Source organism: Watersipora subatra, chromosome 8 (genome assembly GCF_963576615.1).
Source record: "Watersipora subatra chromosome 8, tzWatSuba1.1, whole genome shotgun sequence".
Taxonomy (NCBI): Eukaryota; Metazoa; Bryozoa; class Gymnolaemata; order Cheilostomatida; family Watersiporidae; genus Watersipora; species Watersipora subatra.
In genome coordinates, this window is record NC_088715.1 from 39700653 (window position 1) to 39840078 (window position 139426).

General features: G+C 38.1%; 3 protein-coding genes across 5 annotated transcripts; all 3 read left to right on the top strand.

Moving 5' to 3' along the window:
- The first annotated feature begins 2269 nt into the window (after positions 1-2269).
- On the top strand, positions 2270-84659 carry LOC137401544 (copper-transporting ATPase 1-like). Of its 3 annotated transcripts, XM_068087959.1 has the most exons (32): positions 2270-2315; positions 3540-3601; positions 5502-5634; positions 7187-7355; positions 9310-9510; positions 11536-11676; positions 18359-18529; positions 19701-19859; positions 21077-21214; positions 22059-22229; positions 22636-22794; positions 22974-23192; positions 23897-24057; positions 36915-37076; positions 37371-37531; positions 39473-39542; positions 41615-41849; positions 44068-44217; positions 48939-49162; positions 52427-52564; positions 52888-53079; positions 53273-53455; positions 58489-58702; positions 59003-59152; positions 60286-60428; positions 62302-62385; positions 64140-64259; positions 66081-66180; positions 74312-74432; positions 74594-74726; positions 75725-75763; positions 84095-84212. In XM_068087959.1, the coding sequence occupies exons 3-31, from the start codon at positions 5527-5529 to the stop codon at positions 75728-75730; spliced, it is 4383 nt and encodes a 1460-aa protein (XP_067944060.1). In that variant the 5' UTR covers positions 2270-2315; positions 3540-3601; positions 5502-5526; the 3' UTR covers positions 75731-75763; positions 84095-84212. The 3 variants fall into 3 exon arrangements, with proteins under 3 accessions (XP_067944060.1, XP_067944058.1, XP_067944059.1); XM_068087957.1 differs by lacking the exon at positions 75725-75763 and having other exon boundaries at positions 84095-84659; XM_068087958.1 differs by lacking the exon at positions 75725-75763 and having other exon boundaries at positions 2298-2315; positions 3547-3601; positions 84095-84659.
- A 15802-nt stretch (positions 84660-100461) lies between these two features.
- Positions 100462-102837, top strand: LOC137402548 (uncharacterized). The gene is made up of 2 exons (XM_068089050.1): positions 100462-101131; positions 101219-102837. The coding sequence occupies exons 1-2, from the start codon at positions 100462-100464 to the stop codon at positions 102835-102837; spliced, it is 2289 nt and encodes a 762-aa protein (XP_067945151.1).
- An 8690-nt stretch (positions 102838-111527) lies between these two features.
- LOC137401420 (uncharacterized) lies at positions 111528-138746 on the top strand. The gene is made up of 8 exons (XM_068087754.1): positions 111528-111791; positions 121208-121419; positions 130749-130936; positions 131166-131315; positions 132394-132598; positions 133226-133401; positions 137322-137456; positions 137660-138746. The coding sequence occupies exons 1-8, from the start codon at positions 111681-111683 to the stop codon at positions 137953-137955; spliced, it is 1473 nt and encodes a 490-aa protein (XP_067943855.1). The 5' UTR covers positions 111528-111680; the 3' UTR covers positions 137956-138746.
- The last annotated feature ends 680 nt before the right edge of the window (positions 138747-139426 follow it).

Consider the following 139426-nt stretch of genomic DNA (forward strand, 5'->3'; position numbering starts at 1 on the left):
CAGATCAAATGCTGCTTTCAAGCAAAATAGATCAAGTGGGCCAAATCATGGATCATACAAAAAATGATATCACCAAGCTTCAAGATAATGGTCGCCAAAACCTAAATAGAATCAATTCATATATTGCTGGACACCATGATATTGCTGGACTATGAAACTATTTTCTTGGTATGTTTGATTGTAATGGGGACATTTAGGCTGGTACCTTAACTGCCTAACAGTTTTCTTTTAAAAATCATTATTCAGTCCATATTTCAGCAACATTTGCATTTTATTTCCAATTGCAACAAAGGATAACTGTTATTATTTCAGAAGGCTGGAACAACAAACCATCAGCAGAGCAGTTCCGGCATATCTTTAGGCGCTTGGTTACAAGATGTGGTGTTACACTAGGAGCTGCTGGTAATGTCAGATCTATGGAGGACACTGCATTGTTACATGCTTCTACTACCTATGTGCCACCGACTGTTGGTGGCGAAGATTATGTTAAAGATGTTATTGACAGGCAAACTATGCTTCCCGAAGAATTGCTAAACATTACATCACATCTTGTTCTTGGTAACATTGCTGTATATTTATCTGGTTGGCTTCTCAGAAAACTGCTTAACAATTTCGTTGTGAGCCATGTAAACTCTCCCTAATTCAGTCTAAGGAAGTTAGCAAATATGATGATATTCATGTTCTGTTAAGAGTTGAGAACAACGGTGGCTTGATTTCTCCTTCTTATGGTGTTGTAACAACTGTTCTTTGCGCCGAAAAGTATCTAAAGACGGCTACATCAGCAAATCATTGTTTGAAATATCCCAAGATTCTGAAGTGTGTAAAAGAAGAGACTGCACACTATGATATATTTGAATTAAAGCAACATTGTACTGACACTTCGGTAGGAATTGATAATCATTTCTCACTACTAGCTTCAGTGGTTGAAACATACTTTGATTTAAGACAGCACCACTTTGCTAACTTAAGAAACCTAGATTTATATAAAGTGAAGTCAATGAACATCAGACATAATGCTACAAAAACATATTAGTTAGAGGACGGTGAACTGTTATGTCGCTGTGACGTAAATTGCCTATATCCGGTTTAAGTTAGTATTTATTTTTAAGATTTTTCATTATATATGCATACAAATTGTACAGTTTGCAGGCATGTAGTAGTTCAATTTATTATATAATTTATATATACTATAATGCTATTAGGCGTTATATTATTATCATCAGAGCATATGGCTCATTAATTTTTCATGCATGAATCATTTATTTTTTGAATCACAAACAAATTTGATGGTCAAGTATAATGTAATTAAGATTTATAGTTTGTTTTATATATGCATACAATTTGTACAGTTTGAAGGCATTTAGTTGTTTAATTTATTATATACTTTTTATACATAATGCTATTAGACATTGTATTAGCATCCGAGCATCTGGCTCATTTTCTATGCATATATCATTTATTTTCTAAATCACAAATAAATTTTGTGGTCAAGCATACTGTAATTAAGATTTATAGTTTGTTTTTGGTCTATTTCAACGAATAACACATATAAATATAACACAAATCAAGATATATCGAGCGTTGGGACCTACTGGCACAATAGCTAAAGCTAATCTAGGCTCGAGGCCAATCCAATCACTTTTCGAACAAAGTAATGTAAGTTGCAAGATTTTAGTCAAATGTATACAACAGTTTTGGCCAGTTTTCTGCTCTTGGTGATGTAAACAACTGTTTGCGATCTTTTATTACTGTAAATAGTCAATAAGTTTTAAAGCTAAAGTTCACTGGGCTGGTAAGGTGAGCAATGCCAATAATACCCTTAAATCCAGTGGAAACATCTGATGATAAGAAATGCAAATTATATAGAGCCCATATAGAGTTGTCTCCCTATTGTTGAAACCATGCCAATAGCCATCTACAACAAAAACTTATAACCTATGAATCTGTAGATCTTTAGCTAGCTTGATTTTGATATATAGGTTGATTAAGATTGGGGATGGATATAAGCATCCACGGCTCATTGAGATTAAACGTTATACAATGTCGCTCAGTTACTATAAATGAAGGCGTAATCATGTAGCCTATTTCAAGATGGCGCTCAAATTAAAACGCTGATAAATGACCTTGCCCATTCAGTCTAAATTCAGTCGGGTTATTAAGTAATGATCGTTTAAAATCGGTAATGCGGAACCTAATAATAGTTGGTTTAGTTTTAGTAGTCGTAAGCGGCCGTTCGGTTCTGGTCGTTGTGATCATTCGCAGGCGTTAGCTCGTTTGGTTACGGGCGTAGTTTCTTCATGCTCGTACATGTATCTGTAAGTAAATTGCTAAAAAAGTAATTATTATATTGTCTTTTTATATATGAGCAGTCTTTATTGTAGTAATCAATAGTCACATTTTACAACATGTTTTCTACAAGGTACCAGTCCAGACCTGCCAACCCAAGAGTGGGGCAATGCGTGAGATTTGGTTTTGAGGCAATTGATGTATCAATGATAGTATATATAAAATTGTGGAAATTGGGGCAAAAATCTCACGCATTTTCATTTGTTCTTTGGGGTGATTGCGTGAGTCTCACGCCCAATGCGTGAGAGTTGGCAGGTATGGGTACCACAGAAATAAGCGTTTGTTTAATCCATATGCTGCTTTTTAGAAGAATTTAAACTAAACACATAACTGTTGTAATTGTAACAATGAGGTGTTAAGACTCTTTAGTCCTCATTTAGCATATGACTTACTGATTTGTCATTTACACAGAATAAGTAGTGGAATCTGCCATCAAAAGTATTACTGACTTACTTTAGTTACTCACCCGAGTAACTTTGACAGAGTTACGAACATACTGTTTGTACTAATGTTGTCTTCGCTAGAAAACCTACGATATTTCTGCTGGTAGAAGCGAAGATTAATAATTCCGACCTTAAACACCTGTTGGTAAAAGTGAAAAGTGGTTAAAATATAGCTTTATTAAAGTGATTATTCGTGAATGTTATTGGTTCTATTCATTAGCTTGCTTAGCTGTTACAAATTACATCAGCTGCAAATGTAACAAAGTTGCCTTTGAGCTGTTTTCCGCTAGCCTAAATTTTTGAGAAGCTTTGTTGGGATTTATATTTATTTGGTCACTATTTGGTGAACAAAGTTACAATGTATATTAGTATATCTTCTCAATAGTGTTACTATTTAGCCATCACTGAGTGGTAAATAGCTTCATGTGCCAATGTTGTATTATTGGAGCAAGGAGTTGCACAAGGAGATCTAGGCATTGAAAGCTAGTTGCCGCAAAAATATATTACGTAGTTCAACATTAAACACATCAAGGCGTCTCTTATCTAAGGTTTAACATAGTTTAAAAATTTAGAATCATCGAAGGTTCAGTATCAGGATTTACTACCATCTAAAGTTTAGACCTTAGTAATAGGATGTCATATAATCTATGTAAGGTTTAGTATCATCTGACATTTGCCTCCATCTGATAGTTCATCTTCCTGCTCACGCAGATACTTTCCAATTTGATATGTAAAATTCTGTTCTCTTAGTTTGTAGGCCAAATATACAGAACATCGTCTTTTCAATAGCCAACCCACTGCTGCTAATCATGGTATGTACATTCGTCTAGTCTCACTGGTTGTATGTATATGTATCATAAAGAAACTGGATAACATTTATCTTTTCAAATTTTAAAATAAATTTTTGAGGAAATGTTAGAATCCAGCTGTTTCACCTTTTGGTTGGTATTGTGCTTTCCTTCAGCTTGGCCATCAGAAAACTAGTGAAATTTTGATACAGCTGCCTATAACAAGTGTTCTCCCCATCTAAACTTTGGAATTAGAGTTCTCCCCTTTGTAACTGCCTTGTAATACTGTTACTAATTACCTACCCATAGTGATGCTATTACTAACTACCCATAGTAATACTGTTACTAACTACCTTCCCTTAGTCATACTGTTACTAGCTACCTACCCATAGTAATACTGTTAACTACCTACCCATAGTAATACTGTTATTCACTACCTACCCGCCCTTTGTAATACTAGTACTATCTAATACTAGTAGCACTATCTCCACATGCACTATAGTATTGTCAAATTATTAACTGAGACCTATAATACTCCTTTGACATTGCTGAGCATTTTCCCAGCAGTCATATGGTTATACGGAAAGCAAGTACAGTCAAACATGGATAACTCGAACTTCACGGGACCGAGCGAAAGTGTTCAAGTTATCAGAGCGTTCAAGTTATCAGAGCACTGTCACAAGTCCATGTATTTATTTATTTATTAGTAGATACATGCACATATACAAACTATAATAGAAATCAAAAACATAAATGGCTTGTGTCAAATTAAATGCTTCTAAGGTAAAGTTTAAAACTTTTTTATCAAAAAGTATAGGAGATTTTTCTATCACTTGAGATTGTTTTGTTGTTTGAGGTGATGTCATTGTCAGGACGTTTTTTAGATTAAAATTGGCAAAACTTGATCGTTGTTGAAATGCTCAGAAGAAAAGACATCTTTTCCTTTTTAGCGTTTTAACTGAGATCAATTTTGCCGATTTTTCTTGAAGTTTATGCGAAGGTCACCTCACTTTTCCATGCTTCCGAAAGGCGATGGCTAACCGGATGTTTGGTAAAAATCAAAATTCACCAAACCTTTAGAAAAGTCGTTGACAAAAGTATTTTGCCGACGGTGGTAATAACGACGCCTATGATTTACGAAAAGTTGAGGTTTACCTCTATGACTTGGAATAAAGTGATTTTCTAAAGCGATAACAACCGTCTCGGTAGCCGTTGGGCAAAAAACTGTTCGAGATAACAGAGTTGAGGTCGAGTTATCTATAGCAATTTATCATTACGTGGGAACGGACAAAAGAAACCGTTCGAGTTAACCATGTGTTCGAGCTATTCGTGGGCGAGTTATCCATGTTTGACTGTATATAGAATGCTTCTTCATACATCATTTCGGCACTTTCCTTTGAGTTAACAATGTGAGAAGTACGATTTGGCTCACTCTTTTTAATGCCCTTTATTTTGCTTTCCAAGAATGACATCGTGACTAGAAAGTCTCAGGTGAGGTGAGAAAAAAAATGCTGAGCGCTTTTGCTTTTCAAATTCCAGGGTTTACTTTTCGACTCACCTCCATTCGCAAGCATGATTGAAAGTGCTGTTTTTGGTCATTGAAAGGGGTCATGGGGGTCATAGAACTAACGAACCTACCTTTAGTATGACAAGAGAAAATATGTTTCTGAATGCTTGATCTTGACAATGGGAGACACTGTCACGCACATGGCTTTGTATTACAGCGCTTCACATCACATAAGGTTGGAGATTTACTAGCTGGTGCCTCTTTTAGCGCTTTACGAAACTTATGCAAAACTAGTTTCATAAGTAAATGTTGAAGGATATGTTTGAACTGTAAAAACTGGAGATGGTGAATATCTTGCCTATCTATTTTATGTCCGTACTTCACAATGTTGTCGCTGAATTATATCCTCACTTTTAGTAGTGTATAAAGCGCTAGTCTTACTATGGATAGAAGAACAGTGTCTATTCATGTTTATGGCATGACATGCCAGTCATGTGTCCAACATATTGAATCAAGTCTTGCTGATTTTCCCGGGCTTCTCTCCATAAAGGTTAGTTGATGCATTCTTGATCAGCTCGAATATGACCTTGAACTCGCAGGCTTCTATGTCTATGAAGTGGTTATGAATATTTGCTTCCATGTCTACGAATATTTGCCACTCACGTTCTATGATGGTTTCTCAAACCTATCCACAACAGACATATGGCCGCCGTCTTTCTCTGCATACGACTCTCCTTTCCGAAAAAAAAATTTGTAAATATTTGTTTCTTCAGTTTTTATGCCATTGGTCAATATATTGCCTTACATCTGATCAGGCCATTATTGGTCTTCATCTGGTAATCACACATCAGGTACCAGAATAAGCCAATCTCAAATGTTTTAACTCCATCGATGGCAACAATCGAGCAAGAGTTTAGTAAAGCCGTGGTCACACGGGCACCGAACCGAACTAAATGACGCAAAACGACGTCGTTTTCAGCTCTAAAAAGTTCGGTTGAGGACATTTCTGACCGAAACGAACTATTTCGGTACTGCTCGAAATTTCGTGCCGAACCCTTGCTCTTATTGGCTGGTTAAAATTCTAGAATTGTAGCGAGCACGCGTCACATTTCTCCTTACGTGCGAGTAAAGTTAAAAAAGAAATGGGACGATACTTTTATTTCGTTAAATAAACAACATGAAGCAATTTACGACAAGGTTCACCCGGACTTGTGATTGGGTTGCATAAATGTAAGATGTTGCACTTAAGTTTTGCATAAATGTAAGGGAATGGTTGTGATTTTCTTTCGTGTGGAATATAAGTAATGTGTCATATTCATCCTGATGAAGTATCGTTGACTGATTTATTTATGTAAAACCACAGTACTATGATAAAGACTGATTTTGTTTGTTATGTACTCAGCATAGAAAAACATTCATATGTTAATAAAAAATATAATTATGTTGATGGGAAGGGTTAGCAAAATATTTGTATCGAGTGATTTATTTTGAGCAGCCGAACGATCTTCTGATAAATCTGCTGTTTAATTATAATTTATAATTGTTCCTCAAAGTTTTTTTTTGTTTACAATAGAAATATTTAACTCAAATACATAACAACTACTAATGAAACTGTGTCCTGTCTCTATACGTATGGTATCTAGGAAGCGAAGTTACTTCGGTAGCCGTGTGACATGTGCCACGAACCGAACCAGCCTCCGAACCGATCCTACGTCGGTTCGGTGCTCGTGTGACCACGCCTTAATAGTACCCATCACTAATCCCATCACTAATCCCATCACTAATCCCATTAATAAAATTCTAATAGGCTGTTCCTGCTATTAAGATCTATAGCTTAATCTCAAGTACATACTGCCAGCTTAATGGACCCGCCTCTTGTTGCCATTGCTACTATTAATAAAGACTCCATCTTGCGTAGCATCACTCAATATATTTGTGACCTATACTGTTATTGGATTATCTGATATGTATACTCTTATAGTTAAAATAATGCGCGTTTCGTATAACTGATTGTACTTTGGCTGTAAAATAATGGCCAGTTTGACAGGCCTCCAGCACACCATATGTTCATAACATGAACCCTCTGGTTTCTCTAAACACAGGTTTCTCTAGAAAAGAGGGAGGCGAAGGTGGAATATCTAGCCTCTGCTACTAACGCTCAACAGATCGCCGACTCCATTAATAGTTTGGGTTTCAAAGCTACATTTTCGGCCAATGAGAACGATGCTTTCAATGCTGAAGAAAGAGAAAATGTGACGATACTGGTAGATGGTGTGTATGTATGCTCTTTAATCTACACCGTATTTGATACTGGTAGATGGTGTGTGTGTATGCTCTTTAATCTACACCGTATTTGATACTGGTAGATGGTGTGTATGTATGCTCTTTAATCTACACCGTATTTGATACTGGTAGATGGTGTGTATGTATGCTCTTTAATCTACACCGTATTTGATACTGGTAGATGGTGTGTATGTATGCTCTTTAATCTACACCGTATTTGATACTGGTAGATGGTGTGTATGTATGCTCTTTAATCTACACCGTATTTGATACTGGTAGATGGTGTGTATGTATGCTCTTTAATCTACACCGTATTTGATACTGGTAGATGGTGTGTATGTATGCTCTTTAATCTACACCGTATTTGATACTGGTAGATGGTGTGTATGTATGCTCTTTAATCTACACCGTATTTGATACTGGTAGATGGTGTGTATGTATGCTCTTTAATCTACACCGTATTTGGCTGTAGGGTTTAATTTCTTAAACTTATTGCAGGCTACCACATGGTTCAATACATCATTCAGCGCGTACTGAGCTTTGTTTTAGCCTTGGCACCCAGTTTTAAAGGCTTACTAATGAGTATATTTTTGTTCCTATTCTCATTCACATGAAACTCGAGCTTAGTAAACATTGTCAGGGTAATCATGATGAATAATTTAAATAATTAACTCTGTGCTCTGTATGAACTCTCAGGTGACTAACTTTTCACCGCTAAAGTTCATCAAGTCTGTTACCATATTTCATTTGTTATAATATCTACTCATGGAACTTTAGTGAATCTATATATATTAATTGAAGTGTTTGTATTTTTGTAGTTTCCAGTGAATAGCGATTGGTTAAAATGTGTTAGCTGCGAAGAACTATTGGTTAATAACATATTGGTTCGGTGTCGTCATCGGCATTGCATTGGTTTGACATGTCGGAGTTCTATTACCACTTTTTGTAAGGCAAAAATTATTTCCTTTTTGAAAATTTATTTATTTCAACTGTTCATGTGAAAAACCTCGCTTTTCACATGAACAGTTGGATGTTGGGTAATCTCGAGTAGGCAGTAAAAATGGCATATATACATTCTCTCTCTCCGCTCAGTCAGACAAAGAACATCGTTTCCTCTCATGCCTTTCAGTGATGTATTTAATTCCGATATCTCATCGTTACGCTTGTACTAATTACTTTGTACATTGTATTCAAATCTTTCATGGATAGCTTCTTCCGCAACCTTCTTCCGCAAATCTTCTGTAACCTTTTTCATACACACACTTCTAAGCACTCATTGTTATTACAAATTCATCATATTCAGGATTTTTCTCTCGTTTTCTCAGTTTGTATTAATTGTAGCCACTCATCAATCTCACATCAATCACTAGTTTAGACTAGATTAAGTTATTCAATTCATTGAGCAAAGAAACTTAGCCACTGGCTACTACGTTACCTGACATTGTTTATAAGCTATTTTAAATTTTGAGCGAATTTGTAACATAACAAGTAAAAAATATTTTTCAGCAGTCTGATTTAGCTATGCCTTGTGCTTTCAAATATTTGAATTATGCGTTGGCCAGATACAGAAAAAATAAACAAACACCTTCATTTGAAAGTTAGAATGGTAGATGTTGTAGATGTTGACTAAAAATGCATTTTCTGTTCAAAAGCGTTTTTATTACCTCTGCAACTTTCAGCATAATTATATCCTATTTGATCATACAGTTTTTATAGCGCATTCACTTTTCCTTATGAATGACTCGTGTATGACTACTGTACCAACTATATATGAATTTTGTGCAACTGACAACTAGGTGCCTGTATGACTCATGCTGAATGCTTATGATTTATTCATTATGTTCAATTAGATTAATTGGAGTTTTAGTAGTATTTATGTAATTGTGCAGAACAATTAATTGTCATTGCGTTTTCAAAATCGTTTGTTTTGTACTGATTGAAGGCATGAAAGGCGAGTCTTGCGTGGCCAAGATAGAAGACTCCATCAAATCTAAGACAGGAGTCTGCTCCGTTAAAGTCTCATTGACTTATAAAAAAGTGGAGGTGCTCTTTGACGCGATTGTGACTACAAAGGAGGACATTCGGGCGAGCCTTGAGGACCTTGGTTTTTCAGCCAGCTTCCCATCCTCTAAGCTTGACCAAGGTTAGTAGAGCTACCAAACTGTTGGCAGATGATAAATTTTTTTCAGCAAAAATAAGATTTTTCAATGTAAATTTATTTTTACGATGCTCATAATTTTTTGATATATTTGATTCTTTTGCTCATGTTTGCTCATGCAAATTGTCTGTGTACTGCATTGCACATGAGATAGCTGGTGAACCCAGTTGTCAGTATTAGTTACTAGCGTGCTTTAGTTTGACAAATTCTTATACTTCTCTCATTCAACAGCCATATAAAATTAGATAATGTGGTGCAAACTACATATACATGTATAAGTTACTGGATTAGAGCTACTAGCACAAAGTCAATTGAAAACCAAAGACAAGAACATGACATTCTCCCTTTGTGTGATCGATGTCATTGATCATGCAAAATATAAACATCAGCTCGCCCGTTTTCTTAGTTCTTAGTCGGTTTTTTAGTTCTGAATGAACTAAACCCAATGCGGAGAATATGATTGAATGCTTGCACTCGAGCTCATTGTAGCAAGGAGTTTGACGTCATAATGTCCTTTTTGAAACTGAGTAATGGGAGCAAACTACCATTTACACTTGATATTTCACAATTAATACTGCTTTGATGGTTACTAAATAAACTCATAGGTCCTCCTTTCAAAGGTCCTTCCGTAGCATTTCACTACACGCTTGTTAATTATATCCGTAGCATGCCACTACACGCTTGTTAATTATATCCGTAGCATGCCACTACACACAGTCAATTATATCCATAGCATGCCACTACACGCAGTCAATTATATCCATAGCATTTCACTACACGCTTGTTAATTATATCCGTAGCATGCCACTACACGCAGTCAATTATATCCGTAGCATGCCACTACACGCAGTCAATTATATCCGTAGCATGCCACTACACGCAGTCAATTATATTCGTAGCATGCCTCTACACACAGTCAATTATATTCATCATGCTTTCCAAATCATGACAGATGAGTTTTTACATATTTGTTACATAAATACGACATGGTTTGTCAAGAAACACTGATTTTTACAAAATTATGAAAAACATAGTAATTTTTTCCCCAAAAATATCATTATTCCAATCAACAATTTATAATATTTGATTTTTTCATGCCAACTCTGCGATCTACACCACGTTGGATAATTTTTATTAGTAAAACATTATTATAAACCTAAATCTTTTATCTTTCACTATATTCAATAATATGAAAAGCAGTCTGACGTATTTTATGTGATCAGATGTTCCCAAACATTAACTCACTGTCTGGCTGAGAATTTTTAAGATGTGTCATATATACTGCTGACAGATTACCTAATGTTAAGGTCTGACTGTATTTGATGTGTAACATCAACTCCTTTAATACGCTAATAGTTTGTGATTAGATGTCCTTGATTACTACCACATTCCTTGCGTCTCTAATCTAAATGTTAATAAGGATACTTTTCTCTCTCTCTCACGCTGGAGTACATGAGTCTGTTAGCATCGGACATCAGTTTATCTGATTCAGTTTTAATGCTGCTTTGTGATTGGTTTATACAATACACAATCATATCTTGTGATTTTGTAGTGTAAGGACTGTTTTTTTTTTTTGAATGCACCATTCTTGTCTTTGGTTGTCAGTTTGTCTGTGCGGTGTTTGGGAGTCTTGTTGTCAATTTAGTAAAATATCTGCAGGTAGAAGGTTGACATACCATCGCTAGCAATTAGTGGTTTCGTATGTCCTGATAGTCACTTTTCATGTCCAACTGTTGGCACATCTGAAGGCTATCAAATTTCCATAATTCTTTATTTGCTGAGGTTCTTGTTTGATGATGTCGCTTGCACAGCCTTCAGATAAGAAAGCAATTGGAGTTATTTGCTTTTAAAGATGACCTTTTTCTAATAAGACTTTAAGATAACAATAGCTTTAAAATAGGTTTATAATAATCATCACTTTCTGACTCGCAACTCTAGGAGGTACTTCAATTTTCATAAGACAAAAAACATGCTTTATTTTTATTGTTTGATGTGTATGTTTCGTTTTAGACTGTGCAGGTGTTAACAAGAGTGTTCTAGTATTATGTATAGAAAATATGACGTGCATGTCATGCGTTCGAAAAATTCAGGGTAAGATGTCAGCTGTCAAGGGTGTGACGCGGGTCAAGGTTGAGTTAGAAGACAAGACAGGTGAGTATTCCTAAGCCTTTATCTGACTAGTAAGAGTGCTGCACTGCTACCAACTTGGTCAACTTCACTTTTTAGCCTCGTTTCACTTTTTTCAAGGATGTTAAAGCGCTTCCTTATATTATATTACTTCCAAGTGTAAATACTTTTTTTATAAATCTTTAAAAATTCACCTCATCTTTAGTGCTCCAAAGATCTGAGTTCACACGTTCTCTATCCTCAAACGTGGTATTTTAACAAATTGTCATTTGACTAGAAAAAGCCTACTAGCATAGTATAATGTAGAGTGTAATCCGGACGCAGTTGAGGGTGACAAAAACATGAAAAGTCTTGTCCGTATAGATATACAGCTAGGTGTTTGAATGTATGCTGTTAACAAGATATAGAGATAGGTGTTTGAATGTATGCTGTTATCAAGTTATAGAGATAGGTGTTTGAATGTATGCTGTTATCAAGTTATAGATGTAGGTGTTTGAATGTATGCTGTTAACAAGATATAGAGCTAGGTGTTTGAATGTATGCTGTTAACAAGATATAGAGATAGGTGTTTGAATGTATGCTGTTATCAAGTTATAGATGTAGGTGTTTGAATGTATGCTGTTATCAAGTTATAGAGATAGGTGTTTGAATGTATGCTGTTAACAAGATATAGAGCTAGGTGTTTGAATGTATGCTGTTATCAAGTTATAGAGATAGGTGTTTGAATGTATGCTGTTAACAAGATATAGAGCTAGGTGTTTGAATGTATGCTGTTAACAAGTTATAAAGATAGGTGTTTGAATGTATGCTGTTATCAAGTTATAGAGATAGGTGTTTGAATGTATGCTGTTATCAAGTTATAGAGGTAAGTGTTTGAATGTATGCTGTTAACAAGATATAGAGCTAGGTGTTTGAATGTATGCTGTTATCAAGTTATAGATGTAGGTGTTTGAATGTATGCTGTTAACAAGATATAGAGCTAGGTGTTTGAATGTATGCTGTTATCAAGTTATAGAGATAGGTGTTTGAATGTATGCTGTTATCAAGTTATAGAGATAGGTGTTTGAATGTATGCTGTTATCAAGTTATAGCGCTAGATGTTTGAATGTATGCTGTTAACAAGATATAGAGCTAGGTGTTTGAATGTATGCTGTTATCAAGTTATAGAGATAGGTGTTTGAATGTATGCTGTTAACAAGATATAGAGCTAGGTGTTTGAATGTATGCTGTTATCAAGTTATAGAGATAGGTGTTTGAATGTATGCAGTTATCAAGTTATAGAGATAGGTGTTTGAATGTATGCTGTTAACAAGTTATAGAGATAGGTGTTTGAATGTATGCTGTTATCAAGTTATAGAGATAGGTGTTTGAATGTATGCTGTTATCAAGTTATAGAGATAGGTGTTTGAATGTATGCTGTTAACAAGATATAGAGCTTGGTGTTTGAATGTATGCTGTTAACAAGATATAGAGATAGGTGTTTGAATGTATGCTGTTATCAAGTTATAGAGATAGGTGTTTGAATGTATGTTGTTAACAAGATATAGAGATGGGTGTTTGAATGTATGCTGTTAACAAGATATAGAGCTAGGTGTTTGAATGTATGCTGTTAACAAGATATAGAGATAGGTGTTTGAATGTATGCTGTTATCAAGTTATAGAGATAGGTGTTTGAATGTATGCTGTTAACAAGATATAGAGATAGGTGTTTGAATGTATGCTGTTATCAAGTTATAGAGGTAAGTGTTTGAATGTATGCTGTTATCAAGTTATAGAGATAGGTGTTTGAATGTATGCTGTTATCAAGTTATAGATGTAGGTGTTTGAATGTATGCTGTTATCAAGTTATAGAGATAGGTGTTTGAATGTATGCTGTTAACAAGATATAGAGATAGGTGTTTGAATGTATGCTGTTATCAAGTTATAGAGGTAAGTGTTTGAATGTATGCTGTTATCAAGATATAGAGATAGGTGTTTGAATGTATGCTGTTAACAAGATATAGAGCTAGGTGTTTGAATGTATGCTGTTAACAAGATATAGAGCTAGGTGTTTGAATGTATGCTGTTAACAAGATATAGAGATAGGTGTTTGAATGTATGCTGTTAACAAGTTATAGAGATAGGTGTTTGAATGTATGCTGTTATCAAGTTATAGAGATAGGTGTTTGAATGTATGCTGTTAACAAGATATAGAGATAGGTGTTTGAATGTATGCTGTTAACAAGATGTAGAGATAGGTGTTTGAATGTATGCTGTTATCAAGTTATAGAGATAGGTGTTTGAATGTATGCTGTTAACAAGATATAGAGATGGGTGTTTGAATGTATGCTGTTATCAAGTTATAGAGGTAAGTGTTTGAATGTATGCTGTTAACAAGATATAGAGCTAGGTGTTTGAATGTATGCTGTTATCAAGTTATAGAGATAGGTGTTTGAATGTATGCTGTTAACAAGATGTAGAGATAGGTGTTTGAATGTATGCTGTTATCAAGTTATAGAGATAGGTGTTTGAATGTATGCTGTTATCAAGTTATAGAGATAGGTGTTTGAATGTATGCTGTTATCAAGATGTAGAGATAGGTTTTTGAATGTATGCTGTTATCAAGTTATAGAGATAGGTGTTTGAATGTATGCTGTTATCAAGTTATAGAGATAGGTGTTTGAATGTATGCTGTTAACAAGTTATAGAGATAGGTGTTTGAATGTATGCTGTTATCAAGTTATAGAGGTAAGTGTTTGAATGTATGCTGTTAACAAGATATAGAGCTAGGTGTTTGAATGTATGCTGTTATCAAGTTATAGAGATAGGTGTTTGAATGTATGCTGTTAACAAGATATAGAGATGGGTGTTTGAATGTATGCTGTTAACAAGATATAGAGCTAGGTGTTTGAATGTATGCTGTTATCAAGTTATAGAGCTAGGTGTTTGAATGTATGCTGTTATCAAGTTATAGAGATAGGTGTTTGAATGTATGCTGTTATCAAGTTATAGAGATAGGTGTTTGAATGTATGCTGTTAACAAGATATAGAGATAGGTGTTTGAATGTATGCTGTTAACAAGATATAGAGATAGGTGTTTGAATGTATGCTGTTATCAAGTTATAGAGATAGGTGTTTGAATGTATGCTGTTAACAAGATATAGAGATAGGTGTTTGAATGTATGCTGTTAACAAGTTATAGAGATAGGTGTTTGAATGTATGCTGTTAACAAGATATAGAGCTAGGTGTTTGAATGTATGCTGTTAACAAGATATAGAGATAGGTGTTTGAATGTATGCTGTTAACAAGTTATAGAGATAGGTGTTTGAATGTATGCTGTTATCAAGTTATAGAGATAGGTGTTTGAATGTATGCTGTTAACAAGATATAGAGATAGGTGTTTGAATGTATGCTGTTAACAAGATGTAGAGATAGGTGTTTGAATGTATGCTGTTAACAAGATATAGAGATAGGTGTTTGAATGTATGCTGTTAACAAGATATAGAGATAGGTGTTTGAATGTATGCTGTTATCAAGTTATAGAGATAGGTGTTTGAATGTATGCTGTTAACAAGTTATAGAGATAGGTGTTTGAATGTATGCTGTTATCAAGTTATAGAGATAGGTGTTTGAATGTATGCTGTTATCAAGTTATAGAGATAGGTGTTTGAATGTATGCTGTTAACAAGATATAGAGATAGGTGTTTGAATGTATGCTGTTATCAAGTTATAGAGGTAAGTGTTTGAATGTATGCTGTTATCAAGATATAGAGATAGGTGTTTGAATGTATGCTGTTAACAAGATATAGAGCTAGGTGTTTGAATGTATGCTGTTAACAAGATATAGAGCTAGGTGTTTGAATGTATGCTGTTAACAAGATGTAGAGATAGGTGTTTGAATGTATGCTGTTATCAAGTTATAGAGATAGGTGTTTGAATGTATGCTGTTATCAAGATATAGAGCTAGGTGTTTGAATGTATGCTGTTATCAAGTTATAGAGATAGGTGTTTGAATGTATGCTGTTATCAAGATATAGAGATAGGTGTTTGAATGTATGCTGTTATCAAGTTATAGAGATAGGTGTTTGAATGTATGCTGTTATCAAGTTATAGAGATAGGTGTTTGAATGTATGCTGTTAACAAGATATAGAGATAGGTGTTTGAATGTATGCTGTTAACAAGATATAGAGATAGGTGTTTGAATGTATGCTGTTATCAAGTTATAGAGATAGGTGTTTGAATGTATGCTGTTATCAAGTTATAGAGGTAAGTGTTTGAATGTATGCTGTTAACAAGATATAGAGCTAGGTGTTTGAATGCATGCTGTTAACAAGATATAGAGCTAGGTGTTTGAATGTATGCTGTTATCAAGTTATAGAGATAGGTGTTTGAATGTATGCTGTTATCAAGTTATAGAGGTAAGTGTTTGAATGTATGCTGTTAACAAGATATAGAGCTAGGTGTTTGAATGTATGCTGTTATCAAGTTATAGAGATAGGTGTTTGAATGTATGCTGTTATCAAGATGTAGAGGTAAGTGTTTGAATGTATGCTGTTAACAAGATATAGAGCTAGGTGTTTGAATGTATGCTGTTATCAAGTTATAGAGGTAAGTGTTTGAATGTATGCTGTTAACAAGATATAGAGCTAGGTGTTTGAATGCATGCTGTTAACAAGATATAGAGGTAAGTGTTTGAATGTATGCTGGTAACAAGATATAGAGCTAGGTGTTTGAATGCATGCTGTTAACAAGATATAGAGCTAGGTGTTTGAATGTATGCTGTTATCAAGTTATAGAGATAGGTGTTTGAATGTATGCTGTTATCAAGTTATAGAGGTAAGTGTTTGAATGTATGCTGTTAACAAGATATAGAGCTAGGTGTTTGAATGTATGCTGTTATCAAGATATAGAGATAGGTGTTTGAATGTATGCTGTTATCAAGTTATAGAGATAGGTGTTTGAATGTATGCTGTTATCAAGTTATAGAGGTAAGTGTTTGAATGTATGCTGTTAACAAGATATAGAGCTAGGTGTTTGAATGCATGCTGTTAACAAGATATAGAGCTAGGTGTTTGAATGTATGCTGTTATCAAGTTATAGAGATAGGTGTTTGAATGTATGCTGTTATCAAGTTATAGAGGTAAGTGTTTGAATGTATGCTGTTAACAAGATATAGAGATAGGTGTTTGAATGTATGCTGTTATCAAGTTATAGAGGTAAGTGTTTGAATGTATGCTGTTAACAAGATATAGAGCTAGGTGTTTGAATGCATGCTGTTAACAAGATATAGAGCTAGGTGTTTGAATGTATGCTGTTATCAAGTTATAGAGATAGGTGTTTGAATGTATGCTGTTATCAAGTTATAGAGGTAAGTGTTTGAATGTATGCTGTTAACAAGATATAGAGCTAGGTGTTTGAATGTATGCTGTTATCAAGTTATAGAGATAGGTGTTTGAATGTATGCTGTTAACAAGATATAGAGCTAGGTGTTTGAATGTATGCTGTTATCAAGTTATAGAGATAGGTGTTTGAATGTATGCTGTTATCAAGTTATAGAGGTAAGTGTTTGAATGTATGCTGTTAACAAGATATAGAGCTAGGTGTTTGAATGTATGCTGTTATCAAGTTATAGAGGTAAGTGTTTGAATGTATGCTGTTATCAAATTATAGAGCTAGGTGTTTGAATGTATGCTGTTAACAAGATATAGAGATAGGTGTTTGAATGCATGCTGTTATCAAGTTATAGAGATAGGTGTTTGAATGTATGCTGTTATCAAGTTATAGAGATAGGTGTTTGAATGTATGCTGTTATCAAGATATAGAGATAGGTGTTTGAATGTATGCTGTTAACAAGATATAGAGATAGGTGTTTGAATGTATGCTGTTATCAAGTTATAGAGATAGGTGTTTGAATGTATGCTGTTAACAAGATATAGAGATAGGTGTTTGAATGTATGCTGTTAACAAGATATAGAGATAGGTGTTTGAATGTATGCTGTTATCAAGTTATAGAGATAGGTGTTTGAATGTATGCTGTTAACAAGATATAGAGATAGGTGTTTGAATGTATGCTGTTAACAAGTTATAGAGATAGGTGTTTGAATGTATGCTGTTAACAAGATATAGAGATAGGTGTTTGAATGTATGCTGTTATCAAGTTATAGAGCTAGGTGTTTGAATGTATGCTGTATGCTGTTATCGTAACGATATAGTTTTGTTCAACTTAATTTGAGGCATTCAAAATATTTTTTTGTCTTCTTTGACAATAGATTTTGCTGTCTAGAAAAAAGAAAAAATCGATGTAAATTGACATTGTAGGTGTGAACTTCCCTTAACTTATTATAAAATTACTGTAATCACGGACTCTAAACCGAGTGAAAGTGGTACTAAAAGGAAAAAGTTGTCGATACAAACCAATAGTACTACAGTTATGGTACAATCAGTTAATTAAAAAGTTCTATTAGAAAAAGTCTAGTTTTTTTCTTTTGGATCAAAAGGTCAATGGGGGTGAATTTAGAAAGATTTAGAGCGGATTTTGCAATTTACATGTATTTTATTGTTTGAATAATGCAAAACCCTTGTACCGTAACGTAAACATTTCTGGAATGGATTATTTCCGTTGTAGGGGAGTCAACTGTCATTGAAAAAGGTCAACCGACAATCAAATGGAATCAACATGTTCATTATTCTTAAGTCCTTGCTAATCACCTGATTTATTCCGATAGGTACTATAGAGTATGACCAGAGTCTGACATCCCCCCTCCACCTGCTGGACCATGTCAATCAGATTGGCAAGTTTGTGGCCCGAATTGACTCAGTGAATGGACAGAGTGTGGAAATGACGACGATTGATATTAAAGGCATGTCTTGTGGAAGATGTGTCAACAACATACAGGGTTGGTCCAGTAGCGTCCAATTATTCAATATCAGTGCTTTGAACAGGGATAGACACACCTTGTCTAGCCATTGTTAATCACAATTCTTGTGATCAATTTAAAACTTCACCAAAATATGATGCGCTTTGGTTGACTAGTTGAAACCCAACATTTTTAGTCTACAAAAATAATATTTTAAAAGAATTTGATTTGAATGTGTCAGAAATGGAAGAAACAGGCAGCTCTCGGTAGACGCAGTTGAATCACATTTTTCTGTGTAATAAGGGCTTAGGCTTGACACTTGGGCATTGAAAATCTCATTTAATGACATGAGGTTAATAAAAAGCAGCTCAAAGGTTGACATTCCAGATTTCGATAAACTTGTGCTAGCAGTTTGCCATACGAGTTGAAAATATGTCTATTAATGTTTCATCTGGAGGCCTCATCTGTTGCTACCCTTTCAATACATTTATTGTTAACAAGATATGGAGGAAGGCGTTTGAATGCATGCTGTTAACAAGATATAGTAATAGGTGTTTAAATGCATGTTGTTAACAAGATAAAGTGATAGGTGTTTAAATGCATGCTGTTAACAAGATATAGAGGTAGGTGTTTGAATACATGCTGTTAACAAGATATAGATGTAGGTGTTTGAATACATGCTGTTATCAAGTTATAGAAATAGGTGTTTAAATGCATGCTGTTAACAAGATATAGAGGTAGGTGTTTGAATGCATGCTATTAACAAGATATAGTGATAGGTGTTTGCATGTATGCTGTTGAAGGTTTACTTGCAACAAAATTCACATTACAGTTATTGGATATCAACAGACTCACCATGTCTTACTCTGCTGTGTTGAAGGTGCAAAATATGTGGAAATGTGATTACAAGCTCTTTGAGCTCAAAAACGAAAAGCCGCCGTAGATTGGAATCTGTTTATTTCTCTGACGTAGTCATTACATTGATTAGTCATCTACAAGTTGATTATAGATTGTGATGAAATTAAATGAACTTGGCTTGCTTCTGCATCTTTAATATCTTTCTGAAGGAACATCGCCACTGAACAGCACTGCCACTGAACTTTGAGATACAAATTACATGAGACTCATTTATTTACGTGAACCATTTGTTTATCTTTATACTGTATACGATCAACACAAATACTGTATCGCTCAACATCTGTTCCACCAGGTAAGATGGGGGAGAAGGTAGGAGTCATTGACATCTTGGTGTCACTGGAGCAGAGTACTGGACGGGTGGTCTATAGACCCGAACTGATCGATGTTGAGAGTATCTGCCAACAGATAAATGGCATTTCTAGCAAGTTCTCTGCCTTATTTCCAGTGCAAGGTGAGTGTGTAGAGCCCTGTTATAGTTTTTGTCAAATTTGTACCACCTGATAATTCATTTTCTAGAACACTAAATTTTAGTAAAATGATATAGTATAGAACACGTTTTATTTACCAACTTCACGGGTATGAAAGAAAGACGATCGAGTCGTGGTGCCTGATCATCTATATTTGCTTTTATCGTCTCACTCTAGAGGACACATATTCATAGAAGGAGGACACATATATTCAGAAGACGCACATAAATATTTACTGGGTTTTTATGTTTTTCCACTAAACATTTTGAAAAAACTTACTTTGGTTTCTGTGGTAGTCCTAAGATTGCAAAGTCACAGCTCTTTCGACACACAGTTTTTTCTAAAGACATATTTTGCTACATATATTTATTACTGACCAGTGATGTAGCTGCACTGGTTATATGAAGTACTGACCACCCATGTAGCCGTACTGGTTATATGAAGTACTGACCACCCATGTAGCTGTACTAGTTATATGAAGTACTGACCGCCCATGTAGCTGTACTAGTTATAGGACGTACTGACCACCCATGTAGCTGCACTGGTTATATGAAGTACTGACCACCCATGTAGTTGTACTGGTTATATGAAGTACTGACCACCCATGTAGCTGTACTGGTTATATGAAGTGAAGTGCTAACCACCCATGTAGCTTCACTGGTTATGTGAAGTGCTGACCACCCATGTAGCTGCACTGGTTATATGAAGTACTGACCAACTGACCACCCATGTAGCTGCACTGGTTATATGAAGTACTGACCACCCATGTAGCTGCACTGGTTATATGAAGTACTGACCACCCATGTAGCTGCACTGGTTATATGAAGTACTGACCAACTGACCACCCATTTAGCTGCACTGGTTATATGAAGTACTGACCACCCATGTAGTTGTACTGGTCATATCTGTCACCTGTCATATCTGTCACCATGTGCATAATTAAATATTTTATGTTATTCATACTTTACAACACCTGTTGCCATTTTGAGTTGCGATGAAACTGTCGAAACACAATGGTTGTGTTGAGAAGACACTCTCTGACATGCATTAACTGGTCGTGATGACAGCATTCTTTTCAAGTTCCATGAGAGTTACACAAAACATATATTTTAATGGTTTGGTATTTGGACCAAGAATAACAAGTTTGTTCCCTGATGTTATCAGCAAGAGAGTGTCAGTAACGGTGTTTTGTACTTGACAGTTATTGAGAGTGACTACCACACTACGATGTTACACATAGAAAATATGACATGTATGTCATGCGTGCGTAACATCGAAGGTAAGATGTCTGCTGTCGAAGGTGTGAGAACAGTCAGCGTTCAGCTTGAAGAGGGAACAGGTTAGTAGTTGTTAATATCATTATCTAGCTCTCTGGGTATTATTACGCGTTTCCTTTTATTAATTTTTACACTGTTCGCCGAGCCGTATTCTGTTTAATTTTATTATATACATTTATATATATTTAATTTTGCTAGATGAATGCTCAGTGTTGCACGGGTAGTAAAAATTATTGTCCAATGAATTTGAGTAATTTAAATAGTGAAGCTAGAAATTTACTGCAATAAGAGCCGTATCCTACATCTGAAATGTCTTCTACATCTCCTGACGTTACGTTATGAATAATGATCTATAACGCAATCATGAACTTGAAGTGCGCCAGCAGTTTTGCAAGCGATGCATAAGTATGTGCCTTACTATTCCATAGTATGGCAAGGAAAGCCTAGTGTAGTAGGTTAACTTGCTGGTCTGCAGACCTGAAAATGATGAGCTCAAATTCTGCGCGAAGCAGATTTTTCATTCCTAAAAATATCGCTATAACCCATAGACCTAGACTATACTGTACCTGTATACTATACCTATTAACTGTATAGTTAATAGGTCTATGCTATAACTGGTCAGACAAAGGACAAACACTGAGAGTTATATGAATAGATTAGTTTATGATGGTATGAAATAATAGTCTATCACAACTATGGGTTTTCTGTATTCGCTCTCAGATATCCAACAGGTATCCTGTCCATCCTTGTCAGTGTCAGCTGCAATCAAAGCTATATCTTAGGGATTAGTCTTATAGCGGAACCTCTAGTCCCTCTATAGTTGTGATAGAAGACTATTACTACTAACTCTCTGCTGCGGAGCTCTATTTCTCATTTGCTTTCTCTTTCTTTTATTTGCTCTCATAGGTACTATAGAGTATGACCAGAGTCTGACATCTCCCCTCCACCTGCTCGACCATGTCAATCAGATTGGCAAGTTTGTGGCCCGAATTGACTCAGTGAATGGACAGAGTGTGGAAATGACTACGATTGATATTAAAGGCATGTCTTGTGGAAGATGTGTCAACAACATACAGGGTTGGTCCAGTCGTTTTACGTTATTGTCTATCAAAGGCCTTCAGCACTTTCTTTGCTCGAGTCTGTTTGATTCGACACTGCCCCAGTCGATTGTGTCTGTACATTGTACTTGTACATTATGTTTGTACATTGTACATTGTGTTTGTACATTGTACTTGTACATTGTGTTTGTACATTGTACTTGTACATTGTGTTTGTACATTGTACTGGTACATTGTGGTTCTACATTGTGTTTGTACATTGTACTGGTACGTTGTACTTGTACATTGTACTTGTACATTGTGTTTGTACTTGTACATTGTACATTGTGTTTGTACATTGCACTTGTACATTGTGGTTCTACATTGTGCTTGGTCTGGTGGTAACTATCAAAAAATACTGTATCGCTCGACATCTGTTCTACCAGGTAAGATGAGGGAGAAGGTAGGAGTCGTTGACATCTTGGTGTCACTTGAGCAGAGTACTGGACGGGTGGTCTATAGACCCGAACTGATCGATATTGAGAGTATCTGCCAACAGATAAATGGCATTTCTAGCAAGTTCTCTGCCTCATTTCCACTGCAAGGTGAGCTGAAACCACTTCCACCGACCCTTCAGATTACAGCTGGTCAACAAAGTAATTGTTGTTCACTTTTCACCAGCTTTTTCATAGTACTACTGATAATATATATAATCATAGTTGTCCTGATGATAAGTACATGTACGTGTATGTACTTCTATTTTATCTGATATGATTATATGCAGATATAGCATTAGAACCCGAGGTGAAGATGAAGATGGGAGGCCCGTGGAAGCTGGGAGCTCGCCAAAAGGACGAGCCAGGCAATGTACTGAAAGACCCGAACTTTCGTGACTACTGCCCTACCACTAGTAGCGGCTTTGAAAAGGTCACACTTAAGGTTGTTGGTATGACATGTGCCTCTTGCGTTGCAAACATTGAGCGGAACTTAAGCAAGGTTAAAGGTTGGTTGAAGTTTTTTTCTTAGTGACTGCACTGTGAAAGTATAGTCAGTTATCACTACCTATAATCCACTATGGTCATGTATAGTCACCTATAATCAGTTATTACTACCTATAGTAAACTATGGTCATGTATAGTCACCTATAATCAGTTATTACTACCTATAGTAAACTATGGTCATGTATAGTCACCTATAATCAATTATCACTACCTATAGTAAACTATGGTCATATATATTCACCTATAATCAGTTATCACTACCTATAATCCACTATTGCCATGTATAGTCACCTATAGTCAGTTATCACTACCTATAGTAAACTATGGCCATGTATATTCACCTATAATCATTAATAAGACAGGTACATTTGTTTACAAGCTAAGCCATGTCATTTTAGATCGTGTAATATGCAATTCCTTTGAAAGGAAAAGTTTTTGCTCCAATTCTCTTCACATAGGTTCTATTCATTAGGTGTTCCTCATTAGGGAGACAGTGTATATCATTAGAACAAACATTTCATGCCTCAAATAGTTATCTAGCACTCCTCATGAATTTATGCTAGCAACTATGTTATCAATCCAAGTTTGTGGTAATCTTTTTTTTATTCACACGAACAGCCTCTTAAGGCATGTTCAGCAAGACTAGTAACTCTAACTTCCAAGTATTCTCCTGTAAACATTCACACTTGAATTATTTATTCTTCAGGTGTTAAGTCCGTTCTCGTCGCCCTGATCGCTGGAAAGGCGGAGATTCAGTATGACGCGTCGTATATCCTTCCGGGTCAAATTGCTAACAAGGTCAATGATCTTGGGTTTGAAGCAACAGTGATAGACGAGGGAACAACTCAAGGCATCGTCGAACTAATGGTTGGTTGGAATTTGTTGTGCACACTTCCGTTTGTAGCTATCTCATACATTGGTTAGGTAGCATATGACACTACTTATTATGATTGGAATAATTCATCTGATCAGCTAATTTTACTGTACCAGAGTATGTAATCACTGCTGCTTGCTGCTCGTAAGGCTGGAAATACTAACATACATAGTGGTGGTGGATTTCTAATTATATCCAACGGAAGTGAACAGTAGTGTCTTTAAACTGTGGGCATAATCACATTTCAATTGAGTATCCTACGGTTAAAGCTAGCATTTCAATTGAGTATCCTACGGTTAAAGCTAGCATTTCAATTGAGTATCCTACGGTTAAAGCTAGCATTTCAATTGAGTATCCTATGGTTAAAGCTAGCATTTCAATTGAGTATCCTACAGTTAAAGCTAGCATTTCAATTGAGTATCCTATGGTTAAAGCTAGCATTTCAATTGAGTATCCTATGGTTAAAGCTAGCATTTCAATTGAGTATCCTATGGCTAAAGCTAGCATTTCAATTGAGTATCCTATGGCTAAAGCTAGCATTTCAATTGAGTATCCTACGGTTAAAGCTAGCATTTCAATTGAGTATCCTACGGTTAAAGCTAGCATTTCAATTGAGTATCCTACGGTTAAAGCTAGCATTTCAATTGAGTATCCTACGGTTAAAGCTAGCATTTCACTTGAGTATCCTACGGTTAAAGCTAGCATTTCAATTGAGTATCCTACGGTTAAAGCTAGCATTTCAATTGAGTATCCTACAGTTAAAGCTAGCATTTCAATTGAGTATCCTACGGTTAAAGCTAGCATTTCAATTGAGTATCCTACGGTTAAAGCTAGCATTTCAATTGAGTATCCTACGGTTAAAGCTAGCATTTCAATTGAGTATCCTATGGTTAAAGCTAGCATTTCAATTGAGTATCCTACGGTTAAAGCTAGCATTTCAATTGAGTACCCTACGGTTAAAGCTAGCATTTCAATTGAGTATCCTACGGTTAAAGCTAGCATTTCAATTGAGTATCCTACGGTTAAAGCTAGCATTTCAATTGAGTATCCTACGGTTAAAGCTAGCATTTCAATTGAGTATCCTACGGTTAAAGCTAACATTTCAATTGAGTATCCTACGGTTAAAGCTAGCATTTCAATTGAGTATCCTATGGTTAAAGCTAGCATTTCAATTGAGTATCCTATGGTTAAAGCTAGCATTTCAATTGAGTATCCTACGGTTAAAGCTAACATTTCAATTGAGTATCCTACGGTTAAAGCTAGCATTTCAATTGAGTATCCTACGGTTAAAGCTAGCATTTCAATTGAGTATCCTACGGTTAAAGCTAGCATTTCAATTGAGTATCCTACGGTTAAAGCTAGCATTTCAATTGAGTATCCTACGGTTAAAGCTAGCATTTCAATTGAGTATCCTATGGTTAAAGCTAGCATTTCAATTGAGTATCCTACAGTTAAAGCTAGCATTTCAATTGAGTATCCTATGGTTAAAGCTAGCATTTCAATTGAGTATCCTATGGTTAAAGCTAGCATTTCAATTGAGTATCCTATGGCTAAAGCTAGCATTTCAATTGAGTATCCTATGGCTAAAGCTAGCATTTCAATTGAGTATCCTACGGTTAAAGCTAGCATTTCAATTGAGTGTCCTACGGTTAAAGCTAGCATTTCAATTGAGTATCCTACGGTTAAAGCTAGCATTTCAATTGAGTATCCTACGGTTAAAGCTAGCATTTCAATTGAGTATCCTACAGTTAAAGCTAGCATTTCAATTGAGTATCCTACGGTTAAAGCTAGCATTTCAATTGAGTATCCTACGGTTAAAGCTAGCATTTCAATTGAGTATCCTACGGTTAAAGCTAGCATTTCAATTGAGTATCCTATGGTTAAAGCTAGCATTTCAATTGAGTATCCTACGGTTAAAGCTAGCATTTCAATTGAGTACCCTACGGTTAAAGCTAGCATTTCAATTGAGTATCCTACGGTTAAAGCTAGCATTTCAATTGAGTATCCTACGGTTAAAGCTAGCATTTCAATTGAGTATCCTACGGTTAAAGCTAGCATTTCAATTGAGTATCCTACGGTTAAAGCTAACATTTCAATTGAGTATCCTACGGTTAAAGCTAGCATTTCAATTGAGTATCCTATGGTTAAAGCTAGCATTTCAATTGAGTATCCTATGGTTAAAGCTAGCATTTCAATTGAGTATCCTACGGTTAAAGCTAGCATTTCAATTGAGTATCCTACGGTTAAAGCTAGCATTTCAATTGAGTATCCTACGGTTAAAGCTAGCATTTCAATTGAGTGTCCTACGGTTAAAGCTAGCATTTCAATTGAGTATCCTATGGCTAAAGCTAGCATTTCAATTGAGTATCCTATGGTTAAAGCTAGCATTTCAATTGAGTATCCTACGGTTAAAGCTAGCATTCCAATTGAGTATCCTACGGTTAAAGCTAGCATTTCAATTGAGTATCCTATGGTTAAAGCTAGCATTTCAATTGAGTATCCTACGGTTAAAGCTAGCATTTCAATTGAGTATCCTACGGTTAAAGCTAGCATTTCAATTGAGTATCCTACAGTTAAAGCTAGCATTTCAATTGAGTATCCTACGGTTAAAGCTAGCATTTCAATTGAGCATCCTACGGTTAAAGCTAGCATTTCAATTGAGTATCCTACGGTTAAAGCTAGCATTTCAATTGAGTATCCTACGGTTAAAGCTAACATTTCAATTGAGTATCCTACGGTTAAAGCTAGCATTTCAATTGAGTATCCTACAGTTAAAGCTAGCATTTCAATTGAGTATCCTACGGTTAAAGCTAGCATTTCAATTGAGTATCCTACGGTTAAAGCTAGCATTTCAATTGAGTATCCTACGGTTAAAGCTAGCATTTCAATTGAGTATCCTACAGTTAAAGCTAGCATTTCAATTGAGTATCCTACGGTTAAAGCTAGCATTTCAATTGAGTATCCTACAGTTAAAGCTAGCATTTCAATTGAGTATCCTACAGTTAAAGCTAGCATTTCAATTGAGTATCCTACGGTTAAAGCTAGCATTTCAATTGAGTATCCTACGGTTAAAGCTAGCATTTCAATTGAGTATCCTACGGTTAAAGCTAGCATTTCAATTGAGCATCCTACGGTTAAAGCTAGCATTTCAATTGAGTATCCTACGGTTAAAGCTAGCATTTCAATTGAGTATCCTACGGTTAAAGCTAACATTTCAATTGAGTATCCTACGGTTAAAGCTAGCATTTCAATTGAGTATCCTACGGTTAAAGCTAGCATTTCAATTGAGTATCCTACGGTTAAAGCTAGCATTTCAATTGAGTATCCTACGGTTAAAGCTAGCATTTCAATTGAGTATCCTACGGTTAAAGCTAGCATTTCAATTGAGCATCCTACGGTTAAAGCTAGCATTTCAATTGAGCATCCTACGGTTAAAGCTAGCATTTCAATTGAGCATCCTACGGTTAAAGCTAGCATTTCAATTGAGTATCCTACGGTTAAAGCTAGCATTTCAATTGAGTATCCTATGGTTAAAGCTAGCATTTCAATTGAGTATCCTACAGTTAAAGCTAGCATTTCAATTGAGTATCCTACGGTTAAAGCTAGCATTTCAATTGAGTATCCTACGGTTAAAGCTAGCATTTCAATTGAGTATCCTACGGTTAAAGCTAGCATTTCAATTGAGTATCCTATGGTTAAAGCTAGCATTTCAATTGAGTATCCTACAGTTAAGGCTAGCATTTCAATTGAGTATCCTACGGTTAAAGCTAGCATTTCAATTGAGCATCCTACGGTTAAAGCTAGCATTTCAATTGAGCATCCTACGGTTAAAGCTAGCATTTCAATTGAGTATCCTACGGTTAAAGCTAGCATTTCAATTGAGTATCCTACGGTTAAAGCTAGCATTTCAATTGAGTATCCTATGGTTAAAGCTAGCATTTCAATTGAGTATCCTACAGTTAAGGCTAGCATTTCAATTGAGTACCCTACGGTTAAAGCTAGCATTTCAATTGAGTATCCTACAGTTAAAGCTAACATTTCAATTGAGTATCCTATGGTTAAAGCTAGCATTTCAATTGAGTATCCTACGGTTAAAGCTAGCATTTCAATTGAGTATCCTACGGTTAAAGCTAGCATTTCAATTGAGTATCCTATGGTTAAAGCTAGCATTTCAATTGAGTATCCTACGGTTAAAGCTAGCATTTCAATTGAGTATCCTACGGTTAAAGCTAGCATTTCAATTGAGTATCCTATGGTTAAAGCTAGCATTTCAATTGAGTATCCTACGGTTAAAGCTAGCATTTCAATTGAGTATCCTATGGTTAAAGCTAGCATTTCAATTGAGTATCCTACGGTTAAAGCTAGCATTTCAATTGAGTATCCTACGGTTAAAGCTAGCATTTCAATTGAGTATCCTACGGTTAAAGCTAGCATTTCAATTGAGTATCCTACGGTTAAAGCTAGCATTTCAATTGAGTATCCTACGGTTAAAGCTAGCATTTCAATTGAGTATCCTACGGTTAAAGCTAGCATTTCAATTGAGTATCCTACGGTTAAAGCTAGCATTTCAATTGAGTATCCTATGGTTAAAGCTAGCATTTCAATTGAGTATCCTACGGTTAAAGCTAGCATTTCAATTGAGTATCCTACGGTTAAAGCTAGCATTTCAATTGAGTATCCTACAGTTAAAGCTAGCATTTCACTTGAGTATCCTACGGTTAAAGCTAGCATTTCAATTGAGTATCCTACGGTTAAAGCTAGCATTTCAATTGAGTATCCTACGGTTAAAGCTAGCATTTCAATTGAGTATCCTACGGTTAAAGCTAGCATTTCAATTGAGTATCCTACGGTTAAAGCTAGCATTTCAATTGAGTATCCTACAGTTAAAGCTAGCATTTCACTTGAGTATCCTACGGTTAAAGCTAGCATTTCAATTGAGTATCCTACGGTTAAAGCTAGCATTTCAATTGAGTATCCTACAGTTAAAGCTAGCATTTCACTTGAGTATCCTACGGTTAAAGCTAGCATTTCAATTGAGTATCCTACGGTTAAAGCTAGCATTTCAATTGAGTATCCTACGGTTAAAGCTAGCATTTCAATTGAGTATCCTACGGTTAAAGCTAGCATTTCAATTGAGTATCCTACGGTTAAAGCTAGCATTTCAATTGAGTATCCTACGGTTAAAGCTAGCATTTCAATTGAGTATCCTACGGTTAAAGCTAGCATTTCAATTGAGCATCCTACGGTTAAAGCTAGCATTTCAATTGAGTATCCTACGGTTAAAGCTAACATTTCAATTGAGTATCCTATGGTTAAAGCTAGCATTTCAATTGAGTATCCTACGGTTAAAGCTAGCATTTCAATTGAGTATCCTATGGTTAAAGCTAGCATTTCAATTGAGTATCCTACAGTTAAAGCTAGCATTTCAATTGAGTATCCTATGGTTAAAGCTAGCATTTCAATTGAGTATCCTACGGTTAAAGCTAGCATTTCACTTGAGTATCCTACGGTTAAAGCTAGCATTTCAATTGAGTATCCTACGGTTAAAGCTAGCATTTCAATTGAGTATCTTACGGTTAAAGCTAGCATTTCAATTGAGTATCCTATGGTTAAAGCTAGCATTTCAATTGAGTATCCTATGGTTAAAGCTAGCATTTCAATTGAGTATCCTACAGTTAAAGCTAGTATTTCAATTGAGTGTCCTACGGTTAAAGCTAGCATTTCAATTGAGTATCCTACGGTTAAAGCTAGCATTTCAATTGAGTATCCTACGGTTAAAGCTAGCATTTCAATTGAGTATCCTACGGTTAAAGCTAGCATTTCAATTGAGTATCCTATGGTTAAAGCTAGCATTTCAATTGAGTATCCTACGGTTAAAGCTAGCATTTCAATTGAGTATCCTACGGTTAAAGCTAGCATTTCAATTGAGTATCCTACGGTTAAAGCTAGCATTTCAATTGAGTATCCTACGGTTAAAGCTAGCATTTCAATTGAGTATCCTACGGTTAAAGCTAGCATTTCAATTGAGTATCCTACGGTTAAAGCTAGCATTTCAATTGAGTACCCTACGGTTAAAGCTAGCATTTCACTTGAGTATCCTACGGTTAAAGCTAGCATTTCAATTGAGTATCCTACAGTTAAAGCTAGCATTTCACTTGAGTATCCTACGGTTAAAGCTAGCATTTCAATTGAGTACCCTACGGTTAAAGCTAGCATTTCAATTGAGTATCCTACGGTTAAAGCTAGCATTTCAATTGAGTATCCTACGGTTAAAGCTAGCATTTCACTTGAGTATCCTACGGTTAAAGCTAGCATTTCAATTGAGTGTCCTACGGTTAAAGCTAGCATTTCAATTGAGTATCCTACGGTTAAAGCTAGCATTTCAATTGAGTATCCTACGGTTAAAGCTAGCATTTCAATTGAGTATCCTACGGTTAAAGCTAGCATTTCAATTGAGTGTCCTACGGTTAAAGCTAGCATTTCAATTGAGTATCCTACGGTTAAAGCTAGCATTTCAATTGAGTATCCTACAGTTAAAGCTAGCATTTCACTTGAGTATCCTACGGTTAAAGCTAGCATTTCAATTGAGTATCCTACGGTTAAAGCTAGCATTTCAATTGAGTATCCTACGGTTAAAGCTAGCATTTCAATTGAGTGTCCTACGGTTAAAGCTAGCATTTCAATTGAGTATCCTACGGTTAAAGCTAGCATTTCAATTGAGTATCCTACGGTTAAAGCTAGTATTTCAATTGAGTATCCTACGGTTAAAGCTAGCATTTCAATTGAGTATCTTACGGTTAAAGCTAGCATTTCAATTGAGTATCCTACGGTTAAAGCTAGCATTTCAATTGAGTATCCTACGGTTAAAGCTAGCATTTCAATTGAGTATCCTACGGTTAAAGCTAGCATTTCAATTGAGCATCCTACGGTTAAAGCTAGCATTTCAATTGAGTATCCTACGGTTAAAGCTAGCATTTCAATTGAGTATCCTACGGTTAAAGCTAGCATTTCAATTGAGTATCCTACGGTTAAAGCTAGCATTTCAATTGAGCATCCTACGGTTAAAGCTAGCATTTCAATTGAGTATCCTACGGTTAAAGCTAGCATTTCAATTGAGTATCCTATGGCTAAAGCTAGCATTTCAATTGAGTATCCTACAGTTAAAGCTAGCATTTCACTTGAGTATCCTACGGTTAAAGCTAGCATTTCAATTGAGTATCCTACGGTTAAAGCTAGCATTTCAATTGAGTATCCTACAGTTAAAGCTAGCATTTCACTTGAGTATCCTACGGTTAAAGCTAGCATTTCAATTGAGTATCCTACGGTTAAAGCTAGCATTTCAATTGAGCATCCTACGGTTAAAGCTAGCATTTCACTTGAGTATCCTACGGTTAAAGCTAGCATTTCAATTGAGCATCCTACGGTTAAAGCTAGCATTTCAATTGAGTATCCTACGGTTAAAGCTAGCATTTCAATTGAGTATCCTACAGTTAAAGCTAGCATTTCAATTGAGTATCCTACAGTTAAAGCTAGCATTTCAATTGAGTATCCTACAGTTAAAGCTAGCATTTCAATTGAGTATCTTACAGTTAAAGCTAGCATTTCAATTGAGTATCCTACGGTTAAAGCTAGCATTTCAATTGAGTATCCTACGGTTAAAGCTAACATTTCAATTGAGTATCCTACAGTTAAAGCTAGCATTTCAATTGAGTATCCTACGGTTAAAGCTAGCATTTCAATTGAGTGTCCTACGGTTAAAGCTAGCATTTCAATTGAGTATCCTACGGTTAAAGCTAGCATTTCAATTGAGTATCCTACGGTTAAAGCTAGCATTTCAATTGAGTATCCTACGGTTAAAGCTAGCATTTCAATTGAGTATCCTACAGTTAAAGCTAGCATTTCAATTGAGTATCCTACAGTTAAAGCTAGCATTTCAATTGAGTATCCTACGGTTAAAGCTAGCATTTCAATTGAGTATCCTACAGTTAAAGCTAGCATTTCAATTGGGTATCTTACAGTTAAAGCTAGCATTTCAATTGAGTATCCTACGGTTAAAGCTAGCATTTCAATTGAGTATCCTACGGTTAAAGCTAACATTTCAATTGAGTATCCTACAGTTAAAGCTAGCATTTCAATTGAGTATCCTACGGTTAAAGCTAGCATTTCAATTGAGTGTCCTATGGTTAAAGCTAGCATTTCAATTGAGTATCCTACGGTTAAAGCTAGCATTTCAATTGAGTATCCTACGGTTAAAGCTAGCATTTCAATTGAGTATCCTACGGTTAAAGCTAGCATTTCAATTGAGTATCCTACGGTTAAAGCTAGCATTTCAATTGAGTATCCTACGGTTAAAGCTAGCATTTCAATTGAGTATCCTATGGTTAAAGCTAGCATTTCAATTGAGTATCCTACGGCTAAAGCTAGCATTTCAATTGAGTATCCTACGGTTAAAGCTAGCATTTCAATTGAGTATCCTACGGTTAAAGCTAGCATTTCAATTGAGTATCCTACGGTTAAAGCTAGCATTTCAATTGAGTATCCTACGGTTAAAGCTAGCATTTCAATTGAGCATCCTATGGTTAAAGCTAGCATTTCAATTGAGTATCCTACGGTTAAAGCTAGCATTTCAATTGAGTATCCTACGGTTAAAGCTAGCATTTCAATTGAGTATCCTACGGTTAAAGCTAGCATTTCAATTGAGTATCCTACGGTTAAAGCTAGCATTTCAATTGAGTATCCTACAGTTAAAGCTAGCATTTCACTTGAGTATCCTACGGTTAAAGCTAGCATTTCAATTGAGCATCCTACGGTTAAAGCTAGCATTTCAATTGAGCATCCTATGGTTAAAGCTAGCATTTCAATTGAGTATCCTACGGTTAAAGCTAGCATTTCAATTGAGTATCCTACGGTTAAAGCTAGCATTTCAATTGAGTATCCTACGGTTAAAGCTAGCATTTCAATTGAGTATCCTACGGTTAAAGCTAGCATTTCAATTGAGTATCCTACAGTTAAAGCTAGCATTTCACTTGAGTATCCTACGGTTAAAGCTAGCATTTCAATTGAGTATCCTACAGTTAAAGCTAGCATTTCACTTGAGTATCCTACGGTTAAAGCTAGCATTTCAATTGAGCATCCTACGGTTAAAGCTAGCATTTCAATTGAGTATCCTACGGTTAAAGCTAGCATTTCAATTGAGTATCCTACAGTTAAAGCTAGCATTTCAATTGAGTATCCTATGGTTAAAGCTAGCATTTCAATTGAGTATCCTACGGTTAAAGCTAGCATTTCAATTGAGCATCCTACGGTTAAAGCTAGCATTTCACTTGAGTATCCTACGGTTAAAGCTAGCATTTCAATTGAGTATCCTACAGTTAAAGCTAGCATTTCACTTGAGTATCCTACGGTTAAAGCTAGCATTTCAATTGAGTATCCTACGGTTAAAGCTAGCATTTCAATTGAGTATCCTACGGTTAAAGCTAGCATTTCAATTGAGCATCCTACGGTTAAAGCTAGCATTTCAATTGAGTATCCTACGGTTAAAGCTAGCATTTCAATTGAGTATCCTATGGTTAAAGCTAGCATTTCAATTGAGTATCCTACGGTTAAAGCTAGCATTTCAATTGAGTATCCTACGGTTAAAGCTAGCATTTCAATTGAGTATCCTACGGTTAAAGCTAGCATTTCAATTGAGTGTCCTACGGTTAAAGCTAGCATTTCAATTGAGTATCCTACGGTTAAAGCTAGCATTTCAATTGAGTATCCTACAGTTAAAGCTAGCATTTCACTTGAGTATCCTACGGTTAAAGCTAGCATTTCAATTGAGTATCCTACAGTTAAAGCTAGCATTTCACTTGAGTATCCTACGGTTAAAGCTAGCATTTCAATTGAGTATCCTACGGTTAAAGCTAGCATTTCAATTGAGCATCCTACGGTTAAAGCTAGCATTTCACTTGAGTATCCTACGGTTAAAGCTAGCATTTCAATTGAGCATCCTACGGTTAAAGCTAGCATTTCAATTGAGTATCCTATGGTTAAAGCTAGCATTTCAATTGAGTATCCTACGGTTAAAGCTAGCATTTCAATTGAGTATCCTATGGTTAAAGCTAGCATTTCAATTGAGTATCCTACGGTTAAAGCTAGCATTTCAATTGAGTATCCTACGGTTAAAGCTAGCATTTCAATTGAGTATCCTACGGTTAAAGCTAGCATTTCAATTGAGTGTCCTACGGTTAAAGCTAGCATTTCAATTGAGTATCCTATGGTTAAAGCTAGCATTTCAATTGAGTATCCTACGGTTAAAGCTAGCATTTCAATTGAGTATCCTACGGTTAAAGCTAGCATTTCAATTGAGTGTCCTACGGTTAAAGCTAGCATTTCAATTGAGTATCCTACGGTTAAAGCTAGCATTTCAATTGAGTATCCTACAGTTAAAGCTAGCATTTCACTTGAGTATCCTACGGTTAAAGCTAGCATTTCAATTGAGTATCCTACAGTTAAAGCTAGCATTTCACTTGAGTATCCTACGGTTAAAGCTAGCATTTCAATTGAGTATCCTACGGTTAAAGCTAGCATTTCAATTGAGTATCCTATGGTTAAAGCTAGCATTTCAATTGAGTATCCTACGGTTAAAGCTAGCATTTCAATTGAGTATCCTATGGTTAAAGCTAGCATTTCAATTGAGTATCCTACGGTTAAAGCTAGCATTTCAATTGAGTGTCCTACGGTTAAAGCTAGCATTTCAATTGAGTATCCTACGGTTAAAGCTAGCATTTCAATTGAGTATCCTACGGTTAAAGCTAGCATTTCAATTGAGTATCCTACGGTTAAAGCTAGCATTTCAATTGAGTGTCCTACGGTTAAAGCTAGCATTTCAATTGAGCATCCTACGGTTAAAGCTAACATTTCAATTGAGTATCCTACGGTTAAAGCTAGCATTTCAATTGAGTATCCTACGGTTAAAGCTAGCATTTCAATTGAGTATCCTATGGTTAAAGCTAGCATTTCAATTGAGTATCCTATGGTTAAAGCTAGCATTTCAATTGAGTATCCTATGGTTAAAGCTAGCATTTCAATTGAGTATCCTATGGTTAAAGCTAACATTTCAATTGAGTATCCTACGGTTAAAGCTAGCATTTCAATTGAGTATCCTACGGTTAAAGCTAGCATTTCAATTGAGTATCCTACGGTTAAAGCTAGCATTTCAATTGAGTGTCCTATGGTTAAAGCTAGCATTTCAATTGAGTATCCTACGGTTAAAGCTAGCATTTCAATTGAGTATCCTATGGTTAAAGCTAGCATTTCAAGTGAGTATCCTATGGTTAAAGCTAGCATTTCAATTGAGTATCCTACGGTTAAAGCTAGCATTTCAATTGAGTATCCTATGGCTAAAGATAGCATTTCAATTGAGTATCCTAGGTTAAAGCTAGCGTTTGAAAGCTTAGTAGTACAGTAGGCGCTGCTACAACGTAAATAATTCGTTGCAGAAACATCTACGTTATAGGGATTTTATGTTATGCGAAGAGTAAAATACATGTTAATTGCCTAATTCATCCTAAAAAAAATTTCAAGCTCACCCCTTTGGCTATACAAAAAGGATAAACTAGACATAACTTTTGAAGTTGTGGGCTGCACCTTAACTGCAGCATTATTGCTCTGGATTAACATCCTTTCTCTTTTTTCTTATCAACTTCACTGGTTTTATAGACCATGATTGCCGTAATTTTACAATAAGTCAATGCATAGGCACATCTTCGGTGTTCATTTGCAACGATTTGCTTATTTATTCTAAGCAACAAAGTTTATTCTTCAAATTAAAACTAGTAACAAGTGTTTTATATGTCCACTATAACCCAAAACAAAGCATATTTTTACTATAAAAAATCGGTACTACCTGTTCATCGTCTATCCGCACCCAGAGGTCAAGATTAGGATAAAGAGAACTTTCAACGATACTCCGACTCACGACATGCAGATTGATAGACCGACACTGTAACTGGATCGCCTTTAACCAATATCGACCGATCACCTTCATGTATTTATAAACAATATGTCATCTACTGTACCTTATTCTCTGTTTTGTCGACACATCTGACGATTTATCATGACGAACTAGAATGTCACCAAAGTTATATATATATAATAGCTATAACGTTATAGGCACGTCACTTTTTCTCTCACAAGTTCATGCTTTCATTCAAATCAAATTTGAGAACTTTCCCGACTTAACACTCTACCTTGACACTCTACCTTGACACTCTACCTTGACACTCTACCTTGACACTCTACCTTATGGAGTTTTTTACGTAGTACAAAGCTAAAGCTTCACATAAATTCTTTGTTATCTGGAATCTACGTTATAGTAGGTAGTGGTAGTAGTTAATAGTATTAGTAGTTACTAGTAGTAGTGGTAGTAGTAGTTACTAGTAGTGCTTAGTAGGAGTTTGTCATAGCAGTTAGTAGCAGTTAGTAGAAGATAGAACTAAGATCCTGTGTCCTTAATCCTACACATTCTTTTGTTATTGATTATCACTTCAATAGTTCAGTTTCTTGCATACATGTAAAGTGTTCAATATATTCAAGTGTATATCATGTACATTCATATATAACATGTACATCTATATATTTATATGTATATAAAATATAGTTTTTGAGCTGTGAAACAAATTAAATAAATATTATGTATTTCTATGGGAGTGTTTTCACGAAATTAGGATGAATCTGACATTCAGGAGAATCTCATCATGAACTATTTTAATAGGTTTCGGCTGGACTGTAATTTTTTGCTTTTTGTAAAGAATGTAGTTGAGGTACCACCTGATTGTCAACGCACTTTGTCATACTATCTTTGCAGATTTCAGGGATGACCTGCTCTTCTTGTGTTCATCAGATAGAATCCAGAATGGCTTCTGTAGCTGGCATTCTGGAATGCTCTATTGCTCTCGCTACCAGCAAGGGTAGATTTGTATTTGATGATGAAAGAACAGGTGTGAGAAACATCATTGCTGCCTTAGAGGTTAGCGCTTTGCATTTTAAGTCCTATAATTTAGCAACCAACTCTCACTATTGTACTTATGTAATGTATATCAATGTATATCAAATATATATTCTATTGAGTGTTAGACATATAAAATATAGGTTGTGTTGGGTGTTACACATCAAATATATGTTTTTAACTCTTGAGCATTTCTATATGCTACTGCTAGGGAGTGCTTGTGTTTCCATATGCTAGTGCTAGGGATTATGACACAAGGTTGTTCACAGGTTCACATATGTAACACGGCCTCATCTTCACTTATTGATTTTGAAGGACATGGGCTATGGTGCCTCGCTGGTCGATAAAGACACCAGTCAGTCATTAGAAAAGGAACATCAAAAAGTTATTCGCATCTGGAAGAATTCTTTCCTCATCTCCCTTATCTTTGGACTGCCCAGCATGATCATCATGATAGTCCACATGGCAATGCATAAGTAAGTACAGACAGCATAGATGGCTATGAAAACCCAGTATTTACAGTGTGAATGGTCACTAAAGCGAGTACCCTTGAGTACATCGAGTACATCGAGTACATATAGAGCATACTAATTATTCTTTACAACATTATGGCATTCATTTAAAATCACACATCTATCAAATTGAATTTTTTTTCCAAGATGTAAGGATTTGATAGAAAATTGTTAAATTCAATACCTTTAAAGTAATTATGGTGCACCCTCAGGATACGATTACCCTGATAAATGAGTTTTTTACCCTACGAAGTGGAACATGATGATTTTTCCATCTCACCATAGGAATCTTATTTCACCATACAAATTCAACAAACTGTTCGCCCAAATTCAAATTTGGCAGTCGGTGTGCTTATAACGTACGTCAAAAGAACAAAGACACCGAAAGTTTGTTTACTGAAAATATTTTCACAACACCTGAAATAGACCTTGATGACCGATTTTTTTTAGTTCAGCAATTCTCGTGTGTAAAACCGTAATATTTTCCTTTGAAAACCAATAGCAAAGTTGGAGTTTCAATCTCTCTATACAGATGGTCCAGTGGTCAGACAACTTTCCTTAACCTGCTGTAACAAATCCACTTTATTACGAAAACAGCATTGTTCGGGTTTTCTTGCCGATTTGGGTTGAGAAATGTTTTAAACAGGTCCGCTAAAAGTTATAGTGAAAGCGAAGACAGAAACTCATAAGTGATAAAAAGTGGAAATTCAATAAAGTAGTTGAAAATACATACTAAAACTTTACTTCAAGTGTGTGTGTGTTTACTAAGCTAAACGTATTGGACATGAATTCAAAGTTTTTGTTATGCGCACATCTATTTTGAAAGTAAGAACTTTTTACGATTTGTAGTTTTGCTCATAACACATTGTAGCATTACATTTTAATGCAGATCATAACCAATAAATTCACTAAATATAATAAAGTTACTATAGGTAGCTATCTATATATTTCTCAGTGTTGGTGTGTATGATGTCCATCCAGCTATAGCTATTAAAATCCTGGAATATAGAATTCGTACTGAAGAAGATTTGATCTCGGACACTCTCGTTCACCAGTACACCGTTCCAATTAGGCCCCAGAGATTGATTTGTTCACTAGCCAATGTATGTCACCATATGAAAGCAAATACCTAATGGTTTTTCGTACTACGCAGGATGATTGCGTTACTTCCCGAAGACGAATAGCTCTCATTAGTAAGCGTACTCAAATTTTCCATTGGCAATGTTTCAGGCTAATAGCAAGTGGCAGGCAACTCTCATTACTTCTCATTGTTTATAAGCTGATTTTTAATACCCGGGCAACGCCAGAAAGCACAGCTAGTAGCTACTAAGGTTAACATACTATTTTGTTACTAATTTTTAATATGTACAGCACTTATACACTATTTTGACAATTTTTGTCATGGGATGTTTGCATTATATAATCACTGTGGTCTCTATACCCGTACATATGATTTTTTCACCATACGATGTCAACCCTAGAACGGATCAAAATCGTATCCTGAAGGTACACTGTGTATCCTGAATGTGCACTGCGTATCCTGAGGGTGCACCCTCAAGATTTCACCTGTTCTAAAAATATGACTGCAGGCAATTTTTCTACTTTGTTCTATATGTTGTATGACCCTATAATATGTTAGCACTGTATGACTCTATAATATCTCAGCACTGTATGGCCCTATAACATGTCAGCACCGTATGACCCTATATGTCAGCATTGTATGACACTACAATGTGTCAGCACTATATGACACTACAATGTGTCACTGCTACATGACACTACAATGTGTCACTGCTATATGACACTACAATGTGTCACTGCTACGTGCCACTACAATGTGTTACTGCTACATGCCACTATGATGTGTCACTGCTATATGACATTGAACTCTAGTCTGTATTGTAGACAATTGATCCTCATTCCTGGTTTGAGCCTTTCCAACTTGCTACTCGGTGTGCTCGCCACTCCAGTTCAGGTACATTTCATTCACTTTTAATCCTTTCATCCTAAATGATATTAGGAACACAATTGAAACTTTTCAGACTATAGCAGATAGTAAAATGTACAACATATGTAAAATAGTTGCATGATATAGTGGGATAGAATTTCAACAGCAGATCATGTGTTGTCTGTCACCTTACCTATCAGTGGGATCAGATCATGTTTTGTCTGTCACCTTACCAATCAGTGGGATCAGATCATGTGTTGTCTGTCACCTTACCAATCAGTGGGATCAGATCATGTGTTGTCTGTCACCTTACCAATCAGTGGGATCAGATCATGTGTTGTCTGTCACCTTACCAATCAGTGGGATCAGATCATGTGTTGTCTGTCACCTTACCAATCAGTGGGATCAGATCATGTGTTGTCTGTCACCTTACCAATCAGTGGGATAGCTGTGGTAAATCATCACTCGTCTGCAGAACTACTGATGCGGTTTATGCTGCAATTCTCCTGAAGTTGATTCTTTTGTAAAACTGTGTGTAAAGGAAGCGTGCAGGTAAAGGATGCATGCAGGTAAAAGATGTGTGTAGGTAAAGGATGCATGTAGGTAAAGGATGTCTGAAGGTAAAGGATGCGTGCAGATAAAGGATGTGTGCAGGTAAAGGTTGCGTGCAGGTAAAGGATGCATGCATGTAAAGGATTGTAAAGGATGCGTGCAGGGCTCCTTCACCAGCACTACGTCTAAACTCTAAATAGGAACTCGGTGTGTTTGAGAGTCCGGATACGTATTTGTTTAACTTAATATATTGTCCAAAGTACAACAAGATATGAGCTGGCGCAAACTGGCTCTGGTCTTCTCATCACTTGTATTAGCAAAATTTGTAAGTTTGTTTTCAACGCTCAGTAGGAATACTTGTGATTGGAACCTAGTCAAAGTTATAATGAATATGCTGCCAGCCATGGTTTGTTTTGAAGATTTTACGAAAATATTTAAAGGTTGACTTGCAACAAAATTCACATTACAGTTATTTGGTATCAAAAGATTCACCATGTCTTACTCTGTTGTGTTGTAGGTGTCAAATACGTGGAAATGTGATTACCAGCTCTTAAAAGCTCAAAAACGAAAAGCCGCCGTAGATTGGAATCTGTTTATTTATCTGACGTAGTCATTCCAGTTTGGTTATCGTCTTGTCACGTATGTTCTCATGTGAATTGAAAGGCCAATAAAAAGCTTAATGTAAAACTTATCGTAGCACTAGTTTATGACAAACACTTTGGGTTTTACCGAAGACCCCGTATCAAATATAGATGCTCGCTACTTTACAGTTTTCTTTCGGCATTATTCAATCGTCAAGTCGTAATCTGATCACGTGACTCAATACTTCGCAAATAATTTTTGCAGCTCTTTTCGATTATCACAGGTAACCAACAGGCTCGTCATGATTATCAGACAATGATATATACTCCTTCGAGGTAAGGATAGAAAGTTTAACGATTTTTTACGGTAAGTTATAAGATATCAGCGCTAAAAGTGACAGCATTACAATGACGATAAAACAGACGCGTAAAAACATTAGACATGGTTTTATTGAATGCGTGAAGTATATTTGTGAAAATATTTTGACAATTGAGGTTGCATGAAAGTGTAAACAGAAACCATCCTGTAACAACTACAGCCCATTTGTGCTGTTTTGGAAAGCGAATCCAAACTACGGCGGTCTCGTGTGGCTGCGATTAACTGTTCGTTTTTGAGCTTTTAAGAGCTTGTAATCACGTTTTCATATATTTTGCACCTACAACACAACAGAGTAAGACATGGTGAATCTTTTGATACCAAATAACTGTAATGTGAATTTTGTTGCAAGTCAACCTTTAACCAAAATGGCTGTGGTGGTGTCTTCTGTATTTTTGTATTTTGTTGCTCAATGATATGGATTATCAGTGTTTGAACTAATGCATTATGAATAGGGATTAATAATGCAAATGACCACTCATATAATGCTTTCCGAGTATTGCATTGGCTGACACAGTGCTTTTTTTGTCAAGCAACTTCCTTGATTGACGCATCGAGCTCATGTTTTTATGTTTTTATGTTTTTTTCAGTTTATTGGCGCGCGATATTTCTATATTCACGCTTACAAAGCGATCAAGCACCGGTCAGCTAACATGGATGTGCTGGTTGTGCTTGCTACGAGCATCTCTTACGTATACTCTGTGGGTGTCCTTCTTGGTGCTATGGCAGTCCGCATGGAGGGAAGCCCTATGACACTTTTTGAGACCACCCCTATGCTTGTAACATTCATCAGTCTCGGCAGGTGGCTTGAGCACATCGCTAAAGGTCAGTTGCCTTTTGCTTCAAGTGTTGCCGTCACTTTAGGAAAAATCTTTTTACCCCTGACCCATGTTCCAAAGCAGCCTAATCATTTTGCAAAACACCATTCGGGAGAGGCAGTTATATTTGTAACGATTTATACTCATTCAGCAGGGTTGTGCATGACCAGAAGCACAGGTCAAGGCAAAATGTGCACTATTGCTATTATTTTGGTCAAGGCAATTGCTATTATTTTAGAGCATTGGCAATTTATGATTCCTACATCATTTTCTTTGTCAAAGGATTTGGTAGATGACCTTTCAAGGTAGATAGCCTAGTAGATGGTCTGGTAGATAGCCTAGTAGCTAGTCCGGTAGATAGCCTGGTAGATGGTCTGGTAGATAGCCTGGTATATAGCCTGGTAGATGGCCTGGTAGATGGCCTCGTATTCATCAAAAAACCAAATCCTAAATATTACACAAACCGCCGTTGTGATTCTCCTATTCTCATCTGCATTAGAAATATGACAGCACCAAAAATTTTCAATTTTACCATTTCTGCTCACATATAGTACCGTCTAGGCTGCAGTAAATACATATGTGTATGCGGCCAGCAGTACCTGAACGGAATCACACAAAGGGCAGCCCACTGCAGGCAAGTCTGAAACTGAAGGAGAACACTGTATCCTTTTTAACAACTGCCTAAAAAAGCTAACTATAACTATACACTGGAACCTCTACTTACAAAAAGCTCTACGTATGAAATTTTTCGGACTAATATTGCTTCGATTTACGCAAGTATTTCTCGATACGCAAGATCGAAAAGCTTGTATACTAGCCCGTTCGCTTTATTTGTTTAAAAAGAAAAATGGACATAAAAACAGAAAAGCAAAAATGAAAGGATTTGCAATTTTGCTGTGTCTTCATTTTAATTTTACCAAGAATTTAATGTAGGTGTTCAGTTTTGTACATACGTTTGCTCTCGGCTGTCAACTGTTGGTAGCTGCCTCCCACTGTTATATAAGTTGGAGTTATCATATATCACATACAGAGTAGGACAACTTAGGTATTGAAGTTGAAGGTCTAGCAATTGAAGTTCAGTGTTTTCTGTAAGATGACGCAGCTTTTCAGTTTGTGCTGACGTAAATAAATCTTTCTACTTGCGTTCTTAAAGCATTTATTCTAAGCAAAACAAAACCAAGTCAACAATACATCTCCCACCTCCTTTTACTACTGTTTACTTCCTGCACTCGTCACTTGGCCTCATCTAAATGGCTAACGCCATTGAGACAGAAATTTAGATAAACAAACATACCATTCGTAGTTTTTATCTGTTATTTCTCTGTTCTTTTTTCTTTCCAGGTGTGCTTTTTTATTTATTATGTAGGAATATAAATCTAACATCTATTTGTTATACGTTTTAATCATTACATGTACTTTCAAATTATACAATGTTATGTCTTAGTTTGGTTGGGCGATGGAATGGATTAGGGCATTAATATGGTAAAATGTGATTTTACTTTTGGAATTTTTGACTAATAATATGGCTGCTGGAACAAATTAATTTCTTAAGTTGAGGTTCCACTGTGTTATCAAAGCATTCCAAAGAGAATAAAAAATTGTTCAAGGGATAATTTTTATTGCGTTTTTGCATTGTTTTATTTTTTTTCGTTATAGGCTATTATTTGTGCAAGTTCTATGTTTTCGGCGTCATTTTCTCAACACCAACAGGTGGTTAACAGGTGGTTATGAGTAAATAATTTTGAGTTAATCAATGTAATGATGTAATAAACATACCATTCGTAGTTTTATTCGTTCTCTGTGCAGCATTTTCTCCTCGTGATATATTTTTTTCTATAAATATATATGCAAATGCATATAATACAAATACATGTATATATATGTATATATTCATTTTTATATGTATACTGGCTTGTGCTCAACTTCAAAGTTCTACATTTCACGAGTATAATTGCTCCATTATGGTTTATTAGGTGGTAACAACACAAATGTAATAAAACAAGCATGAACAAATGCATTAACAAGAATTTAGCGGCTAAGTTGATTATAGAAATAAAAAACTACCATGTCACAGCGCGCTTAGTTCAAAGTCAATCTTGCAGATCTATGTGTTATAGTTTGTCCTTTGATAGAGCACCTGCAGGGGTCAGTCATATGGTGATAGCAGATACTATTTTGCATAGAAGTTTATTGCTGTTTCCAATTCTTCTTTCCGATCCATTTAGGTAAAACTTCCGAGGCCATTCACAAGCTAATGTCACTACAGGCGACAGAGGCTTTGCTTGTTACACTCGATGATGCGGGCAATGTGAAGAGTGAAGAGCGGATTAATGCTGAGCTCCTCCAACGGGGAGACATTCTCAAGGTTGTACCAGGTATGATTAACCTAGGAACTGACAACAGTCAGGAGTCAGCATATAGGTGACTGTTTCAGGGCATATCATATCTGGCTGTCTTTGTGGGCTCCACTCGTTAGCTAGTGCAATTTTTAAAGATGTGCTTGCACAAAATTTTAGTTGATTTTATTAGACAATATTATTCTATTTTATGCGATTGTTTTTGATGTTTGAGGTGGTCTGACTGCTTAGAGGTTTCAAGATTAAAATCGACAAAATTTCATTGCGGTTAAAACGCTCAGAAGTAAAATATGTTCTCCGACTTGCCCAAAATGATGTATATAGACCGTCTGTCTCTCACTCGTATTCGCATCGGCTATTGCTATCAAAGTGAAGTGCTACGCGGCTCTATTGGCATATACCGTATTTTAATTTATATTTGCTCATGGTTGTTGGAATAAAATTTCTAATCTAGCTACATACATATTGCTCAAATGTCTCAAACAAGGTAATTAAAATTTGTCCCATTTGTTTCCTCTAAATGCTGTGTAAACATATGAGTACCGACTACGATTCTGTCAGTCTATGGTAATTCGGTTGTGGAGTAAATTTAGTTCTTTGTATCAGCGAAGTTCTCAGTTGCTACTCACATGCGAAACTAGGTACTATATAAAAGTAATGCATGTACGAGAAGAATATGTTGAAATATATGACGAAACCAACTGTATCCCTAAAAAGTCATGTATAGTCAATGTTATGTAGTTATTATTATCATTTGTAGAAAATTTTCTACTGATTACTGTTGATAAGTTAATAAAGTACAAAACAAAATAATGTTTTGTTTTGAGCTGACCAAAATAGTGAATGCAAAACATAACATCAATTTTTTTTAAATTAACTTCAACCCGCCAATTCAATGATGAAAATAAACTTGTCTAGCAAAGGGTTAATAAAGCCCCTCCTACACCTGATCGGTGGTTTGTGGTTTGTGGCGTGGACTCGCCGCCAGTTTTCACTTAGTAGTGTAGAGCATAGAATTTCTCGAGTAGCTTTTAATATTTAGTCCATTGCTATGCCAAAGTACTTGCCAATACAGCTCTGATTACACTGTATAAACCCATCTGTCAGAGAAGTTTGTGGCACAGGTGGCAACAGGGCTATGGTGTATTCAATATGTTCTGGATGAGTATGCGACGGATATTTTGCATGATGATTTTTTAGACTATGTTTTTGGGTTTTTTTCAGACTATGTTTTTGGTTTTTTAGACTATGTTTTTTAGACTATATTTGTTAACTCGAGAGTTGTCGAGTAGTAAATAACGAGTTGACTGACTACAATCGATTTTGCTATGTTTCTCGTTAGTATATGTATTCATGAGTAGTAAAATTATTTCTTTTACATTAGTTTGGTAGATAGAAGAGACTCAAACACAATGATAGATATAGCTACCCACATTCTCATATCTTCCTCAGCAGCATCATGCCTGTCAGCTCTAACCATAGGCTGTCTGCCCCAATCTTTCACCACCTGATGCTCAAAGAAGTCTGAAACATTTTCGCTGGAACTAGAGGCCAAGTTGTAATGTTGTTAGGCAATTAAATGAGATACTGGTTGAAACAGATATCATTCAGTAAATCAATAACTTCCCCCATAATCGTCGGCAGTTCCATAGTGTTACTACGTTCGTTCCTCAAGTTTTGCCCAGATAATTTACTAAAAGTCACGCATCACCCCATCTTGAGAGATCATCTTCGCTTATGCTAATGCCTAACTTAACCAATTCTAACTGCGGATAGGGAATTCCCTAACAACGAGAATCTTTGAGATCACAGACAACTAGTTTGCTAATGATAACATTTATTGCGAAGTAAATAAAAAATTCATGCTGATCATTGGCCAAAGAAGAGGCCATAGATTTATCACTCAAATATTCATATATTTATCTGTGCCCATACACCATTTTATATGTCATAAGTTTACCACCCGTTTAAAACTGAGCGTTTTAACCGCAATCAAGTTTTGTTGATTTTAATATCGAAAAATCCTGGCAGTCAGATCACCTCAAGCATCAAAAACAATCGATAACTTCTGATAAAATCAACTAGAATTTTGTGCGAGTACATCTTTAAGCCATTTTATTAATTCTATCAGCTGCATTTGCTTTTATTTTAACCCAATCAAAGCCAATACAGTGCACCCTCAGAATATGATTTTGATCCGTTCCAGGGTTGGCATTGTATGATGAGAAAATCGTATGCAAATTTATAAAAACCATAGTAAATATATAATGCAAGCATTCCCTAGTAAAAATCATCAAAATTTATATAAGTGCAGTACACATTAAAAACTAGTAACAAAATAGTACGTTAACCTTAGTTATTATAGTTACCTCTAGTAACTTTAGTGTATTTAGTGGTTATGATCTGCAATAAAATGTAGCATTAGAATGTACCATAGGGAGTTTTTACCTTCAAGACAGATGTACGTATAACATAAATTTGAGTTCCCCTCAAATAAGTTAAGCTTACTAAACACACACACACACACTTGAAGCTAAGTTTTGGTATGTATTTTCAACTATTTTACTGAATTTCAACTTTTTATTACTAAAATTTTATCACTCAATCAGTTTCGGTCTTCGCTTTTACTGTAACTTTTACCTGGCCTGTTTCAAACTTTTTTCAACCTAATCCGGCAGGAAAGCCCGGATGATGCTGTTTTTGTAATAAAGTGGATTTTTGTTGGTAGGTTAAGAGAAGTTGTCTGACCTGTTTGAAGAGATCGCGACTCCCACTTTGCTATTGGTTTTAAAGGGAAAGTATTATCGTTTTACACACGAGAATTGTTGAGCTGAGAGGAATCAGTTGTCGTTTTTCTTTCAGGTGTTGGGAAAATATTTTCGGCAAACAAGCAAACAGCATTTTGGCGTCTTTATTTATTGACGTACTTCATAAGCACACCGACTGCCTAATCTAAACTCGGGCGAAAATTTTGTTGAATTCGTCTGGTAAAAAATATTCGTATAGTGTGGTAAAAAAATTATCATGTTCCACTTCATAAGGTAAAAAATCGTATATCAGGGTAATCGTATCCTGAGGGTGCACTGTCCCAACATCTGCTCAATTGACTTCAGTCATCTCATTATATCATAGTGAATGTACTTACTGGCTACTATAGATATCTCATTATATCATAGTCAATGTACTTACCAGCTACCATAGACATCTCATTATATCATAGCGAATGTACTTAGTGGCTACCTTAGACATCCCATTATATCATAGCGAATGTACTTACCAGCTACCATAGACATCTCATTATATCATAGTGAATGTACTTACTGGCTACCTTAGACATCCCATTATATCATAGCGAATCTACTTAGTGGCTACCATAGACATCCCATTATATCATAGTGAATGTACTTACTTGCTACCATAGACATCTCATTATATCATAGTCAATGTACTTACTGGCTACCTTAGACATCCCATTATATCATAGCGAATGTACTTAGTGGCTACCTTAGACATCCCATTATATCATAGCGAATGTACCTAGTGGCTACCATAGACATCCCATTATATCATAGTGAATGTACTTACTTGCTACCATAGACATCTCATTATATCATAGTCAATGTACTTACTGGCTACCTTAGACATCCCATTATATCATAGTGAATGTACTTGCTGGCTACCATAGACAACCCTTTATATCATAGTGAATGTACTTACTGGCTACCATAGACAAGTAAACACAATCTAGTCATTTATCAGTTTGAAATGTTTATGACTTTAAGCAATGATATACAGCCCAAAAGGATAGCCGACGGCTATCATATGGGCGCGGTTTAATGATGGAGCTCTATTAGGATTGTGCTAGCCTGGGTTTCAAAGCAAACACAACTCTCGCGGGGCGGTCGCGTTGCCTTGTTAGGTTTTAGAAAACACGAATCGCTGTTATCGTTTCATTAGCTTATTCAGCCAGTAGACCCCGACGGGTCACAATAGCAAACATTGAATTTCTGCAATGTAGGGGTAATACCTAACCAAAATAATGTATCTAATCAAAATAAAACATTTCAAATTACCTACTTTTAGTAATTTTAAAATTAGTAAAGGTCGTAGTATATGCCTAAAGTTGAATATAATTACCCGAACAACGGCATTTTTTTTCTAGTTTTTGATTAATATTTTGCCACCCCTAATATAAAATGACGAAGTCTTTCATCGGTTTCACATTGTTTTACCTTGCCAATAAGATGGGACAGCAGGCAAAGCTGTGCAGTGTAGTTTTCATACTCAAAATCTAAATGCAAAACCGAATTTGAGCTATTTTACGATTGTGACTATTAATATCACGAATGCTTGTGAATGGCAACTGACTGATCATAACGGTGACAATATTGGGATACTATATTTATTTGACAACAAAATGAATTCAACAGATAAGTAAAATAACCGCTATAGTTCATAATATTCGTAAATTTACAAGGTGCTTTATCCAGCATATTTGTTTGTTCGGGTGCCGTGTTCGGGTTAATTCCAACAGAGCTTCATCATTAAACCCCGCTCATGTGAGCGCCGTCGGCTATCCTTTGGGGCTGTATATCATTGCTTTAAGCAAGCAAGCAAAGATTGGAGGCTGCCTTCTCTGATAATAGAGCAAGCAAAGTTGCTCTATTCATAACTCAGCCATTCTGATGACGTAAGGGCTCATGTAGAAGCGGTTTCAAAGTTTCAGATTTATTCTGAAGGGGAAAAGGTTCCAGTTGATGGAAGAGTCATATCTGGTGTATCCAATTGTGATGAATCTCTTATCACTGGAGAATCGATGCCAGTGAACAAGCAGCCAGGCAGCAGCGTTATCGGAGGTAGTATCAATGAGAAGGGAGTTCTACTGGTGAAGGCCACTCATTTGGGAACAGACAGCGCTCTCGCTCAAATTGTTCGACTAGTTGAGGAAGCTCAGACAAGCAAGGTATTCCTCCTCATGCATAAGCCTGCTCATGCATTCCAAAGTCTTAACAAGTAACTCTTACTCTTCTATTGATAGATAGATCCCTTAGTCTTAACAAGTAACTCTTACTCTTATATTAATAGATATATCTCTTAGTCTTAACAAGTAACTCGTACTCTTCTATTGATAGATATATCCCTTAGTCTTAACAAGTAACTCTTACTCTTATATTAATAGATATATCTCTTAGTCTTAACAAGTAACTCTTACTCTTCTATTGATAGATATATCTCTTAGTCTTAACAAGTAACTCTTACTCTTATATTGATAGATAGGTTTCTTAGTTTTAACAAGTAACTCTTACTCTTCTATTGATAGATATATCTCTTAGTCTTAACAAGTAACTCGTACTCTTCTATTGATAGATATATCCCTTAGTCTTAACAAGTAACTCGTACTCTTCTATTGATAGATATATCCCTTAGTCTTAACAAGTAACTCTTACTCTTATATTAATAGATATATCTCTTAGTCTTAACAAGTAACTCGTACTCTTCTATTGATAGATATATCCCTTAGTCTTAACAAGTAACTCGTACTCTTCTATTGATAGATATATCCCTTAGTCTTAACAAGTAACTCTTACTCTTCTATTGATAGATATATCTCTTAGTCTTAACAAGTAACTCTCACTATTCTATTGATAGATAGGTTTCTTAGTTTTAACAAGTAACTCTTACTCTTCTATTGATAGATATATCTCTTAGTCTTAACAAGTAACTCTTACTCTTATATTGATAGATATATCTCTTAGTCTTAACAAGTAACTCGTACTCTTCTATTGATAGATATATCTCTTAGTCTTAACAAGTAACTCGTACTCTTCTATTGATAGATAGGTCTCTTAGTCTTAACAAGTAACTCTTACTCTTCTATTGATAGATATATCTCTTAGTCTTAACAAGTAACTCTTACTCTTCTATTGATAGATAGGTCTCTTAGTCTTAACAAGTAACTCGTACTCTTCTATTGATAGATATATCTCTTAGTCTTAACAAGTAACTCTTACTCTTATATTAATAGATATATCTCTTAGTCTTAACAAGTAACTCGTACTCTTCTATTGATAGATATATCCCTTAGTCTTAACAAGTAACTCTTACTCTTATATTAATAGATATATCTCTTAGTCTTAACAAGTAACTCTTACTCTTCTATTGATAGATATATCTCTTAGTCTTAACAAGTAACTCTTACTCTTATATTGATAGATATATCTCTTAGTCTTAACAAGTAACTCGTACTCTTCTATTGATAGATATATCTCTTAGTCTTAACAAGTAACTCTTACTCTTATATTGATAGATATATCTCTTAGTCTTAACAAGTAACTCGTACTCTTCTATTGATAGATATATCTCTTAGTCTTAACAAGTAACTCTTACTCTTATATTAATAGATATATCTCTTAGTCTTAACAAGTAACTCTTACTCTTCTATTAATAGATATATCTCTTAGTTTTAACAAGTAACTCTTACTCTTATATTAATAGATATATCTCTTAGTCTTAACAAGTAACTCGTACTCTTCTATTGATAGATATATCTCTTAGTTTTAACAAGTAACTCTTACTCTTATATTAATAGATATATCTCTTAGTCTTAACAAGTAACTCGTACTCTTCTATTGATAGATATATCTCTTAGTCTTAACAAGTAACTCTTACTCTTATATTAATAGATATATCTCTTAGTCTTAACAAGTAACTCTTACTCTTCTATTAATAGATATATCTCTTAGTTTTAACAAGTAACTCTTACTCTTATATTAATAGATATATCTCTTAGTCTTAACAAGTAACTCGTACTCTTCTATTGATAGATATATCTCTTAGTTTTAACAAGTAACTCTTACTCTTATATTGATAGATATATCTCTTAGTCTTAACAAGTAACTCGTACTCTTCTATTGATAGATATATCTCTTAGTCTTAACAAGTAACTCTTACTCTTATATTAATAGATATATCTCTTAGTCTTAACAAGTAACTCTTACTCTTCTATTAATAGATATATCTCTTAGTTTTAACAAGTAACTCTTACTCTTATATTAATAGATATATCTCTTAGTCTTAACAAGTAACTCTTACTCTTCTATTAATAGATATATCTCTTAGTTTTAACAAGTAACTCTTACTCTTCTATTGATAGATATATCTCTTAGTCTTAACAAGTAACTCTTACTCTTATATTGATAGATATATCTCTTAGTCTTAACAAGTAACTCGTACTCTTCTATTGATAGATATATCCCTTAGTCTTAACAAGTAACTCTTACTCTTATATTGATAGATATATCTCTTAGTCTTAACAAGTGACTCTTACTCTTATATTGATAGATATATCTCTTAGTCTTAACAAGTAACTCTTACTCTTATATTGATAGATATATCCCTTAGTCTTAACAAGTAACTCTTACTCTTATATTGATAGATATATCTCTTAGTCTTAACAAGTAACTCTTACTCTTCTATTGATAGATATATCTCTTAGTCTTAACAAGTAACTCTTACTCTTATATTGATAGATATATCTCTTAGTCTTAACAAGTGACTCTTACTCTTATATTGATAGATATATCTCTTAGTCTTAGCAAGTCACATTTACTCTTATATTGATAGATATATCTCTTAGTCTTAACAAGTAACATTTACTCTTCTATTGATAGATATATCTCTTAGTCTTAACAAGTAACTCTTACTCTTATATTGATAGATATATCCCTTAGTCTTAACAAGTAACTCTCACTATTCTATTGATAGATAGGTTTCTTAGTTTTAACAAGTAACTCTTACTCTTATATTGATAGATATATCTCTTAGTCTTAACAAGTAACTCTTACTCTTCTATTGATAGATATATCTCTTAGTCTTAACAAGTAACTCTTACTCTTATATTGATAGATATATCTCTTAGTCTTAACAAGTAACTCTTACTCTTATATTGATAGATATATCTCTTAGTCTTAACAAGTAACTCGTACTCTTATATTGATAGATATATCTCTTAGTCTTAACAAGTTACTCTTACTCTTCTATTGATAGATATATCTCTTAGTCTTAACAAGTAACTCTTACTCTTATATTGATAGATATATCTCTTAGTCTTAACAAGTAACATTTACTCTTCTAATAATATACAGATCTCTTTGTTTTGCCAAAAGTAAATGGTATGCAATTGACCTCTTCAAATGCACATCCTAGTTGTTTAAATTGAATGTTTTAGGCTCCCATCCAGCAGTTGGCCGATACCATTGCAGGCTATTTTGTACCTGTTGTGTGTATTATTTCTTTGGTAACGCTTGTTACATGGCTGGCCATTGGCTACTCTCAACCATCTACTATATTCGAAGATTACAATCAGGTAAAACACTGACTTCCATTTTACGTGTTCTTTTACAATTTCTTTAGCAATTAGTTTGTTGTTTGGCAGTCACATGCAAATTTATTATTTGATCATTTAATTGCAGCTAAACTGGCCATAGCTTTTATTCATTAATATCACCAAATCAATTTTCTGTTGATTGTTCTATTGAATAAATAATATTGGTGCTCGGATAAATGACCAAAGTACCACAAGATGAGAGAATTCATTACCTATTAGGTGATACCTAAAATAGTCAGCTTCGATGTCATACTCACAAATATTCTGCTTCATGTGGTCAAAACTTGTCGATCTTGTTATAGAATACAACAGCATCTGTCTTGGCAGAGAAGGTATTTTCCAATGCTTTCCAATTTGCCATAACTGTGTTGGCGATAGCCTGTCCTTGCGCTCTTGGGTTGGCTACACCTACTGCTGTCATGGTGGGTACCGGAGTTGGAGCTACCAACGGAATTCTAATAAAAGGCGGAGAGCCTTTGGAGACTACCCATAAGGTTTGTTATCCTTCTTTCATGTACATCCTGCTAGAGCGTTTTTAGTATATATACCTATCAGAGTATGTCTTTCCCGTTAGAGTATCTCTAGTATTTATACCTATCAGAGTATGTTTTTCCCGTTAGAGTATCTCTAGTATTTATACCTATCAGATAATAACGTTTCCGTTACTGATGCTTCAATCACTTTCAGGTTCGGACTATAGTGTTTGATAAGACTGGCACTATAACTCACGGAGTGCCCAGGGTTGCCAAGGTCGCCTATTTTATAGATGAGAACATTGTCTCTCTCTCTACTTTCCTCGCTGTGGTTGGCACAGCTGAGGCTAGCAGTGAGCACCCAATTGCTAATGCCATTGTCAAATATGTCAAGCAGGTAGGTGGGCTCTTGAGCAAAGCTATTTACTGTACAAGTTGGGAGTTAGCTTCTTATTTATTGTACAAGTCATCATTCAATTATTCTTATTTTATTTGAATAAACATGTCTTAAGAAGAAAGAATATATTATATATCTGGCTGTAGCTGCTGCACGTGATGTTAGTAAGACGGTGCCAGGCAACATGAAAAAGATGGCATAGTTAGCAAACACCTTTTCCAATTTTTATTGTTGTATGCAGTTTTGATTAGTTCACATATTACAATTCATTGTTGAAGACTGAAGACACCTTGGTACCTTGGCACGGATGTCTTGCAGACGCAAAATTATATTTTAAACTATTTTTAATTTGTGGTCATTCAAAACAAAAGTGGTCGGACAGGTTTCTCCCAGACTCGAGCTGTAATCATTGCTGCTATATATCTTACTACCAAGTATGCTAGCTGAAACACTTGTGCTGATTGGTAACCTCTATTCACCTCGCCATTTCTTGTTTGAAGCTTCTATTAGACTTTCTCCAAAAATAGTTTGATGAAGAAAGCAACATCTATGGCCAATATTGAGGACAATGTATTGTTAATATATAAGACAATACAAGATGATGTATCAATACAATATAATGTATTGCGAGGGTGTTCAAATGACTGAGTCGTTGCCAGCCAATAGAGACCCGGCCATATAGAGACTCAGCCATATAGAGAGTCAGCCGTATAGAGACTCGGACATATAGAAACTCAGTCGTATAAAAACAGTCATATAGAGACTCGGCCGTATAGAGACTCGCCCGTATAGAGACTCGGTCGTATAAAGACTCAGCCGTATAGTGATTCGGCCGTATAGAGACTCTGCCGTATAGAGACTCAGTCGTATAGAGACTCAGTCATATAGAGACTCATCCGTATAGAGACTCAGACATATTGAGACTCAGACATATAGAGACACAGACATATAGAGACTCAGTCGTATAGAGACTCAGTCATATAGAGACTCAGTCATATAGAGACTCAGACATATAGAGACTCGGCCGTATAGAGACTCGGCCGTATAGAGACTCGGCCGTATAGAGACTCAGCCGTATAGAGACTCAGCCGTATAAAGGCTCAGCCGTATAGAGACTCGGCCGTATAGATACTCGGCCGTATAGAGACTCAGTCATATAGAGACTCAGCCATATAGAGACTCAGACATATAGAGACTCAGACATATAGAGACTCAGTCGTAGAAAGACTCAGCCGTAGAAAGACTCGGCCGTATAGAGACTCGGCCGTATAGAGACTCAGTCGTATAGAGACTCGGTCATATAGAGACTCAGCCGTATAGAGACTCAAACATATAGAGACTCAGTCATATAGAGACTCAGTCGTATAAAGACTCAGTCGTATAGAGACTCGGCCGTATAGAGACTCAGTTGTATAGAGACTCAAGCATATAGAGACTCAGCCATATAGAGACTCAGACATATAGAGACTCAGTCGTATAAAGACTCAGACATATAGAGACTCGGTCGTATAAAGACTCAGCTGTATAGAGACTCAGTCATATAGAGACTCAGCCGTATAGAGACTCGGTCGTATAGAGACTCGGCCGTATACAGACTCGGCTGTATAGAGACTCGGCCGTATAGAGATTCGGCCGTATAGAGACTCGGTCGTATAGAGACTCGGCCGTATAGAGACTCGGCCGTATAGAGACTCGGCCATATAAAGACTCGGCCGTATAAAGACTCGGCCGTATAAAGACTCAGACATATAGAGACTCGGTCGTATAAAGACTCAGCCGTATAGAGACTCAGTCATATAGAGACTCAGCCGTATAGAGACTCGGCCGTATAGAGACTCGGCCGTATAGAGACTCGGTCGTGTAGAGACTCGGCCGTATACAGACTCGGCCGTATACAGACTCAGTCATATACAGACTCGGCCGTATACAGACTCGGCCGTATAAAGACTCGGCCGTATAGAGACTCAGACATATAAAGACTCAGCCGTATAAAGACTCGGCCGTATAGAGACTCGGCCGTATAGAGACTCGGCCGTATAGAGACTCGGCCGTATAGAGACTCAGCCGTATAGAGACTCGGTCGTATAGAGACTCGGCCGTATAAAGACTCGGCCGTATAGAGACTCAGTCATATTGAGACTCAGACATATAAAGACTCAGCCGTATAAAGACTCAGCCGTATAGAGACTCGGCCGTATAGAGACTCGGCCGTATAAAGACTCAGCCGTATAAAGACTCAGCCGTATAGAGACTCGGCCGTATAGAGACTCGGCCGTATAAAGACTCAGCCGTATAGAAACTCGGCCGTATAGAGACTCGGCCGTATAGAGACTCAGCCGTATAGAGACTCAGCCGTATAGAGACTCGGTCGTATAGAGACTCGGCCGTATAAAGACTCGGCCGCATAGAGACTCAGTCATATTGAGACTCAGACATATAAAGACTCAGCCGTATAAAGACTCAGCCGTATAGAGACTCGGCCGTATAGAGACTCGGCCGTATAGAGACTCGGCCGTATAAAGACTCAGCCGTATAGAAACTCGGCCGTATAGAGACTCGGCCGTATAGAGACTCAGCCGTATAGAGACTCAGCCGTATAGAGACTCGGTCGTATAGAGACTCGGCCGTATAAAGACTCGGCCGCATAGAGACTCAGTCATATTGAGACTCAGACATATAAAGACTCAGCCGTATAAAGACTCAGCCGTATAGAGACTCGGCCGTATAGAGACTCGGCCGTATAGAGACTCGGCCGTATAAAGACTCAGCCATATAGAGACTCGGCCGTATAGAGACTCGGCCGTATAGAGACTCGGCCGTATAAAGACACAGCCGTATAGAAACTCGGCCGTATAGAGACTCGGCCGTATAAAGACTCAGCCGTATAGAGACTCGGCCATATAGAGACTCGGACATATAGAGACTCAGTCGTATAGAGACTCAGACGTATAGAGACTCGGCCGTATAGACTCGGCCGTATAGAAACTCGGCCGTATAGAGACTCGGCCGTATAAAGACTCAGCCGTATAGAGACTCGGCCGTATAGAGACTCGGACATATAGAGACTCAGTCGTATAGAGACTCAGTCGTATAGAGACTCAGTCGTATAGAGACTCGGCCGTATAGACTCGGCCGTATAGAGACTCGGTCGTATAGAGACTCGGCCGTATAGACTCGGCCGTATAGAGACTCGGCCGTATAAAGACTCGGCCGTATAGAGACTCGGCCGTATAGAGACTCGGCCGTATAAAGACTCAGTCGTATAGAGACTCAGTCGTATAGAGACTCAGTCGTATAGAGACTCGGCCGTATAGAGACTCGGCCGTATAGAGACTCGGCCGTATAAAGACTCAGCCATATAGAGACTCGGCCGTATAGAGACTCGGCCGTATAGAGACTCGGCCGTATAAAGACACAGCCGTATAGAAACTCGGCCGTATAGAGACTCGGCCGTATAAAGACTCAGCCGTATAGAGACTCGGCCATATAGAGACTCGGACATATAGAGACTCAGTCGTATAGAGACTCAGACGTATAGAGACTCGGCCGTATAGACTCGGCCGTATAGAAACTCGGCCGTATAGAGACTCGGCCGTATAAAGACTCAGCCGTATAGAGACTCGGCCGTATAGAGACTCGGACATATAGAGACTCAGTCGTATAGAGACTCAGTCGTATAGAGACTCAGTCGTATAGAGACTCAGCCGTATAGACTCGGCCGTATAGAGACTCGGTCGTATAGAGACTCGGCCGTATAGACTCGGCCGTATAGAGACTCGGCCGTATAAAGACTCGGCCGTATAGAGACTCGGACATAGTATATTAGTAATCAGTCTACTTGGTTATTCTTAACCATATCAATAGACATAGCATTTTGGTTTTTTGCTCCCCAATGGAAACAAGTCAATTTTTATATTCATGTTATATATAGGTATATATATATATATATCACTGTATATATATATATATAATATATAGCTCACGGATAGCTCGAACACATGGTTAATTCGAACGGTTGTTTTGGTCCGTTCCCACGTAATGATAAATTGCTATAGATAACTCGAACTCAACACTGTTAATTCGAACTGTTTTTTGCCCAACGGTTACCGAAACGGTTGTTATCGCTTTAGAAAATCACTTTATTCCAAGCCATAGAGGTAAACCTCAACTTTTCATAATTCATAAGCGTCGTTATTACCACCATCGGCAAAATATTTGTGTCAACGACTTTTCTAAAGGTTGGTGAAATTTGATTGATACCAAACATCCGCGTAGCGATAGCCCTTCGGAAGCGAGGTAACGTGAGGTAATCTTTGCATAAACTTTAAAAAAATCGACAAAATTGATCGTGGGTAAAACGCTCAAAAGGAAAAGATGTCTTTTCTTTTGAGCATTTCAACAACGATCAAGTTTTGCCAATGTCAATCTAAAAAACGTCCTGGCAATAACATCACCTCAAACAACAAGCATTCTCAAGTAATAAAAAAGTCTCTATACTTTTTGATAAAAACGTTTTAAACTTTACATTAGAAGCATTTAATTTGAAACAAGCCATTTGTGCTTATGATTTATATTATAGTTTGTATATGTTCATGTATCTACTAATAAATAAGTAAATACATGGACTTGTAACAGTGCTCTGATAACTTGAACGCTCTGATAATTCGAACACTTTCGCTCGGTCCCGTGAAGTTCGAGTTATCCATGTTTGACTGTATATATTATGTGAACCATTAAGAAGGCAGCCATGAAGGTACACACTGGGCAACATTTTGATGCAATATCAGAACAAGGGAGGTAAATCTAGTTCCTTACTACAACATAGAATATGGTGTAGTAGCCTCTCCTAGTCTGAAACTTCATTTTTTTGCATCCTGGTCCATGACTTTTTGATAATTCGGAAATCATTTTTTAATGGAGAAGGTTCCTCTTATTTGGCCTCCTATTTCGATGGCCATATTACCTCTTTGGTCACTATTGCTCATTCATAAACTTATAGATTGAGAGCTTCGTGCTTTCTACTTGTGCTATAGGTACTCAACACGGAGAGCCTTGGAAATGTGCATGATTTTAAGGCTGTGCCAGGCTATGGAATTCAGTGCCAAGTCAGTAACATCGGTCAGATGCTCAATTCATCCAAGAGAAGTCGCCCTCTCTCTCAGGCAGATCTTGACCTCAGCTACAAGCCTACCAGCTCTAATGCAAAGGTTGCCGCCGCCAGCGATGATATCGAACTACATCCAATTGGTATGTATGCTCAGGTAGTTGAAGGTGACTGAATGAGCTGACCAGCTACTGTATATCCTTGGCTATCCTTTCTGTCACACCTCTCGACTGTCACACATCTTGATTGCCAAACTGTCACACTTCTCAACTGTCAGACTGTCACACCTCTCGACTGTCACACCTCTCGATTGTCAGATTGTTGCACCTCTCGACTGTCAGACTGTCACATCTCTCTATTGTCACACCTTTCCACCTGTCAGACTGTCAGACAGAATATTGGACACAGCTGCTCTTCGTCTATTGTGAGTTATTTCCTTGCAGAGGGGGCAAGTGCGTCTGCCAAGTTTGACCTGCTAGTGGGCAACCGTGATTGGATGGCCAAGAATGGTTTGAAGGTAACAAAGGAGATGGATTGTAAGATGTCAAACCAAGAGCATGAAGGCCAAACTGCAGTGCTGTGCGCCATCAATGGTTAGCTAGTCACTTTACCCTTTGCCCTTACTCTTCTATTAGTTGACATGTAATACTGTTCATCCTCTGTTCTATTGATAACCTTCTGATCGGCTTGTTAGTGTATGCTCTATTGATAGCCTTTCGATTGGCTTGTTAGCGAATGGCCTATTGATACTCTTCTCTGATTGGTTTGCTAGTGAATGTTCTATTGATAGCCTTCTCTGATTGGTTTGTTAGTGAATGCTCTGTAGGTAGCTTTCTCCGATTGGGTTGTTAGTGAATGTTCTGTTCGTAGCTTTCTCTGATTGGTTTGTTAGTGAATGTTCTGTTGAAAGCCTTCTGATTGGTTTGTTAGCAAATGTTCGATTGATAGCCTTCTGATTGGCTTGTTAGTGAATGCTCTATTGATAACCTCCTCTGATTGACTTGTTAGCGAATGTTCTACTAATAGCCTTCTCTGATTGGCTTGTTAGTGAATGTTCTATTGATAGCCTTTCATTGGCTTGTTAGCGAATGTTCTATTGATACCCTTCTCTGATTGGTTTGCTAGTGAATGTTCTATTGATAGCCTTCTCTGATTGGTTTGTTAGCGAATGCTCTGTTGGTAGCTTTCTCTGATTGGGTTGTTAGTGAACGTTCTGTTCGTAGCTTTCTCTGATTGGTTTGTTAGTGAATGTTCTGTTGAAAGCCTTCTGATTGGCTAGCCCATTAAAAATGTACTAGAATGACAGGAATGATGGGAAAACACATATACATTACGTTGAGTGTTAAAGGCGTCTGAAGGTGCAAAAGTTTGCTTTGTTTTGACGGCGTTTAGAAAATGCACTTGTTTGAATCAGTGTTATTCTTTAACCAGAAATGCTTTAAAACTTGTTAATGTATAAAATGTCTAAAATGTATAAGGTTTTAACATTTTAGTACTTGTAAAAGATTACTAGAATGCGGATAACATTGCTGCCTAAACCTTAATCAACTTTGAACATGTTACCATTTTTTTAAATTGTCCGTCATTGTCATCCATATATTTGGTGAAAGTTGATCCTTGATAGCCTTAGCGCCATTTATTCACACTGTCTGCAGTAGATGTGGCCACAATTGGGGCTGAACATTGTTTAGCAGTTATGATTTAATATTGTCTAGCCGTGTTACAGGTTTGGTGGTGGCCATGCTAGCCGTGTCTGACACAGTCAAGCCTGAGGCTCAGCTTGCTATTTACCAATTAAAGAAAAAAGGACTTGACGTGTTTCTTCTCACCGGAGATAATGTTAAGACTGCAGCCGCCATAGCCAAGCAGGTACGCTGTGATCTGACACTTGTTACTGTCACTTGTTACCCGTTTCCAGTTGTTTCCTGTTACTAGTTGATTGTTACTAGTTACTAGCATCTGGTACTTGTTACCTGTAATTTGTTACCTGTTGTTTGTTGCTTGTGATTGTCACCTGTTATTTGTTACCTCTTGTCACCTCTTACTTGTCTCCTCTCACTTGTCACCTCTTACTTGTCACTTGTTCTCACCTGTTACTTCTCCCCTGTTGCTTCTCACCTGCTACTTCTTCCCTGTTGCTTCTCACCTGCTACTTGTGAACTGTTACGTTGCTGACTCTTAGTTGTTGCTTTGTCTTTCGATAAACGTGATCTTGCTATGAAAATCTCAGCTCTTGCCTTGATAGCTGACAGCAGAGTTTCACGATTGGGGAGATCTACAAGCGTGGCCTCCAAAGATTTGTGCCCGTTATATTTGGCTATTCCCAAGTTTGCAAATCCACTGTGAATTATAAGTGTCAAACACGAAGTCGAGTGGAAAGTGTCAAACATGAAGTTGAATGGAAACTGTCAAACATGAAGTCGAATGGAAAGTGTCAACCCTGAAATCGAATGGAAAGTGTCAAACTTGAAGTCGAATGGAAAGTGTCAACCATGAAATAGAATGGAAAGTGTCAAACATGAAGTCGAATGGAAAGTGTCAAACATGAAGTCGAATGGAAAGTGTCAAACATGAAGTCGATTGGAAAGTGTCAAACATGAAGTTGAATGGAAAGTGTCAAACAGGAAGTCGAATGCAAAGTGTCAAACATGAAGTTGATTGGAAAGTGTCAAACTTGAAGTCGAATGGAAAGTGTCAAACATGAAGTTGAATGGAAAGTGTTAAACTTGAAGTTGAATGGAAAGTGTCAAACATGAAGTCAATCGGAAAGTGTCAAACATGAAGTTGAATGGAAAGTGTCAAACATGAAGTTGAATGGAAAGTGTCAAACATGAAGTCGAATGGAAAGTGTCAACCATGAAGTAGAATGGAAAGTGTCAAACATGAAGTCGAATGGAAAGTGTCAAACATAAAGTCGAATGGAAAGTGTCAAACAGGAAGTCGAATGCAAAGTGTCAAACATGAAGTTGAATGGAAAGTGTCAAGCATGAAGTCGAATGGAAAGTGTCAAACATGAAGTCGAATGGAAAGTGTCAAACATGAAGTCGAATGGAAAGTGTCAAACTTGAAGTCGAATGGAGCATGTCAACCATGAAGTCGATTGGAAAGTGTCAAACATGAAGTCGGTTGGAAAGTGTCAAACATAAAGTCAATTGGAAAGTGTCAAACATAAAGTAGAATGGAAAGTGTCAAACAAGATGTCGAATGGAAAGTGTCAAATGTCTTTGCTGATAAACCTATTACTACGACCCACATCTTGGGCAATAGTGAATTAATGCCGAAAACTCGTCATGGTTCAAATGACAAGCTTTCGTTTGAAAAAATATTTTTCCATTATATTCATTTTTGTTAGGTTTTTAATTTATGACACAATAAGTTGATAGGATAAGTAGCATTCAATGTGATGCGAGTGTAGTTTGAGTTTCTTGTAAGGATTTGTCTTTTTTTGTCTATAGATCACGTACAAGTTCAATGATGAAAGTTAGCAAATATTCATGTGAATTATATATGTTCTAATCACTTTTAAGGGGTTGATTGCAGGCAACCTTTTGTGTTGTTTGAAAATGTCATATGTTGTAACTTTCAGAAAATCTATTTGATTGCTGCACCAAAACCAGCATAAACTCATGAAATAAGTAAATAATTGTCAAACTATAGTTCACATGCCATTTATCACCCTCAAAGCTTGTCCGTTTGTGCCATTTTATTTAGGATTTAGAATCTCCCACTTGTATGTTTATAGGTTGGCATTAAAAAAGTATTTGCCGAAGTTTTGCCTGAGCACAAAGTCTCCAAAGTGAAGCAACTTCAGTCTATGGGCCGGAAGGTGAGTCAAGTTCACAATTGATTTAAGCGGCAAGAACAGAGTGAAAGTGTGAAAAGCATGTCTTAACCCTTTGAATGCCGCCTTACTCGCTGCTCAAAGTGCTTCAAGGCCGCAGTTTTCTTACTCAAAAATGCGGCATTTTATTTTGATTCTTGCTCTCATATTACTTAGTCTATCAAGGCCAAATTAGCAATATATCATTAGAACCCTTGCAACAACAAAATATGACCAGTAGTCTGGCCAATATGTCTTGGGTGACCTTATAGCAAATCAGATGATACTGAGTACAAAAAAGCTCATTTTTGAAATAAAAATATGATTTTATTGGCTCTATCTTATATTGCATATATGCTAGCCATTTTATGTTGCATTTAGAAATGTTAAAATAACCTAAAAGCAGTTTGGAAAAGCTAGAAATAATTAATGCGGAGTTATATAATGCAATATGGATATAAAACAAATTGGAAGTGGAGCTCTGAAGAACATGATCGACTAGCAAATAAATTTGCATCATACAAAGTATGATTATGAATAGCAGAAACCTGAAATGAATGACAATGAGTGCTCCAACAAAGAGAGGTTTCGAATTTAAACTAAAAGACATTGTAACAACTTTAGACAAAAAACACCTGATAAAGTCTTGTTTTTTTAAAAACAAAAGATTTCGTATCATTACCTTTTGCAAGACATCATTTTTTCCTTTGGTGATATAGGGAATTACCAACCAATATTCCTTTTCATATTTTATAAATATATAAAGGTTTATTGTGTGATGAAAATCTGGTGAAGGAGATTGTCACGAAGTTTTATAGTGTGATGGAATTCTGGTGAAAGGGGGTTGTCACCAAGGTTTATATTTTGATGGAACTCCGGTGAAGCGGTAAAGGTTTATACCTGTCACCAAGGTTTATAGCGTGATGGAATTCTGGTGAAGGGGGGTTGTCACCAAGGTTGATAGTGTGATGGAACTCCGGTGAAGGGGGGTTGTCACCAAGGTTTATAGCGTGATGGAATTCTGGTGAAGGGGGGTTGTCACCAAGGTTTATAGTGTGATGGAACTCCGGTGAATGGGGGTTGTCACCAAGGTTTATAGCGTGATGGAATTCTGGTGAAGGGGGGTTGTCACCAAGGTTTATAGTGTGATGGAACTCCGGTGAAGGGGGTTTGTCACCAAGGTTTATATTGTGATGGAATTCTGATGAAGGGGGGTTGTCACCAGGATTTATAGTGTGATGGAACTCTGGTGAATGGGGGTTGTCACCAAGGTTTATATTTTGATGGAATTCTGATGAAGAGGGGTTGTCACCAAGGTTTATATTGTGATGGAACTCTGGTGAAGGGGGGTTGTCACTAAGTTTTGAAAGTCTTGATGAACATTTAGAAAGCTTTTGCTACATCGCAATGAAATTCAAGCTATTTCACCGTTATCCGTTATCCGTTTCCTTTACCGCTATTAATTAACTACTCATTCCAATTGTCTACTACTGCTTCATAGGCAATCTAAATATATTTCTTCTGTGAATACATCCAGTTGGTAGATATTTTTAGACATATAATGCTCATGCACCAATCGTTAAGTTTCATCCATGTTGAGCCACTGCGGATTCACAAAAGTGTGAAAATAGCACCCAAACGGTTAAAGACTTGGTATTGTGTCTACAAACTTGACCTCAACTCCAAGATGTAAATGCTTTTGTTGTAAATGCTTTTGACACTGCTGTTGTTACTTGTTGTTACTGTGTTCTACTTATTAGGTGGCGATGGTTGGGGATGGTGTGAACGACAGCCCAGCCTTAGCTCAAGCAGATGTTGGAATAGCCATAGGTACTGGCACAGATGTGGCAGTAGAAGCTGCAGACATCGTTCTTATAAGAGTATGTTATATCAGTACTAGTATACCTTAGTCATTAATATAAGAGTGTGTTATATCAGTACAAGCATACCTTAGTCATTGATATAAGAGTGTTATATCAGTAGTAGTATACCTTAGTAGTTCACCTTAGTCGTTAGCTGATGATGGGGAGATTTGAACTAGATTTCGCTTTGTTACTGACTTTCACACTGATTATGCAGTGACCGTTTACTGGTCCATAGCTTTTGAGGGTATCCTCAGTAGGCATTGCCGGAGGGTATCCTCAGTAGGCATTACCGGAGGGTATCCTCAGTAGGCATTACACCACAGAGCAAGTCGCACCAGCATCATTGAAATTTGGTTTGAATGCCATTGGTTCCAATTCATATCCAGATTTGTCTGGTAGGCCTTCTAGAAACTCTATACGTTGATTTGTCTGGTACACCTTCCAGAATCTCTATAGGTTGGTTACTGGAAACTGAGAAAACACTGCTTACTGATGCATCCTCTGTCTTTGTTGATTGTCTAAAGGTTTCTTTTATTTCTGCATCTTGACTTGGCAAACTTGAAATGTGCCCTTTTTTGTCGAACTTGAATGGCATACTTTTGGTATACCTTGTTTTTACATGAACAACGTTTCCTTTTATCCTCTTTTTTTATCCTCATAAATTGGTACAATCTTTATAGGTAGGAGCCATACTGCATATGACAGTCCCGCAGCTTCATTTTACTCTGTTTGAACTCACAGTACCCATATTGCATACAACAGTCGCACAGCTTCCTTCTACTTAGCTCGAAGTCACAGTACCTACACTGCATACAACAGTCCCACAGCTTCAGTCTATTCTGCTCGAACTCGCAGGGCCCATACTGCGTACGGCAGTCCATCAGTTTCATATTACTCGGCTAGAACTCATGCCGTTTTGCTTGCACGCGTTTTGGCTAAAAAAATCCAAAAAAGTTTGATATCAACTCATAGGTCTCTGTTTTTATGTCTGTTCTCCAACAAATGACAAAAGACAAGCACATTGTCGCCCTGCATCGGTTACTTTAGACACCTTGGAAGTATTCCTTGAACTTTTGCTCGTAATATTGCCATTTTTAGTTTCTCTGTCAAATGATGCAAACTTTGGTATGGCAAGTGTAGTCTGTGCTGCTTGCTCTGTTCCAAGTTAGTGGGTTGTGCTCCGAGTAACTATACAAATTGTTGCTGAAATTCCTGCCACTGCTTTCACATAGGTTCCAATATAGCGTTGACACTAGGATCCATAATTGGATGCTGATGTGTTCATCCAGTAGTGTGCTAATGATCTCCTCTGCTTCTATTGTTGTTGTGTCTTCACACATGTGTAAACTTGGTAGGCGGAATAACAATCAAAATTACATTCATGATATACTTCATTTCTGTAAGGAACTCCGCTTACGAAAGGCATGCGCAGAAAAAACTATGCTATAAACTGGCTTTGCCTAAAAAACTGAGCTGTTTATATATTTCAACATATCAACAAGCTTCCCTAAAAAATTAAGGTTGTTTTTTATAAAACCCATGTAGCTCATCAAGCTCAATTATAACCTTTCATGTTGCTTGCTTACTTCTCCATATAAGGGTATGTCATATAGGGTATAGCCTTATATGGATATAGCCTACTCCGACATGTCTACTTCTCTATATAAGGGTATGTCATACCCTTATATGGGTATAGCTTATTCCGACATGTCTACTTCTCCATATAAGGGTATGTCATGTATAGGTATATCCTACTCTGACATGTTTTATGGTGTAGTACGCTGTGTATCTAAAATACTGCTTTTTTAAGAATTATCAAAGTTTCTATAACTGTAGAGTGACCTAGTCGATGTCTATGGAGCCATTCTACTCTCAGCAACAACAGTTCAAAGAGTCCGTCTCAATTTTTTCTTTGCTTCCATCTACAATATAATCGGTCAGTACTATCTATGCTCAGCAATCGCGTTAGCTGATAGTAAGCCTGTTACATGTGCGATCATTATACCGTCATCGTTGATTAGTTCTTTTATGAATCTTTTGTATCATTACAATGTTATCATTAAATCTATTTCACTATCTTATAATCAGATATAATTTTTTTCTAAATAATTTCATTTGTTGAATGCTTAGGATAGTTCGACAAAAATTTGGTATCAACCAGTTGTAACTTCTGCAAGAGGTTACACTATGTTATCATTGCAAGGTTCATAGCCATTCATTATTTGGTGATAAGAGTTGTTCACCTATTCTAATGCAGGCATTACTTTGCTTTGCTATAGATTTCGCCATAAATTTTTCCAAGCCGCTTAGAATCTTGCCTAAATAAAATGTTAAATGTTACACAAATGTTTTATGGCTCATTAAAAGTTTTATTTTCTCCTTTTTATCTTTGTTAAACTAGACTATTCAACCATTTTCATCTCGGTTGCTTTCGTGCAACTATTTTCTTCTGAAGGGGTGCTGCCTCAGCAACTATTTTTGCCTCAAGGGCTGCTGCTTCAGCAGTACGATTGCGCGTCTAATACAGCCAGTCTTCTGTAGGCGAACCTAATTTGTTCTGAAGCTGCATCCTATCTTTAGACTCCTATATTTTAGAACTAATCTAGAACTAATGTTTTCATAAATATACATGAACTGCAATTCACTTAGTCTTGCCACAGCTTAAAGCCTAGTGTGATTCAGCTATACCGCTAATAATTACATGGCAATACAACAAATGCCATACAGAAGTGCAAGGAAATAATTAACTGAGAAATTAGCAATGTAAATGGGTTTTGTTTTTGCTATAGCATAAAAAAGTCAACAAAAGTGTAGGCTTCGCATTCCATTTATGCGGAGCTAGAGTTTGTAATGGAAATATACTGCGTAACTTATTCTAGCTTAACTTAGGTAAAGTTGAATTCAGTTTACCTTATGTTTTGTGTTACAGTCATAACTCAACATACGAGTTTCCTAACATACAAGATATTCAAGATGTGAAAAAGTTTCTGGGCAAATTTTTGCTTAGAGATACGAGATAAATTTGAAGTACGAGCATACGAGACAGATATCAATGCGGATGCCAGTTGATCGAGTATGCAAGAGGCCCCTTTCGAGAACAGCAACGCTCGATCTTGCTGTCGGATCGGTTTGAAAAAATTCTAAAAATGCTGGCTGAAAGAATATGTGAAAACGAGTCAAAATATCGAATCAAAACAGCGAGTCGGAACAGCGTGTCAGAATGGCGAGTCAAAAAGGAGGCAAGTCGAAATAAAGAGAGTAAAGAACTGAAATTGAAAACAAATTTAGAATTGATTTTAGTGTTACATAAGATTTAAACTTATTTTAAAGTGTTTATGTAATATGCTTGAAGTTAAGTTTAAAGTTGATGTTATGCTACGTAGTGTCACCAAAGTGTAAGGTATCGAATGTGTTGCCATCAAGTTAAGAACTCCATACACATACAATACTGTACGTAATGTCACACTTTATTGCAGATCATAACCGCTAGATAGTTATTAGTTACTTTGTCAGCGTAGGTGGTGAATTAGAACAATTTAAAGCCTGCCTTTCCATTGTAATATCTGGTTCAGGTGGTTTATAGGAACAGATAAATTCGTATTTAATTATTTTATATAGAAAAAAATGGAAAAAATTATTTGAGATACGAGAAAATTGACATTTAAGATATGAGAGAATTGACATTCTGGTCCTGGAACGCATTAAGCTCGTATGTCGAGGTGTGATTTTATTGGCATGTTTCATATCGTTCACATTTCCTTTTTAATGTTTGTTTACTTACAGTCTTTTCTCATCATGGTCACTCACAAAACTGATGCAACATTAAACTTTCAACGTTGTACGCGAAATTTCTTTTCAAATATTGGCTTGCATTTCGCATCCAGTGTCAGAAAATTATTAAGGCAATCACATGTAGAGATTTGACTAGACTTGGTTAGAGTGCTTTCGTTGTTAAAATAGTGACCCTTAATCATTCTCTGAATAAACTTGTGGAAGTTAATTGTAGTTAATAACAAAAATTTCCATGCTACAGCTATTTTTAAAAACTGACAAAATTAGTTGTCCAAACATTTTGAGTATATATTGTGCTATTTGCCTGATATGAATTATTCTATTGGATTTTACAGTTGTGATCACAACTACGGGACCACTTAAAACTCAGACACTCAGACAATTGTATTATCTCAAGTAGGAATAGCCTCTACATTCTCTATTCGTTCGATTAGACAAAGACAGTCCTTTATCTCATTTTTACATTTGTACCTGAATCGAGAGGTACCAGTATTGTCGTACTCAAGGTTTTGATGAAAAACATCTGCTGGACAGTAACCTTTCTAATACACACACTTCTATGCACGATTTGTTATTAATTACTCAACAAATTCAAGTGTTTTAATTTGTTTTCTCAGTTCATATTAATTACCAAATCATCTTTTATTGTAATCATGGCAAAACAGACTTAATTTAGCTATTACAGTAGTGATTGCAATTATGGGACCGCTTAAGATGAACACATTTTTTGTTGTTAATTCATATATTGTTCCGGCGGTATTATGTGAATTATGAGAATATGCACATCAATGAAAAGCTCAGAATGCACTGGATAAGACTATTACCGGTATGTAAAACTAACTGATATTTGCTTTATTAGTTTGATTGTGATACAATTTGGTATTTACGGCATAAAGTGGTACACAAATCCAAAACAAATTTTTTTTTAGTTATGTGACAAACGCAACTTAATTTAACATAATTTTAAAACATAGTTATAAAAGTTAATTGGTGGTTTTTTCAAGTTCCTTTAGAGTATTTCTAGCATCCTAGTATTTGGTATGACACCATAAGCCTAGACTGACCTGATAGGGTATACTGGGTGGCCATTAAACAGATTTTATTACTAGAGTGCACTTTTGATGGTAGACAGAACTTCTAGAAAATTTGCTTTTCAAATATGTATAATATGTATGGTCTGAGATTATAGGGAAAGGAAGTTCATGCCATAAATAAAAAATATTATTATAAAATTACCAGGCGGTCCCATTATTATGATTACCACTGGAGTTTCATAATATGTTGCTCTAAGTTATTAGAACCAATAGTGGTTGTCGTTTACTAAAAAAGGCCAGATTTCATTAAACAGTTAATCCATTGTTTGTTTTTTTTTACGTCATCACCCTGTTTGCACAAGCACTCGTCCACGAAAAAACCGCCATTTTTGTAGAAAACGATCGTCATTCTCTTGATTAATAGTATTTTTCGGTGTTTTGATACTAAAATAAAATATTTGCAAACAAAAGCATTGTTTGCAATAATTAAGTGCAGAAGCTTCTTGTTTTTAACGATAAAAGTTGTCCATAAAGATGGCAGACAACATAGAATGACGTCACAAAAAACGAAGGATATGGAATTGGCAAGGTTTACTAGCTATAGCAGTGTTCTGCTCAGTCAGTCCTATCCCTGTTAGCCATATCAATGGGAAATCAGTTATGTCAGTCGGCTGTGGCCCCTCTGTGATACTATAGTGCACAGCTTTAAAGATGTGGTTGCGTCAAAAAATTCGATTTAATGAAATTAAGACCCATAAAAGGCTGAAACATAAACTACAATTTGATGCCATTTTTGTCTTTGCAGACCAACCCTGTCCAGAGATATATGCGTTTAAAAAGCTCACGTTCCAGCGGGTGCTTCTTTTGTGACGTCACAAGCAATACATCTGAAAAGAAACCACGAGCGATAAATATGAGGTCGCTTCCTTAGCCAATCATCAGCGCGAAATTTTTATATAGGCTGTAATAAATGTTATCACTCGTAAAACGCGTTGTCTGTGATCTCAAATTTAGGGATTTAACTCTATTATTAAATCGCATGGACATCGATATTTACTAAATTAATTAACATCGTTACTTTAATGAATTACTCGATCGACACGTTTTATTGGCGAACAACATAATTGTAAAACTTGCTGTCAAGTTACTGCGAAGGTGACTCCGAGTTTTCTTGGCATCAGGTAGTTAAAGTTCTACGGAGGAAGATCGGAGCATGGAGGTAAATTTATCTTTTACTTTGAGTCTCCTATAGAGTTTCCTGTTGGGTTTACATTCAGATTATATTTCCCTGTTTGAGGCTAAAATGTAATTTCCTGCGCGTGCGAGATACGTATGTACAGTGAGTTTTTGACAGCTTCTTTTTAATCTTTAGCATCTAGCTATACAATGGCTTAGATTGATGAATATACTAAAGTTAATAATTTTAGTACTCATTAATGCATTTACTAATTAATAAAATTTTAACTTTTTGCTATCTCCAATCACCGTTTTATACTTTTTTATTGTTTCACTTAGCTATATTTGCTATGATACCGTACAGGATGAATTTATTCGCGGAGTTATATTTCGCGCAAATTGCCATTTCATGCATATTCGCGAATTAATTTATTCGTGGCTAAAAACTGCTACTCTCTATGAAGAGTTACCTCTATTACGTTTACCAATAGAGTTAACCCTACGCATGTGCGCATTGCGTGTTTCGTTTTCTATTTAGCTTACAACTGCGGGTGGATCGTGCTAAGGCGGGACAGCTAAGCTATAAAATTTTTGCTGCATTCAGAGTTTTTTATGAATATTCACAGATTTGGAGGCCTTTGATGAACCAACAATTTGTGGTAAGTAATGCGTTTTTTTCAAAACCATTTACTAAGTTAGTTGAATTTTCCTTTGGTTCTTCGGTAAAACGCAATATTTATTTTTTCCATCCCTACCGCTTCATTATTTGTTTTAGTGTGAAAGAGAGATTTTTCGTCATACACGCAAGCACAATACGGCAAGGGTGGTGTATGTCATTCTTAGAAGATCACGGATCATTCAGAGAAGTCTGGAAATTGAGATAGAAGTGACCGCAGCTACTTACGAGGAGAATATATCTGTTTTAAAAAAGGAACAAAAACGCCTTTACGAGCACAAATCTTTGGCCAACCAGCAGAACTTTGCAATAGTAAGCCACGAGGAGAGTTCTGATGATAACTTCCTTACCAGCCATGTAGTAGCGAGAGAATCGCCTTTAACATCTACCCAAGACAGTGACAGCGATATAGAGCTGGTATTACCAAAATAACTAGTCAGAGAGCGCCATTACACGCTAGTATTCACTTATAAAGAGTATCAGTTTAGTTTTATTGCTCTAGACAACCGCCATATAGACTAAACTGTTTATATTTACTCCATTCATCGTTTGTAAAATTTTATTTTTATTTGAAATATTTTATTTGTACACTCAAGTTTGTAATAAATTATAATATATCTATACGTGAAATAAAATATATAATTTAATCATGTTTGCTGCAGCGATATCAAGGAGTTGTTGTCAATGAAGGGGTCTAGGTTGACTGATTGCTTCTCTGCCAATATTCCTGCCTTGATGAATATTACTACTTGTCTCTAGTTTTCATAATCGGAGTAGGTTGTTTCATTCTCAATCTGCAGTAAACACAAAGTGTTAAGGAAGTACAAAGACAATAGCTGAAGTATTTACTGAAAGCGATCAGTTTTTAAACAAAAGAATTAACTAATGCAGTTAATTATGTAAAAACGTATCTGCACTGCAAATCAAATACATACCATAATGTCCAGATCAGAATCATGATCGTCCTCAACTTCGGTATTAAAGACTGATGGGGTTGATTTCAATGTAAAAAGACTAGGAGAGATTTTTTTTGCGATGACGAAGCTATGGCGAATAACTTGTGAAAACCTTGAATAATTTTATAAAGTTTGATGCAATGGCAATAAAACTCGAAGCCCGGCGATGATTTTAAAGAAGTTTTGGAACTCGGCTACGTTTCGTACTTCTGCCTAGCGGCTATTTTTGCGATGACGCCATTCTGCATATCTTGTGACAACATTGAATAATTTTGTAAAGAAATGTGATGCATTGGCAATGGTGTTAGCTCAAAACCCAGGCAATGATTTTAAAAATGTTTTGGAACTCAACTACGTTTAGTATTTATATTAACAACTAACCTAGCAGCTAGTTTTTAATTTGATGCAGTAGTTATTCTCCCTTGTGATTAAAAATAGAACTAATTATTCACGGAATTTAATAATTCGCGGTACTGACTGTTCGCGAAATCGCGAATTTTTATAACCAACGAATATTTTCATCCTGTAGGGTATACTAAAGGTGATATTTTAGTACTCATTAATACATGCACTAATTAATAAAATTATAACTTTTTGCTATCACTAATCATCGTTTTATATTTTTTATCGGTTCACCTAGCTACATTTGCTTCAAATTTTCTGTGGCAGTTTTATTTAGTAAATTAGATTTATGATTTGACATTAAATGTTCACTTTTCACTTGTAGAAAGTGAAGAAAATCGATTGATCAATGCAAATCTTTAACTTCCAGAACCAAAGCTTCGAATCGTTGGCTTGGCGTACTTGTGCCTTTGTTAAACACTTATTCGTTTTTAAAATTACACTCGCAATCTATCAAACTCCCAATTTGAAAGCTTTCAGTAGATCTGCTTTAGAATGACATATCTATGAATGACATATATTTATTGCATTTTTTTTACTGATTACAGGATGTTTATGTCGTCCCACCAGCCGAAGCAGCTTTGTCAGTGTGGAAACTGCCATAAAGGGGAAAGAGAGACTTGAATGTGTGCTGCATAAACCAGAAAATCGATTGATCAATGCAAATCTTTAACTTCCAGAACCAAAGCTTCGAATCGTTGGCTTGGCGTACTTGTGCCTTTGTGAAACATTTCTTCGTTTTTAAAATTACACTCGCAATCTATCAAACTCCCAATTTGAAAGCTTTCAGTAGATACGCTTTAGAATGACATATCTATGGATGACATATATTTATTGCATTTGTTTTACTGATTACAGGATGTTTATGTCGTCCCACCAGCCGAAGCAGCTTTGTCAGTGTGGAAACTGCCATAAAGAAGAAAGAGAGACTTGAATGTGTGCTGCATAAACCATGATGTTTTGTTTGAGTTTGTTGCAGTAGATGAATTTGTCTTATTGTATCAGCTAAAACTATGTGAGTGGCCACGACTTGATGAATATTTTTAATAAAAGCTTTATGCCGAGATGAAAATTTTTTTGCTCGTAAAAATTATATAATAAATTATATTGTTGAAGATAATGCAAAACATAATTTGCAGAATATTGTAGTGAATTGGATACGGTATATGGATGTCCGCAGAACTGGAGAATGTGAGCTCAAATCCAGTTTGCAACAGACTTCTAATCCTTAAAACTCTATCCCTATGTATATTCTTTTCAAAGACACAGCTTGCTTATTTTACTTACGGTAGTAAGAAACTAGTTTTCAGTGTGGGCAATGATATACAGCTCCGCCCCAAGGATAGGCGACAGACATAATGTGGGCGGAGCTTTTGGGAGGCTGTATACATGTATCCTTAGTATGGGTAGCGGCAGAACTGTGCTGATACAAAGACCTTATTCTACATAGTTTGCCTGGCAGAATTACCGTAGACCGTTAGAATTGGTAGTCGGTACTCAAAGGTTTACACAGCATTTGGAGAAAGTGAGTAAGACAAATTTTCAATTTTCGTTATTTGAGGCCTTTGAAACATTCATAATAATGTATCTGTAGCGGGGTTTAAAATTTTATTCTAACCAACGAGCAAATACAAAATAAAATATATGCCAATAGAGCCGCGTAGGACTAGACTTTTATCGCAAATAGCCGATGTGAATACGAGATATATTGACAGATAAATCACGCGTGACATTTTGGGCAAGTCTGGGCATGTTTTTTTGGCCTCAGTATTTTTACCGCGATCAGATTTTTTCGATTTTAATTTTCAAATATCTTGGCAATGATATCGCCTAACACAACAAACAACATATCAACTGATAGAGAAAAAAAATGCTTTTTAAAATCAACTCAATTTCGATGCAACCACATCTTTAAAGGACTTACTTTAACTGCTTGTATGGTGTTTCCAACAACAATTTGTTTTTATTTTATCCATTCAGCACCGTTTCATTGCTGCTAATTTATGCTTGTTATCTCGTCTATCCTTTCAGGAGTGCCTGTGGCAGCTGGGGTCTTTAGTCCTTTGGGGTTCAGCTTGCAGCCGTGGATGGCTTCAGCAGCAATGGCCATGTCAAGTGTATCCGTTGTCTCTCTTAGTCTCCTTCTCAAACTGTAAGTGTCTAGCGCACCAAGCTGATGACTTACGCCAAAAAAGTCGGTGCAGAACTTACTGGCTTACACTCGGTATACTGTGATAGCAAATGCTGACTTACACTGAGTGGTTGCATTTCAAAATTGGCGTAAGACAGAGTTTCTTTCATATTGTTTCGCAGCTGGAAAAAACCGTCAAAGGAATCACTTGTCACTACCGATTACTTTGAGTATGTCAACAGCTCTGACCCATTTGATGATGAAGTAGAGGTCTTCCGTGGTCTCGATGATCAGCTTCCCGCTGACCGCGGAAAGGTAAATTGCCTCTTCTCCTTTTTGTACTCCCACATCGCTGTCTCAATTTTCTCTCATTCCGCTTGTGTCCTTTTATCTCCAGTTTTCTCTCCAGTTTTATCTCATTTCTTTCTTCTTTCCCTTTATTCCTTTTTTTTCCTTCTTTTCATTTTCTCTCTCTTCACTCTTTTGTTGACGAACACGTTGAGATATGTGGAAAAAAGCAATGTAATGACCCTTCATGGTAAGGGTCCTTTATGGTAATGGCCACTTATGGTACTGGTCCCTCATAGTAATAATCCTTTATTATAATGGCCCCTTAATGTAATTGCCCCTTATGATCATAGTCCCGTATAGTAATGGTCCCTTATTTAACGGTCCTTCATGGTAATGGTCCTTTATGGTAATGGTCCTTTATGGTAATGGTCCCTCATGGTAATGGTCCCTCATGGTAATGGTCTTTTGTGGTAATGGTCTTTTGTGGTAATGGCCTCTTATGGTAGTGGTCTTTTATAGTGATAGTCTCTTATAGTAATGGGCTCTCATAGTAATGGCCTCTTATGGTAAAGGTCCCTTATGGTAACGGTCCCTTATGGTAATGGTCCTTTATGGTAATGCTCCGTAATGGTAATGGTCCTTCATGGTAACGGTCTTTTATAGTAATGGCCTCTTATGGTAATGTTCTTTTATGGTAATAGCCTCCTATGGTAATGATATCTTATGTCATGGTTTTTTGTTAAAATCTGTTAACTGAGTGTTTCTGCAAACTAGAAACTCTACACACTTGAAAACTTTCACATCTTTTGTAAGCTGTTCTTTAGTTTTAGCTACTTCCAATTGGCAAGGTACAAGTTTCTCAGCATTGCTCATCGTGTTTTAATGAAAGCATAGACTCTTCATTTTAAAAAGCAGGTTTCATATTGCTCATCATTTATGTTGTTATTGCTTTAATGTTTAATGCTTTATTGCTTTTGTGAATGAATTGTATGCTGTACAGTTTGTTGAAAATTTAATGACAGAAATAAGCTGCCGATGATTTGCATGACAAGTTGAAGTGGGTAAGCCCAACTAGCTGCTCTGTTTTCTCATTTTATATTCTTGTTTAAGAAGTCATTTTACTGTTTCCAATGGTTGTTTTGCTCATGCTTCCGCCGCATGAACTTGAAAATGCATTTCTCAGAGGACAAATTACTAGCTTCTTGGATAGATTATAAGCTGATGGCTTCATTTTAAGCCTATACGCTAGTTATATCTTACAGGCGTCAGTCAAGTCCAGTATAAGCTTGTGTGCTAGTTATATCTTACAGGCGTCCCTCAAGTCCAGTATAAGCTTATGCGCTAGTTATATCTTACAGGCGTCCCTCAAGTCCAGTATAAGCTTATGCGCTAGTTATATCTTACAGGCGTCCCTCAAGTTCAGTATAAGCTTATGTGCTAGTTATATCTTACAGGCGTCCCTCAAGTTCAGTATAAGCTTATGTGCAAGTTGTATATTACAGGTATCCCTCAAGTCCAGTATAAGCTTACGCGCTAGTTATATCTTACAGGCGTCCCTCAAGTCCAGTATAAGCTTATGCGCTAGTTATATTGTAAAGGTTTTGTGCGACCTAAACTTTCCTCCACTAGTACAAGACTCGGTGCATGAGTTTATACATATATTTTCTGCTTAGTTCATAAGCTGTACAAGAATGCTCAAGTAACAGGCAATGAGCAGGCCCAGAACAGCTCTGCTCTTCTACACAAATGTTCGAGCTTATATAGCTAGTAAGCTCCGCCTCCGTTCGGCTCGGTCTTGACTTGGCACAGCTAAACTCTGACCTCGTTATTCTGCCTGACTGAGCACAGCCCGGCTCGGCTTAGCTCAGCCCTAGGCTCAGCTCTCAGTGGATCACATTCCACAAGACTCTCCCTCCAATGGTGACCACGGTCTCCAATCTAGACCTTGGGAGAGAGCTTATGGTAGCCACTCGGCAGACCTCCTCCTCTCCTGTCAGGGTTCTGTCCAGTTTCACGTCATCTGCTTCGGAGACAGCTTTTCCAGGGCAACTCGTGCTGGCCTCGGCAGTCGCCTCCTCCAACTCCTGATCTTCCTTGGCTGCTGTCACACCTAATGGCTCCCATGCACTCAGTGCTTCCTCAGCTTCTTTCAAGCTAGTTGTGACCGAAGTCAATAAATCTTGTAGCGAGGTGTTACCTTCTCTGTCCATCCTCTCGAGTGCTCTAACGTCCTCCAGAGAAAACCAGTGTTTTAAAAAGAAAGCTTTAGTCGCGTCTGTAAGGACCATTTTGCTGCCTTCCTGTTCGACCTTCGGACCGTTTTCCGACAATTCAATGGAGTAGTTCCTCTTCGGTCTCCACCGGGTTTGCTTCAAGTTCTCCTGGAACTTTTTCCCGTGTTGCCGGATTGATTCCCTCGAAACTCGGAGGGCAGCTTTGGCTTTCTCCTTCCTCCGGTCTGGCCGGATTTTCTCCCGGAGTTATCTCCTGCTCTCGTTTTTCTGCAGTCTCTAGCAGCAATTTTTCCCAGCTGGGGGCGGCATTATGGGTACAGGGTCTATTCTGACCTCCTCCTGCCTCTTCTCTGGCCTGCTGGGTCGAGTTTCTTTCATGTTAGAACCTCTCTTTGGCGCCAGGGTAGCCGGGGCTTGCCCCAACTTTTCTGGGCAAGCATGATAAGATTTCAGCCTTCCTTCGCTCTGAATGGAAGACTGGCCCTGTCGTTCCACCAGATATGTGTGGTTCCCCTAGGCCTTCAGGACCTAGTATGGTCCCACAAACATCTTCTGTAGCTTGGGATTTTCTCCCCGTCTCCGGCGTTTATTCAAGAGCCATACCCAGTCGCCTGGGGCGTACAGCGGTGGCTCCTCCTGGTCCTCCTGTCTCACTTCCATCTGACTTTGTCGTAGCGCCTCGTGCACCGTCTGCAGGAGGCGTGTTTAAGGGCGTGCTCGTGGGCAGGCAAGAACTCGGTCGGTCATGGGTGGTTTTCCAGCTGGTCCGGCAACCTCAGCTCCCGTCCCAACATCAACATGTTGGCTGTCTCTCCGGTTGCGGAGGGGGGTGCCTCGGTATGCCCTCATCAGCTAGGGAAGCAGCAGGTCCCACTTGTCCCGTCTCCGGGCCAGTAGTAGTGCCCTCAAGGAGTCCCCGATTGTTCCGTTCAACGATTCCGTTGGCCAGTGGGTGATAAGGAGTCGTATGGGCTTTCCCCACGTTCCAGAGTTGGCACAGTTCAGCCATCAGTTGGCTCTCAAACTGCGCCCCTGGTCCGTGTGGATCTGCTCGGGTAACCCCAGGTAGCAGAAGACCTGCTCATCCAGTGCGTTTGCGACCACTGAGGCTTAAGCACTGGCACTACCAGCACTGGCAGGGCGCACTGGCACTACCACCGTGGCCTCAGGTAGTGCCAGTGCGTCCTGCCATCGGGTGAAGTGGTCGGTGAAGACCAGCACCCACTTGTTCCCCCTAGGTGTAACCGGAAATGGCCCCACCAGGTCCATGGCCACTTTCTGCCAGGGTCGTCCGGCGTAGAGCCTTCTTTTCCCTCCGGCTGCTTTTGTGTTCCCATGCTTTGCAGACTGGCACACCTCACAACTCTTGATGAGCCGTCTGACTGTGGCCATCAGTCTGGGCCAATGCCAAGTCAGCTAGAGGCGGCTTATCGTTCTTCCAACCCTAGAGTGAACCAGGGTGTGCGTTTGCCACACCATGGTCTTCCACATGGCCGGGGGACAGATGGCGCACCATCTGGCGTGGCCCTGCGGGGCCACGCGTGCTTCCAGCACGCCCTCCTGTCGTATGCGCAGAGAGCCTCGCATATTATGCAGGATATCCAGCTCTCTGCTCCCGACTTCCAAGTGTTCCACTGGCACCTCTTCCCCTGTGGCGATGGCATGATACATAATGGCCACTGGTCCTTGTTCGGTGGCCTGTGTCCTTGCCAGCTCGCCCTTTGGCCCTGTTATCCCTGGTGTGGCTTGTAGCCCCTCGGAGGAACCTCTGGCACCCAGGTTCAATCCCGCCACTGTTGGGGCGGGAGTCCCGTGCGAGTTGCTGGCCGGCCCTCCGGGGTATGCGGCGTTGCTCAGGGTCGATCCCGCCCTGTCGAGAGCGGGAGTCCCATCCAGGCAACTGGTCGGTACCCACGCGGCTAACGGCCTTTGTTCCCTTGCCAACTCCTGTGAGGGGCCCCCCGTCCCTCTGCTCAATACTCGCGCATTTCCGGCAGTCCTCGCAGGTTTGCCTGCTCAACCCATCTGCGTTCTCGTGGCAAGTCCCTGACTGATGCTCCAGGACGTAGCGGAACTCAGCCAGGATTGCTAGCCACCAGGCTACCTAGTTCGAGGGTTCCTTCCTCCTGCATGGCCACCGGAGTGACGCGTGGTCCGTCCGTAGGAGGAACTCCTGGCCATACAAATACGGCCGAAAGTGCTTCACTGCCTTTACCACCGCAAGCAGCTCCCGTCGGGTGACGCAGTAATTGCGCTCCGAGGGGGTGAGGGTCTTGTTGTTGTAGGGAATGACTCTCGCAGCCCTCCTGTACTTGGGACAGCATGGCCCCCACTCCACATCTGCTGGCGTCTGTGTCCAGGATGTACTGCCTCCGGGGATCCGGGTAGCCCAAGATCGGGCGGTGCTGATACTATCCTTCAGTGCGTTGAAGGCAATCTGTTCTCTTTCCATCCATCTCCAGGGCTCTCTTTTTGCAGTCAACCGGTGCAAGGGATGCGCTGTAGTGGCGAACTCCGGGATATATTGTCGGTAGTAGCCGACCGTCCTGAGAAATCCTTGGAGTTCTTTCACTCCGCGCGGTCTCAGCTACTCCGTGACTGCCTTCATCTTTTCAGGGTCTGTAAAGACTCTGTCCTGGCTTACTATCTGACCCAGGTAGCAGACCTGGGGTTGCAATAGTTTGCACTTGGATGGCTTTAACTTCAGTCCGGTCTTGTGGAGTCTCTGGAAGACCTCCAGCCGATGCAGATACGTATCAAAGTCCGGGGCGATGACTATAATATCATCCAGGTATAGTAGCAGCGTTCTCCAGTGGAGGCCGTGTAGAACGCGTTCTATAAGTCTTTGGAAGGTGGCAGGGGCGGACATCAGTCCGAAAGGCAACACCTTCCATTTCCATAATCCGGACAATGTTGAGAAAGCCGACTTCTGCGCTTCTGCATCCAGGGGTACCTGCCAGTACCCGCTCACCAGGTCGAGCGTGCTGAAACAGCGGCTGCCGGACAGGGCGTCCAGGCTGTCGTCGATCCTGGGTAGAGGGTAGGCGTCCTGCTCGGTGATGGCGTTTAGACGCCGGTAGTCGATGCAGAAGCGCCACTTCCCGTCCTTCTTTCGGATCAACACCACGGGGGAGCTCTAAGCTCTTCTGTTTGGCTCAATAAGGCCCCTTTTGAGCAGATCCTGGACCCGCCTTTCGGCCTCCTTCTCCGGTCCGAGTCTGTGGGGGGTTGCCGGATTGGCTGGGTGCCCTCCTTAAAGCACATAAATTACATAATTTTTTTATTATATAATTCAATACATCAAAGTCTTAGCTTTCAAATGAGCCTATATTTAATACACAAAGAATAAAACTATGAAAAACAGGGTGTCAAAAGTACGTCCTGCAAAAAAAAGCACTTGGTTCAGGTTCTCAAAATGTGATGTCACAATTATTATTTAGCCTTTAGTAGTCGATCCTTTTCGCTGCTATTGAGGCTGCGCTTTTCTTTGACAATCGGTGCTCTTAAACCCAGAGAGCGCTAATAATAAACTAGGATTCTAGATAATCAACAATGTCCTGGGATCATGCTAACGCCCGACCAATACAAACACATGTTCTGAATTGATTAATTATGCTTTAATAAATATACTGCCGTTGATAAAGGTAATGAAATCACATCGATTAAATTGTGACCTGCGGTTGCGTGGCACTAAGACTATATGTCAATCGCACTTTCGTGAGATCACGCAATGCTTGAAATTAATTAGTCTCAGTCGCGACCCTCAACATAACAATAAAATGAGAGGGCTAGTGCATAATATCATGGGAAAACATAGTATGGTGCTTGGAATCTGAGTTATTTATCATAGAAATAATCTGTGCATAGAGAACTAATGACACTGATTCTTTTGTCATCTTCATTGGTTCTCTGGAGTTGTCCTACCTTCGCCTGACACTAGCGTCATTATCGTAGTTGATAAATATAATTTTCCTTGGCTTAGTCTTTGCTGGTTAAGACCAACCGTCGGCTGTCACTGAATCCGGTGTAGTCCTATTGTGTTTCCGAGGTTGTTTGGCCTTGGTACAGCCAGCAGTCGGAGCTACTGCTGTGGCCATTCTTTGTTTCCCGAAGCCGGTTTGGTGTAGCGAGAGCAATTCTTCCGTACATGCCCCGGTTGCCCACATCCCCAGCAAAGGGTAGCTGGCTGGCTCTTCTCGGTTGGAGTGCGAACCTGCTTTTGGGGCCATTCCACCTTGTTCGTGAGAGTTTGGACCAGCCGGGCTAGTCGTCCTATAACATCGGTTTTGGCCAAGTTCACCTGGTCGGAGGTTCCTCCCTCCAGGGTTCGTACCTAAGATCCGGTGGATTTACACTTGCCTTCTTGGAACTGGAGATAGTCATTTTCAGCCTATACAGCGTCAGCCAGGGTGGGCGTATGTACGGCCAACAGATGTCGCTGCAGGGCAGGGTCCCTTAGTGAGCTGCAGAAGGTCTCCATAGCCATACTATTTCGGTGTCGATTCGGCAGGTCCCCGTGCGCAGTGCGTACCAACCTCTCGACCTCCATGGCATGCTCCTGAAGTGTCATCTTTTCCTCTCGCCTAAGGGCATTGAGCTGGCTTAGCGCCTGCCTGGCGGATAGCCCGAATCTTGCCCGGAGGGCATTGAAAATGGCCTCCTGTTCCTCGGCCTGTCCGCAGTCCTCAGCCTGTTCGCCCAGTGTTTCCCGGAGGTGCAATAGAGTTGCTCCTTCCGTCCACTGGTTGGCGTCAGCTACCTTTGTGAAGCGAGTAATGAAGTACTCCACATCTCCCTTTCCAGTGTACTGGGGAGTCCTAAAACGTGGTGCCGGTTCCTGAGTCCTTGGCATCAGTAGTACCCGTTCTACTGCCTCGACTAGTTGGTCGGGTCCCGGGTCAGCACTTCCTGCTCTCCTATTGGCCATGTCTGGCTTTCAGTAGGTTTCTGCTCTCTTCCCAGAGCAGTGCCTCTACTGTGTCCGTAGTTGTCGGCTCTTTTCCGGGTTTCTTCCTGTAGGAAGTTCTTCCGGCAAGAGCACACTGCCTCCTCAGGTAAGTCCTGTCAGAGCCTTTAGTAGGTTTCTGCTCCGGGAGCAGTGCATCTACTGGGTCCGATACTGCAGGTCTTTTCACAGCTCTCTCTGGGTTTCTTCCCATAGGAAGTTCTTCCAGTAGGAGCACGCTGCCTCCGGTAAGTCCTGTCAGAGTCTTTAGTAGGTTTCTGCTCCCGGAGCAGTGCATCTACTGGGTTCGATACCGCAGGGCTTTCCACAGCTCTCTCTGGGTTTCTTCCTGCTGTCAGGAAGTTCTTCCAGTAGGAGCAGTGTCACCGTTTTTCAGGCAGCCCAATTCATCCAGAGTCCAGTAATCCTCTCAGTGTCTAGGGATCCTGATGCGAGTCCTGTGGTAGAGTTCTTGGGATCGTCAGCGATCCCACTGCTGCCACCAGTGTAAAGGTTTTGTGCGACTTTCACTTTCCTCCAATAGTACAAGACTCGTTGCATGAGTTTATACATATATTTTCTGCTTAGTTCATAAGTTGTACAAGAAAGCTCAAGTAACAGTCAATGAACAGGCCCAGAACAGCTCTGCTTTTCTACACAAATGTTCGAGCTTATATAGCTAGTAAGCTCCGCCTCCGTTCTACTTGGCTGGACCCGGCACGGCTCGGTCTTGACTCGGCACGGCTCTGGCTTGGCTTTGGTTTGGCTAAACTCTGACCCCGTTATTCTGCCTGACTGAGCACGGCTCGGCTTAGCTCAGCCCTAGGCTCAGCTCTCAGTGGATCACATTCCACAACGATATTTTACAGGCGTCCCTCAAGTCCAGTATAAGCTTATGTGCTAGTTATATCTTACAGGCGTTCCTCAAGTCCAGTATAAGCTTATGTGCTAGTTATGTCTTACAGGCGTTCCTCAAGTCCAGTATAAGCTTATGTGCTAGTTATGTCTTACAGGCGTTCCTCAAGTCCAGTATAAGCTTATGTGCTAGTTATATCTTACAAGCATCCCTCAATTCCAGTATAAGCTTATGTGCTAGTTATATCTTACAGGCATCCCTCAAGTCCAGTATAAGCTTATGCGCTAGTTATATCTTACAGGCATCCCTCAAGTCCAGTATAAGCTTATGTGCTAGTTATATCTTACAGGCCTCTCTCAAATCCAGTATAAGCTTATGCGCTAGTTATATCGTACAGGCGTCCCTCAAGTCCAGTATAAGCTTATGCGCTAGTTATATCTTACAGGTGTCCCTCAAATCCAGTATAAGCTTATGCGCTAGTTATATCTTACAGGCATCCCTCAAGTCCAGTATAAGCTTATGTGCTAGTTATATCTTACAGGCATCCCTCAAGTCCAGTATAAGCTTATGTGCTAGTTATATCTTACAGGCGTCCCTCAAGTCCAGTATAAGCTTATGCGCTAGTTATATCTTACAGGCATCCCTCAAGTCCAGTATAAGCTTATGCGCTAGTTATATCTTACAAGCATCCCTCAAGTCCAGTATAAGCTTATGTGCTAGTTATATCTTACAGGCGTCCCTCAAATCCAGTATAAGCTTATGCGCTAGTTATATCTTACAGGCATCCCTCAAGTCCAGTATAAGCTTATGGGCTAGTTATATCTTACAGGCGTCCCTCAAGTCCAGTATAAGCTTATGTGTTAGTTATATCTTACAGGCATCCCTCAAGTCCAGTATAAGCTCATGTGCTAGTTATATCTTACAGGCATCCCTCAAGTCCAGTATAAGCTTATGTGCTAGTTATATCTTACAGGCCTCTCTCAAATCCAGTATAAGCTTATGCGCTAGTTATATCGTACAGGCGTCCCTCAAGTCCAGTATAAGCTTATGCGCTAGTTATATCTTACAGGTGTCCCTCAAATCCAGTATAAGCTTATGCGCTAGTTATATCTTACAGGCATCCCTCAAGTCCAGTATAAGCTTATGTGCTAGTTATATCTTACAGGCATCCCTCAAGTCCAGTATAAGCTTATGTGCTAGTTATATCTTACAGGCGTCCCTCAAGTCCAGTATAAGCTTATGCGCTAGTTATATCTTACAGGTATCCCTCAAGTCCAGTATAAGCTTATGTGCTAGTTATATCTTACAGGCGTCTCTCAAGTCCAGTATAAGCTTACGCGCTAGTTATATCTTACAGGCATCCCTCAAGTCCAGTATACACAGAGTCTTTTCATCATTGAGTGCAGGCTCCAGTTACAGTGCTCTTTCCACAACAGAGGTGGGTGTGACCAAGGCTTATTCCGTCGATGATGCGGATTGCTCACCTCATAACAGTATTGTATAACTTACCCGTCATACGTGTCTCTTAAAAGGTAGTGTGTTTCAAGAAGAGCTTTGCAGATGTCTATTATCTCTCTTTTTGTTTTCTATCATTCGGCAACACTGCGAGCAACATCCTCACTTTGTTAATTTATTATAAGCTTTTATGGTGTCATATGAATTCTTGATTATTATTATTGGACGGAACTGAACAGGTACTCTACTTACTTACGAATCTGGTAAAGTTATTTGCAGACAATTCTACATATCACTTTTATATTTTTGATATGTTTTACATTTAGTATAAAGCCTCCACTATTTATCTTTCATCATAAGATTTCACATAAGAATAACTCAATTACTCTTTATTATATTTTCGATCATAATAGTTTGGTTTTGTGCATGTTTATCAAGCTTAAAATAAAGAGTGTGATTATACTGAACGTGAGACATGGAACATGCGGCGGTCACCTTTTGCAGCTTGCCAAGTGGTATAACTGTTACGGAACTACATGTAAATGAGGATTTGTGATTGGCTCTCCACTAAAATGATCAAAAGTTATGCATGCTGTCTCTTGCTACTGTTAGGCAGCACTTTCATGAAGCTCTTTTTCGTGGAACTGTTTGGAAAAAAGACATTAACTCAATAGCAATTTTAAAAAAAGTAGGCACTGAGTCTGTCAGTGCGTAGAAAACTTACCACCACTTGTCCATAACTTTGATATCAAAGTACAAAGTTCATAGAATGTTACTAATAAAACTGCAAGTTCTTCTACTAGAGTCTTGATACGAGTGCGTATCTCATGCCTGTCGGCCTGAGCTTTCGGAAAATGAAGCGACGTAGGCTGTAACCATGTTCTGTCATGCTGAAAATTTGGCTTGTGTTTGTTGACGTTGGAAGAGCTACTTTCCTTGCTGCAGTATATTTGTTTGGCGAGCGCTTATTATCTTTATTAATAATGCACATTTCTACCTCTGGTTTTAAATTAATCGCGAGGAATGCGCAAGGTAAACTACATATATGGAAGCTCGTGTCCAAGATTAGCAGCTTGTACAGAAAGCATCATCTTGACAAAGGACGTGCGTCTTCATCTGATCTAACAGGATTTCGTTGATCCTACAACCTTCCTGGATTTTCTTGAACACATGCTGTGCTAAATTGGTAAGATCAAGCATTATTTCTCAAGCTTTTTGGAAAGTATTGTCAAAATTCGTCTGTAACTTTTTTTATGTTCATCAGATTTTGGCTACTATGTTGTAAAATGTCTTATTACGATAAATTAAGGCTCATTAGAGAGTTTACTTAAAATTGAACGGCAGCTTTTTGTTTTTGTCAGAATTGGCTAATATGCTCTAAATCATCTTACTAAACTGAATTAAGGCTGAATTGCGGCTTCATGTTCAAATGGTTTAGGCTTTATCACCGACTCCATGCAGATCTGTTTTCAGACTTCTCTGGTCATCTGTTTGTGTCTAGTTTCCTCAACATATTATGCTTAGCTACATTTGTGCCATTCAGTTTGGGTCTGCCCTAATTCCTCATTTTTTCATAAAGTAATTAATACAATAGTTGTCTTGGCAATCACTCATAACTCATACTATTCGCATGTTCCAGTCGTCTTATGCCTTTTTCTATCATAATGGCTGCCATGAGTGGGAGGTCAGCCAGTCCTAGATTTTTGATGTTTCTGTCACCAGTCTTATCTTAATCATGATGAGATTCATTATGCAGCGTAGTTCTCTCGTAGTTCTCTCGTCATGACTGCAAACAGTATCTTCACATGCATTTAGTACACTGTCCAGGTCTCAGCTCCATATCATAGGGCAGATAGGATTACAGCTATTTGTACACTCAGCTCAGATGGTTACATGTTTGTTTGCCCAGAAGCAATCCTGAGGTTTTTCAAAGGAAGCACTGGCAGTTGCGATTCTCTGACTAAAACCTCTATCATTTGTTTAGGGCGGAATAGTGCTCAAAAACCTATTTTGGCTGAAAATGGACATAGAGAGCTGAAATTTTGCACACTGTTTGGAAGCTAGGTACATAACAACCACCCAAAAAATAATTATGTTTGATGCAGCAGTTTTTGAGATATGTTTATCAATAAATATTTTTACAGAGCTTCACATTTGACGATTTTGTGAATCAGCTGCTTCACCAAAATGCTTGTTCTTGGTGTCAAATTGAAGCTCAGAATGTGCTTCTAGATAAGTTAAGATATCAACTCGTTGTCTATCAGGATATATGAAGTATCAAGTGGTGGATCTAGAAGCTTTGCAGGTTGATACAAACATTGTTTTTTAATTTTCATCTTTCGGATGAATGTTCACACTGTTCTTACAAATCGGTCTATAAGCAGTTAGATATTCTCAGCCGAGTGGGCAACCATAGCACTTTCATTCATGAAAAATATCTCTCTGACTAGGAACTCGGTTGTGCGCGATTTGGATTTGAACTGAAAGACTTCTAGTAGATTGGCATGGTAAATGGTGAACAGACCATGGTAAAATCCCTTCGTACCATTGCGATCAACAGTACGCGAGGCTTCTTGCTATTTCCTCCCACCAATATGCTTTCAGTTCTCTGATGTGTTGCTGGAGTTGGTTTCTCACTGCTAAAGTTTTTGCCTTCGCTTTGGTGCAACGTGATAGATACCGACTTCATGCAACATTTCTCTCTTTAAGCAGCTAGTTTAGCTTCACATCATCCTCTCTGAACCAATCTTAGTGTATCCTGGATGGTCTGCCCAGTACCTCATTGCTGTGTTGAATGCCGGACTTTTCAAACTCTCTCATCACTCAGTTATCTCTCCTATTACCTTCTCTTCATTTAACTTTTTGTTTATTTTCTTTTCTAGGCCCTCTTGAATCTTGTTGTTTTTAGCTTTCTAACGTTTAGCTTCTTCGATAGTTTTGAACATGTTTCTCATATTTCTTCTCATGTTTCTTTTGTATTTTGCTGTCATTATAGACACATCATGTTGTGGTCTGCACCTCTATAAACAAGGGTGTTCAGAACATCTCTTTGATCCACTCATTTTGTAATCACATAGTCTAGTTGGTGAGCTGTGAAATGCTTGGACCGAGGAATGCTTGGACCGTGGATGCATCCGTGTTGTCTTATGAGGATCCCCGTGTTTGAAGATTTTGTAGGTGATGATGAGATTAGGCTCTGAGCAGAAAGCAAGTAGAAATTCACCGTTAGAGTTACATTTTTCTAGACCTTGACTACTTGCCAACTCTGGTGAACACATCCAACCCTTGCGTTAAAGTGATCTGCAATGAGCAGCTTATCTGTGCCAGGAATGCTTTTCATTACACATTTTAACTGATGTTAACAGTCTTTGGCTTTGTCAGAATTTGTCATAGTGGGAGCATAGATGCTTATAACAGACAAGTACACGCTCCTTTTTTTGTGGCAAACGTAGAGTCATGATGTTGTCATCGCTGCAATTGGGTCTTATTCCATTTGCTTGACTGTGTTATTTCTAATGACAAAGCCAACTCTTGCCTCTTCGTTCATGCTCTTCTCTGCCACTCCAGTAGAATGTTAGCCACTGGCCACCAAACTCCCTGAAAGCGCTAAACAGGTATTGCAAAGTGCTGCGATATCAATGTGGTATCTTTGAAGCTCTTTTGCCACTGGGGCAGTTGGCGGTTTTTAGGCAATTTGAGCAATCTTTACCAAGAGGTACCCTTACATTCTATTCTCCAATTATTAAGGCGGACTCATCACTTGTGTTTGCTTCTTAGCTGATTTTTTCTGATCTAGGTGTCAGAGCAGGAGCACCACAGCGCAAACCTTCTTAGGCTGAGCAATGTTTGAGCTAGTATGATTATCATTGATTTATGCCAATTCCATACAAATTCATGCAAAATCTATTTAGGAACACCTGCATTTACATTACTAAAGTCTCTCTTTTGGCAGTACAGAGAGAGAGATGTCATCCAGTGATCAAGAACAGGTTCAGAAATACTCGCATCTTTTGTCTGCTGCAGTGTCTAACTGGAGGATAAGTTTATTCATTGTAGTGTGCTACCTTGTGTGCTACCTTTCAGTGTAGCACACTTTCTCAGAAGTCTAGTCAGACTCTTTGTTGGGTATATTACTTTGTTTCAACAGGATGCCTAGATTCACCAGCTTAGAGCTTGTGTTGCCAGTTTAGTCACTTGCAATCTGCTCCATGATGGCCCAAGACCCGCTCAAAAGCGGATATATATATACATACGTCTATACATATAACCATGGATATCATTTATAAATATATATATATATATATATATATATATGTGTGATGTACATTATTATATAATTTTCATATATGATGTATATTACATTGTTATTATACCCAATATATGACAATTCTTATTATATATTGGATATATATATATATAGGATATATATAATAAGAAAATCTTCGATCAGAGAGGAGATTGAAGTTTCAGCATGTACGAGCCGCTGTAATTCCGGTAATCATTGGGGGCAACACTTGCAAATCAAATGTGTCTTGGTCAAATACAGGCAACACTCACCACAAGTGAGTCGCAAAAAAGCATGTTATTGGGAATGGCTTAAATTTCGAGGCGAGTGCTCAAGCTTCCAGGTTTCTCGTAAGAAACCCAGTTTAGAGTAAACATCATTACTCACTTGGGTAAATTAGCGTGAGGAAACATATATATATATATATGCTTGCTGAATGCCCGGCGTTGACCAAGTAATAAGTCTGCAAAGAAAATTTTATTTAACATATAACAACAGTTACCATTCTAACTTTCAAAGTTCATACCATGAGAAAAGTGTTTTGTGCAGTTTAATTAAGTTGAGAAAAAGTATAACATTTGTAAAAGTTTTCAAACTTTGTCAAACAACTGTAACTTTCAAACTTCATATTATGAGGAAGATGTTTTATGCCGGTCAAATAAATTAAGAAACAACATAAAACCACTGCAAAAGTGTTTAAATGTAAATGTGAAATAATTAGCAAGTAATAGCTAAATTAAGTCTGTTTTGCTATGATTACAATAAAAGATGATTTGGTAATGATACGACGATACTAGTACCTCTAGATACTTGTCCAAATGGAAAAATCAGATATATGACTGTCTCTGTCTGGTACATTGTCTGACCGAACGGAGAGAGAATGTAGAAGCTATTGCTACTCGAGATAATACCGAAATTGAAACAACATAGTTAAAAATTACAAATAAAAAAGGTAATAAAAAGAAAAAAATATTAGTTGTTGAAAAATTTAATCAAAATAACAATGAAAAAATTAATATATGTTAATAATCGAAAGTGCACATTTGACGTGCACTTTTGCATCGTGTGCGTACGGTATACACTATATGATAAGTGCAACACATAAGATTTGTATAGCTCAGTGGTTAAGCATGTGGATTGGAAGATTGCAGTTGTAATCACCATTGATTCCAGTACAGCAAGTAGCAAGCTTTTAATCCAAGATTTTAATAGCTATAGCTGGACATGCACAAACACACCCAAAAACTTTGAGAAATATATAGATATATATATGTAGTTATATATATTTATATATATATATGAGTTTATATATATATTGCGTCTTAACCATTCACCATTAAAGATTGGCAACTGTAATATGTATGCGTACAATTATTCTATAATATAGCCAGTTAGTGCATCTGGCTGCAAAAGTGGAGGCTGCGAGTTCGATTTCAGTGCAAAATGGTTTTGTTATTTTCAGGTTTCAGTTGCTATTACTGGACATACGGTGAACAAACAAAAAAACATTTAGATTTATATATAGACAAGTGTCAATTATTATGTCAAATTTCTATCAATAACCAACATATAAATAGTGCGAACAATATTAGATTTTAAGGAGTTTTAATGTGTGTTATGTTTCTGTAAGAACGTGTTCTAACACAAGCTATAACAAATGTGGTTTATTCACTCTCATAGTATGTAATGAACTGTTGCCTTAAAAACCATTAGCTATGGCTATTTAAATAAATACCTAAACAAAGCATTAATTCATTAGATACAATATATAGCGCAAAGTTTGCTTGACCTAAGCTTTTTTAATTATAACAACATCAATGTGTAAGTCTTTAATTATTGGTCAATCCACATTAAAATTTCCCGAAAACAACAATGATCTAGGATTTGTGCATAAAATAATGATGTCACAGAGTTTTCTGGCATTGCATATCTGTTTACAAGCAGTTTCTGGTGACACTGATAATACTCGAGTTAATACTCTATTTTAGCAATCTTATTTGTTGCCTATTTGCTGTCTTATTCCTTAACAGTAAGTGAGCTAACTGTAAGTAAGCTAACCGTAAGTAAGCTAATCGTAAGTTAACTGTACGTAAGCTAACCGTAAGTAAGCTAACCGTAAGTAAGCTAACCGTAAGTAAGCTAATCGTAAGTAAGCTAGCCGTAAGTTAACCATAAGTAAGCTAACCGTAAGTAAGTTAACCGTAAGTAAGTTAACCGTAAGTAAGTTAACCGTAAGTAAGCTAACCGTAAGTAAGTTTACCGTAAGTAAGTTAACCGTAAGTAAGCTAACCGTAAGTGAGTTAACCGTAAGTAAGCTAACCGTAAGTAAGCTAACCGTAAGTGAGTTAACTGTATGTAAGTCAACTGTAAGTAAGCTAACCGTAAGTAAGTTTACCGTAAGTAAGTTAACCGTATGTAAGTCAACTGTAAGTAAGCTAACCGTAAGTAAGCTAACCGTAAGTAAGTTAACCGTAAGTAAGTTTACCGTAAGTAAGTTAACCATATGTAAGTCAACTGTAAGTAAGCTAACCGTAAGTAAGTTAACCGTAAGTAAGTTAACCGTAAGTAAGTTAACCGTAAGTAAGTTAACCGTATGTAAGTCAACCGTAAGTAAGCTAACCGTAAGTAAGCTCACTGTAAGTATGTTAACCGCAAGTAAGTTAACCATAAGTAAGCTAACCGTTAGTAAGCTAACTGTCAGTAAGTTAACTGTAAGTTAACCGTAAGTAAGTTAACCGTAAGTAAGTTAACCATAAGTAAGTTAGCCATAAGTAAGCTAACCGTAAGTAAACTAACTGTAAGTAAGTTAACTGTAAGTAAATTAACTGTAAGTAAGCTAACTGTAAGTACTACCAAATTGCTCCTTTGAATAAGTTAATAATAAGTAAAATAAAAATAAATAATAACAATATTGTTATGTTTCTGCACAGAAGCAATTAAATAGAGTATTAAATTAGAGAAATGGTTTATTGCACACTCCAGAGACAACTGATTTGATAACAGAAAACCCAAGTATTTATATGTTTGTTCATAGAAAAGCTTTGTAAAAAGCTACAAGCATTATTAATAGCTATAATGAGACAGTACTATATAATATTAGCTTGTATAAAGCTTTAGCTAAAAAGCATAATGTTTGTTGGCAAAGTACCAATAATACTTGGCACTTGCATGACACCTCCTCACTAAGCTAAAGGTTCTTTCTGGTTCTCTTAGACCTTCGGGGTTTGTCTCTGCTATACTCATCTCCATCAGGTAGACGAGGGTTGCGTGGTCTTCTTCTAGACGGAGGTTGCTCTGTTACAGTTGTAGGGGCTGGTAGTTGCAGTTTTGTCTCCTCTGTTATATCAGGTTTATCTCCAGGATCTTGATCTTCTTCTGTTGAGTATCTTGGTCTGAGTTGTTCAACATGTCTTCTCCAAGTAGGTCCCTTTGGTACCACTTTGACATTGAGACTACGAGTTCCATATATCTTAGTAACAATGGCTGGAACCCATCTAGGTTGTCTGTTGCGTCTAGGTCCATGATACAAGGCATAGCATGGTGCTCCAAGATTGTAGCTGTATATCTTGCTAACTGTCTTTTCTGCCGATCGGTTGACTTCTCTGGATTGATGAAACTGTGCTATGTGTGCGGGTGATGGCAATAGGGTGTCAATCTTGCATCTCATCTGTCTTCCATTCAGCAGCTGACTGGGAGAGTATCCTGTAGGAAGTGGTGTCCTTCTATAGTGCATCAGGAACTGTTGTAGTGCAGATTTAGGTGAGAGTGACGATTTCTTCATGGCTTGTTTGAAGGATTGTACTAGTCTTTCAGCTGCGCCATTTGTAGCTGGATGGTAGGGTGCTCCAGTGAGGTGAACAATGCTTCTCTCTTGACACCACTGCTGAAACTCTCCTGAGGTGAAGCTGGTAGCATTGTCAGTGACTATGGTGTGAGGGTATCCAAAGTGTGCGAATATCTCCTCTAAGATGTCTGTGGTAGCTCTGGTAGAAGTAGATGACGTCCTGTGTATGCATGGATACTTTGAGTAGGCATCTATCATCACTAGCCATTGGCTGCCCATGAAGTTCACTGCATGATCTAAGTGAAGACGACTCCATGGCTTCTCAGGTAGCATCCAGGGATGTATAGGATACTTCTGTGGAAGCTTCTGGTGTTCAGCACAGGCAGTGCACTGTCGGCTTGTATCCTCTATATCAGAGTCAATGCGAGGCCAATAGACAGCAGTTCGAGCTAGCTTCTTCATTCTTTCCATTCCAAAGTGTCCAAGGTGAAGGATCTTTAATACTTCCTGTTGTAACTTGACAGGAATGACTACTCTGTTGCCATATAGAAGACAACCTTCAGTGATAGAAAGTGAATCTGAGATCTTGTGGAAGAGTGACAGCTGAGTCTCCTTCATCTCTTTGTTACCAGGCCATCCTTCTGCTGTGTAGCGCATTACTGTGGCTAGTGTTGGGTCTTTCTTTGTCTCCTTTGCTAGAACATTGTAGTCTGTAGAGTTGAGCTGTTGTCCAATAGTGTGAATAGTGAATACTGTATCAACATCATCCTCATCTTCTCTTGCATCAAACTCTTTATCAGGTCCAACTGGCAGTCTTGAGAGGACATCTGCATTTTGATGATGCTGGGTAGATCTGTATTCTATGGTGTAGTCATACTGATTTAGTACCAGTGCCCATCTTGCTAGTCTGTTGGCTGCTAGAGCTGGAACTCCTTTGGTAGGTCCTAGAAGTGTGAGAAGAGGTCTGTGGTCAGTTACCAAGATAAACCGTCGACCATACAGGTACTGGTGATACTTCTTTAGAGCAAATATGATTGAGAGAGCTTCTTTTTGTATTTGTCCATATTTCCTCTGTGTGCTGGTCAGTGTTTTTGAAACATTGGCTATTGGTCTCTCACTTCCATCAGAATAACGATGAAATAGTACAGCTCCCAGTCCAGTTTCTGAAGCATCACATGAGATTCCAATGTCAAGATCTGGGTTGAAGTGTGCTAAGACACTATCAGTTGATAGCATATCTTTCAGTTTGTTGAAGCTCTTTTCTTGTTCAGTGCCCCACTTCCAGGTCTCTCCTTTGCGTGTCAGTTTGTGCAATGGTCCTGTGAGTTGTGACAGATTGGGTATGAACTTGCTGTAGAATTGTGTAGCTCCTAAGAAAGATCTTAGCTGAGTTAAGTCTGTTGGGACTGGCATCTGTTGTACTGCATCTGCCTTCTTTCCTTTAGTGATTCCCTTTGAAGTGAGTTTGTGTCCCAGATACTCTACTGTAGGTTGAGCAAAACAGCACTTGTCTTTTCTACATCTGAGCCCTCTTTCTTCTAATCTTTGAAGAAGTCGACGTAAGTTTTGTAGATGGCTCTCTGCATTGGCTCCACTCACTAGTATATCATCTAGGTATACTGCTACTCCTGGGAGGTCTTGTGTCAGTTGCTCCATGATTTCTTGAAAATACCCTGGTGCTGAGCTTATGCCAAAGGGCAACCTCTTCTGTAGTAGTACTCCTCGGTGTGTTGATAGTGCTAGTCGTCGTTGACTTTCTGGTGCCAACAATATTTGATTGTAGGCACCTGCTAAATCAATCTTTGTGTAGCAATAGCCTCCACCTAGTTTTCTGATTAGATCTTCTGGTAGTGGGATAGGTTTCCTATGTGTTTCTAGCTGATTATTGATAGTCTTGGAGTAGTCTCCACATACTCTGATCTTCCCTGCAGCTTGACCTGTTGTAGATTTGCGTACAGGTACAACTGGTGTTCCATACTGGTTGAATTGAGTTGGTTCCCATATGCCTTTAGCTACACCTGCTTCGTATGCTTGGTTGAGCTCTTCTGTCAAGGCAATAGGAACTGGTCTGGGTCGGCAGAAGACTGGCTTTGTTGAAGGTTTGAAGTTTATCTCTAGTTCAAAGTTCTTGAGACATCCTAGCTCGTCTTTGAATATTTCTGGAAATTCTTTGCACATCTCCTTACACTTGATTTGTAACCTCCCATCTGGCTGGTTCTCTGTGATTGTTGATACAAGGTTCTGTTGTAGCTTGTCATCAATAGAGATGCCTAGTTGCTGTATAGCAGTTCTTCCTAGTAGGTTGAGATCTTGTACAGCACTAATCACAAATGGTAGTCTGACTTCTTTCTGTGCATCCAATTGGGCAGTTAGCTCACATCTGCCAAGCGTCTCTATGAGATGTCCTGAGGCTGATTTGTAGTTAACTGTAGTAGGTTTTAGGTTTGGCTTTCCTAGCTTCTCCCATATTGATTTACAGATGAAGTTGTCACATGCTCCAGTGTCCAGTTCAAGTGTGAAGTTGTCTCCCTCCAGTTTGATGTTTTCAGCAAGTTTCACCATCTTGGTTGATGTGCATTCTATCATCTTTACTGGTTTTTCTGCTGCAGATGATTTCTTTTTCTTGCATGCTCTTTCTATGTGACCTTGTTTAGAACAAAAGTTGCAGGTGGCTGCTTTGAATCTGCAGTCATCCGCTGTATGGTTAGTTCGGTCACATCTGTAGCATAGCTTTCCTTCCTTCTGCTTGTCAGGTGTAGAGTTGTTTTTCTGGATTGGTTTGTATCTTGATTTCTGTTGAGCAACCTTGTTGACTTTAGACGAGTTTCCATAAACTGTCTCTTTGGCAACTTTAGCTGCTTCTTCTGTTTCCTGTGCTACCTGTATAGCTTTGTTGAAGTTGAGTTCATTGTCCTTGACCTTGAAGAGAGATTTGAGAACTGCTTCATTGTTTACAGAGCAGATAAATCTTGTTCTGAGAGCCTCATCTAATGGATCTGTAATGTCTATGAAGGCACATGTAGTTGCATCTTGACGAATTCTGGCAGCTAACTCTTGAATAGTTTCTCCAGGTTTCCTCTGCATGTCACTCCAATACTTGTAACGCTCTCTAACAATGAAGCGCTTAGGGTCATACTGGTCTGTGAGAAATCCCAGTATTTCATCCATGTTGAGGTCGTTGATCTGCTTGGGTGTTGAAAGCTGAGCTGCCATATTACTAAGCTGCTTGTAGAGTGTAGGCTGTTGGTTGGTGAGAAAAGTGCCCGCAATCTTGTCTTGATGAATAGAATTTGCTGCAATGAATGTGTTGAATCTGTCTATGTAATCTGTTAGTAGCTCTGCTGTTGGGTCAAAACCTGGGAAGGCTGGAACAGCGGTTGCAGCTGTTTCTTGTTTCCGTTGTAGGTTTTGTAGTAGTAGCTCCATCAGTTTCTTATTCTCCTCCATTCTTTCATCTTGCTGACGTCTGTATTCCTCTTGTTGCTGCTTGAACTCCTCATGCTGCTGTTGTCTATGCTCTTCTTGCTGCTTTCTCTGCTCCTCTTGCTGCTGTCTCTGGTCCTCCTGCTGCTTCTGCATTAGCTTGATCAGGTCTGCTACTTCTGCCATTGTAGTGGTGCAATTTTGAACAGTTACTCTTGTAATAAACTAGAACTCTTTGTATCGATTTTATCACTGATAAAATCTGAACAAAACTCTTTGTAACTGTTCAAAAGAGAAATCCTTGTCGCCAATTAGTCATCATCATAATAATAAATTAATAGTTAATAATAAATTAAATAAATAAATAAATAATGACCATGACAAAAATAAACCAAAAATAGGACTCAATTGATCTATCTTGATTAACAATGTAATTATGTTATCTTTATATTGCAGAGGACTTTTATAAAGCTTTTGCATTTTTAGTTTGACTAACTTTCTATACGATAGAATCTTCTTCTAGTAGAGATCTTATAAGGTAGATAGATCGGAACTTGATAAATTTGGATTCTAATAAACTTTTTTTCTGACACAGTAATTTTAGTATTATGGCCATTGTGTTATCTTGATAAAAAATGACATCTTAATAGCTAATGAATTTAACATTTTGATTACTCCATTCAAAGTAGTTCATTTCAATCTAGGACTTCTTTTTATTGGCCTGGCTGCAATTTACCTATATGTCTCCATCAATTTTGACACATTGTTTTATAATTTTAATTTATGATTTACGACAAGATAACTTACCATAAATAAATAGAAAGTACCAGAGAGCTTTTATAATGTGGCAAACTAAATATTAGTCACTTGAAACCATGTACCGCAGCACCGATACACTACCATCTTATCTTGATAGGTCACATTAAAGAAATTACACCAACTATCGCCAAAACTGTCTATTCTCCATCCTAATCACCCTCTTCATATTCATCATCAATTCCACCACCAGCGGCAAAGCCCAATCTATTGACAATACACTGTGACTACTCTAACGAAAACAGTTTCCGACATTACATCCTATCAAGATGTCGGCTCTGCTCGACATCTGTACTAACACTAGACTTCGACGACTGGACATGTGGAGTGAAACAACACAGACTTTATTAAAATGACTAGTGAAAAACACATGCAGACTATGACAACAATGACAGACCAAGAAACTGACCCACATAGAGACATTAGACATTTCATTTTTGTTTTTCTTCATTTACTTCTTTGTTATTATAACAAATATATTTGTTCTCAATCCTCATGCTAACTTAAAGGTTGACTTGAAATAAAATTCAGATTACGGTTATTTGATATCAAAAGATTCACCATGTCTTACTCGTTGTGTTGTAGGTGCCAAATATGTGGAAATGTGATTACAAGCTTTTAAAAACTCAAAAACGAAAAGCTGCCAAAGATTGGAATCTTTTTATTTTGATGACGTAGCCATGAAATTCGGTTATTGTCTTGTCACATGATGTTCTCACAGGAATTGAAAGGCCAATAAAAAGGTCAATATAAAACTTATCGTAGCACTAGTTTATGACAAACACTTCGGGTTTTACCGAAGACCTGTATCAAATATAGATGCTCGCTACTTGACAGTTTTGTTTCGGTTTGGTCTAATCGGCAAGTCGTAATTTGATCATGTGACCCCAATACTTCGCAAATGATTTCTGCAGCACTTTTCGATTATCACAGGTGACCAACAGGCTCGTCATGATTATCAAGCAATGATATGTACCCCTTCAAGCTAAGGCTAAAAAGTTAAACGAATTTTTACGGTAAGTTATAGGATATCACTGCTAAAAGTGACAGCTTTACGATGACGATAAAACAGACGAGTAAGAACAATAGACATGGTTTTATTGAATGCGTGAAGTATATTTGTGAAAATATTTCGACGAATAAGGTTGCATGAAAGTGTAAACAGAAACCATCTCTCACAACTACGTCACATTTGAGCCATTTTGGAATAAGAATCCAAACCATGGCGGTCTCGTGTGGCTGCGATTTTCTGTTCGTTTTTAGCTTTTAAGAGCTTGTAATCACCTTTCCACATATTTTGCACCTACAACACAACAGAGTAAGACATGATGAATCTTTTGATACTAAATAACTGTAATGTGAATTTTGTTGCAAGTCAACCTTTAAGTGATATTGTTTCTGACCTCCATTTATTATAGACTGTATTGTATCAGTGCTAACTACTTACCATATTTCTTCAAAACCAAACAAACAAGCTTTGACAAATGGTGTGCTCTTGACTGTTCAATAATACATTGAATTAAGCAAGCGCTTTAAAAATACAATTTAATTTGAAAAAAAAGCAATGTTTGTGTAAAATCTAGCAAATGACAAGAATGAATGCAACAACAATACTAGTATAGAAGGGGCAGTTGGTAATTGAATGGGCATTGTGAGTTAGTAGTCACGTGGTGCCCGCCGATAGCTCGGAAGGGTTCGTGGGCATGCGCCACCGGACGAGCAAAAACGGCCATGTTGTCATTGGGAATCCAAGCTCCGTTCGCGTAGCTTGTGACTCTGTGCTTGTCGTATTTTAGAAAGGATTGTTAAGAGTCTTTCTGAGTCTTGGTGACTCGTGAGTAACCCTACTGGTGTAGTCTGGCACTACGGTGTTTTCTGGTAAAACGTGCAGGTGGAGTAAGGGTGACATAAGAGGAGGTTTTGGAGTGTCACGGCTGGCAGTCTGGTACTGCGTTATTTTTACTTAGTAACTTACAAGCTATTTCGGCTTATATATCTGTATTTACTTTTCCTTGTTGTTAGGTGGTGCCACTCAGCTGGGCTGAGGTGAGCACGAGCGGGCCATGAGCGAGCCCGGGAGCAGCCAAAAGGCTGAGCCATCTACCGATGGCGGAGGTGGTCAGCCACCCGAGGGCGCCGCGAGCGCTGTAACAGTGCCGCTGGTTTTAGATGCCGCTTTTTTAGTGAATCTGATGAACCAGGCACGAGGGCCTATTTTAGAAAGGCTGAGCCGGCAGATGCAGCCATTTGCCGGTGATGGTGCGGTTGAGGTAACCGCATGGCTCTCACAGTACGAGTGACTGTGTGAGTTGGAGCACATTGCTCCGTGCACGCTGATTGCGTACATGCTCGATGGCACTGCTGCCAGAGTGCATGGACGCATGAGGGTGGGCGACGCATCCCAGTGGGATGTCGTGAAGGCAGTTTTGACTGCCGAGTACGCCATGCCTCGACAGGAGGCATGGCGTCGCTTTGTCAGCTGTCGACTCGAATCTGGGGAGACAGTTGACGTGTACCTAGACCACTTGGAGCGGCTCGGCGGTAGACTGGGGGTGACGCTGGAGGACATGGTTTTTAGGACCAAGTTCTATGAAGGGCTGCCTGAGTCAGTCTACGAGTGGGCAGTTACGCACGATCAGGCGTATACTGCTGACTTTGGTTCAGTGCTGAACCGAGTGAGGAGAAAGTTGGTTTCCCAGAGAGCTGTTGAGGGTTGCTCCTCAACAATTAGCTCAGCGGCCAGTTCTGGTAACCGGCCGGCGGCTGCTTCTGGCAAGCAGTTGGGGGCTGCTTCTAGCAAGCAGCCGGGAAGCAAAGACAGTTGCTTTCGATGTGGGGGTCCACACCGGGTGAAGGACTGCCCACGTATTAAGCGGCCTTCGTCTGGTACGGGGGCGAAAAAGACCTCTTCTGGCAAGAGGGTCGGGTGTTTCCGGTGCGGCAGGACGGAGCACTTTGTACGGGATTGTCCTGTACGGCCACCGCCTGGGGCGGCGGCAGGGCTCACGGAGGATGAGCCGGGTTTTCATCAGGAGGATGCAACTCGGGGCGCCGCATCCTCTCATATGGACACCGTGTAAGCCAGGCTTACGAGGGGTCCCATAACATCAGGGGGACCCGAGGTGGCGTTGGCGTGACAGGGGGAGGCTGGAGGTCACATGCAAGCAGTAAGAGTGTACTGCGGGACAGTCCTTGGCTGTCCGGGGCGACTGGCGAGCCTACGACGAGCAGTCGTATGCCGGTCGTTCGAGCAATTCTGAATGGTTGCGGTTTTCAGTGTCTGGTTGACACTGGAAGCGAGAGGACTCTGGTAAGTCCGCAGGTGTTGACAGGCTCAACCCGACTTAGGCCGAGCCACCCGCTGTTGACAGCGGATGGTAAGGCGTCTCATGTGAAGGGTCAGTGTCAGGTGGTCGTCGGTGTACAGGGACACTGTTTCGGCGTTACGGCACTCGTTATGGACAAGCTGTGCAATCTTGGGGTTGACTGCTTGCTGGGTGGCGACGTCATTGACCACATGGGAGGCGTCACTGTCCGTAGAGGAAGTGATGCGAAGTATTCAGTCAGGTGGGGGAAACCCTATCAGAATGGATGCTGTGGAGTACCTGCTGGGCAGGATACTGGGGCTGGCTGCGCATGTGGGGTGGCAAGGGTGTCACCGTTGTCGGGGTTGGGTGGTGATCTGGTGTCACTGCGAGTTGACGACCCCGATTTTGTTGCCACTTTTGCCCAAGGCCGATGGACCGTTAGCTGGCGGTGGTCCGGGGAATCTCCGAAAGGATTGCAGACCCGGGTCGCGGAGTACAAGTGTACTCGGGCACCTAACCTGCATGAGCGGTACTGTGCTGAAATTAAGAGCTGGATCTCAAAAGGTTGGTTGAAAAGGTAGAGTCGGCCCATTGAGGGTATTATCCCCCTTTTGGCTGTGTTCCAACCAACGAAGGACAAAGTGCGACCAGTCATGGACTACCGTGAGCTGAACGCGTTTGTCGAGAGTCACACGGGAGGTGACGCGGTCGCTTTGTGCGGCGAGAAAATCCGGAAGTGGAGACAGTTGCGTGGCAGACTTGGGGTAGTTGACCTCAAGTCCGCGTACCTACAAATCCATGTTTCGGAGGACCTGTGGAAATACCAGGTCGTGAAGTATAAGGGGGTCCCTTATGCGCTGACACATTTAGGCTTCGGGCTTTCGTGTGCGCCTAGGATCATGACCAAAATCCTAGGCAAGGTTCTTTCGCTCGACGAGCGGGTCCGACGAGGGACTGACCACTATATCAACGATATAGTGGTGCAGGAGTCTGTGCTTGGCGTGGAGGAGCTGAGGAAGCACCTTGCTAAGTATGGACTGGCGACGAAAGAGCCGGAGGGCCTTGATGGAGGTCGGTTGTTGGGCATTTCTCTGAAGGGAAATGCTCGTGGACATTTGCAGATGTCGAGGGGAACTGCACTCTCCGAAATTCATCTTGAGCCAGCTGGGCTGACTAAGAGAGAGCTTTTCTCGTTTTGTGGCCGACTTGTCGGTCATTACCCAGTGGCTGGGTGGTCGCGGCCCTATTGCAGCTTCTTGAAGCAGCTGGGATGCAACGGAGCCTGGGATACCCCTGTTGAAAAGGAGGTCAGCTCGCTAGCTAGTGAGCTTTACACAAGGGTATGTCAGGAGGACCCTGTTAGGGGTCCGTGACACGTAAGACCGAACGGTTCGGTCGTTGTGTGGACAGATGCTAGCTCTCTGGGCCTCGGTGTGGCAATCGAGGTTTATGGCAGCATTGTTGAGGATGCGTCGTGGCTGAGGAAGGAGTCAGACCATTCACACATCAATGTTGCCGAATTGGAAGCTGTGGGACGAGGTGTTAACCTGGCTATCGCGTGGGGGTTCAAGACCTTCACCTTGGCGGTTGACTCTCTCACAGTTGTCAATTGGATGTCAAATACAATTGACGGGCGCAATCGTGTTCGCACGAAAGGTGCTGCAGAGATGCTGGTGAAGCGTCGGCTGGGGGTGATCCGTGATACGATCACCGAGTACGGCTTATCGGTCACTATGCGTCTTGTACCTACTGTGGAGAACAAGGCGGATAGGATGACGAGGGTGCCCAAGAAGTGGCTCGGGCATCGTAGGATGAGTGGAGGTGAGGCCGAGAGCATGGCTGCTGCCATCTTCACCGGCGAGACCCTCGGGGATGCTGTGTGGGCGGCTCATTTGCCTCACCATCTGGGTGTTGAGAGAACACTGTACCTTGCTCAGCAAGTACGCAGTGACTTGACACGGGAGCAGGTCAAACGCGAGCTGGCTGGCTGTGAGGCCTGTCAGCGCGTTGACCCGGCTCCGAGAGGTGAGAACCTCGTGGAAACAGGCAGCTTGGCTGTCGAGGGGAACTGGTGCCGGGTGGCCATAGACGTGACTCACTATGGTGGCCAGGTGTTCCTGTCCATGGTTGATTGCGGGCCGTCACGTTTCGCTATCTGGCGCCGCTTGCCGAGTGAGACGGCAGCGCACATCGTGGCTCAGTTACGCACGATCGTAATTGAGCGAGGGCCGTGTGACGAATTGTTAATGGACAATTCCATGGCGTTTAGGTCAGCAACTGTTGCACAGTTCGCTGACGAGTGGGGGATTTCTCTGAGATTTCGTGCCGCTTACGCCCCGAGTGGCAACGGAATCGTTGAGAGGAATCACCGGACAATCAAGAGGATTGCCGAGAGGGGAAGAATTAGCCCCGAGGAGGCGACGTTCTGGTATAATGTCACGCCTCGCAAGGGTACAGATGGGGGTTCGGTACCCTCAAATAATCTGTATCGATATTCATGGCGAGTGCCTTTTGACGTCAATCTACGCGGGTTAGATGAGGTCAGTCAAGGCAAGTTTGCTGTCGGCGATGAGGTGTGGGTGAAACCCTCGACTCCGTCGTGCACTAGGCAGTGGGCACCGGGAGTGATTACCGGAGTCGTTTCAAAGCACAACGTGTGCGTGGATGGCATGCTGAGGCATGTGAGGGATGTCCGCAAACGGCGGTTTGGCACTGACCGTAGTAGGGAAAACGGCATCCGTGAACTGGTCGAAGACGGCCGGCCTAATCTAGATAGATTACGCGGTTCTGCTGCTCCCCCACCGCCTCAGCTGCATCCCTGTGAGGTGGCTGAGGTCTCGGAGGGGGATGTGGAGGACGGTTCTCAGACTGCCGAGGATGAAGTTCAAAACATGGATGGTGAGCCTCAGACTGCTGGGGTTCCGTCCGGGGATTTAGATCCTGATGAACCTGAGCTTCAACCGTCAATGCTCAGGCAGTCGCAGCAAGAGCGACGGCGTCCCCGGTATTTGGATGACTATGAGGGATAGCTGGTAGCTTCTTAAAAGCTGGGGGAAATGTGAGTTAGTAGTCACGTGGTGCCCGCCGATAGCTCGGAAGGGTTCGTGGGCATGCGCCACCGGACGAGCAAAAACGGCCATGTTGTCATTGGGAATCCAAGCTCCGTTCGCGTAGCTTGTGACTCTGTGCTTGTCGTATTTCAGAAAGGATTGTTAAGAGTCTTTCTGAGTCTTGGTGACTCGTGAGTAACCCTACTGGTTTAGTCTGGCACTACGGTGTTTTCTGGTAAAACGTGCAGGTGGAGTAAGGGTGACATAAGGGGAGGTTTTGGAGTGTCACAGCTGGCAGTCTGGTACTGCGTTATTTTTACTTAGTAACTTACAGGCATCACCAATCAGAAAGCTGTATGTTAAAAATGGACTAATCAGCGTCGACTACTTCTTGCTTCTGATTTGTGTTGAGCTCTGTGATAGGCTGAAGTTTTAAAATTTCCTTGCTTTTGTATGAGAGCATCTATGTTAGCAACTTGACTGCTTTCCGATTGGTCAATTTTCTAAAACGAAACTGCTTTTGCGTTAGTCTCCTTAGCTAATTTCTAAAGCTGTAACTACTTTCGTTTGAGAAAGATTCTCATTTCTGAATAGTTCTTGCGTATTACTCCTCTACTGGGTTCTCTGGTGAAGGGAACAAATCCAAAAGTTTCAAAAAATAGTTGGGAGGCCAGTCCCCATGTCAATGAAATAAAGCAATGTAACATTGTAAAATTTTCATTTAAAATTTTTAAATAAAGTTTAATTTTTATTAATTAAGATAAGACCGCTTTGAGATGAATTTAAGTTTTATTTAAAGTTTTAAAAAACTTAATAAAACAAAGACTGGCGGTTAAAGCTTCAAAGGCTGTACAAAAATAGATTTATAGATCAAACTTCAGATCTCCCCTGAACTATCCAACAAAAATAATGTGTGATAATGGATGAGAATTTATGGGCGAGTTTATCAAGTTGATGAAAGAACATGATACTTACATCCAAAGGTCTTTTGACACGAAAAAAGTAGCATTTGTTGAGAGATTTAATAAGACCTTATCAGAAAAGTCGTTAAGACAATGAAGAAATCAAAACTAAATAAACTAATCGTGAGTCGGTCAATAGTCGACCCGAAGTAATAAAAGCGATAAATGATGAAGAAACTAGAATGATTGGATGAAAATTAACAACCGCAACCCAACCTGTGTATAAAGATGATCTTTGATAACCGATTATCAAACAGAAAGTTCACCGCAGAAAAAGCACGGACAAAAAAGAATACCACGATAGTTTAAGCTGTAGAAGCTTCTAACATTCTTAGCCATTGGGACTCCAGTAACTCTATACCAAGTGATTCTGACTTTTCTAGTGCGTGTATTTCCTGTGAAAAATTGTAATAGTAACCGAACATTAAGGTGACAGTCAAAATACGACTATCGAAATCGCTGACAAAATACTGTTGGTAAACTTTGTAAAATTCTTTACCATTTTTAAATAAAGTTATTTTAGATTTATTTTATTTCCTTATAAAGCATCTTCTTTTCAACAACCTGGTTTTTTAATTTAAGTAGATATCTTCACGCTTTCTCAAGTTATCACAAAATTAGTGACGTTATGTCAACATTTGTATGAATAAAAAATAGATTTGTGCAGAGCTAGAAATAAATTCGGGAGCGAAAGAGTACAGAACGTAGCAGTAGAGACAGAAAATTTACTCAGAACAACTCCTACCTCCTGATACACATGATCTTGATATCAAAATGGAATAATTTTTATATTTAAAAATTTACATTGCTTCCAAAAAACACTCGGTAGTCCATTGTTTTGCAACTTTTTTATTACAAAGGCACAAGCTGTCATTTCTGAACCCAACATCACGAGACTTTCTGGTTTAAAATCGATGAACCTATTTTTAAAACCCATTTTGTCAATGTGTATGGAGATCTTACCACTCCCACCATCATTAAAACACCATGATATAAAGTGCTTACACCATCTTATAACATATCATTTCACCTGTCATTTATTATATACATATAATGTATATTACATTATATGTATATAATGTATATATATAAGTGTATATATATTACATATCACATTATTATATGTTTTTTGGTTGTAAGACTTGAGCAGGTCGTGAGACTTGAGCAGGTTGTGAGACTTGAGCAGGTTGTGAGACTTGAGGTTTTGGGTTATCAAAACTTTGCCACAATGTATACACTACGGTGGTTAAAATTACTCCTGGTAAAATATACATTTTGTATGTACACATACTCATGTAGGCTCACTAGGCTTGGACGTGAGATCTTTAAGCTCATCACTTGATTAGGTTTTTTATTTGTGGGTCTCAGACGATTCAGATTTTTCACCATTTATGAGTGTTTTATTTTCCAACTTTGGATAATCTCTATGAGTAGCCATATTTATAGCCAATGTACGAGGTACTAAAATAACTCTCAATTTAAAGTTTAATAAAATAAAAACTCCTTTTATGGCTCTATTTTAAAACGCGTTTTCATTAAAAGAGTCTTCCAGACTCGTTTCATCCGTTATTGGAAGCCCTTTTGAAACAAAGGTTTTATATGTTTTTGAAAACAACCTAGTACACTGTTGTAACTAGACAAGCCGAAATAATTGAATGGCCATGTTCAAAGGAGATTCTTTACAAGAACTGCCCCTGCCATCACAGAAAAAAATGTTGATGATCTTACGACTAGTTTAGACGATCAATCGAACCTTATAGCCAACATCCACGAATCAGAAATTATAGAGTGTGAGATACGAGGATTAGAACAAGAGGCACAAACTCTTTGCAAAAATACTGGTGTTTTAAACATCAAAACTCCTAACCGTGGAGCTGGGTATCAAAGCAGAAAAATGAAAACTCGAATGAGATTCAGCAAATGCTGGTGATCAAGTCGCACTCGGAAGATTGGAAGGAGAAAAAAGGCGCTTGTAGATAGTTTTAACGCCCTACGGGAACAAGACAATGGTCAAATAATATTAATTAAAAACCATCAACAAGCTCAAAGATGAGAGACTAACATTCTGGGAAAAGATTAAACCCTTATTTTTCCAGCAAGGACTAACGGTTGGTGCGTTACTATTATCTATAGACTTATCGGTTAGATTAATAGTTTAACCAGACAATTCTAATAGTGAAGGAGGCAGTTCAGGTGGAGGAGGCCAAACGGGCAATGTTACAAATGACAATGTCTTTAAAAAGGTTTTTAAAAAGCTGGAATATTTCTTAAAGCTTTCGGCAGAAAAAGCCACATCGGCGCTACCCGGTACCATAAGGTTACTAGTATTAACTTTATTAAAGAGTGAAACGGAGGAAGTCTCATTCTCTGCCGACCAGTTTTGGGCTTTGGAGATAAGTATAGCAGATAGTAACTTATCAAATGTATCGAGTGAATATGTAAAGGTTTTTTACATACATACGTTTACTTTAAAACTGCAATCGTACCAACAACACTAGTTTCACAGTATAATATTTTTGCTGCTCCTCATTAGCTGAGTCTAAAGTGGCTCCTTTAGATTTGGATAAGTTTTGTTGCCTCTTTTCCAAACAGCTTTTGATACTGATCAGAAGCCGAGTTTACCGAATGTACTTTATTGATAGCTTCTAGCATTCTAGATATTTGAGTATTTAGCCAATCCTGATTTTTAGCTCTTTTGATGCAAACGTCTTGTTCTTTATTAAATTTTTTTAAACCGGCCAAAACTGGGTCTTTTGCTTTCTCTTGGGCCGTTATTATCAATCTTTGAAAAAAGCGATAGCGCTCATAGTCGCCCCGCCTATCATCATAACTGGCCATTTATACTATAATATAATGGGATTAGACGAAGACTTCACTTCCCACATATTGAGGTATCATTCCTAAAGCTGTTAAATCATATTCATTATTGCAATCGTGATGATACCATAATTTACAATATTGCTACAGTTACGACTAAAAGTAGCCTTTTCTGTAAGAGGATTATAGAAATTATAGAAATCGTTTTTTAGCAATAAAGGTACAGATCCATAAACTAGCTGGATTACCAATAACGATAATATTAAGGGTTCTGTGACTCCTATAGTAATATTTATAATAAACTTTAATAATACACGTTAACGAAGGATCAGCTGTTACATTTATTGTAATATGTCTAACAACACGTTGTATACCTACATATTTGACTGTTCCCACTATGGCACCCGAAATTATCCACAAAGATACCATCAGTTTCAGTAATACTGGTTTTATTTCATGTTTTCTGACCAGTTCTAGGAGAACTTCCATTATTTTTGTTAGCTTACCGCTTACCGTTGTTACAATCTTGATGTCCATCCATTTTATTTTAATTAAACTTCTGCTACAAACTTGCATACATAATCAGGATCTCACTCAGATTTTATAGAGATAGTTTGATAAGTTATTGTATCATTATTGTATTGTATCATTGTACATACTTTTAATATCGAGACAAGGTTGGTATTTTAATATTTTACTCCTCGTTTTGCCTCTCAGAATTATTAATAATAAATTACTCCGCTTTCCATCCAGTAGGTTTTTTGAAGTATTTATTCCTTCTACGTACAACTACCAAGTCGATGGAGTTAAATAAATAATGGCATTGTCGATCAATTTACTCACCCACCAGTCAGAGTTCCCTCATACGTAACCTCAAAAGTGCTTGAATCCATTTCAAACTTACCGACCATCAGTACTCTGAGCTGCTCGTAGGTGTAATATCCAACCGGTAATTTTGTTTCTTCTGGCGTGTTCAGATTTTATAGTCTTCTTAAGGTTGTACATATTTTGAAACAAAGTAACGCATCTTAAACTTATTTCACGCGTATTTATATGGACATCCAATTCTACCAGTTTATGTAAGGTTAGTGTGGTCCTTTATCTATATACATATAAATCTTAAAGTTTGTGTGTGTTTTTGTATGTGTCTATGTTTTGGTTTGTCTAGTTATAACTATTCTAATCTTGGAATTAAAATCTCGCATCGCACTAAATTTGAGCTCACGAAGATTGCAACCGCAGGTTTGTAATCCAAATGTCTAACCACGAGTCTACGAAGGTTCTTACTATTCATAGCTCTCACCATATAACGTATACACTCTTTTCCTGTTTCACACGCTAAATGATATATTAATTGAAACTTTATGAACTTTATTAACTCTATGAAACGCGATGCTTTTTTGTATGTTTGTGAACTTCTATTTCCCGTTTTTCGTAAGGTTCATTTGCTAAACCTGTAAAGGCTATTTTTTAATTTGTAATTTTCAAATTTGCTGTTTCAATTTCAAATGTGCCCTTACAATCATATTTCCAGTTTTTCATGAAGTTTGATTGCTAGATCTGTAAAGGCTAAACTTTGTTTACATCGGCACTTGTATTATCTCGAGTAAAAATAGCATCTACATTTAGTCTCCATTCGGTCAGACAGAGACAGTCCGATATCTCAGTTTTATATTTGTACCAGTATCGAGAGGTACCAGTATTGTCGTATTCAAAGTTTTTGCTGGAACAGTAACCTTTTTTTATACACACTTCTATGCAAAAATTGTTATTATCAATTCAATATATTCAGGATTTTTATTTTGTTTTTTCAGTTCGTATTAATTGTATCATAACCAAATCACCTTTTATTGTAATCATAGCAAAACAGACCTAATTTAGCTATTACTTTCTAATTTTTTCACATTTACATTTAAACACTTTTCCCACGACCAAGCACGAGCAAAGCAAGTGTTTGGGAGCTTTATGATAAATGCATATGTGCACACAACTCCCGAAAAGTATCCACCAATGGCCATACCCAAACCTTTGTACTGAAATCTCATCAGAAAATTTAACCATTTTTCTTTCGAGTCGTTTAAGTATAATAATGATACAAAACACCTATACACCTATTTAAATATGTTACCAAGTCTTTGAAAATTGTTGATAATATCCTAAAACCTACTCATCTGAGCTGATGATACATAACTAGAAAGATTATTTAGGCCTAAAATCGCCATTAACACCTGACAAGCCTTTTTAATCAAAATTAAGACCGGCCAACAAAACGCCCATAAAGCTGTGCGCGAGAGGAATTAGTACTCTAAAAACTCTCATGAGAGAAGTCAAGAAAGTGCGATTGTGCCGCGTTATATGACATTATCAAAACCAGAACCGTATAGCTTCAGAGTCTCGCATCAAAAACCGGAAACAAAAACGCTTGTTTCCAAACATACCCGATCAACATACTGATCTCCAATGGAATATTCTTACCTCGCTCTCAACAGCCCACTTTTTTGCATTTACTTCATTTTTACAAAAATTGTAGTTCCTTGTAGGAAATTTTGTTCTTTTTCAAATGGTGTATGATACAACCATAGATATATAAACCATATATATAAATATATGATATAAACAAGATATAAATAAGGTTTATATATCTATGGATACAACAATCAACTTTAAAGCAACTGCCAATGACAGTAATTTTTGTTGGTTAATGTTGCGGCCTCTCCATTATAACTTACGGTATATAAAAATAGTTGGCGCGACCTGTTTGTTTGAAAACGAGCGAGCTCCCATATACGCTTCCGTTGGTCGCGGGACTTTGTGAAACTATATGACTCTAATCAAAACAAGGAAGTAGCTTTGTTGATATTTGGTACACTGTCTTCCAAGCTTCAGTTTATGATTGAGCAGTTGTTTATAGAAAAATGCAGTGTCGCTGCAGATTATGTAAATTTTGGGAACTGATCCTCTTTTTTCTCAACGCCAAGAACAACAATTAACTCAGTTTTTGTGTGTGTACCATTGAATGGAGTGAACTTACATGTATACTCTCACTCCGTGTGGTAAGCTATGAAAACGCCTTTGGTTTGGCTGATCTAATAAGGATTTATTTACAGTGATGATTAGCACCGCTGGTATACGACTGGTGCAGAATTTTTACATGCCACAACTCCCTTACATCTCTGCATTTCATCATGTGACTTTTGAAACAGATCAGTTGTAATAGTAAGTAACAATATCAAACCAATAATTCTTGATCAAATCAAGTCAGCTGTGACCTACATGTATATAGACAATTCTTAGCACAAATGCAGGCATCAAACCATCAAGAGGTTCAGTTTTATCATCAAGCTGTACCAGTAAATATAAGTAGGACAATTGTCCAGGCTGTGTTTTTATATATTTTTACAAATCCCAAAAGCCTCGTAATCCTTACCATTGCTACAGCATAAATTAGTAGAGTTTGACTAACAATGTCTGGTATTAACCATTAAAAAGGCTCATGTTTGTGCCTCATCCAGGAATCATGTCCGCTTTATGATGTGGCATATTGGGGAATAAAATGTGAGATGAAGTTTGGAAGTTTGAAAATACTTATATCCAGAATGTTCATTGTATTCTTTTAATAAGTTTGAATATATAAAAACCTTATTTGGAAATACTCAGTAAGATGCTATTCAGACTGTACGAGGATGAAGTCTCACATCTAGCACACCTAAAATAATAAAACAAAATAATGCAAAAGAGTCTATGTCTATGTCTACGTCTATGTCATATATAGGAGATGCTTCTATACTGGTGGTGATGATGATAATATTGTTTGTGATATTATTTCTGGTTAAGGTTTGGTTTGGATGAAAATTAGATTGTGAGTAGTTTAGTAGCTGTTAGCATTCTATTCTATCAATGGTCCGTCCATAGGGAACCACAATAATAACAAAAAAAAAGTATTACAAACAGAAAGTATACAGAAGTGTTAACTAACAAATGAGACTATTAGCATTTACTTATGATAGGTATCCGTGATGAATATAATTGTTCTACTGTTTAAGTCGAGCAGAACCGAACCAGCCCTTCACAGTCTAAACAGACCAAACAGTCTAAACTTATGCACTTCTTGTTAACCTATTTCCATGTTCAAACGCTTGCAATAACTTTAGTTCTTTACCATTTTCTTTCCTAACTTGATCTGCTCTTGCTGCAGCTTCTTGTTTAACATTAGAATTTCTAGAGTTGGCCGATTTGGTTTTCCGTTTTGATTTAGTTCTCTTCGAAAGTTTCTCATCATACCATTACCATGATTCGTTTGGTATCACTTTTTTTCCATGTACAGGCTTTTTCTAGGAGTGCTATACTTGCCTGGCTTTGAATTTAGTCATCAGTTTTTTAATAAGTATCAAGGTATTCTCAACCTTCGGTATATGAATGTCTAGTGTAATGGGATTATTACATACTATACTGTCAATTTGCTCTTGCGTAATAATCATCACGGGCAACATAAATTAATGTTTGTTTTTCAAACTAATATTTTCAAATTCAAGAAATGATGATTTCATAATTGCTAGTTTTTGAAACTACTCCATTGCATCTACCTGATTGAATATTTGTTTGAGCAGTTAAATGGACGTTAGGACAAGGCATTTTCTTGAATATATGTCACAGCAACTGAGTATCATTTCTTACTTTAAACACTCTAATGTTAATCTAATGTTCAGATCATGTTAAAAAGCTTTGATAAACTATTTTCAGCTAGCTGTTATCAGTTCAGTTACTTCACAGCTGAGTAAGCATTTCAGTGACAAGTCATGACAAGTGAGATTGATTGACAAGTCATAAACTTTGCTATTAGGAATGTTAGTTCTTTTTCATTGGACAGTCAAAGTTATTGCTTTCATGCTCTATGAGTAAGCCATGAACACAGCATGATAGGCAAGGCGGTGTAATGAACTACACGCTGTAACAGGCCATATACTTGGTCTAGAACACTCAAGTTATAACCACAGCATCCCAGCTCATGCTGCGTCATTTGTCTTATAATGTCATGACAAAACAATGGATTTGCTGCCAGAAGACATAGCTTTTATAGTAGTGACAGCATTGTTATCTTTCACATCCATCACAACCAACTCTTTGCTTCTGTCAGTTATAGTAGCTGCAGAGAAGGTAAGTCAGTTACAACGTGATTGTATCTATTGATCTTCGACCTGCCTTGGTGGGTCATACCCTAGTTGGTCATACTCTAGTAGGTCACACCATATTTAGTAAGACACTAGGGGTTGTCTATTCTTGCAAAACATTTCCACTTAATTAGAGCATTGCAATGAGATACTTTTTTATATTTACACACACACACACACACATATATATATATATATATATATATATATATATATATATATATATATATATATATATATATATATATATATATATATATATATATATATATATATATATATATATCACTAAACTGACAGACTTTCAAAGCATTTTAGGAAGTAATAGCTATTATGCCGTAATCTATTTCATACAAACTCCAAAATCAAACTGATAAATCGTATCTCATGCTGGAGACTGCAGGCTCTTTAAAACAGACCTCAGTGCGATGTCTATGCAGTATTTGGACTCTAACCCTATGTGATTGGGATGACCTCCTCACTAGTGCAATATTAATAATTTTGTTTACAATCTCAAATACAATTGTACAAGTACAGGTCTCTAACCGCGTCTTGTCCTAAGAAAGCAACTAGAACAATTCAATGATAAATGACAAATATGACAGGGCAACTACTCGCAATAATCAGAGTCCTATCTATACATAGTTAGCGATAGTATGTAGTACTAACAGTATGGAGTACTAACAGTATGTACTATGTAGTACTAACAATATTGAGTACTAACAGTATGGAGTACTAGCAGTATGGAGTACTAACAGTATGGAGTACTAACAGTATGTAATACTAACAGTATGTAATAGGCTACTAATAGTATTTAGTACTAACAGTATTTAGTACTAGCAGTATGTACTACTAATAGTATGTAGTACTAATAGTAAGTAGTAGGCTACTAACAGCATCTAGTACAAACAGTATGCAGTACTAACAATATGGAGCACTGTCGTATTACCTGACTTCGCTCTCTCTTGCCAAACGATAGCCTGTCTCGATAAAAAGTTGGCCTATTGCCTTGGTTTTAGCTTACTTTACATGCTTCACAGCCTATTTTTTGATCGAGTGACGCTTGTAATGCTATATGTAATTTCCGTGTGAGAGAACTGTCTCTCGAGTCACGTATCTCCCTAGCTGACTTGGCAGAGGCTGTGTGCATTTTTAAAAGCATTGTTACAAAAACAATGGCTCTTTTATCTTGTCTGGACATGTCTGAGTCCAGTGGCAAGAAAACCTCGACGATTTGCAACATCCATCGTGAGAATAGATGTAGAATGCAGGGCAAGCAAGCTTTAAGGTTACCATTCTAGAGCAAAAAAACTGTCAGTACAAATGACTGTCCAGAGTAGAGACATTTCTTACCTACTGACATGTAGGTGCAGGTGCTTAGACAGAGCGAGCAGGTTCCCATTGCAATAACATCTCGCTTTTATCTTGTCTGGTCATATTGGCATACACATTTCGATGCATAAACTCTACTATAAGTAGCAACCCCGTGTCACATGATGTCGGTGTTTCTGCTTTACTCATCACCATCCTATTCTTGCATGATTCCTCTCGATTTTTAGTTATTGTTCAGGCATTTTATCTATTCACCTTCCATCATATATTCAAGTGAGACTTTTCCAGTTGTAGCAAAAATCCTGATACAAATTGAATAAGTTGCAAAGCTTGAATAATTCGTCCGCATTCAAAGATGTTCTTAGGAAAACTTCTTTTTTGATTAATCCATGAAATGTAGCATTTCAATTTTTAGGCCAAGTTAGGTAGGTCTGGGTTGGCAGTTCAGACATACAGGGGCATATTTCAAGGTAAACAATTCTTAACAGCTACTAGTCACACCTTCTACTGCTAACAGGTGCAAAACATATTTTCCCTAAAAAGTTATACACAGTTCATGTTAGCACTTGTCTTTGAGCTGGATTGACTCATCCCATAATTGCAATTTTAAGAGGAAAATTAATCAACCTTAACGAAGATTTGTAGATATAAGTGAAAGACAGTGAGGTGTCAACAGTTGGCAGGTGTTGCTCAGTGATTGAAATGAGTACGCATACAAGTAACATGAGCCTGAGGGTTACTGGCTCTTCCACTTATCAATATTTTTTAGTCAACAACTGCCAATTGATGACTTTTTTAATTGAGCCCTATGTTACCGAATGGTACCTCTATGATGAGTGATACCTCTGGGATGAGTGGTACATCTATCGATGAATGGTACCTCCATGATGATTATATTATATGAAGCTTCTCATGACACTCATAACAGCCTGAGGTTATGCAATATTGTCACCTTTGTTGACCTCTGACACACATTTGAGGCTGGCAGCAGTATGAACCTGTACAAGAAATGAGAGAGGGAGAAGAGTCATGGTTGAACTCATATCAAGATATAAGTTTAGAATCACTTTCTCTTTTTTTAAAATACTTTTGTAAAAACTAACAAAATTCTATTCAGCAAAATTGAAGTTTTTGACAATTTCAATACTGACGGTCTGTTGCAACTCTTAGCGTTGCGAAGAGACTTCAGCTTCCTGCTGTCGGCAGGTAGGTCAGGTGGAGGTGAGGGAGGTAAGGCATTTATAAAAATTGCTCTGTACTTTCTCTCAACATATACTCTGAAGTTGCAACTAAAACTATTGAAACTTTAAAAAAGGTCTTTGTATAGCATATTTAAATTTTTAAAATTGTGTCTAAAACTTCATGAAGTTTGTATCAAACTCGTACACACGTTATAGGATAAATGTAACCAAAGGCATAGCTGTATTTCTGTAACTTCCTCGTGCATACTTTAGTGTCTTAATAGGGCAACATGTGTGGGGGCTGTTACTTTGTTAAAGGTTTTCAATTTATGCTGAGAAGCTCACGGAAGGCACTGCTCAAGCAGAAATGTTTTGAACACTCAGAGCAGGTGCTTTATTATTGCACCACAAATATGTTTAGCGTGTTTATGCGTGATGAAATTGAGCAACTTTGTTTATCAGAGCTATAGCTGCTGAGTATGATATCAATTAATCTAAGCTGGATTTTATATATAGCATATAACATATATGACAGTTTATTTACTGTAGACTTTAGCCTCAGCTAGTAAAATATATGACAGTTTACTTACCATAGACTTTAGCCTGAGGCGAAAGAATTTGCTCATATGAGCTTCTTTTTTAATTCCGTTTTAATCCTAACGAAGGCATTGATTTCTTCTTTTCTTATTTCTGCTGTCACAAACAGTAGTCTTCTTTAGATTTGTGACCCTGAGCTGAAAAACAGAAGTTATGCAGTTCCACATCACTCAATATTACTAAATCCATATTACTAAATCAACTCAGAACCAAGCTAGATGAAGCAGAACTGAGTGCATATGTACTTATTTACAAAACTCTATGGTTTTAGAAAGCTTCAAAAGCTGCATGCTGATAACTTCATAAATCATTCAATAAATCTTACCAAGAAGTTCAATAACTGAACGTAGTCATTTTATATCGGCAACATTTATAAATAGCAGTGTAAGTCTGTGTATGTCGCAGATACGACTCTGTCACTGATACAACTCTGTCACTGATACAACTCTGCCACTGGTACAACTCTGTCACTGATACAACTCTGTCAATGATACAACTCTGTCACTGATACAACTCTGTCACTGATACAACTCTGCCACTGATACAACTCTGCCACTGATACAACTCTGCCACTGGTACAACTCTGTCACTGATACAACTCTGTCACTGATACAACTCTGCCACTGATACAACTCTGCCACTGGTACAACTCTGTCACTGATACAACTCTGTCACTGATACAACTCTGCCACTGATACAACTCTGCCACTGATACAACTCTGCCACTGATACAACTCTGCCACTGATACAACTCTGCCACTGGTACAACTCTGTCACTGATACAACTCTGTCACTGATACAACTCTGCCACTGGTACAACTCTGTCACTGATACAACTCTGCCACTGATACAACTCTGCCACTGGTACAACTCTGTCACTGATACAACTCTGTCACTGATACAACTCTGTCACTGATACAACTCTGTCACTGATACAACTCTGTCACTGATACAACTCTGCCACTGATACAACTCTGTCACTGATACAACTCTGTCACTGATACAACTCTGTCACTGATACAACTCTGTCACTGATACAACTCTGTCACTGATACAACTCTGTCACTGATACAACTCTGTCACTGATACAACTCTGTCACTGATACAACTCTGTCACTGATACAACTCTGCCACTGATACAACTCTGCCACTGATACAACTCTGCCACTGATACAACTCTGCCACTGGTACAACTCTGTCACTGATACAACTCTGTCACTGATACAACTCTGTCACTGATACAACTCTGTCACTGATACAACTCTGTCACTGATACAACTCTGCCACTGATACAACTCTGTCACTGATACAACTCTGTCACTGATACAACTCTGCCACTGATACAACTCTGCCACTGGTACAACTCTGTCACTGATACAACTCTGTCACTGATACAACTCTGTCACTGATACAACTCTGTCACTGATACAACTCTGTCACTGATACAACTCTGTCACTGATACAACTCTGTCACTGATACAACTCTGTCACTGATACAACTCTGTCACTGATACAACTCTGTCACTGATACAACTCTGTCACTGATACAACTCTGTCACTGATACAACTCTGTCACTGATACAACTCTGTCACTGATACAACTCTGTCACTGATACAACTGACAATATTACCCTGTATCACTATCTCTCTAGTAATTACTATTTTATTTACGATTATTCATATAGTAAAGTGTTTTTACGTATAACACTAGTTTTTAATTAGGACTTGTACTTTCTAATGTATATATTACAAATACACGCAATTGATACCTGGTCTCTTTACATACATGTCAGAACCTCACATAGCATTAAGGCAACATAGCAATGTAGTAAGCTGATGATGCGTGTAACTTTCGTGACAGTACATGTAGGCTGGGTGTTAACTATGCCTATCAAGCAATATGACACTTTTACTCATAAACTAGCAACGCCAGTTTTGTCACGCCGCTCAATGAACGACATAGCAGGCATGGATAGTTACCGAGCACTGACTGTAACCCTCTTTTGTTCAAACTCGATTTATTCCTTTGATCTAGTTTAATCTCATCTCCATTTGGCTTATTTGTACTGTTAGACTTTCTCTGAGCTAAAACTATAAAATATGCTAGCCAGTGCCCTCTCCATTTCTGCCCTATCACCAACTATGGCTTCCATCACAAGTACCGATGTCATCAATTATAGCTACCACCACCAGTCCTACTATTGCCAACTATAGCTATCATCACCAGTACTCCTATCACCCATGCCACCTTTATTGTCTACTCTCGATCTGAAAGGTTGCAGCAGTATTGACTCCTCAAAATTGCCTACTAGCTGATTCATATTTACTACACTCTCTCAAACAGAGGCAAATTTGATGGACATGCCGTAAACGTTTTTTTGGGTCAGACTTGACTGCAAAAGGAGTTTTGCCATGAGCCCAGACTTTTGCCATAAACCCAGACTATTGCCATGAACCCAGACTGTTGCCATGAACCCAGACTGTTGTCATGGACCCAGACTGTCGCCATGGACCTAGACTGTTGCCATGGACCCACACTGTTGTCATGAGCCCAGACTGTTGTCATGGACCCAGACTGTTGTCATGAACCCAGACTGTTGTCATGGACCTAGACTGTTGCCATGGACCCAGAATGTTGCCATGGACCTAGACTGTTGTCATGAACCTAGACTGTTGTCATGGACCTAGACTGTTGTCATGGACCCAGACTGTTGTCATGAACCCAGACTGTGGTCATGGACCTAGACTGTTGCCATGGACCCAGAATGTTGCCATGGACCCAGACTGTTGTCATGGACCTAGACTGTTGCCATGGACCTAGACTATTGCTATGGACATAGACTGTTGCCATGGACCCAGGTGTTGGTATAGGCTTTGACGTAATTGTATATAATGTCTGCAATCCTCTGCACCTCAGCTAACTTCCTCTAATCACTTTCATACAGTTTTTTTATTTTTAGTTTCATAAATTCTATTTTAAAATGGCTCCCTTGAAAAGAGCCTGAAGTAAAACTGAACTGACGTTTCCATGTTTGGTACTGGCCTCACCTGGCCTGGCTTCTGACCTGACCTCTGACCTGATCTCTGATCTGACCCCTGGCCTGGCTTCTGACCTGACCTCTGACCTGATCTTTGATCTGACCTCTGACCTGAACTCTGACCTGACCTCTGACCTGTACCTACTCTTGTACCTAGTATAGCAGCACCTACTCCTCTACCTAGTATAGCATGGCCCACTGCTCTACCTAGTATAGCAGTACCTACTCCTCTACCTAATATAGCAGTGCCTACTCCTCCACCTAGTATAGCAGCACCTACTCCTCTACCTAGTATAGCAGTGCCTACTCCTTTACCTAGAATAGCAGTGCCTACTCCTCTACCTAGTATAGCAGTGCCTACTCCTCTACCTAGTATAGCAGTGCCTACTCCTCTACCTAGTATAGCAGCACTTACTCTTCTACCTAGTATAGCAGTGCCTACTCCTCTACCTAGTATAGCAGTACCTACTCCTCTACCTAGTATAGCAGCACTTACTCCTCTACCTAGTATAGCAGTGTCTACTCCTCTACCTAGTATAGCAGTGCCTACTCCTCTACCTAGTATAGCAGTGCCTACTCCTCTACCTAGTATAGCAGTGCCTACTCCTCTACCTAGTATAGCAGTACCTACTCCTCTACCTAGTATAGCAGCACCTACTCCTCTACCTAGTATAGCAGGACCGACTCCTCTACCTAGTATAGCAGCACATACTCCTTTACCTAGTATAGCAGTACCTCCTCCTCTACCTAGTATAACAGTACCTACTCCTCTACCTAGTATAGCAGGACCTACTCCTCTACCTAGTATAGCAGTACCTACTCCTCTACCTAGTATAGCTGTACCTACTCCTCTACCTAGTATAGCTGTACCTACTCCTCTACCTAGTATAGCAGTACCTGCTCCTCTACCTAGTATAGCAGTGCTTACTCCTCTACCTAGTATAGCAGTGCCTACTCTTCTACCTAGTATAGCAGCACTTACTCCTCTACCTATAGTATAGCAGTGCCTACTCCTATACCTAGTATAGCAGCACTTACTCCTCTACCTAGTATAGCAGTACCTACTCTATGTCACCCTTCAGACTATCCTGAATCTTGTACCCATATTTATCCTCATCATCTCAATAATTCCAGCCACCATCTTTTGAACTACTTTTTCAAAAACATTGACTTCACAAATAATGTTTTTTTTCATGTTTTTACCTGAGTACTTACCAACTACTTTCTGTTTCTGTCACCCTCTAGCTACCTCAAGTTTAATATTTTTTTCAATTGTATCTCTGTTCTTATCATTTTACACCAGCTAAATATTGTCGAGCATCAACAACTTTTACCTTTAACAAACCTGTAATGCTGGCTTTCGCTAATATTCTGAACATTTATGACAATCTACAACTGTCGCTTCTGAAGTTAATGTAGCCAAGAATTCAGGAGCTCCAACCAGACTAGGTAGACTCAAGCTAAGCTGTAAGAGCTTTGAAAGCGTATAAAATATACTGAAACACGAAAAGTTTTTAGGTTCAGAGTTCATGATCACAAAAAACTAGTACAAGTTTTTCGTTACTCGACTCAATGTTACTCGCAATGTTACTGGCAAGCCCAACAGAGTGGCTGCATTGGTTCGACTTACTAGATGGCATTAAGAGATGCAATGCGCTATTGTTAGAACAGTTGTTATTGTTACTGCTGCTACAACATGCATGTACTTCTGCCGCGTGTCAAAATACATTTAACTGCACACTTGTTTATTGCATCTTCAGATAAAATGGCATGCATAATTTAACTAAAATAGCTTTTTGTTCTATCATAGCTATTGGTGTTATAGCTGGCGCAGTTTGGATTGGAAAGTTGTTTATTGTGCTATTTTGAAGCATTGGCAAGAGAGCCCTACACTTAGCACTCGCGTGTGCAGCTCGTTCTTTGACAGCCCAGACACGAGATAAGCATATTGCTGTTTGATCATGTTGCTTTTCCATTTCGACCATATTCTATACTCACCTTTTATTTTAAAATAGTTTAAATATTGTTAGCTTGTATCTGTCAGTTTTATTGTGACAGTAGAGAAACAAATGATCATTAGATGCAAAATTTTATCGAGCAATACATTACCAGTAGAGAATTTATTATTAAAATTACAAATGCTCTATTAGTCATTTGAGCATCAGCATGGTTCTCTTCACCAACGTTATGTGTTTTTCCTTCCTATCAGTTGCATAGCATCTCATGTTTGCAATCATACTGCTATGCATTAATCCCATGCACATAGTTATATCTAAGCACCTGCACAAACCTTCGCCTGTACCTTAGCTACATCTAAGTACCTGCATGAACCTTTGTCTGTATCATAGCTACATCTAGGCACCTGCAAAACTTTCCGCTTGTACCATAGACACGTACATCTAGGCACCTAGGTACCTACTTTACTCTTCACCTGTACCATAGCTGTATCTAAGCACCTGCGCAGACTTTGCCAGCCCTATGGCTGTATTTGAGAACCCGCACAAGTCTTCAATTAGACTATGGCTATATTATAGAGTGCACACACTTTTCATCTTGTACAAATCACTGTTATTCAGCATTATTGCTTGAATTTCAAAACTGTAGCTTTAAAACTTACAAATTCAGATCGACAACTCATTCTGTAGTAGCTCTGGATCTAGTAAAGTCTGACTAGTCACATTTATAAACTGATCAACAATTCTCAAGGCATATTTAGCTAGAAGAGTATCTTCATGAACTTTGATGAACTTGTTTTGTTAACAATAGTTTCACAAACTAACAAAACATATTCATGTTTGACTTCCTCATTTCAGTTCAACATCAACATATTTTAATTCACTAGTAAACTGTTCAGTTTTTTGCTTTTATTAGTACCATATAAAAGCAAAAAACTGAACCTTAAAGAGAACAACAATCTAAAATTATTTGTTCAGGCTGTTTTTCTCTTTCTCATTTTCTCTAGTGCAATTGCGTTACTCCCTTATTATTTCATATTCCTTTCATGTTACAAACACTCTCCACTCTAATCTAATATTGCCTGTCATAAAAGAACCAACATCTCTTAACAATCCAAACAGTTAGTGCCAATAACTTTGTTTGCTAGCTGTGACTATTCCAAACACACGACAACAATAATCTTATTGTTATCGTTTCATCAACAAATAACTCTCTCTCCTTATTCTTATCAAATTCGTGTGATTTGTTATCTTTGTATATAGCCTGTTTTAGCATCAGCTACTAATTCTCCTTTTTAGGTTGGAAGCAACGTGGCCAACTTAGTGTTCTTGTGTATTCCACATCTTGAGCTGGCTGTTCTCGCACTAATAAATAGATATCTCGTATATGGCCAATATGAATTGAAGAATGACGGAGATGGTAAAGCTAATGTAACGCTACCAGTAGAATGCCTAGAGCGTGGAGCCATCTTGTGGAGCATTGGTGGAATCACCAGTCTCACCATCTTCCAGTAGGTGAAGTCTACAAACCGTTTGTTTTGCAAAAAGTACGTTACGTACATTCACATCCTTAAATAAGTACACAAGGATATGTTATGCGCAAGTATACATTATGCGTACATAAACAGTGAATATTAGCTGGTATATGTACATGTATAGTTGGAAGGAGTGCGTTAATTCACAGATGTTAATAATAACTGGCACGGAAATCATCGATTAAACGTAGCAAGTGATTGGCAGATTAACAAGAGAATTATATTATTATTTCAACAACAGTATGAGTCATATCTCGATAATAGCAAAAAAATTGTAATAACTCATGATAATAGGTGGTAAACTCAATAGCGAGCATCAACAAATAACGCTAATATTGTGTAAGTTGTATAAGGTTTTAATTATGATATCATGTGATATCATAATTAAAACCTTATACAACTCTCATTTGCGTCAGTCTAGCAATATTACATACCAGAACTTAGGCAAAAACAGCAACTAAGCATGTTGTTATTTGTGCGCTCAATCAGTTTTATTTCTATTTTTGTATCAGTCAGTTTTATTTGTTCTTATTGATTTTATTTTAATTTATTTTATTGTTAAGTTCTACTAAAGTTTACTGCGGAGACTGGTCTCTGGTTAAACGTTTGTATCTTTTTTTTTCTACATAAATTTTTGCTCAAAATCCATTATGATTACCATTGGAGCGACCGACATAACATCGCAGCCAAGCCGCATAGACGGAAGAGAACAACTACCTTTCAGTGCAGCTGATGCATCAGGTGTAGTGTGTCTTGTGACAAGCTGTTGTTTTGCTCGCCCCGCTCAACGGGGGACAACTCCGCAAAAACAACAGTTTGCCAAGACAGGCTACAGCTGCCCTGGTCTGACTCGAACCCGACTTCTACCGGTGGTGAAGTTAGTAGGGCAATAGCTGAGCCAAAGGGAGTTTCATCTGGTATGTCTGCAAAAATGAGCTCTTTCGGGGTTACGTCATTGTCACGGGGTCGGAAGATTTCATTCATCGTGATGGTGTTGGTCAGAGGAGTAGTGGTCCTCTCAGTCCGGAGTTGTGGGTCAACTTCTGACACAGGCTTATCTTTAGTACTGTAAAGCTCAATCCAGCCTTCATGTTGAATTGCCTTCTTTCTTCTTTTCTCCTTTCATACACCTGCCATGGTAAAGTCTTTGTGATCCGGCCTAATTAATTTAGGTTGGAGCTTTGCATTTCCTCTTTTTCTTGTGAAAAATGATTTCAACCAGACTTGGTCTCTAAGAATTATTTTAACCAGACTTGATATTTAACTTTAAACAGTGGTACAACTACTTCTTCACCCCTTGCACCACTTTGTTACAAGTACTTCTCCTACCCTCTGTATTCGCTCTTGTAGATCAATGACATACTCATTCTCTGTCAACTCACGCCGGTCACCGGGGTTTAATGCATATGGAAGTAATCGCATTTCTCTGCCCGACATCAGGAAATTGGCTGTCTTCTTTGTCATTTGACGAGGAGCTGACCAGCTGGTTTTATGATTTGTGGGAGTAGTTGGTCCTATGTACTAGTCTCTCGGCCTGTCAGTAATGTTTGCATTGAATTTCCCACAGTCCTGTTTAGTTTCCCACAATCAAGTTTCTTTGATGTTGTTGGGGTCTTAGATCTGATAGGATTAAGGTTGTGTTTTATCACATCTCCAGATTTCATGGCATGCTTAGAAAAACTCTGGTCGGAAGTCTGCGTCCTAGTCACAATGGACAGCCTCAGGTATACCAAATTATGAGAAGACGCGCTCGTCCAGTACTCAGGCGGTTGTTGTAGCCTTCCTGTAGGATATCGGGATCGTATCACTCTACCGAGTAAAATGGGCAGTGAACATCAGAACTACATGTAGAGTGCTTTTATCCACAGAGGAAGGCAGCGGTTCACACAGGTCAATGGTACTGACTTGCCAGGGACAGCCTGTGTGTAAATGATTGTCTACTCTGCTTCGCATATGATTGGTTTCTTTGGCTTGCTGAAAATCTTTGAATATTCAGACCCGTTGCTTGACCAGACTCGCCATTCCTGGTCGGAACTAGTCTTGTCGAATAGCGGCCATAACCTTGTTGGCATCAATATGCGCTTCTTGATGAGTAGACTCTATCAATGACTTCCATTGATTAACTGAACAGATTTTTCTCCTTTTTCCACCAATTCTTGTGATCTGCAGTTCTTTGAGGATGTTAAGGTTGCAATGTGTTCTCAGTCACCAGAGCTTTTTGGCGGTTTCTTGGCTCACAATTTTAAGCTCTATTCCTTCTTGTTTCTGAATCATCTGTATTATCGACCTTAAATTAGGGCCTCGAGTTGTTGCTGGCTAAGGTTTGACTTCCTGGGCACTTGTACTTGGCAAATGTGTTGTTCCTCCTGTCGAGGTATTTGGGAGCAAATGGTTTCACTCCAAGTTCTACACTCTGGTGCGGTGTTCAGAATTTGCACATTCTTCCTTTTTTGTATTCCCTTCGGGATGTTGCTGAGAAGAGTATTTTTTGGTGGTAGATGGTGGTTTAGTGGAGAAAGCTGGATCTGTCACCGAATGTTGGTTGTGTTGCTAGGGTTTAACAAAAGCGGGTGACTGAGAGGAATACTGCCGAACTTGGGAACCAAGGTGTCTTTGCCTCTCGCACCATGCTTCCCCGAAACGGAGGTTTCTGAGTAGGCTATCTATGATGCTCAGGATACAAGTTCATTGGGCATATCTGCAGTGGTGTATGATCTGGTTTTTTGGGGAAGCTTTGGGTTGATTGACGTCTTCCATGTGAGGATTTGCAGGAGCCATTCGAGTGCATTGGCTGCAGTCCTTGCATTCTTGTTGGCTGGGCCTGTCAACGTTTTTATGAACTTTCCCTTTTCGGTATGCGCTTGAGAAGTCATAAAGAGCCAAAATCTTTATCTACCTAGCTAGTTGGCCTTGAGGTTGGGCTGTTCAAAGCAAAAGATAAGAGGTAAAAGATGCATGGTTCAGCTAAATCACAAAAATTTAAAAGTGTGGTATCTCTGGGCTGCCCTGCTCGAACTCCGTTAGTTTATTTTGTATCTCATTTAAACTTTTTGGTGTTACCCGGTCATCACTCATGTAGCAGGGTTGTTGGCTAGTAGTACTCCCATAAATTCTTTTATTGGCAATCCTTCTTTCTCCTGTTCACTCAACGACAGGTGGGCAGTTCTTATGACTTTCTGAAGTTGGCTGGTAAATGCATATATATGTATATCCTCGCCAGGCCCAAAATGCATTTGTTTTAGTAATTGATGCCCTTGTCGTTCTATAATTCCATATTTTTCTAATCGGTGTGTTTTTCATTTTTAGTAGCTAGCTGCAGGTATTCCTTTTGCCACGTTGCCCTTTAGGGCCAGTTTAAAACGTAGGTTCATTTTTTTCTGGGCTCATTTGTTGTGTCTGGATAGCTCAGTTTTCCAGGAACTCGGATACATCTGATGAGCCGTTATAAATTGGGGCACTCATCTGTTAGCCTCTAATATGCGCGTTATTTTTTGTTTGTAGTTTAAGATAATCTAGGAGTTGTTTGCACTTTTTGGAAGCCATGGTCTGTATAATTTATAGGTTCAATTTTTATTATTGTGAAATCTCACTGCTGCCATCAGTGAAAGGAACGCATAGATTCACAGATGTTAATAGCAACTGACACAGAAATTATTGATCAAGCGTAATCAGTGAGTGGCAGATTAACGAGACAATTATATTATCTTTGCAACAACAATATGGGTCGTCACTCATAAATAAATCATGATATTAGGTAGAAAACTTAATAGTGAACACCAACAAACATTGATGTAATATTGATGTAATACCCCATGGTGACTAAAACAAAATTTCTACAACTCGCGTCTGTCTGAGTGTTGGAATATTCGTCTAAGTAAAAACAAGATAAACATTGATAATAATGGTAAGTCTATGAATATCGATAAATGGTGTGTGAAATGTATAGTTAAAGTTACATGGACTTTTTCTCATGGATTTCTGATGTGTAAACTTTTAGTGTCCAGCGTAGAAGAATAATTTAGTCGATTATTTGCTGCTACGGACTCCACAGCGATCGCCTTCGCATCCGTTTTGTCATTCCACTTCAATGTATTATATACACGGAGGAAGTACTAACTGTACATGAACAGTGGATATTGACTAGTGTATGTATAGTATTATATATACAGATTGAATACTGACTGTACATGGACAGTGGATATTGACTAGTGTATGTATAGTATTATATATACAGATTGAATACTAACTGTACATGAACAGTGGATATTGACTAGTGTATGTATAGTATTATATATACAGATTGAATACTGACTGTACATGGACGGTGGATATTGGCTAGTGTATGTATTGTATTGTATATATATACAGATTGAATACTGACTGTACATGGACAGTAGATATTGGCTAGTGTATGTGTTGTATTATATATACAGATTGAATACTGACTGTACATGGACAGTGAATATTGGCTAGCGTATGTATAGTATTATTCCACTAACGCACGAGCGGAGCGGAAGTGTGGGAGTTTTTATGATAAATGCATGTGCACACAACTTACAAAAATTATTCATCAACAATGAGACGAACCCTCGTCAAGAAATTTCATCAAAAAATTTAAGCATTGGAATGTAAAGTCGTTAAAGTATAATAACGATACAAAACACATTTAAACCTATTTAAATATGTTACCAAGTCTTTGTAAACCGTCGGTATTATTTTAAAACTTACCCATCTGATCGGATTATACACAAATAGACAGATTAATTTGAACGAAAATTGCCACAAAAAGTTTGAAAAGCTCGGTTTAATAAAAGTTAAGACCGAAAATTTAAACGCCAATAAAGCCGTGCGACCGATTGTAGAACTATTTAGCACTGCGCATTTCACGAGAAAACCGTGCTCATTTCATCAGTCTATGGCCATTTTTACTTGTATTCGAATTTATTCGAAGGTTTCTGTAATAAAGGTAGACCGTTTGAGGCGTAGACCGATTTACAGGTACGAAATTGTGGTACACAGTTTATCAGCCTGTGTTTTTTGTCCAATCACCGAAGGTTTCATTATTTGAAACGTTAGCCAAAATTCTTTACAACTTATGTACAAGCTAGGGCCGAACTACAACGCCCCTTCATAACGAGAACATTTTTTATTTTGCTACAGTTTTATACGCGTGAATGCTCTTACCCGCTTTCTGTTAAAGATCGCTCATCAAAACCATTCTACATTCAACGCAACCAACTTTCAAACTGTGTATAGTACACAGTAGCTTGCCATTTTACTTCTAATTTTGCATTTCAGAGTTATAATAAACATATTTCTTTATTGTTGTTGAATTACATACATTACAGTAAATTAGGCCTACAGCTTTATAACACTTTTATAACAGCTTTTATTTTGCTGCAGTTTGCAGAAATCTTCGAGAAGCAAGAACGCTCATAGGTTTTCTATTATTGCTGTATTACTATATTAACAATATTGGTTATTTTAATAATATCGGTGCATTTTACTTATAATATTCACCAACATTGCATTTCTCCTATTGCAAGAGAGAGATATAAACGTGTAATATTTTCCTTTCATTGTTGTTGTTTGTCATGACCAAACACTTTTTAAATAAATTTTCTAAAAACCTATATAAATACCACAACTTCTCGATATTGCTACCTATGACGTTTTGAAATGTAAACAAAATTGTGTATTGGTTTTCTATTATTACTATATTAATAAAATTGATTATTCTAAGAATATCAGTGCATTTTACTTCTAATATTGGCCAATATTGCATTTCTCCTGTTGCAGGGGGAAAATATAAACATCTTTTCCATTCATTATTGCTTATTGTTGTATATAATAACACCCACACCCAGTACACTACAGCTACCATTGCAGTTATCCTATTGCACTGCAGAGCCATTTGATCGCTAATATTGCATTTCTCAACCATCAGTACCCTTTATTTTTTTGCCAATATCTCTGGCCATCTCTTTGGTCGTGGGCTGTATGACAGTGGAATTTCTAGTATTATATATACAGATTGAATACTGACTGTACATGGACAGTAGATATTGGCTAGCGTATGTGTTGTATTATATATCCAGATTGAATACTGACTGTAAATGGACAGCAGATATTGGCTAGCATATGTGTAGTATTATATATACAGCGGGAGTACTGACTGTACATGGACAGTGAGTATTGGCTAGTGTATGTAGTATTATATATTTTTAATAAGGTAATAAACTAACAGCAATGCTAGATGACTCAAGCAAACTCTAGGAAATAGCAATTCTTTCTGTAAACAAATCACTGTTATACAATGTGACTACCTTATCATGTTATACAATGTGGTTGCCTTATTATATTATACAATGTGACTACCTTATCATATTATACAATGTGTCTACCTTATCATATTATACAATGTGACTACCTTATCATATTATACAATGTGACTGCCTTATCATATTATACAATATGACTGCCTTATTATATTGTATAATGTGACTACCTTATTATATTATACAATGTGACTCCCTTATCATATTATACAATGTGACTACCTTATCATGTTATACAATGTGGTTGCCTTATTATATAATACAATGTGACTACCTTATCATATTATACAATGTGACTACCTTATCATATTATACAATGTGACTACCTTATCATATTATACAATGTGACTGCCTTATCATATTATACAATATGACTGCCTTATTATATTATACAATATGACTGCCTTATTATATTGTATAATGTGACTACCTTATCATATTATACAATGTGACTACCTTATCATATTATACAATGTGACTACCTTATCATGTTACACAATGTGACTGCCTTATTATATTATACAATGTGACTACCTTATTATATTATACAATGTGACTACCTTATCATGTTATACAATGTGACTACCTTATCATATTATACAATGTGACTACCTTATCATGTTACACAATGTGACTGCCTTATTATATTATACAATGTGACTACCTTATCATATTATACAATGTGTCTACCTTATCATATTATACAATGTGACTGCCTTATCATATTATACAATATGACTGCCTTATTATATTATACAATATGACTGCCTTATTATATTATACAATATGACTGCCTTATTATATTGTATAATGTGACTACCTTATCATGTTACACAATGTGACTGCCTTATCATATTATACCATGTGACTACCTTATCATGTTATACAATGTGACTGCCTTATCATGTTTAATTTGATACAAATGTTTTAGTGTAGTCAGCTTATCATTTATCTGTGTGTATAACGTATAGATGCTCAACAGTTACAAAAACTCATCAACCTTTCAAGGGTGTATATAGTAGTGTTGGGCCGGTATCTAATTTAGTGCCGTATCGGATATCCTTGCTCAATTTTATCGGTTTTTCCGGTATCGGTATCCTCGGTATTTACCATCTTCGGTATCCTTTGCCAACTAAGAAAGTTCGGTATTGTTGGTACTATTGTTCGGTATGTGGTTATCAGTGTGTCTTTAAATGGTTTAAACTTTAAATCATAACTGTCTCTAACAATTTTTATCGTTGTGCAAAAAGTAGCCTGTGCAAAAAACATTCTTTAGTCAGCAGTATATTGTTACGGCAAAGAGACTCCTTGTTTTAGAAAGCCAACAAAGAAAGATGGAAATATAATTTTCATGATAAATGTTTTTATTGTTTATTCTATTAAAAAATATCGTTATTGATACAAACGTTATGTATAATAAAGAACAGATAGATAATGGCAATGGGCTCTCTTTGTTAAATATACTGAAACAGTTTAAAAAAAATCTTACTATCACATATTGTAATCAGGTAATGTAATCACATAATTATACGCAGTCCAATTAGAGTCCAGTCCCGTTAAAGTCTTTATACGTCCTCTCATCTGTGTAGAACTCCCAAACCTTCGAGGCTGGTGGCATTATCAATGTAACGTAATATAATAGTAGATACAGTAAGCGTGGAAATTTTTGATGAATTTGTTCGCCAATGCATGCTGAGATTGGCATGTTCGTCATGAAGCGTTTTAAAAATCTCTCCGGATATCCGTATAACCATATACCGATAGGCTTTTACGGATAAATACCGATCATATCAAACCAGCCGCGGATACCTAGCTGACACCGAAAATGATTGGTTTCCTCGGATACCGAGAATCCCTCGGTATCGGTAAGAGCGGATAACCCAATACCGGCTCAACACTAGTATATAGCAACTAGAAAAGCACCCATACTCTCTACTCAAAAGAAGCACACCTACTCTCTATTCAAGACAAGCACACCTACTCTCTACTCAAGACAAGCACCCCTACTCTCTGCTCAAGACAAGCACCCATACTCTCTATTCAAGACAAGCACCCCTACTCTCTACTCAAGACAAGCACGCCTACTCTCTACTCAAGACAGGCATCCCTACTCTCTACTCAAGACAAGCACCCCTACTCTCTACTCAAGACAAGCATACCTACTCTCTACTCAAGACAAGCACCCCTACTCTCTACTCAAGACAAGCACACCTACTCTCTCCTCAAGGCAAGCACCCCTACTCTCTACTCAAGACAAACACCTCTACTCTCTACTCAAGACAAGCACACCTACTCTCTACTCAAGGCAAGCACCCCTACTCTCTACTCAAGACAAGCACCCTACTCTCTACTCAAGACAAACGCCTCTACTTTCTACTCAAGACAAGCACACCTACTCTCTACTCAAGGCAAGCACCCCTACTCTCTACTCAAGACAAACACCCCTACTCTCTACTCAAGACAAGCACACCTACTCTCTACTCAAGGCAAGCACCCCTATTCTCTACTCAAGACAAGCACCCCTACTCTCTACTCAAGACAAACACCTCTACTCTCTACTCAAGACAAGCACACCTACTCTCTACTCAAGGCAAGCACCCCTACTCTCTACTCAAGACAAACACCTCTACTCTCTACTCAAGACAAGCACACCTACTCTCTACTCAAGACAAGCACACCTACTCTCTATTCAAGACAAGCACTCAACTCAAAAAAGCAGATGTACTGACCTTAACTGAGCACTTATAAAGCCCAATTCAAACTATAGAAAAACAAACAGTTATTACTGATTGTACAACGAAAACAATTTAAATTTTTTTGCATATATAATTGACTGACATTTTTATTTTGAGAAATGCATAAACCAGCAGTTGGAGTTCAAACTAGTACATACAAGAATAGGTGTACATCAAAGAGAAGGAGCGTTATAAAGTAGCCATTAACTTAACAAATATAATATACTTGTAGATATCTTCATATTGAGAAACCATTTTGGTTTGAGGCACATGTCACAACAAAGTCTTTGGTTATCTCCAGTCTAATTGGAGGATGCATAAGCCACCTAGTTGGCCTTGTCCCACTCATGTCAAGCATGGCAATGTTGACAGCATACGCAATCTTTGCAGCTCTTGTCTTTACTTCACTCTTCCTGATCAGTAAGTCAAGGACAAATAATTGTCAAGGACCAGTAATTGTCATTTTTTATTACGAAAGTTAAATTGTTAGATAAGATTACTTTTGTTGATTTCTTGAGGTTTTAACTAATGTTTATTAAAGCTGTGAACAAACACTGTATAGTAATACTGATAGACCAAAAGAATACCAGTAATATCGATAATATGATTATGAGTGGTTTGTGGTTTGATCAAATGCATCACCTTGCAGTTGGACTGTGTGTGAGGATGCTTATGCTGGCTGAGCAGCATCGGAGGCGTATCAGGTTGTATACAGCATCAGTCAAAACAAGCAGAGCAGACTCCATGAGATTTTTGCTTATCTTGATCACCATCTACATAGTCTCGAACATTGTTCCAGGTAAGCATGTCACTCCGCATATAACAGCTAAAGTACTTTTCATGTGAAATCTTCTAACAGTCTGTAATTTCCTTGAAGTTCATTTCGTAATTATGTAAACATGGATACGACCGCTCAAATTTGTAATACTGTATAGAAAAGTAGGTGTCAGGGATATGAGACAGCGTGTATCAGTGATATAGGACTATATATCAGTGATATAGGACAGTATGCATCAGTGATATAGGACTGTATTTATCAGTGATATAGGACTGTATATATCAGTGATATAGGACAGTAGTATCAGTGATATAGGACAGTATGTATCAGCGATATAGGACAGTATATATCAGTGATGTAGGACTGTATATATAAGTGATATAGGACAGTAGTATCAGTGATATAGGAAAGTATGTATCAGTGATATAGGACAGTATGTATCAGTGATATAGGACATCACGTATCAGTGAGTTAGGACAGTATGTATCAGTGATATAGGACAGTATGTATCAGTGATATAGGACATCACGTATCAGTGAGTTAGGACAGTATGTATCAGTGATATAGGACAGTATGTATCAGTGATATAGGATAGTATGTATCAGTGATATAGGACAGTAGTTTCAGTGATACAGGACTGTATATATCAGTGGTATAGGACAGTATATATTGGTAATATAGGACAGTATGTATTAGTGATATAGGACAGTAAGTATTGGTGAAATAGATCAGTATGTATCAGTGATATAGGATAGTATGTATCAGTGATACAGGAAAGTATATGTCAGTGATATAGGACAGTATGTATCGGTGATACAGGACAGTATGTATCAGTGATATAGGACAGTATTTATCAGTGATATAGGACAGTATACATCAGTGATATAGGGCAGTATGTATCGGTGATATAGGACAGTATGTATCAGTCATATAGGACAGTATGTATCAGTGATATAGGACAGTACGTATCAGTGATATAGGACAGTATGTATCATAATACTGGTATGTGAAAATATGATTCCGATATGCCATATGTCTTGTCTGTAGTTTTCTCATGTCATGCCAGAGTCTAATATTACATTTTCTTTTATGAATTTAGTGGTCATTGGTTTAGCTGAACTTGCCAACATGCCAGTGCCATCCGTGTACATGACTGTCCTTCACCTAATCGCACCTATATGCTATCCAATTCTCTATGGAACTCGCACCTCTCAGGGTTTCTTAACAAGCATTCGCATGGCCATATGCTGCTGCCTGCCAGTTAAACACGTTGAAAGTGAACCTCAAATTGATGACATGGTCAGGTAAAGTATCTTTCCTCCCCACCTCTATTACGATAGCTGCTCCCTTATAATCCGTAACGACATAAACTTTAAGATAACACTGCACTCACTCTAATACTGTAAGGATATAGACCTAGAACTACTGCTGCACTCATACATTGATAAGAACATATATATGTAACGGTAGATCTGGTGAAAACACTGTAGTAACAAATTGATAGGAACATATGTACCTGTAGACCTGGTGTAAACACTACATTGATAGAAACATTAGACTGGAATGTTTCCTAAAAAACTCTCACTGTTTAAGTTGTGAATCTATACTCATTGTCTTGTTGGGATCTTTTTGGGCATGAGTTCCTTTGAACTGGAACTCGAATATGCTATGTAAACTAGGAGTACTTGTGGTCACTTGCATTGTTTGCCAGGTATGTATTGTAAGTATTGTGGGTATTGTAGGTGTTGTATGTATTGTGTGTATTGTAGGTATTGCAAGTATTGTACCTATTGTATGTGGTGTATATATTGTAGGTATTTTAAGTATTGCACGTATTTTAAGTATTGTAGGTATTGCATATATTGTCGGTATGTATTGTAGGTATCGTGTGTATTGCATGTATTGTAGGTATATTCTATGCTTGTCTTTAGGCTCACCATGATGAGACTAGGCAATGTGATGATTAAAATAGATGAACAGGCAGCCATCAGACGACATTCATCTTATCTTAAGAGACGATCTCGGATTATCAAGTCTTTCCCCTTCTTGCGGTCTTCAGAGAGGGAGCATGAGACTGCACGACCGTACAACAGCTGTGCCCCCAGGCGTATGCTTTAGCTAGTTTTTTTTGTACATTGTGTGTGTATGTGGTATGCGTGTAATGTCCAGGTTCCTCATGCATTTCTCACAATAGCAAATCTTATAGAAATCTTTGCAACGATTAGGGTAGACGATGACAAATCGAGTTAAAGAGCCATCAATTTTGGGAGTTGGTGTGTGTCTTCTGATGCATCAGTAAAAGGGTGACTTGAGATTCTTTTTAACTATGCGTTTGACGAACGCTAAAAAATTTATTGGATTTATTTAGATCTTCTAATCAATAGAACAATTACTGTGCCAGTTTATATTGATACTAGCAGAATTTCCGGTGTTGCTTATTGTTCATAAGCTGTTCTTATATAAGTAATGTAAACACAGCTTATAAACAGTGGCAGGCAATGTAGTGGTCATAGGCTAAGTTTCTTTACCTAATGAATTTGAGTAACTTGAGCTAGTCTAAATCTTTACTATAATAATAGCCATGAACCAGCTTGTAATCGTTACGCGTCATGCAGACCTGGTGCTATGCAAATGAGGAAGAAATTAGGGTCTAAAGCCTCGTGCCAGCGAACAAGTTGTTAAATGGGGACCTAGGCAGGTTAACATTGAATTTCAGCTCTAAAATTATGCTTAACTCCCATCTCAACTACCCTTAGTGCTTGATGCAATGAAGCCATATGAAGGACCATTCTTTGGTCCATTCCGGTTTAAATTTTGATGCGTACTTGACTTTTTTGGACATGACTGAATGGTGGACCCAATCTCGCGACTTAAAAACAAGAAAATGTCAAGGCCGTAGGAAATGCCCACCCAAAGGGCTATATATAGATATACATACATATATATACATATACACACATATATACATATATATATATACATATATATATATATATATATATATGTAGATAGATCTTTGCTTGGACCTAGGTGTAGAGGAACCTACGAAAAACAAATGTTCTGAAATGTTTGAGTGCTTAGTTCAAAGGCCATAAAATTACCGAACGATCTTTCTATGCACAAAGCCATAAAAAGTGTCTTTGGCGATACAGCGAGTCTTTCGTTATCATTAGATTACGCGCATCGCGTTAATGCTATAGCGACTGATAAATAAAGGGCTCGGTATTTTATTCTAGAGCACAAAACATAAATCCGGGAGTTTAACGGGAGGTTTATTTTTGCGGGAGGGTAATCTCAATTCCTGGAGGGTCTCACAAAATCCGGGAGTGTTGACAGCTCTGGTGTCATGATCTCTTACGCAATTAATCATGATCTTCAAGTGTGCTAGTAGTAACCAATAGTATTTTTGCAAGAGCTTCAAGTATGCTTATGGTGTGTAATGAGTAGGACCACAATTACTTCATTGTATAACAATATAGCTACTTGGCCTAAAAAATAGCCTGTCAGCAGACCTGGTTTAAATCAATGATATACAGCCCCCCAAAGATAGCCGACGGCCCTCATATGGGCGAGGTTTAATGATGGAGCTCTGTTGGGATTAACCCGAACAAACAAATATGCTGAATAAAGCACCTTGTAAATTTACAAATATTATGAACTATAGTGGTTATATTACTTATCTGTTGAATTCATTTTGTTGTCAAATAAATATAGTATCCCAATATTGTCACCGTTATGATCAGTCAGTTGCCATTCACAAGCATTCGTGATATTAATAGTCACAATCATAAAATAGCTCAAATTTGGTTTTGCATTTAGATTTTGAGTATGAAAACTACACTGCACAGCTTTGCCTGCTGTCCCATCTTATTGGCCAGGTAAAACAATGTGATAACGATGAAAGACTTTGTCATTTTATATTAGGGGTGGCAAAATATTAATCAAAAACTAGAAAAGAAATGCCGTTGTGCGGGTAATTATATTCAACTTTAGGCATATACTACGACCTTTACCATTTTTAAAATTACTAAAAGTAGGTAATTTGAAATGTTTTATTTTGCATGAATCTATTATTTTAGTTAGGTATCACCCCTACATTGTAGAAATTCAAGATTTGCTATTGTGAACCGCCGGGCCTACTGACTGAATGAGCTGATGAAACGATAACAGCGAGTCGTGTTTTCCAAAACCTAACAAGGCAACGCAACCGCCCCGCGAGAGTTGTGTTTGCCCCGAAACCCAGGCTAGCACAATCCTAACAGAGCTCCATCATTAAACCCCGCCCATATGATAGCCGTCGGCTATCCTTGGAGGGCTGTATATCATTGTTTAAATAGACCTGGTTCCCGAGTTTAAATCCAGTGCGAAGCGGATTTCTGGTTCCTAAAACTTTATTGCTATGACTATACATACGGACGACAAACAACAAACACTGAGATTTATCTATATATATATATATCTATATATATAGATATATATATATCTATATATATATATATAGATATATACTGTACTGGCTGTGCCACCCGGCGTTGCCCGGGTAATAAAAAAGTCTTTGAATAGAAAATTGATTTGTATTTAACATATAACAACATTTGCCATTCTTACTTTCAAACTTCATATAATGAGGAAAAATTTTTGTGCAGGTCAAATAAATTACAAAGAATAAAACAACTACAAAAGGGTTTAGATATAAATGTGAAATAATTAGCAAATAATAGCTAAATTAGGTTGGCTTTGCTGAGATTACAATAAAGGATGATTCCGGAATGATACAATTATTATGAGCTGAAAAAACAAAATGAAAATCTTGAATATGTTGAATTAATAATAATAATTCTTGCATAGAAGTGTGTGCTTAAAAAAGGTTACTGTTCCACCAGAAGATATCCATCAAAACTTTGAATACGACGATACTATTATCTCTCATTACTGGTACAAATGTAAAAGTGAGATATCATACTTTATCTGACCAAAAGGAGAGAATGTCGAGGCTTTTCTCACAAATACAGTATATTTGTCTGCGCGAGAAGAATTGGCCTTGACCTCAGATATAGTAATTGAACCTTAAAAAAAAATTTCTTAACAGGGGCATCGTAACTCGTAGCCGCATTGGTAAAATAATCAGCATACGCTATAGCTGGAGAGACACACATACGGATGGGCACACTAACTTTGAGGAATATATATATAGACAGAGGCATCGTGTAACGTGTGGGCGCAATGCTAAAATAATAGCTATAGCTGGACAATTAAAACGAAGAATACATGAATACACATACGACCAATTTTGAGGAATATATATATAGATAGACAAGCCGAATGCCTGGCATTGCATGGGTAATAAAATAATTACCTAATGAATTTTAGTAACTTACCTGAAAAGCTTGATCTTTACTAAAATCTCTACTAAAACAATACCTGCGTTGTGGACCAGCTTAACAATCGTTACGCGTAATGGTCAACAGTGCTAGTTGTTAACTCCAAGCAAGCGCTTTAAGCGTAAGTATCTTAACCAATGTAATGACTATTTTCCCAATTAATCTATTGTATTCTGTGTAGCATAATGGTTAAGTGTGCTGCCTCCAGATCTGGAGGTTTTGAGATCTAACCCAGAATAGTGTATATTTTTCATTGCTAGATTTTAATTGCTATAACTGGACACAGGGTTTGGCAGAAAGACACAAAGATATTTATATATATAGACTAGCCGTGCTTCTCAGCGTTGCCCGGGTATTCAAAATCAGCTTATAAACAATGATAAGTAATGAGAGTTACCTGCCACTCGCTATTAGCCTGGCAAATCACCAATTTGAAATTTTAGTAAGCTTACTAATGAGAGCTAATTGGCTCACGTTACCCAATCGCCCTGCATAGTATATCCCCTCAGACTATATCCCCTGCAGAGTATATATGATCTCCCATATCTATAAAGTAGATATGGGAGGGCATATCAATATTATGTAGTTTGACCAAGTTTTACATAGCCTTTGTTCCACAAATAAATATGTAATTTTTTCCTTTCAGTTGGCAGGTTTGGTGAAGATTTTGAAGTCAAGGAGCAGGCTTTAAGAGCTGTATCATTACACACCACAAGCATAGACAAAGTTCCTAGACACGCCAAAGTTGGAAGGCTATTCTCATGGCTTCCTAAACGATCAGGTCAGCATCTACTTTGTCTAGTTATAAGAACAAAGTGTTATGAGACCAACAGAATTTACATATGTTCAAATACTTCCATGTTGCATTCAATAGTAACCTTTTTATAGCTGTTCATGTATTTATTTTCTTTTATGTGTCACAACCTAAGCAAAAAATATGATGGCTGTTTTAATATGGACTGCATTTTGTCTTCTTGCTAATAGCGAGAAAGCTGGATCTGACACAAAAGGCATCAAATACGGATGTGGATGATAAAAGGAAGTCAGGCTCCTCTAATGTAACGTTGATGGCTGCTTCTGGTCCTACTCGCAAGCTTTCAAATATATCAGAACAGCCGGATAACATTGAGGAAGTGAGTGACCAGAAGCTGGACAACGAGCACACGAATGTAAAAACAGCCGGCGAAGATTTATCAATACCCGTAGATAACGTCCAGAATTCACTTGAGGTGGACAACTATTCAACACATTCATCCTCACCTTGTCTACAGCGAATGTGAGGATAGAGGGCAGAAGCCCCCATAACCTGCTACTCTTGCTGGGCTGAAATGCTGAACACTTACTGGATTGAGGACCACTTGCTGAAGTTACCACTCTTATTTCAACAAACCCGATGTGTATCTCTGATCTGGCGCTTTACTGTCTAGTAATAAACTAAATGACCTAAATGCTTCTTCATTTGTACCTGTCTTGGAATAAGAATGTGCATAAGAATGGAAGACAACTCTTCATACTCGATGTTTAAGATGTCTACTTATTGTGAATAATTTCTAGCATGCTTCTAACCTACTCTAAGGATGAATAGTAAGGATGTGAGAAACGGAGACATGAGAAGCTGATGTACGGTTACTCAGTGTTTGACAGTCTAGCTAAAGCTAAGAATTCAGTTAGATTCATTGTGCGTGAATATAAACTCCTTAACATTTCACATCTTTGAGCATCTGTAAGGAAACCCTGGGGCTTGTTTTAACTTGTGCAAGTTATTGGTTAACCTGTTGTGAAAAAGACAGACTATCAGAAATACGAAGTGTCACTAAAGAATCAGAATGGATTTCGCTAAAATGAGTTGCCTTCTAATTAAGAATTGGCCACAATGTTGGTCAACGATCATATTTATATTTAAATCATACCCATCAGTTTTAAAAACAAAAAATTGTTTTTTATCAAGACAATATAAGCAATATTGTTTGATTTTTCATTACGGGCACCAGAACTCTATTATGGGCCTATCCAAAGAGTATAGTTGCTTCTATGCTATTTTATGCTATCTATACTAGCTTTACTAATCCTGTTCTGACTGTTGAACTTTGGTACATCCAGGTTAAGAGGCAACAGATGGAAGCTGCTAGTTTTAGTACACTATGGTGTGAAAGCACTTTACTACTTATGTTTTATACTTGTCCCACGACCAAACAAGAGCGAAGCGATTGATTGGGAGAATTATGATAAATGCACATGTGCACACAACTCTCGAAAAATTATCTGTTAACAACCGTCACCAAACCCTTGTAACGAAATCCTATCAACAAATTTAATTATTTTTCAGTAAAGTCGTTTAAGTATAATAATGATACAAAACGCACATAAATCTTTTTAAATATGTTACCAAGCCTTTGAAAGGTTACCACAAATTCCTAAAACTAACCCATCTGATCGGATGATACATAAATAGACAGATTAATTCTGCCAAAAGTCGCCACAAAACGCTTGAACAGCTTGGTTTATTAATAGTTTCGACCGACCTACGAAACGCCAATAAAGCCGTGCTACAGATAGTAGAACTATTTAGCAGTGCGCAATTCAGCACGACAAAAACGTGCTCATTTTACCAGTCTATGGCATTGTTTAATTGCCAAGAAGGTTTGTGTACTGCTTGAGGCGTAGACCGATTTACAGGTACGAAAATGTGGTACACAGTTTATCAGCCTACGTTTTTGTCCAATTACCGAAGGTTTTTCAAATTATCTCGAA

Coding starts and splice junctions, on each gene's coding strand:
- LOC137402548 (XM_068089050.1), top strand. CDS start 100,462: ATGGACTACCGTGAGCTGAACGCGTTTGTCGAGAGTCACACGGGAGGT. Junction 101,132..101,218: donor GGAGGTCAGCTCGCTAGCTA/GTGAGCTTTACA, acceptor TTGTGTGGACAG/ATGCTAGCTCTCTGGGCCTC.
- LOC137401420 (XM_068087754.1), top strand. CDS start 111,681: ATGGATTTGCTGCCAGAAGACATAGCTTTTATAGTAGTGACAGCATTG. Junction 121,420..130,748: donor ACCAGTCTCACCATCTTCCA/GTAGGTGAAGTC, acceptor ATATACTTGTAG/ATATCTTCATATTGAGAAAC. Junction 137,457..137,659: donor ATGGCTTCCTAAACGATCAG/GTCAGCATCTAC, acceptor TCTTGCTAATAG/CGAGAAAGCTGGATCTGACA.
- LOC137401544 (XM_068087957.1), top strand. CDS start 5,527: ATGGATAGAAGAACAGTGTCTATTCATGTTTATGGCATGACATGCCAG. Junction 24,058..36,914: donor AAGGCATCGTCGAACTAATG/GTTGGTTGGAAT, acceptor CTATCTTTGCAG/ATTTCAGGGATGACCTGCTC. Junction 37,077..37,370: donor ACATCATTGCTGCCTTAGAG/GTTAGCGCTTTG, acceptor TTGATTTTGAAG/GACATGGGCTATGGTGCCTC.